The sequence below is a fragment of the Rutilus rutilus genome (genome assembly GCF_951802725.1).
Source record: "Rutilus rutilus genome assembly, chromosome: 20".
Lineage (NCBI taxonomy): Eukaryota > Metazoa > Chordata > Actinopteri > Cypriniformes > Leuciscidae > Rutilus > Rutilus rutilus.
Window position 1 is genome coordinate 17466616 of NC_140225.1, and position 115417 is coordinate 17582032.

At 37.7% G+C, this 115417-nt stretch overlaps 5 protein-coding genes across 13 annotated transcripts; 3 read left to right on the plus strand and 2 right to left on the minus strand.

The window, feature by feature from the left end:
- Positions 1–762: 762 nt before the first annotated feature.
- On the minus strand, positions 763–30589 carry rtn1a (reticulon 1a). Of its 3 annotated transcripts, XM_084392093.1 has the most exons (10): positions 30130–30589; positions 20939–21739; positions 17572–18474; positions 8489–8503; positions 4842–5049; positions 4621–4759; positions 3044–3113; positions 1756–1802; positions 1058–1116; positions 763–942 (listed from the first exon to the last, which is right to left on the minus strand). In XM_084392093.1, exons 1-10 carry the CDS (start codon positions 30314–30316, stop codon positions 903–905), a joined length of 2469 nt encoding a protein of 822 aa, XP_084248219.1. In that variant the 5' UTR covers positions 30317–30589; the 3' UTR covers positions 763–902. The 3 variants fall into 3 exon arrangements, with proteins under 3 accessions (XP_084248219.1, XP_084248220.1, XP_084248221.1); XM_084392094.1 differs by lacking the exon at positions 8489–8503; XM_084392095.1 differs by lacking the exons at positions 8489–8503; positions 17572–18474; positions 20939–21739; positions 30130–30589 and adding an exon at positions 13487–13879.
- A 1723-nt stretch (positions 30590–32312) lies between these two features.
- lrrc9 (leucine rich repeat containing 9) lies at positions 32313–51755 on the plus strand. The gene is made up of 31 exons (XM_084391909.1): positions 32313–32531; positions 32764–32904; positions 32984–33047; positions 33149–33219; positions 36179–36361; positions 36461–36616; positions 36747–36910; positions 37000–37131; positions 37212–37391; positions 38130–38247; positions 38354–38489; positions 39361–39504; positions 39593–39717; positions 39815–40018; positions 40164–40283; positions 40640–40831; positions 42183–42308; positions 42388–42528; positions 42888–43065; positions 43216–43436; positions 43604–43726; positions 44128–44258; positions 44366–44474; positions 44665–44801; positions 45423–45559; positions 45774–45991; positions 49354–49422; positions 50134–50259; positions 50348–50480; positions 50564–50720; positions 50803–51755. The coding sequence occupies exons 1-31, from the start codon at positions 32379–32381 to the stop codon at positions 50849–50851; spliced, it is 4338 nt and encodes a 1445-aa protein (XP_084248035.1). The 5' UTR covers positions 32313–32378; the 3' UTR covers positions 50852–51755.
- Positions 51756–56170: 4415 nt separating this feature from the next.
- Positions 56171–66921, plus strand: pcnx4 (pecanex 4). Of its 2 annotated transcripts, none has more exons than XM_084391711.1 (11): positions 56171–56756; positions 57599–58389; positions 60250–60432; positions 60915–61435; positions 62191–62291; positions 62397–62516; positions 62593–62953; positions 63688–63791; positions 63899–65046; positions 65150–65336; positions 66138–66921. In XM_084391711.1, exons 2-11 carry the CDS (start codon positions 57686–57688, stop codon positions 66387–66389), a joined length of 3681 nt encoding a protein of 1226 aa, XP_084247837.1. In that variant the 5' UTR covers positions 56171–56756; positions 57599–57685; the 3' UTR covers positions 66390–66921. The 2 variants fall into 2 exon arrangements, with proteins under 2 accessions (XP_084247837.1, XP_084247838.1); XM_084391712.1 differs by having other exon boundaries at positions 56667–56756; positions 57636–58389.
- Positions 66922–67050: 129 nt separating this feature from the next.
- dhrs7 (dehydrogenase/reductase (SDR family) member 7) lies at positions 67051–74176 on the minus strand. The gene is made up of 7 exons (XM_084391713.1): positions 73823–74176; positions 71632–71784; positions 71314–71420; positions 69761–70000; positions 69518–69640; positions 67481–67696; positions 67051–67390 (listed from the first exon to the last, which is right to left on the minus strand). Exons 1-7 carry the CDS (start codon positions 73950–73952, stop codon positions 67343–67345), a joined length of 1017 nt encoding a protein of 338 aa, XP_084247839.1. The 5' UTR covers positions 73953–74176; the 3' UTR covers positions 67051–67342.
- Positions 74177–75181: 1005 nt separating this feature from the next.
- ppm1aa (protein phosphatase, Mg2+/Mn2+ dependent, 1Aa) lies at positions 75182–113453 on the plus strand. Of its 6 annotated transcripts, XM_084391714.1 has the most exons (8): positions 75182–75771; positions 77247–78118; positions 78741–78858; positions 78955–79066; positions 79848–79905; positions 106693–106872; positions 111145–111795; positions 112798–113453. In XM_084391714.1, the coding sequence occupies exons 2-7, from the start codon at positions 77264–77266 to the stop codon at positions 111607–111609; spliced, it is 1788 nt and encodes a 595-aa protein (XP_084247840.1). In that variant the 5' UTR covers positions 75182–75771; positions 77247–77263; the 3' UTR covers positions 111610–111795; positions 112798–113453. The 6 variants fall into 6 exon arrangements, with proteins under 6 accessions (XP_084247840.1, XP_084247841.1, XP_084247842.1 ...); XM_084391715.1 differs by lacking the exons at positions 111145–111795; positions 112798–113453 and adding an exon at positions 107037–107496 and having other exon boundaries at positions 75409–75771; XM_084391716.1 differs by lacking the exons at positions 111145–111795; positions 112798–113453 and adding an exon at positions 98022–98298 and having other exon boundaries at positions 75410–75771; positions 106693–106803.
- The last annotated feature ends 1964 nt before the right edge of the window (positions 113454–115417 follow it).

Sequence of the window (115417 nt, forward strand, 5' to 3'; positions counted from 1 at the left end):
TATCTGCCCCATCATGACTTTCTCTTTAACTTTCTCAATTTCCTATGAATGACAAGACACCAACCCCTCTTACATTAAGGAACATTTATTTTTCTCATTCGTCAATTAAATACAGAGTGCAAATAGTTAAAGACCTTAAAATAACTGAACACTGAACATCGTACAAAGTTGGACAGAGTTTAGCTCTGCAGTCTGACCATCATCTGCCCTAGAGAAGGACCACAAAGCTTGTCTTTAAACACCTACACGTATCCCTACAGTTCTGCAAAAATTACAGTTACACATTTAGTAATAACATCCTCAAATTATCATTGTGCTCGGAATACACAGAAAAGAGAGAGAAAAAAAAATTCCACATTTCAACTTGATATTAATAAGTATGTCTGTACACAGAGCCACTCTAGCAGTGACGTTGAATTAAGCGATTAATCGACATGGCAGCAGGAGATTATATGACAGGCATGATTTTCATTTTCGTGTCACGTTTTACAGCAGGAAATATGCACTGCAAAATAAAGCAGAGAGGAAGAGCACTGCAGAGATAGCAAATATTTACTCAAGACTGGACTTCATGCACTTAAATCAGAAGCAATGAAAGAGAGAAGCACTGCGTGTGTGTCCCTCTGGTATATCTATAGCTCTACGATCGCCCACAAGGTGTCATTAATGTGAATCGGTGTTAGTTATTTAAACAGGGCTTCACCTGTGACTGGCAACAGGGGAAGGGGGGTTTATTGGTGCCGTTACACTAACATGACGATCTTTTTTTTTTTTTTTTATGCTTTTTAATCATTATTTTTTGAGGTGATATATTGGCCTCCTGTGTAGTTGGGGTCCTTCAGTGCTGGCAAAAGTTGTAGTTTTTACTGGCTATAGTGTTTACTCGTACAGAAGCAAAGAGTTTATTCCTTCTTTTTGGCCCCAGGAACCTTTTCTCTAATCCTGAAAAGCAAACACAAAAATTAGACTGGTAATTTTAACTAACAACTGAAATTTGTATCAAATTTATATAGGCCCAACACGGTTTAAGGTTCGTTAATAGTAATACAGAACTCACTTTCCCATTATTGAGTTAACCTGGGTGCGCACCAGCCCTAAGTACTGATCAATCTGCGTCTGAAAGGGAGAGAAAGCGTATGAGGATTCACCATAGACAATATGGAAGTCAAATGCATTGGTATTTTGGTACAAAGTCCATACGAAAATAAAAACAAAAGGTAACACTTTATTTTACAATGTCCTACATGTAGTGACTGTATAATTACATGCAACTAACCCTAATACAAACCCTAACCCAAGAGTAAGTATGTGTAGTTAATTAATATTGCTCAGTACAACAACAAAAAAACAACATAATACCAAAATATTTTTTTTTTACTGACTGTACCTGAATAATTTATAAAGAATTATAGAAAATAAAATAATGTTTACTTAAAGCTGCAGTCCGTAACTTTTATGTGTTAAAAATTATCCAAAATAATAAAAAAACATAACCAGCCAGTGTTCAAAACTATCTGCTTGCTTTAGCTCGATTCAAATCGGTTAGCTTTTAATTAATAATTATAAGAATAATTTCAAAATAAACCAGTTTTATTTGAATTTAATGTAACTTTTTAAAATGTTCAATAGCATTAGTTATTGCTCAAAATTGGCATTGAGCATCATGCAATTTTGCTGGTATAGCAATCAACATCATATTGTGGCACAACATGGACCTTAGAAAGAAAGAAAAAAGTGTGTTGGGGGGAACATTACCTGGTACTTTTCATAAACCACTGGCACGCTAAACATGGAAACCACAGCTAAAGAGAGAAAGACAAAGGAGAAATACAGTCAGGACAACAGAGTTGCTATCCCAGAATGCTGCATCGTCATTTAAGGTTATAACACCCTGACCTACGGCAGTGTGTGTGTTTGTGACATCACCAACCATCCTGACATGGAATTTTGAGTGTGTACTTAAGATATGGTTGGAAATCAGACAGCAAACACTCAACACAAAAGAAACTGCTGAACAGTTCTTAGAACATCAACAACATTCACGAATCAGTGCTGATATACGAGAAAGGTTATCAAACATTTATTTAAAAATTTCAAGACATTACTCAGCTGTCTGCTGATCCACTGGTTTACAGCAGTAATAGTGTGTACTGTGTACACTACCTTTCAAAAAGGTTTTTTTTTTTTTTTTTTTTTTTTAAAGGACACATTAAAGTGATACTCCACTCCACTTTTTTGGAAATAGGCTCATTTTAAAACTCCCCCAGAGTTAAACAGTTGAGTTTTACCGTTTTCGAATCCATTCAGCCGAACTCCGGGTCTGGCGGTACCACTTTTAGCATAGCTTAGCATAGATCATTGAATCGGACAAGACCATTAGCATCTCTCTCAAAAAAATGACCAAAGAGTTTCGATATTTTTCCTATTTAAAACTTGACTCCTCTGTAGTTACATCATGTACTAAGACCGACGGAAAATGTAAAGTTGTGATTTTCTAGGCTGATATGGCTAGGAACTATACTCTCATTCCTGCGTAATAATCAAGAAACTTTGCTGCCGTACCATGAGTACAGCAGGCGTAATGATGTGATGCAGCCCCTGAAAATAGGTCTAATAGGTTAGACAAACTTAGTCCCGGTCATGTTGGAAGTTACCGAGCTGGGGACTATTTTCAGGCGCTGCGTCATATCATTACGCCTGCTGTACTCATGGTACGGCAGCAAAGTTTCTTGATTATTACGCAGGAATGAGAGTATAGTTCCTAGCCATATCAGCCTAGAAAATCGCAACTTTTCATTTTTCAATATAATAAATATTATTCAGAATATTCTGTTTTCAACATCGATAATAATAAAAAAAAAATTTCTTGAGCAGCACATGAGCATATTGCAATGATTTCTGAAGGATCATGTGACACTGAAGACTGGAGTAATGATGCTGAAAATTCAGCTTTGCCAACACTTTAAAATTTTACATTTTCAAATAGAAAACAGTTATTTTAAATTGTAAAAATATTATGTGTATGTTTGTGTTGTATTCTTACCCAGAATCAGCAGGGTCAGGCCATTAAACAGAGCTCCAACATACGTCAACAACCACATCAACACTGCAAACTAAACACAGACACATGGTGTCAACTCAAATGAACAGCTGTTTTCATTGAATGCTTTTATCTTTTAACACTCACTAACTTTTTCCACTGTCTAACAAAATGGATAGTACTTAAATATCTTTAAAATGACACACACCTACTCTACATGAGATGAAGACTGCAGTCATATCAGTGGCCTAAAACAGCTCTTTCACACTAAATTTGGTGGGTGCCACTCATCTTTGAGATCACATGACCCGTTGAAATCAACCTCGAAAATTATTGGCCACTTTTGGTGTTTAAAGGGGTCATATGATGCGATTTCTTGTTTTCCTTTTTCTTTAGTGTGTTATGTAGCGGTTTGTGCATGTATAAGATCTGCAGAGTTACAAAGTCTCAAACACAAAGATATATTCTTTGTAAAAGTTAAGGCTTAACCACGCCTCCCTAAACCGTTTCGTTCAAACACGGGAGTTTCAGAGTTTCATAACACCGCCCAAATGTATACGCAAAGAAAGAAGGCGTAACTTTTATTCTCGCTGTGTTATTGTTGCCGCCATGTCGTGAAGACGCTGTGTTTTTCATTGCGAAAGCCAAACTACTTTGTTTGGCCTTCCAAAAGACGACACACTTAGAAAACAGTGGTTAAGCTTTATTTACAACACTGTTCCAGAACAGTACAACCAAAATATTCGACTGTGTGCTGCGCATTTTTCGGAGGACTGTTTCCAAAACCTGGGAGAGGCCAATTCCATATTTGCAAGTACAGTCTGGCGCTTCTAACTCACAGACACAGCTTGTAAGTATATTTTCATATTTTAGGAATTTGAAAAGCGTTTCAGAAAGGCGGGGCATAGAGGGGCAAACAACAATGTACGGTATGTGTAAAATAATGACTTTTTTTAACCTAAAACCACGTAAAGACATTGCATTAAACCAAATACACAAAATAATGTTCTTTTTAGAACCATCATATGACCCCTTTGACAAATATGCTTGCACATAGATTATTTCTACCAAGGCATCTGTAACTGAAACCTTTTGTGCAATACTACATCCATGCCAATAGGTGTCAGTATAAAGACTGCTGTGAAGCTAAATTAGTGAGTGTGCCTTTAAAGGAACAGTTCACTTAAAAATGAAAATTCTGTCATCATTTACTCACCCTCAAGTTGTTTCAAACCTGTATGAATTTATTGTTGAACACAAACGAAGACATTTTGAAGAATGTCGGTAGCCGAACAGTTGATGTACCCTACTGGCTTCCATAGTAGGAACAAAAAAAATAGGGGTACATCAACTGTTTCGTTACCGACATTCTTCAAAATATCTTATTTTTGTGTTCAGCAGAAGAAAGAAATTCTAACAGGTTCGAAACAACTTGAGGGTGAGTAAATGATGACAGAATTTTCATTTTTAAGTGAACTAGGCTATTCCTTTAATCTGGCATTCAAATTGAAATTGCAATAGTATCATCGAAAATTTGGTAATGTGATATTAGTAAATGAAATGTTAATAGCCGTTTTCACCTTAATGGAGTCGACCAGATCCTGAACCAGAAACAGCCTGCGAAGCTCCTTCATGGTGGTGTTGATGTACAGCTGAGTCTTATCCACATACTTACTGATCTGATCTGCAGAGAGAGCGATCTCCACCTCCAGATAGGCCCTGAAAAAGAGAGAAGCCATGAGAATGGATGAACATGTTCATTGCTTAATACGCACAAATGAAGACGACAAACTGGACTAACTTGAAGGGGTGGCCCTCGTCGGTTTTTTGCACTGCCTGCAGGACTGATTTGTAGATTCGGAAGCTGACGGTAGCGGAGAGGACAGCCAGAGCGAGATACGCTATAACGCTCACCACACTGAACTGGGTTAAAGAGAACAGCAGCAGCAACACGCTGCCGAACACCAGTCCAGACTGCTTCAGATCCCGCCAATGTAACAGATCTACCACTGAAGAGACGGAGGGAGAAAAACAAGTAGAACAGTGATTAAAACAAGAGTTCAATCCACTGGTCAGTTCTTATGTACTTTTGTGCACAAGTATTACAGCATGCGCCTGATTGGTCATCATCACGTCTACACATTCACAGGATGCAAGTTTCTCTGCACTTGTTATATTTTAGTACAGAAATTATACCCTGTAAAACATGGTTATGTAGACACCTCTCAAATTAGCAGCAGTTTAGTATTTGTGTAATGCTTATCACTGTATTAATGTCAACAGAATTGGCAATTAGCTCATTACTACTGAATGAAATTAACATTTGTGTGAAATCTGCATACGAACGTTTTCACAAACAATTACTTGTAGAAAATTGGATCTAAATTTACACAAACAGCACGTGTGCAAAAATTATATACTCTTGAGTGGCTTTAGAAATGTGTTAAGAGATACGATTAAATATATTTCATCATATACAGTAAAAGGTGCATTATAGCTCGAGATGCAAGGTTCCTCTGCATGAAAACTCACTTACAGCTAGCTAATCTGAGTCTGTAAACGGTGTTTACCGTGTTTTAACTGGTTTTGAGGATGGCACAACTGGCATTGCTCGAGGGTCTCTGCACATGCTCTCTGATAAAAGCATGCTTTTAGAGACGCTGAGAGTAACAAAAGGTTGTGCAGAAAAGCCCTTCTATGGCTGTGTTTTATGCAAATATTAACCTCAGGCACATGGTTGCTCATTTACAACACTATAAATTCATTAGCAGTAGGCTGAGAAACTCATGGGTGTATGGATGTGTTGTGAATTAGGCGGAATGTTTTGTTTTGTGAGACGTTCTCCTTTGCATATAAATACGAATAATCTACGCAATTATGAGTGAATGAGTCCTATTCTACATACACTTTCTGATCAATACATTCCCATTATTATTATTTTTTTTACATTTTCCATATTAAAAATCATTTTAAATAGAGGTAGTATTACAGTACAGTAGAAATTCTGCATATCTTGCAAATGTGTAACCTTGAGGCTATCAGTTCACACCTGTCTACCTCTCACAGCACCTGTTGTCAACGTATCTAACCCTAACCATCTGTGTGCGCACACACTCTTCTGGGTTAATTATTTATGTTTAGCTGAGACATATGCAGTGCAATAGTCATGTTATCAGAAGTGCTGTAATATTGACACATTGAGCTATATGCCTTCACTGTATAAACTTCAATTTAAGAGGTAACAGTGAAATGAAGAGGAGCATGAAGGTTGTACACTTGTAGGCCACCATTAGTTTGCATATGGTAAAGTATAACCATGTAAAATGACACCGATAAAAGGCAAAACCTCAACTATGGTGAAATAACTGTCACTCTATTAAAGGAGTTGAATTTCTGTTTGCAACATCACTGACTTATCCATCTTAAGTTACAAGAGTAATCCCCCTTGAAGCAACCTAATGTTAAGTGTCTTGCTCAAGGACCACCAACAGCAGGGTTCAAATCTTTTGGTTACCAGCCCAGACATCACACAATCCTCCACATGCAAACCTACAAATCAGTCTCATCGTTCTCTTCACTGCATGTCTGTCATCTACCAAGTACAAAATAATTTGGAAAGTCTTTGAGCATACAGTATTTACACTGAACAGATTAAAACCAAGCACACTCGCTGACCAAATATAATCTTCATTATGGGTCGGAAAACACACTGTTCCACGGAAACTATTCTGGAGCTTATATTTGCTATTTTACATTTGATGACTACTACTAATTTGACATACTGCTTTTCATATAATATTTAGTAGTCATATATGGATGCGGGGTTGGTTAAAGTCCTGTATGCTGATTGTTCAATATAGCATTCTAGCTATGCTTAAGTACACATACACTACCGTTATAGTTTTAGGTCTGTAAGAATTTTTTATGTGTCTTATGCTCATCAAGGCTGCATTTATTTGATCATAAACAATAATATTGTAAAAATATCAGTTTTTTATTTTTATAAAATGTAATTTATTCCTGTTATGGGAAGCTGTATTTTCAGCATCATTACTCCAGTCTTCAGTGTCACATGATCCTTCAGAAATCATTCTAATATGCTGATTTGCTGCTCAAGAAACATTTTTTTTATTATTAATAATGTTGAAAAGGGTTGTACTGCTTAATAGTTTTGTGGAAACTGTTATGAATTCTTTTAGGATTCTTTAATAAATAGAAAGTTTAAGTATTTATTTGAAATAGAAATATTTTGTAACATAAATGTCTTTACTGTCAATTTATTTATTAATAATATCAATTAATACATTTATTTATTCAATTTATCAATTTAATGCATCCTAGCCGAATAAAAGTATTAATTTCTTAAATCTTACCGACCCCAAACTTTTGAATAGTATTGTATATAATAAAAGCTATGACCCATTCGTTTGATCAAAGAAAATGTACACTTCTTTGCATACTTGTATGCAAGTTCTTTAAAATTATTATGATACTTCATAACCAAGCAGGTTTAACGCAAGCTTGTGAGATAATGGACCGGTTTCAAGCAGGTATCTAAGAAGATCAGGTCTTTCTTCTCTGGCTACTGGAGGAAAAACATTCATCTTTCCATTTTTGCCCAAATATCACAAAGCTGAAGCAACTAGAATTGGTAACTTGTTGCCATGCGAACCAGCATATTGAGATCTCTGAATCATCTCTTCAGTCTCTGCAGCAACCGAGAGATCCCAGTAGCTGATGTTTTTTCTTTTCTTTTTTTTTTTACAACTATTTTTACACCTTTGGTTGCAGCTTTGGAAGAAACTGTTACACACACTCACTGAAGCTGGTCTGTCACACTCTAGCGTGTGCACGACATCTGTAGTCCCCTGCGTGAGTCTCCCATTGGTCCCACTGGGCTAAATTTAGCCCTGCAGAGCTTAGAGGAGGGCAGAAATATCGGCCATTTTTATCTCGAGATTTTTCCAAATGATTTTCTCCAAGATGAAGTGCAGACTTCAGATTGGATACACTATCAATTATTTTTTTATTCTGATTATTTCTCATCAATAATAATGTTAAACAGCAAACAACTTCAAATACAACCCTTTATAATGATGCACTTTCCTACTCTGAGAAATCCTTCTGTTAAACACCTCTTTAAATAGAACAAGACTAAAAACAGCAACGCTCACACTCTTTCTCCTCACACACACCGTTAACCATTGACTAACTAATGTAGACTAATATAATATAATTAGTGTTTAAGACTATACAGTAGTTAGGTGACTTAACATGGGCTCTATAATATGAACACTACAGCACCACAGAATTCACTTATCCATCAAAACCAGTGACATCTATAGTTAACTCCATCACTATAGACTCATAAATCAATACTGTCACAGAGGTCCCTGGTTTCTGATGTCAAAACACCAAAACTAACAGAAGACAGAGAGAGATACTGACCTGAACCACCCATGACTGCAGACAGCAAGAAAAAGAGAGAGAGAGACAGTGAGTGGGAACGCACACAAAAGGAGAGAGAGAAAGGCAGGGAATGAGAGGGAGGGGGGCCTGCTCATACTACCATTGGCTAATAATGGACAGACACACACACAAACACACAGCATACCGGGTGACAAATAGCTCAGATTGAACAAAAACACAATCGAAAACAGAAATATGTGTGACCCATCACAGAACCCAATTAATCCATCTTGTTTCATCGAGTATGTGTGTGTTAGTGTGTGTGAAAAGAAAGAAAGAGGGCAGCAGCAGTTGCTATAGATACAGTGTTCCAGTTTCCCTTACACACATTGCTTAGGGGGCCAGCTTAAAATACGAAGGTGGTGGTGGGGGGTAATTGTGTGCATGTGCGCTGGTGTTTAAATGTCGGAGTGTAATTATAGCATCAGAGAGCTTGGCACCCAGGCCGACATTGTATACAACTATTCACTTCCTAAATGAAAAGTCACTGCCACAAGCAAAAGCATGAGTGCTACTGTGGAGTTCTGGAAGTAAAAATCTCATTAATGTTTCTCCATAGGGGAACTGATTTCAATAACTTAAAAAAGACAGGCCTACTGTGAGATACGAGGTTATTAAGCGCTGGCGTATGCTTTTGTTGAGGCCATCCATCAGCCCACATTATTTTTTAAATAATCATGTTCAACAGCAGAATTCATTGTGAAAAACTACATAGGCTTTATGGTGAATGTCTCATGAACTAACTTGTCGGAGAAAGTGTTAATGGCAGTACGAACTGACGGCGACATCTATGGACTATCTATTTAAGCTAATCAGCTAACCTAGCTAGTTCTTTTATTGATGCCATTTTATCCTATTTTAAATATCTTAATGTTATTGAGCAGAAGAAAAATAGGACATCATCGGTTCTGCTCATCTTTGATCTTTGCTCACTTTTGAAGGTATCTTGAGTAAAACGGCTCTATATTTATTTGAAGCACATACAAAAATCCTGAACCGGAAACGATGCAACCTGCTATATATATGTGTGTGCGCAATAAATGTAAAATATATATAATTTACATAACAAACATCTTTAAATCAATAGTTTTATATGTCTCCATCGTATTTATTTCAATTATGTCATTCACAATGCTCCATGGGACTGTTATTTATCTCAGTAAAGCATTTGTCTTTCTGTGATTCACCTCGTAGCTGACTGGTTTAATTCATAGCTAAAAACTCTTAAAGAGTTTTTTTTTAAAGTCCCCATGGGATAAATGAATGGGAAAAATACTTCTAAAACACCAAGGCGGCTGAGAAAGTGGGCAGGCACTGATGCACACTATTGGGACTGAAAGCCTAAATGTTCATTCAAAATGGCTGAACATCTGGATATCTTTTTTTAGCGAATCAAAACAGGTTTTCTTAATCAGTTCACTATGCTAAGCTAGTATGCTAAGCTGTGAAACACATCCCAGACCAGAAAGGGAGCATGTGTGACCTCCTTAAACTCTTCTCTGCACTTCTGACCTTCACAGTGCCCAAGCATGGCGAGTTACCACACACAATATTCCCATTAGACACTTTATTCTCCACCTTTTTAATATTGTATGTATATTTTATTTGGCCTGAGGCCACACTCACTGTGTTTGTCTTTATTCACCCTGCCACAAAAGTTAAATATTGAAAACACGGAGACACCAAAGAAGAAAGTCATGCAGGTTTGGAATGGCATGAGGGTGAGTAAATGATGATGATAACATTTTTGGTTGAACAGTCCCTTTAAAAAAAGTAGCAGAGGCTCCGTCTTCACTGAATCCACACCAACGATGCTGTTTTTGTCACATTTTTGTGCCAGTTTAAGTTTTAATTAGGGTTGGTGGTAGCTTATTGGTTAATGATCTGGGCTGCTGACACATAAATCTCAAAAATAGGTGACCCAGGCGGCAGATTTACTGCGATCACAATCCTGGTACTCATACAGTATATTGGGCTCCTCATCTGAATAAAAGAACAGCAAAAACTATCCAATTTTCTGCAAGGCAAGATGTGTAATATGTTAGAATCAAGAGAGTTGCACACACACAACCATGCAATTCCAGAGCTAAACGGGAAACGGAATCCAAGGGGACAGGATGTGCAGCCCCACCAAACGATACAACAATAATTGAAATCTAGAGGGAATATTATGTTCCTAATGTTTCATTTATTTGTTACACATATTGTGCGAGAGGGAAGGGATGGGTCAAGCTGATTTGAGGAAGAAAAACAGAGACATTTATCTGATTCCTTCCTACTCTTGACCAATCCCATTATTATTATTGTACTGAATTTTCAGAGATGCCGCTATATAGATAAACACAACTAAACAAAGATACTGTAACAAATGCATTGTGTACACATTTCCATTTAAACGTCTACTAAACGAAACTAAACTTCAGCAGTGGTTTTGTTAGGTGTAAATGTGTAATCAGAAGAAATCCATTAATAAGCTATTAATTATTTACTTGCTTTGATTTAATTAAGTTTCTAACTACAGACGAATATATATAAATGAGTTCAAATAAAACAGAAACATCGGCTTCAGGTCTGTGAGTGGTTTTAAAAATACAGCACTGAATGTTTTCTCTCTGAGTGCATGAGAATGTATTTAGAGGGGTCTGAGTTCAATATGAATCATCAAAAACAAGAAATGATTTCATAGTGATGTCATATGCTCCTGCAGGGAAAATGGTGATTAAGAGTGAAGAGAAAACATGCATAAGTGCATCCCAAAATGTGTGGAATGTTGGAGCCTTCACGCACACAACTGTCACACATTTCCTCATTAAATTTATACATAAGACAATTGAGTAAATGGTGCATAGTATAAGTTCATAGTGTATAGTATGTAATTTGGGGCACGACTCATGTTTTTGTTGTTAAATGACCATGAGTAGAATTTCTAAATTGTTTCCGTACATAAAGGTAGAAACAGATTAATGACCTATTAACTATGTATTGTAGTTGTAAACATACATTAAAAAGGGCTCTGCATATGTCTAGGGACCACAAGGATGGACTCGTTTTTTTCATCTTTACTTTTGCCAGTGACCAACCACTTAGCAACTAACTACAACCATAGATATGTATGCGTAGATGCCACATTCGACCCTCTGCATCTTGGAACAGTCAGCATGTCGTCACTCACAGTAAGAATAAATGATGCGACAACATTGAATTTCCCGAAGAAATAGAATAACCTTTCACAGGTGAGAATGTGTTGGTTTGTGTTTTTAAATGCATTAAATCAATATTACAGGTTTTAACTTTAATGTTTTTACTTTTACTATGGTAACTTTTTAATGTCGTGTTAGCTGACGCCTTTATCTTGTTGTATTGTGTTAGTTTAGCTAAATCATCTGCTGAAGACTATTGCAAATATAGATATTCATAGATGCATCTAACTACGGTCGCAGGCGCTCAGTCAACTTGCTCTCGAATGTTTGACCGTTCCAATATGGCGGACGGATTGCGTATTGTGACCTAGTCTCAGCCTCAGACACGAACCATTGGCTGAACATCTAATACAGGGTTTTGACCTGGAGGGCCACTGTCCTGCACAGTTTAGAGAAACCCGAGTTTGAGAAACCTTGATCTAATACATATGGCACACAAAATTGGAAACACTTTAGGATTTTCGAAGTTGTCATCTGATTGGTTGAATTCTACAGGATTTCCGGGAGACGTGTGTGTCACGTTCTTTAACGGTCCGCCTGGAAACAAGGCTGTCGTGAAGCCAAACCTCCTTATGGAAGAAGCAAGCCGTTGTGTTTACAACTGTGGCAATGAGCGCTTATCAGGATCAACTAAACGCTAGATTTTCAAAAGTATGTGAAGTATGTAAAGTTCGTGGCATCAACTCTTTAAAATACGTCCAATAGTTTTACACATCAGTCTGTTACTGTAGGGACATCAACGTTACATTTTCACACCCCTAAACATGACACGGAACAAAATGAACTGTGATTGGTTGCTATGCATGTCAGTCAGATGGCATCTGGGCGGTCCTTGGCCAATGAAAGCTGCTATATATATATATATATATATATATGACTAAAACGACAGAGACGCCATAGCAGAAACCATTCAGAACACCTAATACTGAGAATGTTGTCAGGCCAACTATAACGCTGAATTTTTCCATCTAGTTACAGTCAACCATTTCAGCTTTGAACACAATCGTACTCAAATACTGTAGCTTTACAAACACAGACTGCTAACATTCACACAATGCAGTATCTATAAATGCCATGTCTGCACTACCTTTATCTGAATGGACATTTAAAATGTGCCTGCCATTCTACTGGAACAGCCTAGAGAGCGTTTTCTGGGTTTTTTTTTCTCTTTTAAAAAGATCATGTCTTTCTCTTTTTTTGCAATCTCCTACCCTACCATCCTTCTCCCTCTTTCATTCTCTAGGTATTTTGAGTATCAATGCAAAAAATAGAGATGACATGTTTATAATATAATTGAATACAATACACAAAATGTATCAACAATATGTTCAATGTCTTCCTTCTCTAGGTATTTTTTTTTCCATCTCAAGGTATCATGGATGCCTGTTGAAGACAATGACGTAATCGGGATGGGTGTGACCTGGTTGCTATAGCGACAGCCTCATCTAGCGTTGCTGAAACCGCGATTGAATATAAAAACAACCTGAACTCTGTACCATGGCACCCGGAGCCTAATCTAACGACACAGCGGGGTTTCCATATCAGCATTACTATGAAGCAGACAGACCACCTGCCAGCCCTCATCCCAAAACAGATGCCTCTCCTCTCTTTGTCCCACCAGCGCAAAGACTGAGAGGAAGCTGAAGCTTAATGTAAAACGCAAAAACTAAAACACACAAATTCATGGCATAACATACGCAAATCAAACATGGTGTATGGTGTGGTAAGATAAACACCATAAAATACAATTTTACACAGACAAACGCGAAATCTGTACCCTGTCCTCTCCAGCTGCTCCAGGTGCACTTCCCTTTATCCATGTCTTCCCCTCCTCTGTCGCTTCTCTCGGTGCTGTCGTCTTTCTTTTTTCCCTCTCGCAGATCTTGTGTATTCCCGAGACCCACTATCTCACACGTCCGAACGGCATGAACGGCCAGAAAAGAGAGAAGAGAGCAGGGGAGAGGGACGCTACAGCTACTCAGTAAGGATACAGGCAGAGAAAGAGAAAGAGAAGGAGAGGTGGCGCTCTGCTGGATGAAACGGTAAACACTGCAGCCTCCTCCACCGCAGAGAGCGGATCGTACCATATGCAGCGCCCGGGGCGAGATGGGGGGATTCAGATCAAAGACGCCCCACCCTAACCAACAAAGCTCATCCATAAACATATGGTCATGTGACCTCAGTGGCATTGTTGTCGGCTAAAAATGGGTGGAGTCTGATGGGTCATTTATTTCTTGGTATCCGCAAACAGTTATTATTTTATTGCATTAAGACTTAACCTATAGACCATTTTTTCAGAGCAGCGCCATGACATGTATGAAAGCGAGGCTGTGAGGGATAGACTTGCCATGTTTTCAATGGCATCCGCTGTAAAAAGCTCCTAGATCACTTAATATGATTTTCCACAGCTCATATAGACCTTATTCACAGCAGCGCCATTTTTGAATTTTAACGGGATAGACACATAAATATATATGATATATACGTAGTGGCTGTTTCTATTGGCCGCTATACGTAAGCCGTCCGCCATATTGGAACGGTCAAAGCACTGAAAGCAGGCCCATGAACACTCGAGAGCAAGTTGACTGAGCGTCTGCAACCGTAGTTAGATCCATGTAGAAATTTCAGTAGACAAATAACTTTAGTGAAAGTTCCAGAAAACGTAGGTGATCTGGGAGCTTTATACAGCTTTTTAAAGCAGATGCCATTGAAAACACAGTAAGTCTTATCCCTCACAGCCTCGCTTTCATTCCAGTTAAAAATCAAAGATGGCGCTGTTGTGAATAAGGTCTGAAGCTTTGTTTCCGCCACTGAATAAAAAAATATAAAAAAGGTAATTGCGAGTTTAGTTTATATCACGCAATTCTGACTTTAAAACTCACAATTCCTTTGCTGAAACAAGCTTCCATACTTAGAACATTGCAGGCTAAGTGTGAAAATATAAGTCCTTACAGACTGAGTTACAAATAACAATAGAGCTACATATTCATTACAACAGAGAAACAAAAAGTGAATGTTTCCAGAAGGTCTGGTATTCGACGATTTCAGTTTTATTCATTTTCATCATCGTCTTCTGTTTCCCATTGCATCTTCCCACGAAGCGCTCACCAGGGTAACAGCTTAAGCTCCCTGCCTCCCGTGTTACTATGGCAACGGGCTGATCTGCAGATCCAGATTGTCTCAGTCAGAATTGCAGTGTAATAGTTGTTTTAATGGTTTAATATCACCACATTAAAAACACCCCGCCTATTCACATGACGATATACTTCACCACTATAGAACGATCTGTTGGTAATGTTCAAATAAAAGTATTTCAATTAAAAAACCTAAAGCTTTGTTACATAAAACTGTAGTCTCTACCGCCCTCTGCAGGGGATCTACGGGAGAGCTGCATAAAAGGCGTTGACCTCTTTTTCCAACATTCCAGAACCTTCAGTTTCACTCACCAGACAATTAATGGAACGTGTGTGTGTGTGCGTGTGTGTGTGTGTGTGTGTGTGTGTAAACGCAATTCACAACATCAGATATACACAAGTATGTTATACAACCTAATATATTATACCTTTAATATAAGGAATAAATGAAACAACGTAGCAAATTAATTCATATATAATATCAACTGCTGTTTCTTCCTTCAAAATGATGAAGAAAAACATGCTTGTATCATCATATGTGCATGCACTGCCCCCATTTTACAAGAGAGTTATATAAAAATACTATATAAAATCCAACAGGCTAGAAAGTCTGCTTTTCCGGAGAAAACAACTTTAATCCAAAACACATTTGTTCTAATGTTCATTCCTCCCACCACCGTCACGATTGCATGGCTCTCAGGTTCACGCAAACACTGAGTGACTCCAGAGATGAGCATGTTTAGAGATGTGTGTTCTGGTTCTGGAGTCAACAAGTTCATAAACCTAACAGAATATCACTCCTGTCATAAATATCCAAATGAAGGCTTGCAATTTTAGTCATTAGTCTTAACAATATGACAAGAATTGATGATAGTTAATACCACACCACAGGAGCTGTGATATCTTTTTGGGTCAGGGTACACTAGAGGTTTTCTGCTGGCTCTTTGTTATTGAGAAGTTATGTAAATAAGCCACAGTGCAGTTGTTTAAACCCACCACTAGAGGGAGATTATCCCCTAATTCAGACTCAATCGACCCAGTCTGTGGCTGTGCCTGCCTGGTCAATCTGACTTCACAAACAAGGCACTTCACATTGAAACTGGTTTCATATCGCTTTCAAAGGACCACGTTGTCATATCTAATGATCTAGACATAAACAATAAATAAATTCAAGCGAGCTTTAGTTATAAACAAGCATTTAAAGGCTACAATGCATATTTATGGATGGAAAATGGGAATTTATTTATTCTAGTTTATATGCATCGAATCGTTAACCTATGCTACCTTCAAAATAATTGATTAATAGATTAAGGCATCTTAGTAGACAGGCTGTTACACAAATGTGTGATGTTCCTTAATGCCTTATAAAAAGACTGCATTTTTGCGTTTTTGAAATCAAATTAGTCCTTGCAACATAAGCAGGCTTTTCTGTTTACTCTTTTATGGAAAACACCAGATGTGACAATAATCTCCTCAACACTGCATCCTCTGAGCAACACATTCAAAGAGTTGGTGATAAAGAATCAGATCAGTGAGATGAATTGCACAGGGAATCCAGGAACCCATGATTTAAATGAATATTTTGGGTTCAATACAATAAAAATTAAGGTTAATTTTGGTTACATATATTACAGAAAATGTCTCTAATGCTGTAAATATAAGTACAATACAGCATTTCAGATTAATTTAGACTATAACTCACCTTTTTGAACTATTCTTTGAAAGAACAAGCACATAAGAGTCAATCATTTTAGGGAATGGGCAATACATTGGCCGGATGGCCACGTCCTACCGTATGTGTTTGATTCACTAAAAAGAGTCGGCTTATAAGAGTCCTTTGTTTGTCAATCAGACTACATTATTTAGCGGTTCATGTTTATTTGATTGCATTGCATTCAATACAGACTGCGAACTCACATTCACAACTCTTTTGTCTGGCATGACTGTTTTCGATAATGAAAAAGATTATGCGAATTATCTTATGCTATTAAATACCTTAATTCTGAATTACCTTAGTTAAGTAAATTACTTCTCGTGTAAGCTGTTATGGTGATATACTGCATCATAGGATCTATTCAAAAATAGTTTTTTGTAATGAATGTGTTTAGAGATGGCATTTGGTGATAAACAGGAGATGAGCTGGTACTCCTACATCATCACTTCATCAGTTCATGACACTCACCACCTCTCATCACAGCTGTCAGGCATCAGTGGATGTTCTCTGTGTCACAGCGCTAATGTTAGCTAGCTTCCAAACCTTCAATCCTAGAGTAATGGATCTCAACATTTTTGACTCCAAGGCCTCCCATTGTCACAACACAATATTCGAAGGACCCCCATATTGGCAAATATATTTTCTCTGGCATTTATGATTGTTTCTGTTTTTAACAGAAAATGGGGGTGTTGATATATCAACTCTTGATTTCGGTTTACATTTTGGATTTTTTTGTGTATAGTGTTTTTTTTCGTGTGTTGTTTTTAGCATTTTAATTAATTGTTCTAAAAGCACCCTTGGTTATAAAGCAATGTTAGGATCTGAAATTAATTTTGTGTCATACCTGTACCTACTAAGTGAAAAAAATTAGTGTCCACAAATATTTTGTACATTAAACTCTATTAATTATGCATGCATTATATGCCTTATCATTACCAACTTAATATCATTATATTATTTAAATGATAATGAAACAACACTGCTTGGAGGAAGAATAAGCGCAGAGCATCTTACCTTTCTGTCTGCTGAAGCTATGGAGTAACAAGGACAGATCAGCCTCTTTCTCTGTGGTAGAACTCACAATACTGCTTTTGCTTTTATTCTCCTTCTCCTGACCGGAGTTCTGCTCCGGAGTCACTGTAGACGTTCCCATTACTGCAGGCCTGGGTTTGGTGGACCAGCTGTCCTCTGGTTGCGGCTTGGGCTTCTCAACGGGCGCTGCTTTCTCCTTTTCCTTTTCCTTCTCTTTTTCTTTCTCTGTTTCTCTCAGGGTGTTGGCTGGGGGGTCGGTGAAGGGAGAGGCCGAAGGGGAGGAGGCTGCGATGGGCTTCGAGGACGTGACGCCTGTGGTCAGGGGAGATGATGTTTCAGGAGGTTTTGGGGCAGAGTATTCCTGCTCCCTCTTGGGACTTTCTTCAGAAGCTGATTCGATTAACAGGTCGCTGTCGAGCTCCGCCTCCCTTTCCTCTCGTAACAGACTGTAAAGGGGAGGGTTGCTGGATTGACCAAAGCCCACCTTGGTTCCCCCAGATAGCTCAAATGGGTTACTAACACTGACCTTGTTGGTTTGTGGCTTGTCAAATGGGTTACTAGCTTTGTCAGTGGCAGATGTGTAGCTGGTCTGCTCAAATGGGTTGCTTGCTGGACTGAATCCGTCTTTTGTGGGCGGGGTCTTTGATGTCAAGTCGTGTATCGGCGAATCAGAATCTTCAGCCACTTGCTCAATTTCTGAATCTCCAGACTCGTCTTCACTGCCGTGAAGGTCTTGATCCCACGGGGATGAGGGTTTGGTTGCACTCTTGATGTCCTGGGCTGCAGGAAGATTGGGATGAGAGCTGATGCTGCTGGAATCTTGGGTGGAGCTCATAGACTTCATTCCTGCAGGCTGGAACAGCACATCAGATGGAGACTCGCGACCTGAAAAAGAGGATTGAGGAAAGTAACAAAATGTACGAATTTAAGAAAGACTAAAATATGACGGAACAAATATAATATGTATTATAATTTTAAAATATGCCCTAAAAAATGAATTAGAGGCAAGACCATAACACTCCAGATGAGTGTTTTTTCTGCCTCTAATACCCATTTACCCATTTTGAGATAAAGTAATTTGTTGCAATTATGATAAATAAAAACAGTTTTGTCAACTAACTAAATAAATACAATATATATTTGTATAAATAATTATGCAAAATATAGAAATCACAATTGAAGAAATGTCTCACTTATGACTGAATTTGAAGATTAAATGTATGTGAATTGATTGTATTTCACACTATCTATCTATCTATCTATCTATCTATCTATCTATCTATCTATCTATCTATCTATCTATCTTATACTCTCCATTACTATGTCTGTTGAAGGCCTTGACAGAGTAGGCAAATTTTCATAAACACTTTTTGCTATTCTGGATGAAACCTTCTTCACTTAAGCAATCAATAATAGAAGTGGTCGTAATTTTAAAACATGAACTTATATCTTCTGTGGAAGTCTCAGGACCAAAAAATATTTGTCCAGATACGACGTGTCGATGTCCTACCTGCCTGTCAACATATGTATTTACATTTATGCATTTCTCAGACTCATTTCCATACCTCCGCGCACCCTGCTCATGCAGACATCTGACGTCAACGGCGCGTTCTGAAAGGTTATGCAGAGTTGTAGACGGACAGTCATCGAACTTCTCAAACAAACAGGCCTTTTACAATTCCTCATGAATCAAAACAACGAGCTTATGCTGCGTTCACGCCATGTCATAACCGTAATTACTCTAAGTTCTTACCCGGAGCGGTCACGTCCTCAGACTCAGATTTATGAATTTCTCTGGCAACACTATCAACGCCAAAATGAATCTGCAGCAGTCAGGTGGTACAAGTCCGAATTGTTTACGTTCATTATTACAGTTTTTTTTATTCTCTTTGGTACTAGCCTATTTTCACAAGTAAGTTGTACAGTCTCAAAACTCTTAGTGCTAATATCACAACAGATCATCAAAAGTGCACTTTTTTCAAACATTTTAGCACTTTTCAATTGTGTTAGTACAATACACAAAATCACAAAGTATCATTTTCACAACAAAAAATAAGTGTTTCATATGTTTCATTCACAGTAACTGCCTTTCATAATGCTCTTACTATCAAACTTTTGATTTGCATCTCTTCTCGTTCAGTTTAATAGATTTGGCTATTATTTAATCCAAATGAACTTAATGATTAATCAATCATTTTGTACACCTATAGATTTCTATAGATATTGATTCTATAGACAGTTTCTATAAACTTTTCCGATATGGATGTGACCATGTTCAAAGTGCACACGAATGTGTGTTTGTGTGTGTGTGAGAGAGAGAGAGAGAGAGAGAGAGAGAGAGAGAGAAATTTGCCATTTGTGAACATAGTGCAGGATAGAGTACAAGGGAGAGGAAACAGTCAATGAATGTGTGTGTAACATCAGATTGATCAGAGATGCATCAAGGGAGACAGATGGCATCAAATACAGCGTTTTACATAACAGTATATATGCCAGATTACCATGGAAGAGGCTGCCACATTACTGTAACTCACCCTTCATCTGTAAAGGTCAACTACAGTACAGATTCAGTCATATGGTATACAGTGAGAACATATTGCCAGTAAACTCTGTTCTAGCACAAAACCTCATGGCAGTGTCATACTTCATCACACCTTTTGATAACACATTGAATAGACACTATTACAAACATTATGAAAGAAAGACTAGCTGTGTTACAAGCGTGATCAGTTTGGATTTTTGTACTAAGAGTTTTGAAAATGTACACCTTACTTGTGAAAATAGTACCAAAGCGACTAAAAAAAAACTTATTGTACTGGTATATGTTTTGAGACATGAGGTAATTTATCGCAGTCTCTCGTGGCGCTTTGCAGAATCTTCTCTGGCCGTGCATGACCTGTGTTTGGAGGAGGCGTGGCTTTACAGACACTCTGAAGGGAGAGTGGGATCTAATGCTTTCAAAGCTATATTGCTATTGCTAGCCTCTACGAAATTGCCTACCCTCCCTTTAAACTAATAAAGTTCAAACTTTTTTCTAGAGTGAGTGTTGCACCTTTTCTTCAATTGGGATGAACTTTTGATTTTTGGTTGTCAGTTGGTTGACCATCTCTTATTAAACTTTTTTCGTATATACTGCCCATAACTACCTTCAAATTCAAACTACCTGATAACTAGGCTTGACTTTGCTTTTCTAGTTAAAAATTGGCTACATGAATTCAGTTAATTCTGCATCATGTCTACATCCGGTTTGCTACCCCTATTTAAATTCACTTCAAATACAGAAATGGATTTAATATAAAGAGCATTCTCAATTCAATTCAATTCTCAAGCACAAGTGGGAGGGATCTACCTGTAGGGGAGTGGTTAGGGGAGTGGTTAGCTGACGAGGCTGCGCTGTCGTCTTCTGGTTCTGACAGTGTTACGGTGGGAAGACCCTGCTGACCAAAACTGAGCACGCTCTCTCTCTCGAACATGCCCCCTTGTGGAGACACTCTCACTGGCTGGGTCGTAGCAGAGTGGGATTCTGTTGTCACGGTGATCTTTACAGGACTGGCACTCTGTGGCGTTTCCATCCTACGGTATGATCGGAAATCTGCCATCTCTTCGTCCGAAGGATCCTCCACGTATGGAAACGCATGCTGCCCGCCGGCCGATCCCTGACTGTTCTTCACCTTAGTTTCTTCAGATCCAAGAGGGCTCTTCTCCAAATAGTGACCCAGCTCGAAGGGCTCATGGCTGGATTCCTTACTTTCCTTTTCATGAATCTTAGACTTGAAGTCCTGGATGTCATCTTCGTCTTCGTCATCATCATCTTCGTCATCTCCATAGCCAGACATTGGAGGCTGCTGCTTGTTTTTGGCATTGCCCACACTACCAAAATCACAGAGATCATCCCCCATGTCCATGTAGCTGTAATGGTCAGTCTTGTGTGAGCCCTGCAGGGTTGTCTGATGGTCTGAGGGGTCACCTGGGGTCATGCCGATTCCAGAGTCGGTTCCGGTGGGAGCAGGTGGAGAACGGTTGCCCTCAGAGGAGAAGAGAGAGGCACCATCATTAAAAGGATTGGAGGAGGACTTTGAGGACAGAAGAGAGGTGTACAGATCACCCTCTCCTGGCGATGACTTCATAAACATGTCAGACAGAGAGTCATCTAGAGAAAGAGAGAGACAACAAATGTTATTAGTAATGGAAATCCATATCTGTCTGGATTGAAATTATTTTTCAATTATGTTTGTTTCCATTATTGGTTCAAGAATGAGTGCATTTTTCTGCTGATGCACACAAAACACTATATTAATATACTAATGCCCGGTTTAACAGACAAGGCTTAAGCCTAGTCACAGACTAAAATGCATGTTTGAGCTGTTTTAACTTATCTTAAATATCTTAAAATATGTCAGTGCTATTGTTTTGTCTCAAGATGCACAACAATTATGTTTTTTTTTTTCTAAGGCACGTTTAAAAAAGCTACTTGAACGTCCTAATTGAACTAAGGCCTAAGCCTAGCTTAATCTAAGCTCTGTCTGTGAAACCGGGCCTAAGTGTTTGGAGACTTAAATCAGTGCAACTGTAGGATGTTTGTTCATATGATAATATACATTCAAAGATACAAATTCAGAACAGATTTTTGTTGTAGTAAACACATATTCAGACCCAAAATATTTTCCAGGGAAAAAATAATTTGACCAATGACCATGCTTTAGTTCTTTTCAAAATACAGCAGTAAATGATAATCAATATATATAATCAACTTGCCAGAAAAAAAAAGTGGTTTCAAGATAATATTATATGTCAAGTTTTAAGATAATGGTTACGGACAATGATGGAGAGACTCAAGAAGAGACAACATGTAGAATACAACAGTACTTTTCTGAATGGTTAGTTGATGAATTTATGTTGCTGATGTGGAGTTAACTATCTTCAAGTCTTTAATTAGCATATTCTGTCATGATAATCTATAAAATCACTTGTGTGGGAACTGTTGTAAGATGCCTACAGAGTGACATGCTATTGCATTTGTGTTTCGTACTGTATTGCATGTGAAAAGACAGATGAAACAGCTTGAGCAGACTCACAAATGTGCTCGACTACAACAACTCTTCGTCTTCTCAACATGGACTGCGTGTTCCCGGGGGCGGGGTTTATGTAAATTTTAGGGTTAGTGATGTCACTAACCCGGGAGGAATGTCATGTAGTCCCTGCCAGCCGTTTGTTGCAGTCCTTAAAAAATGATTTCTTTAAAAGCAAATATCTTCCTTTGCTTTGAACTGAGCGTTGAAACTTTGCAGACGTTGTTTATGCTCAAACAGCAACATTACACACTAACTAAAGTTAGAAAAGTGAAATCAATCAACCACCCCTTTAAAGCACATAGACGCACATAAAGCCCCTCAGTTTTGCCTATACAGACACAGTAGACTCAGCCATGTTCAGGGGTTAGAGGTCAGATTTACTACATTTAGATATGTAGATACTCATTGAGTTTTAGAGAATTTGTGCATCTGCACTCAAAAATAGAAAAAAAAATAAGAAAAAGACAATAGACCAAGACACAGCCCAACACAAAGATATTAGGCAAAGGAGAGAGCTGAAAAAGAATCTATGCAGAGAATCAACATGAAAGTCGATTCTTTTTCCTGTAAATCCGATTCCCACTGGACTGAGAGAAAGAGCAGACAGGAAGTTTGAACATGTAGTGACATTCAGACTGGTGAACCCCACACAACCCTCTGAGACACAGCTGTAAACATCTGCTCTCTCTGTGAAATCAGCCGACTCTTAAGAGGATTAATGAAAATTGACGATGAACCCTGTGACTGTTAAATCTACAATAACAAGTACACACTTCTATTACATGCTCATCACCCTGCGCTACAGTAGGAAATAACATCATAATGGACCCAAGGCAGACCACAGTTTGAAGAAGGTAATGATGCGATTTCAAAACCTAGCAAGAGCTCTAAAATTACTAAAACTGAAATAAAAATAAATTAAAGCTAAATAGAAATTTTACAGTATGTGTCAGAATACACATCTCAACATACATTTATTTTCAATATTTCTCTTGCTTCATCTGCTAATTTTTATTTATGTATTTTTTTTACACTGAATCTGTCCTCAAGGCTTTACAGAATTGCCTTCTCCATTTTTGTTTGTGTATTAAATGTGTTAATATCAGACACATTGACAATGTGAGTGTCTTGCCAACACATGACAGCAGAAAAACAGAATGAGATAAAAGGAGGACCTGCTCTCTCTTTTAAGAGAATGCAAAAATGATTGCCTGTATTTCAGCACCTTTGATTTCATTTTAGCCACAGATATTTGAAACATTCTTCAATACAGAGTTATAAGCAACAGACCAAAACAATCTTTCGAAGTGACAAAGACCAATTTAGTTTTATGGGTGTGGCTGAATTCAGCCAGTGATTCATGCTGTATCCCAATTTGCCTACTTATACTACACCCTAAAAGTATGTATACTCTTTTTGTGAAAAAAAAAATCCATACTTTTAAGTGTGTAGCAGAAAAGTAGAAAAGCTTTGGGACAAACTATCATTTCATAAAATTGCGCCTTTAATGGGAGCTCTGTCATATTTACATGCATCCTGTCACCGTAAACTAGCCTGTCAATCATTTTCTCACAATTAACATGATCCACTTTTCATTTAATTTCCTACTGTATTGGAGAGAAAATAAGTAGCACGATGATCTGCCAGTCGTGGGTCTTTCATGCAGGGATCTATCCTCATATTTTTGCATAATGATGCATTTAAAAGTTAATGGCCAAACGGATCTTTATAAAAGTTCACATTGTTGTTCCAGATGAAATATTACACAGATAACATGAAATAAATATTTTTTATCAGGTTAAATGTTTGAGTATTAGTCACTCACCCCTTTATCTAAACCTCTCTACTTAACCGTCAGTCGCCCACATTCACCATTTTAATAGTTCTTTAACACTTTTTATTCATGTTTGTAGTTTTGAACTGAATCCTCCTCCAAAGCGCAATGGGTTGTGAACAATATTAGCCGTTAGTGTGTAAGGATCCACACTTCAAAAATAGTAGACCATCCGGGGACTTTTGGCATACTCTTTTCAACATACTATGCTTTGGGACTTATTCTAATCTCACATACTATTTAGAATGGATACTATACACATTGGGAAGCAGGGTCAATTATGTCATTAGCAGCGCTTGCTGGGAGTAGGCCACTGCTGAGCTTTTTTGGCAGGGCTCGCATTTCCATGGTAACAGCGACTTCTCTGATTGGTGGAGGATCATGGGTAGTTTAGTTACTAGCAATGAAAGGGACAGTTTACTTAAAAAAAAAAAGAAATCTGTAATCATTTACTCAACCTCAAGTCATTCCAAACCTGTATGACTTTCTTTCTTCTGGAATAGAAGATATTGTAAAAAAAAAAAAAAAAAAAAAAAATTTGTCTCAGTGTAGTTGTCAATACAGAGAAAGTAATCTTCTGGACTGAATAAAGTGCAGGCTTGGATTTTGGAATGACATGAAGCTGAGTAAACAACAGAATTAACATGAACAATTAACATGGCACAGCTCCAGAATACTTAGTTGAGTTTATTAAGCCTTTAATTCAAAAGTAATGCATAGATCCTCAAATAAGCTCCTGTTAACTATTCCCCGAGTGCGTCTTAAATTGAAGGGTGATCGTGCTTTCGCTGTCACTGGTCCAAGATTATGGAATAAACTGCCCTTCGTTGTTAGATCTTCCCCAACTTTAAATATCTTTAAGTACCACCTGTTCTCTCTCACATTTTACTTTATTATTTTAATAGGTGTTGTATTGGTTGTTGTTCTGTTGTCATTTTTTGTTGTATTTACTTTTTTTTTTTGTCTTTTGTTTTATATTATTTGCATTGTACAGCAGTTTGGAGTTACTGTGTAGCCTGGAAGGTGCTTTATAAATAAATAAATACAAAAAATTTAATTCATTAAAAATGAAGCTGAAATCACATTGACTTTTGTGCCACCATTTACCAACCTCAAAATTCTAGGTAGGTCTGTCTTGAAAGGTTTATACAATCAATTTCTCGATGGAGAAATGGTGTCGCGCTCTATTCGAGTGGTCCTTGTATGCTGACTGCTTTTGGCTGAAAGTGACAGAAGGAATGCTCTTTTCACATTCACCCTGCACTGTTTGTTCATCTCGCTCGGTCTCTCTCTCATGCCCGAGTGACTCTGTGAATGCAGACAGACAGTACACTCCAGCATTCCTCCTCGTTTAGGCCTTTTCCCTCAGCATATTAGACAGGCAGACAGAGAGAGAGAGAGAGAGAGACTACAAGGGGGAGAGAGACCGTCAGAAGTGGATTACGCTGGACATATTGACATGTGTGAGTGATGTTACTGATGGTACAATCAGAGTTATGGGATTTATGTTGTGTTGAGCAGCTCACCATGTGGGCAGATCTTTTTCCAGCTTTTTTAAAGAGCTGTAAGCTCACTGACTTGGCTACTGTAAAAAGACTGAGCTATGTCTCGCTCTCACTCAGCCTATAAATAGACCTCCCTCTGTTTGTTTAAAAAGGGAGAATGCTAAAGACAGAGCCAACTACAGCCCAAACCAACATGAAAGACAGGAAGAGAAAGAGAGAGAGCGAGCGAGAGAGAGGGAGGGAAGAAACAAGAACCTCACCATAGCCAGAGTGTGAAAGAGGGAAAGAGAGAGAAAGAGTCTTTGTGTGAGTGCATTTGAATGCCTTCAAGAGAATATGCGTAATTGGGCTTGCGTCCATGAGAGGAGGAAAGACTTTGTCTGCATTTTCCCAGGTTCTCTTTCCCAGGTTCTCTTAAAGTCATTAACAAACATTAGTTAATACACAGTAATGTTAATCAAATGTTTGTTCATAGTTATCTGGTCTTAATGAAGTTCTCAAAACGTTAGCATGAAAACGTTATTTGTACATCGTTCATTGTCAAACGTTTTTTAAACATTACTTTTTCATTTTTGGTTTCAAACAAGAAATAACATGGGACATTTTGAACGTTCTGAGGACATAATGTTTCCATAACTTAACAGGAACAATCTCAAAATGTTCTTTGAACATATTTTTGTCAGCTGGGTAAGGGTTTGTGTATGCGCGAGTGTGTGTTAAAGCTAACCATGCAGTGCATGGGGGAAGCTGAGGGATTTCAGGCCCCAGCTCATGAATATTTGAGCATGTGAGAGAAACTGTGTACGCATAGGCGTGTGTGTGTATGTGCATGCCCAGTTTCCCCCAGAGGTGTAAAGTCCAGGTTCAGAAAGTAAAAGTCCTCCTCAGTATTTTGTTCCAATCACCTGGAAATCACCAATCACAGCTAATTAGCACAGTTTTTCAGCCAGGAGATAGAAATAATTAGTGAAATCAGCTGGCTGAGTTCAACCATATGGCAGGACTTTTACTTTCTGACCCCTGGACCTCTGGTTCCCCATAGCTAATAATAGCACTCTGAGCCATAATGGCGGCTCAATCAAACTCTTAATGGACCGAAGAGCACCTGCAGAAGCAGAAACTGACAATTAGCAACAAGAAAAAGCAGTGAAAAGCTTTGATGGCTTTCTATGAAAGTTTGAAAGCATGTGTGAGAGTGTATTTCACTGTATGTACTTTACTGCTATGTGCGTGATAGGCTTCGCTCTGAGAGGGTTTCTATAGATACGTTGCTACTTTATCTGTCACATTGATCCAGAGAAACACTAAAAGCACATTTAACACTGCAGCATGAGGCACAATTAAAGTACCACTATGAGTGCTTGGATGCCTGCCTCCGAACCTGCAATCATGTACACTTCCTTCTTGATATGGTAGTTCTGTGTTTTATTGTTGTCCAGTATTAAATCCACATCATTGTCTGAGGTTTAGGACGCCAGACCACCTTATCTTAATACACTCACTGTCATTATTTGTTACAGTCAGTGAGGGTTTAATTTTACCAGCTCAGAAATACGCAGAAAAAGAGAAAAAACTCCAGCTTTACAATGCAGGATAATACTTTCTCATTAAATGTTGTTCATAGCATCAAAACAGCTACATAGGTTGAAACAACATGTTTAACCCAATAACGCAACCTTTGCTAAACATGTGTCCATAAATGTTGACATCCTGAACAAATCTGTAGCCAGAACTAAACTTTCTTCCATTTCTCTTTGGCATATTCAATCATGGCAAACTCTAATATAGCCTACTCAATATATAAATCTCTAATATAGTTAAGGTAGGGATGTGCCCGAAGCCGAATACTATACTTGGTATTAATTTTACTAATACCTAAAAGGACATGGTGATGGGAAAAAAATATGAAATGGGAGGAAAATATATATATATTTCAATGCGTTCTCTCACAATTATATAGTTGGGTAATTATATATTGTATATAATTTGCGGGCAACGTGGAGCCGCTATCAAAATGCGGGTTCGCTTTTTACTTTCACTTTCCAATTTGCAATCACGCATACTCTGTGTATAGGGAGTGGCGGTACTGAGCGCACATTTTACAAGACATTTGTCAATGACGCTCAGGATCTGTTGCGCACCAAATCATCCGACATCGTCCTGTCAGTCATCTCTCCTTACTCTCTTCATGTGATAAGTGAAATCTGTACTGTAATGTAACATCATCATTTTCCATGCCTTTCCGAATTCGGATTTAGGCTTCAGACACATCCCTATTGCACTTTATGCATTAGCACTGGCCAATATGGTGGTCATGTTAAGACTTTTATGCAGCAACCTTTTATTACTAATGCCTTTGAAGAAATGTGCAGTGCAAAGTAATCTATTCAGCAAGCAAAACTGACATATAACAGGGGTTTATCAAGACAAAATGAGTAGGGTAGAGTGGGGGGTGGAATTCTGTCATCCTTTACTCACCCTCAAGTTGTTCCAAACCTGTATGAATTTCTTTGTTCTGCTGAACACAAAGGAAGATATTTTGAAGACTATGGGTAGCCAAACAGTTGATGGACCCCATTGACCTCCATAGTATGGAAACAAAATACTATGGAAGTCAATGGGGTCCATTAACTGTTTGGTTTCTAAAATATCTTCTTTTGTGTTCAACAGGAAAAAAAAGAAATTCATACAGGTTTTGAACAACTTAAGAGTGAGTAAAGGATGACAGAATTTTCATTTTTGGTTGAACTATCCCTTTAAGGACTGTGTCATTTTTTTTCTGTGAAACAAAAGATTAGTTATCATAGGGTTCAGTGACAATGACATAAATTATAAACCAAGTATGAAAAATGTCCAGAGTTTTCATGTTATTTGATTTTTAACAAGGGTGGGGTAAAATGACCCACACTCTGCCAAAGCAATTTGCTTTATACATTTACGGCTAAATCAAAGTACAAGCAGTTCTAGCTTAATATAAAAAAGACAAGCCAAAATAACAACAAAATATGAATATTAATGAACCATGCTGAAAATCATTATAAGAGCCTATTTTAAAAAATATAGTTAGCTGATGCTAACTGGCTCGCTAACTAGCTAGCTGATGCTAACTTGAGGTATTTTTGGCTGGTCATGTGATCTCAGCATGCTGCCCCATGAGGTGGTTCCATGCAAAATAGATTAGGCTACTGATGTAACTGGAGCCGTCATTTGAGTGCATATCATGTTCAAGTAGTCTACTACTCATTTCTTTCTCTGTAAGACTTTTTAATGGAAAGAAAATACTAAGTGCACTTTAAGGCCAGACTCAACAAACCAGACATAATGTAACTGACCAGAATACAGAATAAAATACTAATATTAAATTGAATGCAAATGTGTTTTTCAAAAGTTTGATGCACAAGGTTGAATCAGCAGGTATGACAACACACTCTCATGGCAATTCGATGCTAACTATTATATCTTTAGGTTAATTAGTATGAATTCTTACGATCTTCAAGCTTACGTTTCTTGTAATAATTCATAAGAAATCACCAGCTTGTAAATGAGTCGCATTCGGGTTGGGTCAGACTGTGTTGTCAATACAGTATGAACTGTCATATTGAAATAAGTTTTCATAGTCCTGCTGTGCTCGAGGTCTATTAGAGGGGTGGACAAAGCCCAATTATTGAGCCATAGGCTACCCTGCGATTTAGACAGGCTGAGGAGAAAAAGGGCAGTGAGACAGGATGAGAACAAAGACAAAGAAATGATGATTACATTATTGTGGCTTTATGAACACGCATCATCCTCATTCTGAGAGTTCTTTCATCATCATTGCGCAATTCTAAAAAGCATTAGAGAGCAGCATAAGAATGTTTTTGTTTGTTTTATTGTGTGTGTCATTTGTTTGATCATGTTGTTTGAACTACCACAGTTGCCTAGAGCACACACAGCGAGTCTGTGTACGCAGAGACATCCAGGCGCTGTCACACCCATGGCCTGGTCTGTCTCTGTCTCTATCTTCATCTCCAATTCATCATCATCGTCGTCGTCTTCATCTGCTTCTTCTTTTCTTTTATACCCGGCACTACAAAATGCGGGTGTCGCCGCTAAACCACACAAAGCGAAATTATACAAAGCCCAAATTTACCTGTAGATGCAGTTTCCATGGCAACGCCGCTTCCTTCAAAGGGATGGAATTGTTGCTTGGGCGCGAGCAAATCGTCCCGCATCTCGTCGAAGCGGGGCCCTGCGCTCCCAAACATCCCGTTCTTCTCCTCCTCCTCCTCGAACCATTTCCCATCCAAACCCGGCCCCTCGCTCGAATTGGCGGACATGCTTGCAAGTTATCTCACGCAGAGAGTTTGTTCCGAAGCGAGAACGATTCTGTGAGATCGCAGAAGGGATTGAAAGATGTGACGCTTAATATGGCCGATCCTGACCGATGCTTCCCGTCTCGCAGCAGCGGAGCCAGTGGGCTTGATGTGTTTGGTTCAGTGTCTCGGAGCTGACGTCACTGTATCTGTGCGGCTCGCGGTTGGCACGGATTTAGGACGGAGAACGAAAGCGACATTCCGGTTAGAGGACAGTCCGTGTGCGCGCGCCTCCACACCAAGGGCGTGGTTCATGCTACACATAAGACGCACGCAACATTTAAGCTTTTTAAATGGACGTCAACGCAATGACAAAGAATTCATTCAGCTGTTCATAAAATGATTAATAAACATGACATTTTTTCCTGGTTATTGTTGCTGAAATGAGTTTTCCTCAAAAAATGTGTCCTTAATTATGTTGATTAGCCATTAGCTAATTTCTTTCTTTATTTGTTTTATTTTGCATTGAACGGACAAAATTGGTTGATTTTGAATGAATTCTAGGAAGATATCCTAAAGAACAAATGTATTTTATATGGAAAAAATGGTCCCCTTTTATTTATTTTCTTCGGAATTGTAATGATTAGTTTACCTTTTATATAATATGCTAGGCTACTCGAGTGACGAGGTGACGAGTCTTACGCATAGATATGGCTCTGAGGATTTGGGGTGGGAGAGATGAGAGATTTTTTTTGGGGGGGGGGGGGGGGGGGTAAAGACTGTAGATTGGTATTAGGATGCTATTTATTTTCCTTCTTTACTATAGGGATTTTGTTTTTGCATAGCTAATTTGTAAATTGTAATTACAAAGGATTTAATTTTGTGAAATTCCAAATACAATTTGAAACACGGATTAATTCATCACCATACCACAAGAAGCGTCGCTTTTAAACCTCGTTCCAAAAATGGCTCTGCAACGCTTTCTCATTTGATGTAAGTTACTGCTAGTTTTACTGTCAGAGTTGGCTAAAACAGAGTATTCCACAGTGTGCCGGTTGTACAGGGTTATACCGTGTGAATGAACGGGTGGATGACCCGGTGTTTTAGCACCGTCTGCTGGAGGACAGCAACATATTCCAGCAGGGCTTCCTTAGCACCGGCGAGCCACTCTTCCTTAGCAACGGCCTGATGTAAACATTGCAGTGACCAACATAAAAAGAAAAATCACTACAAGTGCGGCTCAATACTGGAGAGTTGATATGTCCTCACTGTTGAAAGGTATGTTTACAATTGACCGGCATCATGCAGCTGTTAAACTTTATGGTGGAAAGAAGGTTAACCGATCTGTTGGATTTGTAGTTCTAAATCATGGAGTGTGAAGGAATTTGACTTGGTCATTTCATCTGCCGGTGTGTCTGTCTGAACTAACTTAGTATACAGCCGGACATACGCAAACAGGTGAGGATTTTCTAGTATGAATATGCATTTATACCATTAGTAAAAATTAATAAATAAATAAGACTGTCTATTTTTGTGTGAGATATTGTGCGAGCATTTTTATTTTCGTATTTAATTAAAAGGTTTTTGCAGCATCGTAGGCGTTTGAAACTGTATCAACTTCGCACTCTTAAATATAAGAAATGCAGATTCGTTTTATTATACTGTTTAGTAAATACAATTTTAGTAATGTTCAGTAAAGAATTAGTGACTATGTTTTACATTTGTTGAATGAAAAATACTGTTTTTAAGGAGATCATGACACAGAATGAAAAGCAGAGTCTAGCTGGAGATGAAGAAATTATAAAAGACCTGGTGAGTTGTATTTTTTTTTTTAAGTGTGATGCTTAATTTAGGCTACTTGCATTTAGTAGGTTGTCTAAAGTTTGATTAATCAATATTAGCTTCAATTGTAGGAACTTTATGTGCAATTTGCTCTCAAGGTTTTGTTTTCTAATATAAGCCACATGTGCTGGTCTGCGCTGAGGTTTTACCCGGGTTTGTTCTCTGTTTATTTCCTCAGTGTGTGTCTAATGGACTCTGCCATGAGAGGGTCTGTCAGGAGGGGAGTGGTGAACAGGTTCTGGAGATGTTTTTCTCGGGGTTCCCGCGCATGGTGGGACTCTCTCTCTTCCCCAGACTGTCCAGACTCACTATTGTCGGCCAAAGCATCAGCTCAATCCAGGACCTGGAGTTTTGTCCACTCCTCAGCGAATTATGGGTAGTGGAGTGCAAACTCACTGTAAGTTACTGAAAATATTTGGAATATTGTAATAATATTTCTGGAAATGGTTTATGGTGTGTCATTTAGATTTCAGTGTAATCATCACAAAATGTTTTTTGGCTTTTTATGCAATTTTGTCAACATGGTTAATTTCATATGCTTTATTTGATTGATTTACTCTAATTAAGATGAAAATGAGCAAATGAATTTAGTTTAATTTGACTTATCTGTTATTGTTTGTGTGTTGTAGGAAATCTCAGGCCTACATAACTGTGTGCATCTGCTGAAGTTATTTCTGTATGACAACAACATCAAGCAGATCACAAATCTAGAGATGTTGGTTGACCTTCATGTTCTGTGGCTTAATAAAAACCAGATCTCTGACATACAGGTAGCCTATGTTTATGTGTGGAGATACTGTAAATAGAATTTCAAAGTATAATATTTGTGTTTTACACCTTGATTTAAAGGGACTGAATTCACTTGTAAACCTTGAGGAGTTGAACCTTGCTGATAATGCTATTGAGACTCTTGGTAGGTTCATTGTAAAACACCACATTTTGGCAATTGTAGCATTTATATTTATTATAAATGTTTATTATATTATTATAATATTTAACATTTTTATCTCTGAGGTCATAGCCTGGATCCTAACATCAATCTCCAAAATCTTAACCTCTCAGGGAACAAAATACGTTCCTTCAAGGTATGAGAAACATAACATTATTCAACCTGCCATTTTAATGAACTGTATCATAATCAATTGTATTTGCTAACCTTTGCTACTCATGCAACCCTACTATTATTGCTCATACTTACATTTTTAATATCCTTAACCCTAAAGGTGCGGTCGCATGTTCTGTTGCTTGGCGAAGTTTTGCAGGCAAAATTCATTCATTTCAATAGGAATAAGATTGGAAGTTTCCAGATTTCGCTCATGTTCAGATTCCCCACGAAGATTCCCCATGCTAACCAACAGAAAGCTGCTTGGTATGAAAGTGACTTTATGAATCGCTTGATGGATATGCAAGCGATGCATCCTCTCATAGGATAATGAACATGCAGTCTCATCAATAATAATGAGACATCGATGTACTATGGTACAAGAAAACGTCACATCCTCTGACATTGACAGGAAAACGAATTTAAACCCAGAAGATGAAAATAAAAGCTTACAATTAACTAGTTTTCTCCTACAATTAAAATGAACGGATAGTCACATTGTCTTCTTTCATGTTAAACACACATAACTCTATTAAAATCTCAGAAAATGTAGTTTAACAATTAATCATAAACTTTGGTTTGGCTGCAAATATTAATGATACCTGTAATCATGTGGCTTGCTGAGGAGAAGTGTATCTATTATCTTTCCAAGAAATCCAACTTATGACTTTTCCATGGTTTACAAAATACACATTCTGGCAGCGAGTTTTCCATGGGCAAGTACCACTCACACTTTCTATAATAAGTTTTATCTTATCAGGTTTTTGAATGCTCTTTGTGTAGAGCCCATTTTGTGTTTTTTGTTTGTTTGTGTCGGAGATTACAGAGTAATAATTTCCTCCTGGCCTTCGCACCGTTATTACTGCAGGCCTGCAGGCCATTATTGCATCCTCCCTCTCCTGCTCACTATAGATCTGATTACTGTTATTTATGTGCATACTCCTTACTTTCTCATCTACCCTTGAAAGGCCTGATCATTTCAGGAATGACAAGATTCAAGCTTTTGCTTTTCAGTTCACATCATTATTGTAATGTGACATCTCTGCCCAAGCAGTTTTCCTCTGTCTCTCCTTTACGAGAGGAAAAAGAGGCACTTTTTCAATAACATATAAATCATTTGATTTTCAAATGGTGTGGAGTCTGAACGGGGTGTGCATCTCTAAATGGGAGCCTTTGTTTTTTTTTTTTGTGCGAGTCGTGATTGAAAGCTTCTCTGTATGTCTGACGGTTCTTCACAGCTCTTTCTGTCTAACACACACAGAATCATGACACAAGCCGAAAAGTGTTTGTATGGTGCTTTTTGTGCCGTTCATCTGTGGGTTCATTGTTCAGGTGAACTGTCTTCAGGCTCATTTGAGGCTTTTTTCTCTAATGGGAAACTAATGCACTTCCATTTAATGTCCAACGTGAAGCAAAATGTTTAATTTGTGTAGGCGAAAGTTGTTTCCTAATATTTCTGAAATATTAATACCAAAATAACAATAACAAACAGCATTTATACATTCATGCAAAATATGATGCTACAGTGTTTTGGGTGGTTGCCAGTTACAAAGATATTCTGAAGGATATTTAGGACATTGCTATACGGATTGCTAAGTTGTTCGGGTGGTTGTTAGATGGTTTCTTACTTCCCCAAATCAAAAATGCCAAGACTCTATAAAGGCGTTCTGGTCCCTAAATACAGCTCAGGTCTCTCCTTCCAGGATCAACAAAGATGTTGATACATGTTGTACACGTTCACCATAAGCTTCTAGGTTTTTTTTTCAGCTTATTTATCATCCACCAGGTAAAAATCACACGTTGGATCACGCTTAAAGATATCATTTACGCCCATAGTGTAAACAAATATACCTTAAGTATGAGTAATAATAGTGATGCTTAACAACTAAACATAAGTAAAAAATATATGTAGAAGTATTGTAGAATGTCAGTTGTTAATTTACAAAAATATTTTTTATTAATAGTCCTGATCCCTGAAAGAAACACATAGTATGTGTGTTACGAAACTGCTCCGGGACACGAGGGTTAAGATCCAAACGCAGCTTTATTGTGGGTAATCCAGAGGCGTAATCCAGTGTACAGGCAAAAGGTCAAAACACAGGTAGGCAGTCCAAACAAACCAACAAACAAACAAAACAGGCAGGGACCAGAGGCAAAAGAGTAATCCAGGGAACAAGGCAAGAAATCCAAATAAACCAAAATGCAAGAAATCCAAATAAACCAAAATGCAAGAAATCCAAATAAACCAAAATGCAAGAAATCCAAATAAACCAAAATGCAAGAAATCCAAATAAACCAAAATGCAAGAAATCCAAATAAACCGAAATGCAAGAAATCCAAATAAACCGAAATGCAAGAAATCCAAATAAACCGAAATGCAAGAAATCCAAATAAACCGAAATGCAAGAAATCCAAATAAACCCAAATGCAAGAAATCCAAATAAACCCAAATGCAAGAAATCCAAATAAACCCAAATGCAAGAAATCCAAATAAACCCAAATGCAAGAAATCCAAATAAACCCAAATGCAAGAAATCCAAATAAACCCAAATGCAAGAAATCCAAATAAACCCAAATGCAAGAAATCCAAATAAACCCAAATGCAAGAAATCCAAATAAACCCAAATGCAAGAAACCAGGGAAAATGCTCGGAATTGCAGTGTAACACTTAAACAAGACTTCGCGGTGAGTGAATGAATGAACATGGTATAAATAGACTGAGACTAACCAGATAATGAGACACAGGTGAATGTAATCAGTGAATGAGGTACAGGTGAATGTGATCAGTGATAAGTGATGATGAGTCCGGGCAGTGAGTTATGGGAAATGTAGTTTGTGAGTGATAATAGTCTTATGTGGAGTGCCCTCTGGTGGCTCTCAAGGGCACTCCAGCTCGTGACCGTTACAATGTGAAATTTGTACAATTATTGTTTTCCTTATAGGAACTGACCCATCTGTCTCGGCTGCAACGACTGAGACACCTGAGTCTGAAGGACCCTCAGTCTATTCCAAACCCGCTGTGTCTGCTCTATAATTACTACATACATGTCATATATCACATGCCACACCTGCAGTGCCTGGACACATATGACATATCCAGTAAACATCTCAAAGACTTTGCAGAGGTAAGAGAATTTGTATTTCGTGCATCTGAAAATGTATATTTTTTTGTTTCGGGTTGACCAAAGAGATGAGAATTATGGGAACGTGTGATTGTGCATCAGTCTACAGTCATGAAGAAAATTATGTATTACACCATGCGGGTACGTTATGCACAAAGACAGTTTGATGATCTCAAAGCCAAGCTCAGGCAGCAGAGGAGAGACCAGATACAACTACCAGAGGAGAGAATACGAGTGCTAGCACGCATGCTCAGAAATGTGAGTATATACAGTATGCAGACAGGGGCTGAAAATTCTAAATTAAGACATCCTCAAATCCATATTCAACTTCTGGGCACAAATTTGTCCCCAAACTATATGTTAAATGACACTTACCCTCTTTGAGCAGCTAGAGTGTGAGCTGTGCCTTGTTCAGTGTGCTGGGAAGAGGTCAGAAGAACCTGAAGACTTGACCTCTGACCTTCATCATGACCATAGTCATGAGCAGAGACTGCAGCACAAGCTGGATGCTCTTAAAGACCGACTGAAATTCTGGGAAGGGCGTTTGGAGGAGTGAGTGTCCATCTTTCTATAAGTATGATTATTGTGTGCATGATTATTTTTAGGTTTTGCATTGTCTGTGTTTTGTTTTGTTTTCTCAGGATAGTGTCATGTCACCAGCGTGATGTAGCTGTGGCCTCAGATAGAAAGGAGATGATGATGCACTTCCTGCTGTTGGAGCTGGAAACAGTGGGGAACATTCGCTTTGAGGAAGGAAACAGCAGCGAACCTTGGTACTGTATACAAGATCTGTTGTATAAATACACAACATGCAGGATTACTGATCTGTACTGTTTTCTGCTTCCTCTCTCAGGTTCACATCCTGTTACGATCTTTTGCTATCTCGTTTCTGTGTGTGGGATTATAAACCTCAGCACATCACTGGCATTAAGATCAATCAAATTATCCGTATTCATAACCGTGCCCTGCGGCAACGCTTCCAGGACAAAGTGCAGTCTCTCCTTTGCAGACAGGAATCTTCACCCTTCTCACAGTGAGTCAGTCAGATGCTAGTTTTACAGATCCTGACTTTTTACAATTTAAAATCTCCTCCACTTTGTATCTTTTTTTGGCCAAAAACACCCACTTAGATTGGAAGAGGCAGTCTGACTTACATGTAAAACTCCCAGACTCCCAGAGGTTTCATATCACACAGCTAAGTCAGATTAGAACTTTGTCTTATGCCATTTTTTTGTTCAGTATGCATCAATAATAAATGTGTACAGCTGTCACAAAATCCATCAAGAACATGTGCATATTTGGCCCAAATATTTTTAGGGCCCTTGAGATTTTTTTGCATTGTCACATTGTTTTTATCAAAATCACATTGTTGTTATCACAATTAAGCACAGCCCATTTTCATGTAATAATTTGTCCCTAATTTTCAGAATGAATATAAAAAATGTCAATTTATATATATACAGTTTAAATATATATATATATATATATATATATAAAGTACATAGTACAAGTATATAAGTACAAATATATATACACACACACGTGTATGATTTATGATTTTTTTATTGTCCTAAAATGTTGTCTTACTTTTACATTCATGAATAAAAAAAACTGATTAATCCATATTCATATCGAATTTTAATTTCATGAGATATGATTCACAATGTCTGTGGAAGAGATTATCTGTATTTATCATTTGTACATATCATTATCTGTACATATCATTATTTATCATTATCTGAGTTATCATTTGTGTATGTGTGTGTGACAGGAACTATAAATGCAGCATGGAGTATCTGTTCTACGTGCCCGATCCAGAACATTCCTGTGAAAGTGACGAGATTCTACAAATCCCAGAAAATGGTTTTAAAACTGCTGATGCATATAAGGTGCAAAACCCATAAAGCTCAGTGAGGAGTGGTTATGAGTTTCTGATGTTTGAATTGTTTTTAAATGCGCCCACCTTGAACATGGATGTGTGTGTCTTGCCTTCAGGCATTAGGCAGAGAGAGAGCCGTCCCTCTCTCTAACAGTGTGAGTGTGTCTGATCGACTGAGAATGACATTCATGCAGAGGAAGGGCTGCTCAACATCGGAAAGAAGCCCTGCAGACCCTCTTCCCTACAGACATGGTCTGGATTCACTCACAACCACTCGTTTCTGCACTACTAGTGGCACCAAACAATAATACAAAAATAATGACTGTATCCCTTATTTGGACAAGCAGGTTGCTCTTGTCCCGAACACAATCCAGTCAGGCCAATGAAAAAAAATTCTAGTGGCACAAAAATGATACAATACAATTAATTTATAATTCAATAGTAAATTCTATACACTATAAAAAGTTTGGGGTTGGTAAGATTTTTTTAATGTTTTCTAAAGAAGTCTCTTCTGCCTCAAATATTATTACAATTTAGAATAACTGTTTTCTACTTTAATATATTTTAAAATGTAATGGATTCCTATGTTGGCAAAGCTGAATTTCCAGCATCATTACTCCAGTCTTCTAGCCTGGAAATCCAGACCTAAATCTAAAAGATTTATGCCTACAAGGGCATATTTAATGAGCATCATTACTCGACGCCAGAGTAAACTCGCTGAACAAATTCAACTTGTGAGAACTCTGGATTACCAGGGTACCAGTCTTCAGAAATCATTCTAATATGCTGGTTTGGTGCTCAATAAACATTTCTTATTATTATCAATGTTGAAAACAGTTGTTCAGCTTAATATTGTTGTGGAAACCATGATACTTGGTTTTTTTATTCTTTGAGGAATAGAAAGCTCAAAAAGAACAGCATTTGAATAAACTGATATCTTTTGTAACACTATAAACTGATCAGTTTAACATGATCTTGCATAAAAAATGATTAATTACTCTAAAAAAAATCGCACTGACCCCAAACTTTTCAACGGTCGGTAGTGTACATAGATGATGAATAACTCAATAATGTCACTGATATTTAAATGTGTTTGCTTTTGTGCATATTTATATGTTTGTAGGTCAGTTAATAATTTCGAAAGTGTTCCTGGGCCGCAGTGCTGCAGTGAAGGAGGGTCTCCCAATAGATTGCTATCATTACCCCAAAGCAAACTCTGTCTATCACAGTATCAGCTCTAAACAGCAAAAGCAAACTGCACAAACAGGTGAGTTGGAGTGTGTGTACCCGTCAGAGAAAAGTGTCTTCAGGGCAGCGGAGTTCAAAGCAGCAATGTGTGTGTTTTTGTTCATCAGACGTGCTGTGTCCCTCCAGCCTGCCAGACAGCTGCGACTGTAGACAGCAGCAGAGACTGTGGTACATTTTTGACCATGAATTGGTAATGCCAGAGTACCTTGTGGACTTTGAATACGTATCACAGGTATATGTGTTATAGTAACACGACATCCACCATTATGTCCTTCAGAATGCATTATTCAGTAATCAATCCATCTTTATATTATGGCATCTTTCTCTAGGACACAACCCAGCCCTCTCTAGACTCCCAATCCAGTTCTGATACATCCTCTGCTGATGCTGCATCTGTGTCCTGTCCTGAGATGGACCGGGATGAGGAGGCATTAAATATGGAACCCATCCTGAAGCCAAATCCTAAAATGCTCAGCCTAGAAGAAAAATCTATACTGAGAGTGGCCAGAGCAAACATCCTCAGTCAGATCACAGTGAGATTTACAATACCTAACACACATAAACCCATGTGTTTGTAGCATGAGTAGGTCAGTTAGTGAAGTCTATCATAAGACTTCATTCAATGACCAGTGGTGGATCCTGACAGTTTAGTCTTTTTTTTTTCTTTTTGACATACAGGTGCTGAATCTTCATGGCAACAGTCTGAATAAACTGCCTGAGATTTCCCGACTCACGGCTCTGAAGCACCTGACCCTTAGCTTCAACGAGTTCACTCATCTGAACGATATTTCACACATGGTGATGAGATCATCCTATTAATTCATAAGCTTTTTCTAAACATGACATTATCACTAAACCAAGCAGAATGATCTACTGAAATTGATGGCAAACCTTCCGCCCTCATGTGAAATTCCTTATAGCTTGGATTTCTATTGAAATGACCTGCAAAAATTTGCCAAACAATGGTAAATGTGACCATACCTTAAGCCATATTTTTTAATCACCTGTCATTAAAAAAAAAAAAACTCTTTTCATGTTATAACCAATTAAATCAATAATATTAAGTCTTGTGCTATTTTTTTTTTTCTCACAGAATATGAAGCAGAGAGAGTTTTGACTTTCATTGTCCCTCTGCCTTTCTCTCAATCCTTTAGCCAAATCTGGAGTTTCTGGATGTTAGTTTTAACCATATTTCCTCTCTGGAGGGACTGCGTGGACTTGGTCGGCTCATAGAACTGGATCTTCGCTGGAATCTGTTGACCCGAGTCAGAGATGACATGAACGTTTTGCGTAACCACGCCCCGGCCCTGCTTCGACTGGACACACGGCACAATCCTTGGCACAGGGTATAAGTCACTTTACATGAGTGATCTTCATATTAGGCAGTAAAAAACGTGAAGCATCAAGATCAAATGAAGATTGACCATGGCTATACATACACTACCGTTCAAAAAAAAAAAGTTAATCAAAATTAATACTTTTATTGAGCATGGATGTATTAAAGGAGAACTCCGGTCAATTTTAACATTGAGCTCATTTTTTTGTACATTTGGAGTGCTGTCAGTACAGAGAACAACGACAAAAATCGGTGTTGCCTACAACGTGTTATTCTCTTTTTAAAATTTGCACCCTGTTGACTTCAATGGGGCAAGTTTTAAACCTGCTTTTAGCCTGTTAACATCCTTGATGTGTCATTACAAGTGCACAGGTCATGTGAGTGATTCCTTCGGAGTGAACGCGGGTGAATCTGACTGCAGTAGATGTGAAAGAAATATATAAAAAATGATGTTTATTCAGCCAGCGCACATACCTGTATTTACATCCTGTTTTGGGTCGAAGTCCACAGTAGTCGATTGTCGAGTTCACGCGCGCGATCTCGACAATCGACTACTGTGGACTTTGACCGAAAACAGGATGTAAATACAGGTATGTGCGCTGGCTGAACTAGTCAGATTCACCCGCGTTCACTCCGAAGGAATCACTCACATGATCTGTGCACTTGTAATGACACATCAAGGATGTTAAGAGCCTAAAAGCAGGTTTAAAACTTGCCCCATTGAAGTCAACAGGGTGCAAATTTTAAAAAGAGGATAACACGTTGTAGGCAACACCGATTTTTGTTGTTGTTCTCTGTACTGACAGCACTCCAAATGTACAAAAAAATGAGCTCAATGTTAAAATTGACCGGAGTTCTCCTTTAAACTGATCAAAAGTGACAGTAAAGTCATAATGTTACAAAAGATTTCTATTACTAACTGCTGTTAGTTTGAGCTTTCTATTCATCAAAGAAGCCTGCAAAAAATCATCACAGTTTCCACAAAAATTATAATAAAAAATGTTTCTTGAGCACCAAATCAGCATATTAGATTTCTGAAGGATCATGTGACACAGAAGACTGAAGTAATGGCTCACAGGAATCACAGGAATAAACTACATTTAAAAATATGTTAAAATAGAGTAGTTATTTTACATTTTAACCATATTTGACAATATTATTGTTCGTCCTGCAGCATTGGTGAGCATAATAGACATCTTTCAAAAACATAAATAAAATACTGCAAACATCTGAATGGGATACACACCCACAATTCACCATTGTAATCACCAACCAAGTTGGTCCTGCTGACGTGGTATGAATATTTAATTTATGTTTATATTTAAATGTGAATATAAATACATTTCATTTGTGTGTTGCAGAATGAGTGTGTGCGTATGGTGGTTCTCGGCCGGCTAAAGACTCTCACTCATTTGGATGATGTTTTAGTGATGGAGGAAGAAGCGGCTACTGCTGTACAAGTGGTTGCCCGATCTAGAATCAACCAAGTATGTATATACTGGACATTATACTTTATGTTAAAATCTGTGTCTACATTTGTTCTGGAACGTGTGTGTGTGTGAGCAGGCATCTCTGATGACCCACTCTCGGACTGACAGTGAACGTCCCCGCAGTCTGAGTTTGCTCTCTACAGCACACCTGCTCACACAGATCAACCCGTCTCCATGGAAACTCTCGCAAGAGCTTGAGTCAGGCTGGACCTCCAAAGTATGACATATAAACTCAGATTCTCTCATCCTCTCTCTCACATACACACTTTTAAAAGGGTTAATTCAACCAAAACTGAAACTTCTGTCACATTTACCCACCCACATATCATACCAAACCTGTACGACTTTGTTCAATGCACTACTTTTGTGTTTTTTCTTCCTTTTTATCATTTTTGGTGCTAAATAGCCCCACTTCCCATTTATTTCCATTATGTGGAAATAAGCACTCTAGACATCTTCCTTTTTGTTCAGCAGAAGAAAGAAAGTCATATGAGTTCAAGATGACATGAGGGTGAGTAAATGATGACAGAATGTTTGGGTGAACCATCACTTTAACTTTTTGCCCTTTGGCATCAGATCACAGCGCTGAATCTTGATGGTCAGCGGTTGACCCGGATCAGTAATTTAGACCGGCTGGTGAATCTACGCTGGGCTTCTTTTGACAATAATGTATTAACCCGAATTGAGGGATTGGAACACTGCCTACTACTGGAGGAACTTTCCCTTAACAACAACAGTATCAGTAGACTTGAAGGTACTGCTCTCTCTCTCTCTCTCTCTCTGTCTTTTACTGTATAATTTCTGTATATAATACCAGGGACAAAGCTGTGTAATATAACCATAATAACTTCACCATACTCTTTTTTTTTTTTCTGTGTTCATAGCTGCTCTTGTGTGTTTGCAGGTTTGTCTGCAATGCATCGTCTGACACGTCTGAGCATTAACTGCAACCACCTACAGTGTTTAGACGGGGATGTGTTAGACCGGCTACCCAACCTTCACTTCCTGTCTGTTGAGAACAACATCATCTCTTCTCTAAATGGACTCCAAAGGTCACGATCCTTATTTGAGCTGTATGTCGGCAACAATGACATCAGCACCACCCGAGACATATACCACTTAAAGGTCAGGAGATTTTAATATCATTTTGTCTAATTAATGAATTTTTCAAAGCATACATTCAAAACACCTGGTGATGAGAATCTATCAACAGTGTGATGTGCTGTAGTTGGGGGAATGTTGAAGGAAATAGAGTGAAAGTGTGGTGGTGATGCAATGTCTGTTTCTTTCAGGCACTGTCTAGTTTAATTATTCTGGATCTGTATGGGAATCCCCTAGTGAGCAAACTGGAGAACTACAGGATATACATGGTTTTCCATCTGCCATCACTCAAAGCCCTGGATGGAGTAGCCGTGGTAAATATATGTGATGCTTCTGTATGTATAGAGTTTGTTTTCATAAGTATGTACACTAAGGAACAGTTCACCCCCAAAAAAAGAATATTCTGTCATCATTTACTGTCAACCATCTCATCTTAGTCCAAACTCGTGTGATTTTCTAAATGAAACATTTTGCAGAATGTCTGAGCTGCTATTTTCCATACAATGAAAGTTAAAAGGGACAGAGACTGATATGAGGAATGACATTTATTTGATCAAAAATACAATAAAACAGTAACATTGTGTAATATTACTACAATTAATATGTTTATAGTGTAGTTTATTCCTGTGATGGTAAAGCTGAATTCTGAATATTGACCCCAAACTTTTAAGCAGTAGTGTAAGTTTTTCAAATGCAAACGTGTCCATCTGTGTAGGAAACGTGTGAATCAGAAACTGCTAAAGACGTGTTTGAAGGGCGACTCAATGCAGATATGGTGGCCGAGAAGCTGGGCCATACTAACTACAGGGAACTGTCAGAGCTCAACCTGCTGTCCAGCTCAGTCAGGTTCACTTCAACTCTCACTATAATGCTTCAGTCAGAATTACACCAACATAACAAAACTGGATTTTTTTATTCACTCTTTATGTTTTCTGTTTTTCTGTGTGTTTTAGGATGGTGGATCTCGTTCCCACTGATTTGTTCGTTAATTTACGCAGTATTAATCTAGACGGCAATAACCTCACCTCATTCAGCGGTCTGATCTTCCTGCCCAACATTAAGGTATGTTTGTGTTTAGGACAGAGATGAATTACTACACTTATGTCTGTCTTCATCTAGTATAGTATAATAACATTAGATACTAACAGACACTGTGCATCTATGTACTGTACATAGATGCACAGTGTCTGTTAGTATCTAATGTTATTACATATACATGCATGTTGATTTTTTGTGTATGTGGTCTCTGCAGGTGTTGTCTCTGAACTATAACCACATTGAGTCAATTCTGCCACGTCAAAAAGTTCAGAGTTACATGAGCAACAAGCAGATTCTCCATCATAAAGTCAGTTCCAGTGGATATGGGCAGCAGAACAGCAGGCCCAGCAGGTACTCAATCGTAAAAATATTAGGGTTATATACTGTAGTTTCTTGTCTAACCACTAGAGAGCGTCACAATTACATTTAATAAAAGATTCTCAGACAGCAGTGAAACGTGTAGCTAAATTCATCCAGGCTCATTCATGCTGTCTTTCTGTGAGAGAAACGATCTATAACAGCACGCGAGTACCCAATGAAGTTACTTTCAAGGCGTCTTGCGCTTGAATGGCTTAAATCACTTAAATCACTTGAATGTTCAAACTAAAAAGTCTTAAAACCATGTGAAAATTATAAACTTTCTTGAAGTAATACTGGCCCAATCTTTCAGATAGGTGATTATAGTTTTAGGGGGGGTTCAGATGACAAACAGTAACGGTAACAGTAACAAAGCAAAACTAAAAACGGTCTAGAACCGCCCCTGATTGTATCAATTTTTGTCTTTTGGAAGCTGCATTCAATATCCATTTGACACAAAAATCTGAGGGGACACGGTAATGGGCCTCTGACTACATACCGTATTGATGCAGTGTGTAGCTGTTGTACTTTTCTCGACAACACACACTTCTACACTGCGTTTTCTCACTTCCTTTTGAAATGTCTCACTCCTTTCTTCTTTCTCTGTGTTTGTAGGGAGGGATTAACTGGTGATAATCTGGAGCCTCTGATGTCCAGTTTAGAGGTTTTGCATTTAGGTCATAATGGCATATCCAGCCTGATCAATCTTCAGATCAGCCGACTGACTAACCTCAGAGCACTGTTCCTACAAGGTATCTGTCTTTCTATCTAGTAAAGACTGTAAAGTTAAAATAGAAAAGTTAAATTGTGATAATATTTCACAATATACCGTTTTACTGTGTTTTTTATCAAATAAATGCAGCCTTGGTAAGCATAGGAGACTTAATATTTCCGTCTCCAAACTTCGGAACGGTAGGGTATGTGTATTTTTTATATCTATGTATGTATCTTCTCTCTTTCTCTAAGGGAATGATATCAGTCAGGTGGATGGATTGGATGGTTTGCGAAGACTACGTGAGTTGGTTCTGGATCGAAATCGAATTAAATCTTTGAGTGAGAACTCATTCAGTGAACAGGGAGTTCTGCTGGATTTGCACCTGGCAGAGAATCGCATTCGTGAACTGAACCACCTGCACCCTCTCAAAGGGCTCCGGAGGCTGTTCTTAGACATGAACAAAATACAGGTACACAATAAACATCTTCTCAAAATACACAATAAACACGTGCATATAATACAGATACACAATAAACATCTACACAAAATACTCAATAAACATGTACATAATATACATGTACACAAAAAACATCTTCTCAAAATGCACAATAAACACGTATATAATACAGATATACAATAAACATCTACACAAAGTTACAGCTGTGACTGTAATGCTCCACAAATGACAAAAACTGTGACTTCTTGTGTGAAACAGACCATATTATGCTGGAAAAAGCTGGAAACTATCCCTTTTGTTTATAATTTCACCATTTGTAAAAACCGTGCTAACCACCAAAAGTCATGGCATCTTTCTAGATAAAATAAATAGAAGTGGTTTAGTTGACATTCATTAGTTAGACAGGAATCCCTGTCAGATATAGTTAATCTTATGATAGGTATAATGTATTGTATTAGCAGGATATATTTAAGTATCGTAGATCTGTGTTACACATCATTTCATCTATCTACCAAGAAACGTAGGAACACTGTTACTCTCAACCCCACTGAGAATGTGTGTGTAGGTTTGAGTGCTTATTATTCACCTCTCCATTCCCATCTATCTGTATGTGTGTGGCTGCAGTTTTACTGTAATTACTAAATTACAGTAATTCAGTCACTTAGTGTGTTTGTATTAGTGCTGTTAGGCCCTGCGAGAGCTCTGCCTTTCGCCTGCCCCTGAATATAGAGTAATTACAGACAGCCATTATTACTGCACCAGCACAGCGGCCCTAGGGGACAATTAAGCAGTATTTACATTGATTGAAGGTCAGAGGTGTGTGTAGGTTTGTTTGTGTGTGTTCTTGAGACTCACTGATCTTTTATTCACCTCCCCATTTCTTTATCTCTGACATGGCATGTTAACAAAAATCTTTAATTTGATGTTGCTTGTGTCCTGCCCATTTCCTAAATCCATTGTTCAGTCTCCTCTTTATATGATTAACATGACAAAAACATTTTGTTTGGAAATATTTTAGATAAAAAAGCACTGATATATCCACCATTTTAATACTTTTAATAGACAAACATTCATGGGTGAAAGACAAAGGGAAAATTAAGGATGCAGGATAAATTAAGGATAAATCAGTTAAAAACATGTTTAATTTAGAATGAACAACTAATAAAAATATAAAGTGGTGTAACCATCAAGTAAAAGGTCATTTTAAAAAAAAGTACACACATTGAATACATGAGTGTATGTGTCTTAATCACTTCTTACGAAATGTTTTCAGACATATTTTTCAAAATGGACTAATATGTTCAATTTAATATCACTTTTTTTTACAAATATGATGAGTATCATGGTAGTTTCTTTCCATAGGTTATTTTAACATTTTCTAAAGTCCAGCTGAAATATATATGTATATACACAATTTATTACATATAAAAATTGGTTTGGGTCGGTATGATCTTCGAATTTTTTTATTTTCAAAACGAATAAATAGCAAAGAACAAAGGGAAGAAGCACATCACAAGTCAAACATACAAGTGAAACACATTAAACCTCTGCCTGAATCCTTTATTTGTTAACCTTGACTTGGAAGTCTGTTCATATACATGTCAAACTCTGAAGGTAAAGGATAAATTACAAAATACATAACAAATCAATGAAAATTTTTTTTTTTACAACCAACCCAACTTTAACTCTACCCCTTCCAAGCTAAATTTTGAATTCCCAAGGTTAGTATATGCTCTGCCTATAACAGGTGTTTGCACAGACAGAGGACAAAACTGATGAATAAAGTTCTACACGCTTTAATAATAATAATCCACAGGAAAATGGTTCAAACAATGGCACTAAACATAAATGTGACCAGACCTCAAACAGAGGAAAAGGAGGAACTTAAGCACAAGCCGAATGAATGAAATAATAATAAACACCTGTGCTGATTAAATTAATTATAATGACAACAAAAGAGTGGTGGGAAACTGAACAAAGGAACACATGTGACTGAAAATAACAAACTAAAAGTCCATGAAAACAGAAACTAACTGAAAATAACTGTGACCCCGCCTCCACCCCTAATTTAGAAAGGGGCCCCCCAGATCCTATAGAATTTAAAGGGTTTATCTCTTAGTCTTAGTGCGGTGGAAAAGGCTTCATTAGGAATAAAGACCTTAACAACAGTTATCCACTGAGCCACCGATGGGGTCAGTTATTCATTGTAACAAAATACATTTGCGGGCCGAATGTAACAATATTTGCAAGAGACGATCGCCCTTAAAACCATGAGGGAGTTCCTGAGTAAGTCCCAACAAACAGATCTTAGACCCTAAGTATAAAGAACAGGAAAAAAATGGACAAACCCCTGACCAGAATTGCTGGACCTTAAAACATAAATGGCGAAAGATGTGTAGCATAACCCTTTGTTTTGCGAGCCAACCTCCACGCCTTTGATTTAAACAGACAACTTTGTGGATGAAATGTATAGTAAATTGTGAAGAAGGATAGAACCAATACTTGCCGCTTCTGCACTGACCCAGGTCGAGTTTGGGTCGTCTAGATGCCATTCCAGTATATATTTTAGTTGAGCAGATAATTGATATAATTCAAATGAGTGAGCTGCCAAACCTCCAAATCTGCTAGGGAGTGAGAGAAAGCTAAATCTAAGTCTAGGCCTTTTTGTTCCACCAAATAAAAGTTATATCTGAACCGTGTAGTTGTCTCAGAGCTCTACCAGGAAGCAAAATGGGAAGCATCTGGAAGAGACGTGGTATGTTCATCTCGACAAGGTGAATACGCCCTATCAATGATAACGGTAAATTTCACCATCTATCCAGATAATTAATCTGTGATTTGATAGTCGGGGTAACATTTAATTTGTAAAGGCAATCCAAATTAGGTGAAATCTTTATTCCTAATATGTAAACCCAGAAGGAGACCACATAAACATCAAGGAGACTTCCAAGCACAAAGAGTGAGTGTCGTTTAACGGCATAGCCTCTGATTTTGCTAAATTGATCTTATATCCAGAGAAGGCACCAAATTCAGAGATCCAATCTGTTAATTTGGTAACAGAGTTTTCGATAGATTAAGTCTAGATAGATTAAGACATCATCCACAAGAAAGAGATTTTATTGATCTTTTTTCTCCCTAAGGAGATACCTTTAATATCAGAGTCTTCTCTGATGGCAATTGCTAATGGCTCAATAGTACAAATATTAAATTTATTCCTGTGTTGGCAAAGGTGAATTTACAGCATCATTACTCCAGTCTTTAGTGTCACATGATCCTTCAGAAATCATAGTCAATTTAATTTTTGTTGTTGTAAATGTGTATATGTATATCAAAAGCATCCCAAGAACCTAATGTGTCTTTTGTTTGTGTTACAGGATATTTTAGAACTAGAGAAACTGGAGGCACTCCCTTCTCTCGTAGAACTGTCTGTAGTGGGCAACCCAGTGAGTCTGACACACACACACACACACACACACACACACACACACACACACACACACACACACACAATGCTCTAGATCAAGAGATTTCAAACTGAGCTCTTGGCTGAACTGCAGACTAACCATGATTACAGACAAATCCTTACACACACTCACTCTCTCTCTCTCTCTCTCTCTCTCTCTCTCTCTCTCTCTCTCTCTCAAACACACACACACTCACACACACACACACACAATATATAAAACATATCATGCCTTCTCTGGTTCTGAATAAATACAGTATGTTCTGTCCTCCATACATGGCAGAACTTCCCTTTAAAGTTGTCATGAAACAGAAGTTAGGATAGTAATTTCTTCCCTATTGTGACATATATCGAACAAGAAAAAAAATGTAGGATTGGGACTTGATTTTGTCCATTAAGAATTAATTGGATTGTTGGATGGTTGAGGTTTGTTGTCCCACCCTCTCACCGAAAAGCCCGTCATCAGAGAAGAGAAGAGATGTTGCTTCAAGAGGGAGGGGAAGTTATTTTGAATAAAGATTACGAGGGAGGGCCCACAAATTAAATAATTAATAATGATGTGCACGGATAAATCATTTATCATAAATACTGCAATATTCCATAAAAAAAGAACTGTCAATTTGATTTCATGGTGACTTTAATTAGGCATACTCTGCACTACCACATACCAGATGTGTGTTTTGTTTTGCAGGTGGCACGGCGATCACTGCACAGGCCTCCAGTGGTACTGTATCTGTCTACACTGCAGGTTCTGGATGGCATTACCGTCACACTGGAGGAACGAACCAGAGCAGAGCTTTTAAATAATGAAGCACAGGTACCTCAACATTTACTATTGATCGACTGAATGGATCAAATAAAACTTATACTGCAGATAGAGGCAATTACTTTGCGCATGTTTATAGGATTCTAGTTCAGGTGCTGAAATGACGTTACCTGGTTTGGTACCGTTGGCAACCAGACCGTCTCCTTTTAGAGGTACAGGAATACACAAACTAATACCTGATCAACAGGACGACACACACGATACCAGCAGATGTAAGTATACATACAGACGCACACCAAATGTGTAGGCTAAACACAAACACACACACCATGTATACATTTTTGTGTGTTTTCAGATAAGAAGCAGAGAGCAGTTGTCTCTCTCATGCGTGGAGTTCAGAGTGACATTAACTTCAGGCACATCAGAGGATCTTCCAGCCCCTACATGACAGCACTGCAGCAGACCGGATTCAGGGTTCTCTCTACTTTCCCTAAAGCTGATCCTGAGACCAGGTCTGTACACACACACACATATACGGGTCATTATGTGATGTTGAAGGATAAAAGGGTATAATAATCTTCATATTCTTCACAGGTATCTGTGTCACAGTGGACCCAGACCTCCTCCTCCTCCTCCTTTGTAACAAGAGAGCCTTAGAGACACACTATGTGTGTCATGTTTCACCTTTGGCCTTGTGTGTTGTTGTTCATTGAGGCTCATACATATTTTTCTCAACCTTTCTCTTCTCTAGCATGTGAACAGGATTTTAAATAGGACTTAAATTCCCAATATGTTTAATTAATTGGAATTATGTCAATATCAAAGGCATTAAATATGTTTTCTATTCGAATCACTAATTGGTGTCTTTTATTTTAAGTCCTTGCCTACGAAATTCTCTATGAGGTTTTTTTTTTATTTTTTTATTTTTTTATTATGGGAGTATACTTTATTTCGATACTCCACGTTAGACATTAAACTAACTAGAAGTAACTACAACTACATGTCAACAACTACTCATTAGAGTATTTGTAGACTGTCTGCTTAATATCTGCTTACACTTTACACAGACATTCTACTGACTATAACTTTGCAAGTACGTCAACTTATTCTACTAACTTAACCCTCATGTGGTGTTCAAAACCCTATAACACTTGTGGTGTTCCCGGTCAAAAATGACCGGCCTATAAACAATAGCTTATAAATCACTCATTATACCATATTTTCACCCAATCTTGGATTCAATCTTTTTGTCAACATGTTCTCTTTCAATTAGGACTGGTTTTATATTTTGATTTGCATCTGAATAATCATAGGCCTCATTTATTTGAGAGTAGGCATTTAATTTTTTGAGTAATTTTTTTTAAATTTTTGAATAATTTTGGAAATATTAAATAAAATCTGAAGAAAATTGGTATTGTTGATCACACTAGTCTACTCTAATGTTTCACCAGGAATTTTGTTTTGAAACTTTTGTTTTGTAAAAAATATGGCACATAGTCACACTTGTGGTGTTCCCGGTCAAAAATGACCGGCCTATAAAAAATAGCTTATAAATCACTCATTATACCATATTTTCACCCAATCTTAGATTCAGTCTTTTTGTCAACTTGTTCTCTTTCAATTAGGACTGGTTTTATATTTCTGTTTGCATCTGATTAATCATGGGCCTCATTTATCTGAGAGTAGGCATCTCATTTTTTGAGTAAAAAACAAATAATTTATGAGTAAATTTGGAAATATGAAAAAAAAATATGAAAAAAATGGCTACTGTTGATCACACTAGTCTACTCTAATATTTCAACAGGAATTTTGTTTTGAAAAACTTTTATTTTGTACAAAATGGCACAGAGTTACTCTTGTGGTGTTCCACTGGGCCATTGAGGGCCATTGTTTCAGTTGGCCATTGAAAGTGAATGGGAGAGACATGTGTTAGAAGTCCATGAGGAATATCTTTAGATCTGAGTGATGGATTATGGTGAGTTTGGGCTCTTTTTAATCTTAACAATCTCATGTAAATAATGATGTGCCATTTTCCACAATTTATGCATGCTTCATTGAGTTATGAGTTAAAACGCGACATAAGTGCTAGGCTACATCTATATTCAAGGCTCTGTGTGCGCCTGTTGGGGTTTGTGTGTTACAACTCCATTAGGAATATCTTTAGATCTGAGTGATGGATTAGGCTGAGTTTGGGCTGTTTTTAATCATGATAGTCTGCTGAAAATAATGATGTACAGTTTTCTACGATCTGTGCATGCTTCGTGAAGTTATGAGCGAAAACCAAACGCGAGTGCTTCATGAGTATATACTTGGCTAGATGCGTCTGTGGTATTTTCTGTGTTAGAACGCCATGAGGAATATCTTTAGATCTGATTGATGGAATATATTGAGTTTGGGCTCTTTTTAATCGTGAGCTCCTGCTGTAAATAACGATGTGCCATTTTTCATGATCGATGTATGTTTCATGAAGATACGAGTAAAAAGGCCAAGTCTAAGCTACCTTGATTGGCTACGTGAGTCTGTGCTTCTGTTGTATTTTTTTGTGTTAGAACTCCATGAGGAATATCTTTAGTTCTGAGTGATGGATTATGTTGAGTATGGACTCATTTTAATTGTACGCATCTGCTGTAAATAATGATGTGTCATTTTCCACAATCGGAGCATGTTTCATGAAGTTACGAGCAGAAATGTGTCTAAAATTCAGAATCCATACATGGTTTACACATGGGTCTCTTGAAGGGCTTCTTTTAGAAAAACCTAGCTCAAGTTTAGTAAAAAGCCTGAAACAATTATGCTTGTTGTATTCTACTCATTGAGACCTTTCAAATGACATATGACACAGGACTATCTGAGCTGTATGATGTATTTGACATATTGCTGAATGTAATACAAAAAAGTAGTTTATAAATTATGATTTTTTTTCTTCTAATTATCAGCAAATAACTTGGCACTACTTAGAAGTTTATCAAATTGGCTACATTCATTGTAAATTTCAGACTCTAAGCTTTCAAATGACACCTATTTTAAGTTGATCAAGGTAATAGTTTTGAAAAATATTATGATTATTTATTTCGCAGCTAGGTGGCGCCTGCGGGGGGTACACTCAGTTTTAGAGTGATAACTCAGCAGTCGTCAGGAGTTGATCAAAGTGATTAGATGCATTAAAAAGCTGAGATTCTAAGCTTTAAAATGATACATATTTTGTGTTGTTCCATTCATTGGATGCATTGGTCTCTCCCATTCACTTTCAATGGCCAATTGAAACAATGGCCCACAATGGCCCTCAATGGCCCAGTGGAACACCACAAGAGTAACTCTGTGCCATTTAGTAACAAAATAAAAGTTTTTCAAAACAAAATTCCTGGTGAAAAATTAAAGTAGACTAGTGTGATCAACAGTGCCAATTTTCTTCAGATTTTCTTTTATTTTTCCAAAATTATTCAAAAATAATGTTTTTTTAACTCAAAAATTGAGATGCCTACTCTCAAATAAATGAGGCCTACAATTAACCAGATGCAAATAGAAATATAAAACCAGTCCTAATTGAAAGAGAACAAGTGGACAAAAAGATTGAATCCAATATTGGATGATAATATTGCATAACGAGTGATTTATAAGCTATTTTTTATAGGCCGGTCATTTTTGACCGGGAACACCACAAGTGTGACTATGTGCCATATTTTTTACACAACAAAAGTTTCAAAACAAAATTCCTGGTGAAATATTAGAGTAGACTAGTGTGATCAACAGTAGCCATTTTTTTCATATTTTGTTTTCATATTTCCAAATTTACTCATAAATTATTTGTTTTTTACTCAAAAAATGAGATGCCTACTCTCAGATAAATGAGGCCCATGATTAATCAGATGCAAACAGAAATATAAAACCAGTCCTAATTGAAAGAGAACAAGTTGACAAAAAGATTGAATCCAAGATTGGGTGAAAATATGGTATAATGAGTGATTTATAAGCTATTTTTTATAGGCCGGTCATTTTTGACCGGGAACACCACAAGTGTGACAAGGTGACAAAACCCCCCCTAAAAAATTAAGAAAATTGTCACAAAACATTTCAGAAGTAGTCATACCATTTGTGAAAAAAGTCACTAAGTTTCAGTCCAAACATTAACTAGTTTTAACTAACATTAACTAGTATTTTCAGGAAAAAGAAAATCTTCTCCGGGTCAAAATGACCCGAACACCACATGAGGGTTAAAGATACTCTAATGAGAGTTAGTTGATATGTAGCTGCAAAGTTACTTAGTTGAAGGTCTGAAGTGGACTATATCGCAATAAAGTGTTACCAAAACCATTTGATAGTTATAAAATAATGTATTTAAATAATATAAGAATTCATACAAAACATTCTCAGTGAACCAGTGGAACACTATAAAATTTTAATTGTAATATTTGTGATCAATATTATTTTTATAAATATTAATATATTAGTATTATTTTAAAGAGCATAAGAAGAAAAAATGATTGTTTTTTGCTATTTTTATAATGCAATCTACATTATTATACAAAGGCATAATAATAATAATACATCTAAATAATTGTATTGAATAATACCATCACAACTCTACCTGAACACTACAGAAAAACATTTACTGATAACCATTTAAAACACATGCACTATTGCCAGCTTTGTACATTTGTGTTGGTTTTTCTTTTCAGGACAAACACATCTCACACACATTTCAGAGTTTTGCCAGCAGCTTTTCTCTAAGACATAAAAGCCCACTCTGGGGTGGAAGAGTTCTCATTACAGCTATGGCAAACAGAGATTTGTGTCAGACTGTGACACTGAAAAGAGAGCAGAGGTTTTAGACTGATGTGTTTATTTTCAGTGGGCTGTATTATGAGGGCAGTTTAGCGGAACAGCTGAAAATCCAATGTCTGGAAAAATTCAAAGGCAATCACACATAATGTGTTCAGTAAAAACCTGTTATCACAGCTCATGGCAATTCTCTTCCTGTTTTCCTCTGGAGTATAATGGTGGGGGGTTGGCAGAGGAAAGAGACAGTTAGAGAGAGAACCAAAACCGACAGAATAAAAGATGTATTAAAATGTGTAGAAAATTAGAAAGGAAGGCTGCTGAATTTAATGGTGGACCTGCTGTGGAAATAACACAGAGCACAGTGTGTTGTCCAACTTCCTTTTAAAGGAAACAGAGATACATCTAAGCAGTTTACAGCAGGACAGGTCCTTCCTTTTTATCAGTTGACGTCTCTCTCGCTGTTGTTCTCATGCAGGGATGGGTGTCAGACTTGCCAATAGCTTGTAATTATAGTGAAATTAAATAAGGTATTTTTAACTAATTTTTCCCTATTCTTCTACATTTTATTTTTGACACATGCATTTTTAAATTCTTGCTTCCCTGCCCTTCATATCATAGATTTTTTTAATTCATAAACTAGCAGATACAAACTATTGCTGGAGTGTCTTCCCAGTGATTTATTCATTTATTTTTGCCAAATGGTTGCTTTGAAAATCCAGTATCTGATTACGTAAATATTTCATGTCTAAATATACTAGATAAAATAATCAGATAAAATGTGGAAATTATATTACTTTTTGTTTGATCATGATATCATATTATAGAGAACATGGGGTGAATTTCATTACTTTCACTGCAAGATGTTGCCATTATTTTGCTATGCAACAAGACATACAAATGTTTCTTCATATTTTATTTTTAATGAAATACCTTTAATGAAATTGCTATTTAAATTTGTACATTTCTTGTGTAAATTCTTCACAAGAGGCTATTTCTGCCATAGTTTAACCTATTTAAATTACAACACACGGCACACGCATATTCAAAAGGTAGTCTACTGCATAACCAGAATTACTTTGTTGATAGACAAATTTTCATTATTAATTCTGTGAGGAACAATAGATGTAGAGCTATCTATACGTACACACGTAACCGTATATGTCGTCTACTAGCGCCGCCCTTTAGGCCGCATTGCCCAACTGCAGCATCAGCAAAAGCGATGATGGATAACGGGTCCGTTGCTTTATCACTACACAAACCCTCTACCCACCCCTCAAGCACCTCTCCAACCGTTTTGATTTAGAGGTATGCGATAATAAAAACAGAAAAGGCTGTTTTTATTTAAATGTTTGCCATGTGGAAAAAAATCCCCGCCTTCTAAGCCCAAACACAAGCTGCTAACGCTAGCCGCGCTAACCAGTTTATAGCCGCTTCTCCTCGCCTCTCTTATTTATCTGCTGTGTTTGGAAGAAACCAAGACGATATTATAATGTAATATGATATAAGAGCTGTGTGTTTAGTTATTGTAATGGTCTATAAACCAGTTGTCAGGGCGATGTATGCCTCTTGTCGTCATAGCTGCAGTGTTAGCATGTGAACAGATCACAGGATACAAATCAACATGACTGCATTAAAACCTAAATCTGAGGATTATAACCACAAATCAAAGGATAAAAGCACATAATTCAGAGGATAAACGTCGCTGGTTTGATGCTGATTGACTCTGGATCACCTCCTGTCTATTTTGCTCGTGCAACATCAACAAACAGGTAAACTGGGAATCAAGTGGGGGGAAAAAATACACAGATGCTTTGAGTTTATTGTTAAGAAAAAAAGACACCACAGTTGAATACGGTAAAACATAATAATAATAAAAACAATGTCAACATAATTCCCCAGTTTATTAACTACACAATTATTTATATCTGAAGTTGAAATATTTACATTCTAAATATGCTTTTTAATATTATGTTAAATGTTTAAATATGCAAATTATGCATTATTCAATTAAATATTCATGAATTTGCTATTGGAAAAGGCCAGGTTCAAAATTCATGTTTTTAATTTCGTTGACATAGTTAAAGATGATACAGATGGGATTTTATATATCTCTTTTTATCACTTCATAAATACTGTCAGCAGAAAAAAAACATATTTTTAGGAGTTAAATGTTATATAAATCAGATGAACGATATATGAACAAACCCACCTGTAAAACCTTCAGAATATTGATGGTAATACAACTGAAATGTGTGGTGTATGTATTGCTGCTGAAGTGGAGATTTCTGGCTCAGTCCAGGAGAAAAAAAAAATCATTTTATGTATTGTAAATTAAGTCTACAGACACAAGTAGATAAAGTGTAATAAAAGAAACATGTAAAAGTGTATTTTGTATGTTTTCTTTCCACTAATCTCAAGACATATTATGGAACCAAAATAGGCCAAAATTAAAATATTAATCAGTGCAAATCAAAAAACAATGGTTTTGCCTTATATATCAAACAGAAGAGTTTAAGATTGATTATTGCTTTTGTTTTCATAATAAACTGCTCTTTTCCATCTATATCCTATGAAAAATGAGTGTATATTGTAATATTGTGTGTTTCCACAGTGACTCACTGTCAGCGGGGCATGTGTGTGTGTTCCAGAGCAGCTGGGGGGAGATGACCGAGTCTGTCCCTCCCGCGCTGCGTTCATCATGGGGCCTGATGTGCCCCTGCTCAACGACTACAAGCAGGAGTTCTTCTGGAAACGTTTCCCTCAGACTATCTTAGGGGGGCCGAGGCTGAAACTCGGTTACTGCGCCCCACCATACATCTATGTGCACCAGCTGGTGTTATTCCTGACACCATGGCTGTTGGGAGGCATCGGGACCCTCCTGTACCAGCTGAGGGTGCTGGATGAAGCCTGTGCGGGCGTTGTTTCGGGTGTGTTCATGCTAGGTGTGGCTGCCACCCTTCAGGGACTGGCACGGTGTATGGCACGTAGGACCGGATTGGTACAACGGCTGCCTGCTGCCAGTAACATCCTTGCAGACGAGGAAGAGGTGGAGTTTACTCACTGCGTGGCCCCTGAGACGGTACGATTTGTAGTGCCTGGAAAGAGGTTTGTGGGTAATATAGTTTTGCACACCTTTCTTGCCGGCGCACTCTGTGGGTTGTCCACATGGTACCTGCTGCCGGACAGACTGAGCAGCCTGTATGGGCACCCGGGTGCAGGACTGGGAGCTGTCGTGCCTTTGTTTGCCCTGAGCTGGGTGACTGTTTGTATCGGGGAGTATTCGCTAATCGTCAACACGGCTACAGAAACAGCAACGTTTCAGCCGCAGGACACGTATGAGATCACGCCGCTCAACAGACCGCTCTACATACTCGCTTTCATCGCCGTGGACCTGGCTCTAAGGTAGAAATCCAACAATTCACCACTACTCTCAGACAGCGTATAGATCAATGATAAATAAGTCTGTCCACGATAAAAAAAAAAATTGAAACTTTTTTTCTTTTTACACTACTGTTTAGAAGTTTGGGGTTAATAAGATTTATTTTTATTTTTATTGTTTTTAAAAAAGAAATCTATTATGCTCACCAAGGCTGGAAAATGTAACTGTCTGGAATAATGTAAAATGTAATTTATTCCTGTGATGGCAAAGCTGAATTTTCAGCATCATTACTCCAGTCTTCAGTGTCACATGATCCTTCAGAAATCATTCTAATATGCTGATTTGCTGCTCAAATTTTTGAAAACAATTGTGCTTCTTAATACTTTTGTGGAAACCATGATACTTTTTTTTAATCAGGATTCTTTGATGAATAGAAAGAACAGTATTTATTTTAAAATAGAAATCTTTTGTAACATTATAAATGTCTTCACTGTCACTTTTGATTACTTTAATGCATCCTTGCTAAATAAAAGTATGCATTCCTTTAAAAAAAAGCCTTACTGTCCCCAACCTTTTGAGTGTATATCAAAAATGTTTTCCTAAGAAATAATTTGCCAAACTACTTATGAAGGCTTTTCCTTCATGCTCTTTCTGCCCCCCACAAATATTAAAGGGGTCATGAACTGCATTTAAAAAATATATATATTTATAATGTTTCCTGAGACACACTTATTAATTATATAACACACTTTATATGATATTAAAAAATTATAATAAATAAAAGGCCATTGGAAGCTCTGTTTGAAGGGGCGTGTCTGCTGTGAGAGTTAAATGTAAATGGCCTCTGCTATGATTGGCTTACATCTTTGCATATGAAATAAGTGTTACATTTGGAACTCTCTCGAAATCTTTTACTTTCTTTTTTTTTTACTATTACAGTTGTCGAGATTAACTAATCATGAAAAGTGTTTATTATAGCATTATATTTAGATCTACTGTACTGACGTGGGATGAAAGGTTGCAGCGATGAGCATTGTAGACATTGACAGACATGTCTGTTGTCTATAGATGCAACTTTCTGCACTCTCACAAATGCTTTCATCATAACTAACAGTGCAAACACAATGTAAATAAGAGATTCATTGTGCATTGTAGACGGCATCATTGATTATAACGGGAGTTTTGGAGAGAGTCCAGAACTCATTCACTGATAAACTCCCGCTGTGTGATTGACAGCTTCAGTGATTATAAAGGAAGGCTTCTTTGATCGCTCTCTGTATATAATTTAATCACAATTTAAAAAACAGATTATTTTCATGCTACTAAGAGAAACAATGTGAAGTTGACTGTTTAGTCACTGGCTTGATTTGCTGACGCATAAACAGCAACATACGATTTTGAGACAAAGAACGCCTGACCATACATATATCATTACATATCAGATTACATATCAGATATCACTGATCACAGGTTGGGCATTATAATTGACATGGTTACTTGTATGTTGTGGCTTTAATGTTGTGTCCATATGATACAGTAAAAGTCTGTTTGCAAAGCTTGCGCCGAAATTGCAACTGATTTACCAAATTCTTAGTTCAAGAAATTCTTTGAATTCTTAGTTTATCAACCCTATAACATAAATATTCTGATATTAAAAACCTGCTCATCATAGAAGATGTGTATGTCATTCATTTTATGTATGAAATACATTTTTATTTAGTTTTTTAATAAATTAACAGATTACAGACAAAAAAAGTCTTTTTTTTTTTTTTTTTTTTGTGACTGTTATGATGCAACCTAAACTTATGAGGACTGATAAACCTAATGTTTGAGTGTGAATGTAAAGGGTCATCTCCCGGATCTCATTCTCTCTCTTCTTTCAGGTTTTCAGGTTCTGGTGTGATGGAATTGCAAGTAGCAGCTCAGGTGCTTCACGTGTTGTTTGTGACTCTGCCGGTGCTTTGGGCTTTGGGAATGCTCTCTCCGCTGGACGCTCTTCTGCTGTGGGCCATGGAACAGACCTTGGTGCACGGCCTGGGTGGGTCAGCCATGTCCACCAACATCAGGTGAGCACTGAACCCTTCTCTCACTGGTTCCTTGTCTTACATTACTAAACTTTAGACCAACTTCACACTCAAAGAATCTTTAAATAATTTGGTTCGGATCAGGTTAAGATAAATCTTTTTAGAGCATACTGTACTTCTTTTTATACTGCTCCTTTGTGGGTTAATTTAAAAAAAGAAAGCATATTATGTAAGCTTAAGGTTGCCTACAATGATTGTATGAGGATTATATTAAAGAAACCGAGGTGGAGCAGTGCAAGTGATCTATTTTGTATGTCAAGAGTAAAAACCTTTATGGCTTATTGCATCACATTGTGTTGATTAGTTTGTTTATGATAAAACTGTGTAATCCAAATGGATGAAAATTTTATGCAATTCAAATACATAAATCTTACATTGAGCGCATGAAGTCTGGTCTACATTACTGTGAAGAGCTACATACTTTGTTCAGACTCAAAATCATTTGCTTTTCTTTTTTCCTTTAGGCTCTTGGTGATGTTTCTGTCATCCGTGTGTGTTGCCATCTCTACCTTCTTCATTCCCTCCTCATTGGGTGTGGTTCTATTCACCGTCGCCATGGGTTACCTCCTCAGCCAGGACCTAACCCAGCTGCTGGTGCTCCTGAAGGGAACTTCTCCAACCTTGGGTCTGGGCTGGTGGGGGCTTCCTCTTTCCCTGCTGTTAATAATAGGAGCCTTGACTGAGGCTGGACTCCTTCATCAGCTGTATCTCATTGACCGAGGGAATCTAACGTTGGGTGTGAACTCTGTAGAGCATTGGGAGTCTTCTGTGGGACCTCCAAGCCCACAAGAGGTGATCGGCTGGCTCCTTATTGCTCTGTTTCTCATCACCCGTCTGCTGAGAGAGCTCCAGGGAGCTTGCGTGCTGGGAGGTGCCATGCTCAACCCACTCTACCCCAAACGGGTCATGACTGCCCAGGCTTTCAGGCGGAAGACTCGTGGTCTGCGTGTCGGAGGAGTCATCCGGAGGATCTTATTGAACCTGGGTGAGGAGATATTTGCACTGTACCAACCAAACAATCCTTTGTATCTGTCATATATGTGCTTTCTGTTTGCCAGTATGGTCTGTTGGAGTGAGATGTTGTTTTCGCACTGATAACACATTAGAGCTGAGAGAATTGTGATCCTATTTTAAACAAATCAATTTTGATTAGCATTTTATCCAGAATTGTGCAGCTCTAAAACACATAGCAGTGCATGATATATTGATACAATATCAGTTATCTTGTTAGAATTTTTTTTTTTTTTTTACATTTATTGCTATTTGTCAGTATTGAGTATGTAATGGTAAATATTTATTGTGCATGCACATTTTCCTTATTTTAACATTTAAATGCCATTTGCTATGATCTAACACGTAAATCTTTAAAAATAATTTAATAACACTGTTTAGCAAGTCTCAAAGTAGATTTTTTTTATTGTACATTGTAATGTTGTGATGCTTAAATACATTTTAATTGATTCATTGATTTTAGTAATAGTATACTACAAAATAGTATATAATTTTATATATATATAGTATGTTTATCAGTATTGATCAGAACTTTTATATTGGTGCATCGATTCAGTTTAGTTTTTATTGCTCTGTTTTTCATTTATTTATACAGAATAGTAGAATTCATCAAATATATTACAAATTATAATTATACATAATTTATATATTTCTATTAATTGCTTGCTAACACATAATAATGCCTTTATTTGTGTATTTTGATGTTAATGTTCATATTTGACTTTACAGTGAGTCCATTGGCTATGATTGCTTTCTTGTCAGTGGATGAATCTCTAGAGAAGCTGCACACGGCCTCTCTCGCCATTGGCTTTACGCGGGCATTCAGAATGGTAAGAGAGTTTATCAGTAAACCATCTTAAAGCATTATGAGGACATGAACAGAACTATTTGCCCCTTAATCTTTGACCCCTGACTCATTGGGCTTTGTACGGTAGGTGTGGCAGAGCTCTGAGGCTGCTCTACTGCAAATGGTGCTGGTGGTGATCATCAGACTTGCAGGGGGGCACAGAGTCGCACGCTGGCATGAGTTGGGCACTACAGTGCAGCTGATTCTGGTGAGCCAAATGTAACTTGATGCCTTTACTGTAATTAAATTGCAGGGACGTTTGTGTAATAACCTTTTTCTTGCAGGTCTCCTTGGTTGTGAATCGTGTGTCACAGTTTGTGTGTAAGCTGAGTTTCGCTCTTACGGTGTTGATTACATCCTGGACGGAGAGTAAACAGCGCCGTCAGTCAGCGGGCACTTTGCTGGCACTCAACGCTGCTCTGTGCCCTCTTCTGCTTGCTGTTGTGGCTCTCTCTGCCCTTCTATCTGCCCCTCTGCTTCCTCTCTTCACACTACCTGTGTTCCTGGTGGGATTCCCCAGGCCGCTCCGCTCGTGGCCAGGCACCCCAGGCACCGCCTGCCCTTGCCCAGATTCTGTTTATTACCAACAGCTCTGCAAAAGACTGGCATCGGCTCTCAGACCTGCACTCGCTAATGGCGCATTTGGTGAGTGACACCCACTGAAAAACATGAGTATCCTGATCTCTGTCATGTTGTAAAGATCAAAGTGCAGTCAAAAGTGACAGTTAATACATTTATTAATACTTTTTTTTCCTAAATACAAAAAACAAAAAGATTGTTTCCACAAAAATATTGTACAGCACAACTGTTTTCAACTTTGATAATAATAATAATAATTAAAAAAAAGTGCACTAAGTCAGCATATTAGAATGATTTCTGAAGGATCATGTGACACTGAAGACTGGAGTAATGATGCTGAAAATTCATCTTTACCATCACAGAAAAAATAATAATAAAAAAAATATATATATATTTATATTTATATATTTTAAAAGAAAACAGCTGTTTCAAATTGTAATAATATTTCACAATATTACGGTTTTCACTGTATTGTTGATCAAATAAATACAACCTCGGTGAGCATAAGAGACTTCTTTCAGAAAGATTTAAAAATATTACTGACCCCAATCTTTTAAACCGGTAGTGTAAATGTAAATATTTTCTGTGAAAAAGCCCCCTAATTACATAAATTAAAACATTATTGTAGCAGATGAGCAAGTCACTGAATAATCATTTAAAAAGCTGGATTTGGAAGTTGATAGCTTATATTGTTTGTTTTTATTTTTGCTGTAGAGTACATGTTAAGGAACCTGATTAAATATTGTTAAAGCAATTTTTATTGAAATTTGCAGCCCTAATATTCATGCATCTGGTTGCAGGTTCCTGTACTCCGGGATCTCATTACCTCGGTCGCTTTCAGGGTCGACTTCTTTGGATCTCTGTTCTAGAGAGAGGCTACGGCTATTGCACTGTCAACATTAAGGTATACCTGCTTTCTTGCCTTTGCTCTGAAACAAATTCAATGCTTTATTTGGAGGTCTACAAAACACAAGTTTATGAATTCTCATTGGCTACCATGTTTCACCACAGGGACTGGAACTACAGGAAACATCATGCCACACAGTGGAGGCTCGGCGTGTGGATGAGGTTTTTGAAGGAGCGTTCGATCACGTGGAGCGGCCCGGCCAGTGTTTCCGACTATTGAACCCTCACTGGGGTAATGCTCTGACCCCTTGCTCTATGTTGCCCGTCAGGGTTTACTCTGATGCCCAGAACGTTCTAACAGGAATCATTGACTCGCCTGACCACCTGCGTCAGCTCAACTCTGACTTCCTTAAAACGCTTGTCTGGATTTTATTGCGTTACTGTGTACAGGAATTGACACGTGGTGCTCCGCAAACAAAAGGTCAGTCTCTACAGACTTCTGGACGCAAATCGCAAAGCTCCCAGCATGCCGTGCCCTCTGAGCCAGATCCGGCTGTGGTCACAGTTGCCATGGGGTCTCAAGTACGCCCTGAATCCTCCTCATCCTGTCACTTGAGGGGGCAAGACAGCTCCAGCCTCTCATCCTTTGCTGAATGGTCGGATGAGGACGATCTCTTCGGTCCCGTCACCATGCGGCGACCGATGAGAATGATGGTACGGACAGACGAAGGGCAGACCGAGTTAGGGTTGGGAGTGTCTCTTCCAGGTTCTGTTGAAATCCACAGCCTGTATGAGAGCATGGCCCTTTCTTCTCTCCCTACCCTTAGACCTCTGGGTCTGGGTTTGGGACTCGGCCTGCCCATCGTAGATAAAGGGAAAGATAAAATCCCTGCACGCACTTCGACCACCGTCCCGAGTAACTCCCAGCCTCTCCACTTCACTAGCCCTCACTCAGAGCTCTTCTCTCTGCCCTCAGAGTGGCGGACCGCCCAGTTGGCTTCCTCCAAACTCCAGGTACTGCGACCCTGCTTCCCAGAGGCCTGGTTCTGCTTCTGTTTGTCCCAGCTGGTGGTGGAGAGCTTTGGGGAGGGAGAGTTTGAGCAGGTGACACTGGGTTTGCAGGAGGACCGTGCCCTGCGGGAGCTTTACACCCAGGTGGTGCTATCATGCTGTGTGGCGCTAGGGGCAGATGCTCAGATGTTCAGCCCCAATCTGCTGTTTAGGCTGTACTGCGGGGACGGCCCCTGGACCGAGGGACTTGAGTGGCTCCGCGCCAATAAAGAGTTGCATCAGCTCACGCTCAGGGCTTTCAGGTAACAGACAAGCAAGATTCAGTTCACATTTTACATCAGAAAGGGGCCTTTTATCAGCTGCATTTCCTAAAACGTGACCGCTGTTGATTCATTCTGTGTGCAGGTACAGTGTAAAACTGTTGGTAGACCAGGCATCTCTTGGTCCGGTAGAGAGTCTGGATGAGCTCTACACAACTTTACAGGATTACCATAACAATTGGTTCATCGGCCTGGTAACAGACCACAGTTGGCAAGACAGTGTTGTACAGGAGAAGCCGTTCCTATTCTCTCTCGGACATGACCTCACCATGGTAAGCACCATAATTACTAGAATGTAACCATGGCTACTAAACATTAACTGTTAAGACTGTGTCATAACCTGGTGTGATGCAATAAAAAAACTAGATTACTAAACTAAATTAGTCATGTGTTTGTCAGAGCGTGTTGACGCTCTGTTGCTTCTTACTACTGTGAAATTGTGCTTGCTAGGCCTGGCCTGGCCTGGCGTGTTGGAATTGTGCTGAGTACAGACAAATTACTTAACACGTCTGGTTAGGAGGACACAGTGTTATATTGATACTATATTGAACAATATATTTGTACAATATTACATATTTTGTTTATTTACCGGTATCAGTCAATATTGGATATTTAATTGTACATTACTTTTCCTATTTTTTTTTTCATTCAGATAATCTTTGCTACACACAGTTTAATTTGATTAATTTAATTATAATAGAATTAGATTAATTTATAATTTTAAATATAATTGAATAATTCTGTTGAATGTAATCTTGAAGTAAATCCCAACATTAATAAAAGAAAATTCATACCATACATTTGTAATGTTGTGCTGCTTTAATAAATATATTTAGCATTTAAAACAAGTGATTTTAGTTTTTTTTTTAAATGACAAAATGTTGTAGAATTTAACATCAGCCATTTATTGGTCATAACATGAAAATAATTATCAGCGTATTGGTATTGACTATAAGTTTAGTATTAGTCTCACCCTGCTCTTCATACATGGTAATTTTCTACAAATTTAATTTCTTAAAAAGTTTCCATATGATCATTTACAGATGTGGTATACATTTTCTGTTTTTTCACAGGGGGCGTATACGAGCCGTGTGTTGTCTCTGCAGGAGAATCTGGTCCAGGTAGGAGTTTTGAATGAGGAGGGTGTGAGGGGCCAGTGGGCCAACCTGTCATGGGAGCTACTGTATGCCACGAATGACGACGAGGAGCGCTACAGCATTCAGGCCCATCCTGTGATGCTGAGGAACCTGACCGTTCAAGCAGCTGACCCACCTCTGGGATACCCTATCTACTCATCTCCACCCATCCACTTACGCTGCTTATGATCGCTACCTGCAGATTTGTGCCAGCACACACACTGATGCCACCTTCACATGAATTTCATAAAGTCTCCACACAGTGAGTTATTTTATTGAACGTATGAAGCATTTGAAATTGCTACTGTTGTAGTGACATTTGGCTTCTGAAAAAAATGCATGAATCGATGAACGTCAGCAGAATGAATCAAATGGGATCTGTTTGACGATCAGCAAAATCCTCTCCACACATTATAAAACTCTAAACTCATTCAGACAGAGCCCAGATTTATTATTTTCTCTGGGAAGTGTACTCTATTTGATCAACAATGGACCTCTGGATGCCCTTGACTGAATCTCACCTCACGCTGAGCTTCCATTTAACATTTTCCCCCCATTTTTTTTTTCTTTTTTTTTTCGCTTCCTTGTTTAAGCATCCTTCAAGAGCCTCGAAAAAAAGAAAGAAGAGAAACAGGAAAACCGTTGCCCTTTTAAATAGCCTGTTTGTCAAATCTCAAGGATGTGCCTTGGTCACTATTTTCAGTGGTTATGAATGTTTTTTGTGTTTTTTTGTGTGACCACCTTGTGTTATAAATATCAAGGTAAATTGGCTCTTGCACCTTTGTTCATCCTACTTGGGCTCAGTCTTTGTATGGTCGTGTAATTGAATGTATAGAAAAAAATACAGATGTTTTATATAAATCATTTACTATCAGTTTTGTTCACACAAACTTGAAATGTTACAATATTAATTCCTATTTATAACATTTTAATACAGAAAACACAAAGAATACATAAATCAGCTTTTTATTTTAATAAAGTGCCATTAGTCTTTATTTATACAGCAAGCAAAATGTAAGGTGTTTTCTTATTTAATGACATATTGAAATAGTCTGACACTCTTCAGAAAGTTCTGGACTTGAAAAGTTCCCGGGTCTTTCTGCAAAGGAATGCACAAATCCCTGATTCTTGAAATGAGATTTTCAAGTTGTCTTGACCTTTGGCTTGCTGAAGTATGCGGCATCTGCATCCTAGGAAAGAGAAGATGATTCCCAAAAGATATTATTGTAATTGTAGTAATTAAACCAGTTCAGGGATCTGTTTCCAGCACCAGTACTCACCAGCCCGGCTTTGAAGTTCTGCACACGTTTTCTGCCTAGAAGTTTAGTTGTGTACCAGGCCAGAGTGGGAGTGTACTGCCACAAATAGCAGAAGAGTAGAAAGGGCTGCTCAGCAATCCACATCTCTTTCACATGGTTGGCCAGACCGACCAGAGTGAGGTGAACACAGCGCTCTGTAGACATCTTATGTGTCTGATCACCAGCTGTTGCCACAGGCTACAGACAAAAACAAGTAGCCTACTTTTTAGTTCAGCAAATGCAAAACACACTAGGTATTAGGTTTGCTACGATAGTCGGTGTTACACGGTGTTCAGTCTCAACACCGGTCCGGTTTCATCACTTGCCCACCGCATTTTTTTTTTCGTTTAAAGCGTTAAAAATATTTGAATAGCCTTATATGATCACGCTCTTATTAATTATACTTTTAAACCATTCAAGCGCGACAAGACATAGAGACTGCGCTGTCTGTCAATGTCCTGCCTACATGTGACACACACCCACGCGTCAGTATCGAGTTCTCTTTCGGGCTTGAACGAACCATAACACACACAAATTATGCCAAAATGTCCGTTTTGTCAAGTGTCCTCATAAGAACAGTCTTAAATGAGTAAAATAAAGTCTTAAATAAACGTAAAGATTTGTGAGAAAATGGGACGCGTGTCAGATCCACATCATTTGCAGCTGGTCTTAAAGTGTCACAAAGGTAGAGTGGGGGTTCAATCTTCAGCTGGCTGGCAGGAGCCGCCACTAGCATGTCACGTGACCTGTCAGCGGCTGGCTGGCAGCTGACAGTCTGATTCTGGCATGTCACGTGACCTGCCAGTGGCGGCTCCTGCCAGCCAGCTGAAGATTGAACCCCCACTTTACCTTTGTAGAGCTATGTGGCTGGGTCGAGGTTGTTCCTTAACTTCATTTTATAGGTGCAATTCACACAAGCTCTAAGCGCATACGAGACTGCTGCGAGTATGCTCTTAGAGCCATTAATGTCGTGAAAAATACATAGAGGACACAGACAACGCGCTGACAGACAGGACCAAGCAGGTAACATTTGATATGAAACAAAGTCTCAACTTTCAAATTTGGTCAGTCAAAGAAAATTAAACCATAAATAGACCTACTGTTTTGTGGATCTTTAAAGGGATACTCCACTTTTTTTGGAAATAGGCTCATTTTACAACTCCCCCAGAGTTAAACAGTTGAGTTTTACCGTTTTCTGACCCATTCAGCCGATCTCCGGGTCTGGCGGTAACACTTTTAGCATAGCTTAGCATAGATACTGAATCGGACAAGGCCGAAAATCGCAACTTTACATTTTCCGTCGGTCTTAGTACAAGATGTAACTACAGAAGAGTCAAGTTTTAAATACGAAAAATATCGAAACTCTTTGGTAATTTTTTTTAGAGAGATGCTAATGGTCTTGTCCGATTCAATGATCTATGCTAAGCTATGCTAAAAGTGGTACCGCCAGGCCCAGGAGTTCGGAGTTCGGAGAACACAACTGTTTAACTCTGGGGGAGTTGTAAAATGAGCCTATTTCCAAAAAAAGTGGAGTATCCCTTTAATGTGTCGTGACAGATTGCCTCAGCTGCTCGTGAACCGATCATCTCTTCCATAGTTAATTAATAGCATCAATTAAACATGAATGAACATCAGAAGGACTATGTTTTAACCGCGGAAAGACGCCAGTACACACTTACTCAAATTCAAATCCACCGACGTTAATCTTCTAACTCTCCTGACTGCTTTGTCGGACAAAAATGGCGGATTATGACTGGTCAGATCGCCTGTCAATCAAACTCCGCTAATTTAAAAGTGAAAGTAAAATGCAAACTGCCGCACCAGCTTTTTATAGGCTAAAGTCGATTAACCGGTGGGAGAATTTTATCACCGTCACATCTCACCTACATCTTGTTTTTATTAAATTTTTATTTTAGTTTTAGTTTTATTTCAGTAAGTTACCAACCAAGGCAACACGTTTTTTTTTTTTTTTTCAGATTTATTTCACTTAACAAAAAACATCAACACTTGTGCAGGTACCTTGCCCAGCTCCTCTGTGATTGCGTTCTGAACGATGCTTGATACTACAGGTCCGGGGCAGATGGTACTGATCGTGATGTTTGGAGAATCAGCAAGTTCTGTTCTCAGAGAGTTAAAGAAACCCTGCAGAAACAAAACAAATCAGGAGCTTTTTCTATCTTTTATGACCGTTTTCCTTTACCAGACAATGTTGCATAAGGATAGGCAGATTCTCTGGGAATTCTGTCTACTATTTGCTCTCACCTGCACCGCATGCTTGCTGGCAGCATACCCCGTTGCCAGGGGCACCCCTACAAAGCCTGCAACGCTGCTGACGGTTGCTATGATACCACTACCACGGCGGATCATGTGGGGCAGCACCTGCTTAGTGATCGATACGGTGCCAAGGTAGTTGAGCTCCATAAGTGCCTGGTACACATCCACATCAGCCTCTATGCACAGCGAACGCTGGGTCCGGCCTCCGTTATTTATCAACACGTCTATCTGAAAATGCAGATACAGACATGCAAACATTTAGGGGGGAATATTCCTATGAATATCACTGACCATTAAGGCATTTTATTGCTTGATGCTCATATAAGGTAGAGTATAAAGAACTAAAATTCATGAGGATAAATGATGCCATGCTATGCAATTATTTACTGTACTCTACAAACTTGTCTCTGCAAACGTTTAGGTTTGCAAGTTTTAATGTCATGTAATGTAGGAACATTAGCTAACCGATGTATTTTATTAGCTTAAAAAGTTAATGTTGATCATTAAGTGTGTACTTAACACGGGGTGCTTTTATATTAATGCAACAATATTTTCACAATTTCAAATTTTTCAAGTTGCACGTCTCGTTTCAAGTCATGTTCTATTGAGGGGTTTTTCAATCTTTTAGATGCCACGGACCCCCAAATATGATCATCCCTGTGTGAGAGACTCCATCCTAAAATTGATAAGGCATCTGTTTTTAAAGTCCAACTGAAATAAAAATTGACTATTTACTTTGTCAGCGCATATTACTAGTCTTGTGGTGAACAATTAATCCGTGCAAGTTAATACACAGAAAAAAATTGTTTGCCATCGTAATCTTTAATCAAAGTCTGAAAAGTTACTTCTGGTCTGGAATGGCGTTCCTTCTCTGAAAGTCGTTTGCAACTTCCGGTTCACGCAGACTTTAATAAACACCCACTTTATACACAGAAACATTTATATTATTAATCTAAAATTAGTTTTAGTTAAATTATTATATTATACTTACTGTAGTAATGTATTGTTATATGTATTATTTATTTTTTGTTTAAATGTAATCAAAATGTTATTTTATTTACTTGAATCTAATAGATTAATAACTACTTTTTTTTTTATCACATTTTTATTTATTTAGATCTAATTTATTGCTTAACTAATTTATTTTAATCTTTAATTTTAAGATTTAAATGATTATTATTATTGATTTTATTTTACAGTTTTTCTCTAGACTTTTCCACGGACCCCGTTTCACTCCCTTGTGGGCCCCTGGGGGTCCCCGGACCCCAGTTTGAAAACCCCTGTACTATTGTATTGTTCCAAGTATGAATGTAGCCAGTGCATCATTAATATTCCTAAATATGATCTAATATTATGGTTAGTTAATATTTAATTTTATAGTTAGTTAATAGTTCATTTTCTTTAGGTAGGAAAATTCAATCAAACTCAATATTATGAAAACATCAAAATTAACACTTTATTTTGGTGTCAGTACCATAACTGAAATATAAATAAAATAAAAACACTACAAAGATTGAATAAGAAAAACAGATGGCATTTACATCACCAAAGTGCTTCTGAACTGCAGCAGTTTTTTCTTGATGTGATGCACGGTCCAACAAATCGAGTGGAAGAACAAGAATATCGCCATCCTTTAGAGAGGAGCGCTCTTAACAAGAAAATAAATTTCTGGTCAATAGGTCACGTTGTGAATGCTTTTAGTACAAAACTGTTGTAAGATATTGCCAGCAAAGATACTTGTATACACATTCAGGGCTCTACTCTCTACAGCTCTGAAGGACGGACATGAATTATAGTGTACTTAATTGACCCGCAAGGTTTTTTTTGTGTTTTGTGTCATTTCTTGGGACTGTTCATACCTAAGCAAATGCGCTTCACCCTCTCCAGCTCATTCTCCCTGCGGGCAGACAGCACCAGCCGAGCACCGAGCGCAGCGAGCTGAAGGGATAACTCCTCCCCGATGCCACTGGAGGCTCCGGTAATCCACACCACTTTGCCTCGCAACTTTGACTCTATGAAATGAAAACAAACAACAATGTATCTATAGACATTTAAACAACGTATTAAATATATAATAATTAAGTAATTAAAAACAGTGAATAAAGCCGGTATAGTAATGGAAGTAATGCAAGAACGGAGTGGGTATACTTATTTAGTAAATGGGACTGTCTTAGAAAAAGGTGCTTTTTCGTGTTTTTTAGGGTGAAAAACATTTTTGTAAGGGTTTAAACATTATATTGGATAAATGTTTAAGTAATACAGGTTTTTTTTTGTTTGTTTTTTTCGCTAGTCACTTTTTAAAAACTCTTCGCACAGTGAGCACAACATCAGTCTATGTGGGCTAAACTGTGAATCATTCATCATCATCATTACTTTGGCATGAATGACATGAATTCTTTTCTCACACAAACACCAACAAATCTCGATGTACCTACAAGGACAATTTGCACATTACATACTGTTTTCAAAACTGTTAAACTAATAAGGAATAAGACAGCGGTTTGCTACATTTTGAAATACCATATTGTCTAAAAAATGAAATGCTATCAAAACATTTAAATTTAGCACTGCAGCAGGTGTTAGTCTTTCAATTTGATTACCATATACAAAAGGGGAAATAAATTTGTATTGAAATGTGTTTGGTGGTTTTATTGCATTTTGAATGTGAAATTAACTGTTGTGTCAAGATGAAAGTTGGTAAGGAAAACTGTGAAGAGTTTTGAAAAAGTGACCTAAGTATGGAGAAATTTGTCCTAGCAATTGCCAATTGTAAAAAGAAAACTGTAATAAAACGCATTCCACAATATCAAGCTCAATTAATACATAGGTTCTTATTAACTTGGGTGATAGTTCTATACAATTTGATATTAAAAACAGGCCTGTGTGATACTACAAAGTGCTTAGAATGAGAATTGCTAATGCAGTTATCCACTTTTCAGTTATCAACTTATGCACATTGTAATGTAGCTTATTTATATATTAGTGCTGTCAAATCAATTAATCGTGATTAATCGCATCAAACATAAAAGTTTGTGTTTATATAATATGTGTGCATATATATGCATACATGTGTATATGTGTTATGTGTGTGTGGTTCAGACAAAATGTAATTTTTTGGTCCCCATGAGGAAAACTGCTTATAATTCATAAGTGATGTTTTTGAAAATGTAAAAATGCAGAAAGGTTTCTGTGATGGGTAGGTTTAGGGGTAGGGTTAGTGTAAGGGGACAGAATATACAGTTTGTACAGTATACAAATCATTGTGTCTTTGGAAAATCCACATAAAACATGAAAACAACAACATGTGTATGTGTGTGTGTGTACTTGTACAACTATCTTTGTGAGGACCAGTTTGAGTTTTAGACCATTGGAGGGAGGACAAAGAGAGTAAAGTGAGGACATTTTGGCCGGTCCTCACTTTCTGAGACCCCTTTAAAGGCCTGTTTGAGGGTCAAGACTTGGTTTTAGGGATAAGGTTATAATTAGGTTAAGGGTTGGTTTAGGGTAAGGGTTCGGATTAGGCACTTAGTTGTGATGGGTAAGGTTAGGGTAAGCAGCTAGAGATTGCATTGTCAATGAATGTCCTCATCCCAGCCAGCGGTCCCCACCAGGAAAATGGATTAATAAAGATACTAAATGATTTTTGGGGGGAAAATGTAAAAAGTTTTCTGTGATGGGTAGGTTTAGGGAATAGAAAATACAGTTTGTACAGTATAAAAACATTTATGCCTATGGAGAGTCTCCACTTAGCGATACCGTGTGTGTGTGTGTGTGTGTGTGTGTTAGGTAAAAGTTGGCATCAGACTTTCGTTAGCACTTTTTAAAAGTTGATACTTTGTTATTACTGTACTTGTCACATATTTCGACAGGGACATCCAAACAACCACACAATGTGCAGCAATGTTGCAGCAATGTGTCACGACTCTCATTTGACTTTGTTGCATTATAGCATGAATTGATCGATCTACACAGTAGTGCATTTACCCTGAAAATGTATTTCAATGTAGGCTAGGTTTATCATATATATATATATATATATATATATATTACCTGGCGTGCTGCCGAACCTCTCCGCCCATAACAAAGTCAGATCAGCGTCGGCGAAGATAAAGCGTATACACTGCGTTAGTAAATAAACTGCGATCCCAGCGAGAATCACACAAAGCCAGCATATATCCATGATTTCTGAACAAGAACCGAGAGACTTGACAAAGTCCAGCTATTTCACAGAGTAGTGTCTTACTGAAAGCACTGGTGAATCTTACGCATACTAAGCGCAAGCGCTTCCGTGTGTGTTACGGTTACGACATAACAGATTCGTTCGAAGTTCGAATCAACACTGCGGAATTCTGCTCAGTGCTCACGAGCACCACGACCCGGCAGAACCTATACGATTCAAAGCCTTCCGGGTTCATCTTAATGGAACATATTTAAACAGCTCCACGTTCATTTTAAAATTTGTCTGTCTGTCTGTCAATGTCATGCAAATTATGATGTCGAAATGGACGATAGATAGATAGATAGATAGATAGATAGATAGATAGATAGATAGATAGATAGATAGATAGATAGATAGATAGATAGATAGATAGATAGATAGATAGATAGATAGATAGATAGAAAAAAAGATAGATATATAGACAGATACAGAAAGACAGACAGACATAAATATATATATATAGACAGATACAGAAAGACATTTAGATAGATCGATAGATAGATAGACAGACAGACACACAGATAGAAAGATAGATACTGTAGACAGAAAGACAGACAAATATATAGGCTACATACAGATAGATAGAAAGGCAGATACTGTAGATAGAAAGACAGATATATAGACAGATAGATATAGCCTAGACAGATAGATAGATAGATAGATAGATAGATAGATAGATAGACAGACAGAAAAAAAGATAGATATATAGATAGATACAGAAAGACAGACAGACAGAAATATATATATAGACAGATACAGAAAGACATTTAGATAGATAGATAGATAGATAGACAGACATACAGATAGAAAGATAGATACTGTAGACAGAAAGACAGACAGATATATATACATACAGATAGATAGAAAGGCAGATACTGTAGATAGAAAGACAGATATATAGACAGATAGATATAGCCTATACAGACAGACAGAAAGAAAGACAGACAGACAGATATATATGCAGACAGACAGATAGATAGAAAGACAGATAGATCTATCACTGTCCATAAAAAGTAATAGTAAATAATATCTAAATATGCAATTTTAGTGCATTTCTGTTGTTATCAAAAATAAAAAAATGACATATAGGCGGGCCTATGTTTTATTTGTTAAATCAAATGTCTGATTAATTGTATTAATAACAATGTTTTTAGACATTATTTTATTCATCAGGTATTATAAATAATTGCATTAAGCTGTGTGCATTCAGGGCTTAAGAAACCTTTTAAAAACAGCTTTCTGGGCTTGACAGATGAAAGATGCAGGACTGATGACAGGGTGCATAGTGGTTAAAAAAAAAAATGATGTAGGCTACAGAGGAACTGATGAATGAACGACTGAGGAGGGAAGGATGCAGTGGTGATGACAGAATGATGTACAGGTTGAGGGATGTTACAGATGGAGGGATGATGATGATGATGTCATTCTTTTAAGTGCGCAGCCCTACTGAATCCACATCCGGGTCCTGTGCTGCTGCTGGTGTGCAGAGATTCGGTCCCGAACACAGCGGACCAAAACAGCGGTCAAACCCGACCCTTTACACCTTCCAATTACATTCAGGACGCAGAATAAATGGGAATGATGCATCCCTGGTTTAAACAGATAAGGGTGATCCTCTCGTTCACAGACTGAATGCAGAGCAAAACAATCCGCCAGCCTCTCTCTCTCTCTCTCACCACCGACGCGCTCCGTTTATATCTCTATCTTTCTTTTCGTCCTTTTCTTTTATCTGGCTTTTACCTCTTCCACTACAGAACTCGCCAGGACTTATTTTTAGTGGGTAAGTATCTGCGCTCTTGTAATATACCTATGTGAATGACAGAGCTAGCCTGTTAGCATGTGTGCTAAGGGAGTAGGCGGGTGTTGTGTGAGCTCAGTGGGCTGACCTGCTGCATGTAGCCGTCGCATGGTGCATTGAAGGCCTCAGGTCTGACAACCCAAGCCCGAGGCTTCACAAGGCCCTCTCGGTAGCATTTAGCCCGTCCTACCCCAAACATTAGCAGTGAGAACCTGCCAGATCCTTAATTCATTCTTTTCCCCGATTACATGCACTAACCTATTTAACGTCGTCGAATCATTACAATCAAACTGAATTAACCCAAACGTCTGTGTTAGCATGAAGCTATCGTGCTACTATGCTCGCGACACCATGACGTAATGCGGAATAGAGAGGCGCGTGAACATGCGGCAGGTCTGCACGCGCAGACTTTCAGTACAGTGCAAAGAACAAGGGCGAATAACATTGATTTCCCATATCTGATTGTAAAACGTGAACGTAATCTAGCAGTAAATCCACTCTGCAGGTAGATCGGATTTACAGAGTGTGTACCTGTCAAACAGTGTTCAAGGCTGGTGTTTGTTTGGTGTTCAAGAGTGAGCTGTGATTGATGTGAGTGGCGAACAATGGTCAGAATGCATTTGTACTCGTCTATTTTTAGTATGCGAGTGTGTAACGTTAGTGTGCATAGCAGTGTGTTAGCTGACGGCCATACATGGTTGGGAACCCGTGTGTCTGCCTGCCTTTGCGACGGTGTGTATGTGTTTACACTTGTTACTTGAGCCTGGTGGCATGTCATAGTTTATTTCTAAACTGGCCACTGGCATGACATGACTTTTGTAGTATCAGTCATCATGAATTATAAATAGAGGCATTGTGCTGGGCGTGTAACTATGCGTGCGTGTTTACACTTGATTCGTTAGCGTTAAAGGGATAGTTCACCCATTAATTAAAATGTTCTCATTCCTGTACGAATTTTCTTCTTCTGCTGAACACAAAATAAGACATTTTGAAGAATATGGTTAACCAAACAGTTGATGGGCCCCATTGACATCCATAGTATGGATATTTTTGGGGGGGGTGAACTATCCCTTTAAACTTCCCGTAAAAGGTTTTACAAATTCGTTTTAGATCATCTAATTTAGTTTTTCTGATACATTTATATTTGCTACTTCAAAAATGTCGTTTACTTGCTTGTTTGTAGGGCTGCACAATGTTAATATTTAACTTTATAAATAAAGTGCACTTCATTACAGTTTTTGCAATGGTATTGAAAACTGATAGTATTTGAGAATTGTGAAATTTTACTGATATTGACTGCAGAAATTTGGCACCGTGACAATCCTATCGTGCTGCCCTATATCTGGCTCAGTTGGGACACAAATAAAGATTCAGTTTGGCGTCGTGACTCGTGAGTGGCATAGAAATGACACCCTGTTTTTTATATCACTCATCATTCTTGAACTTCTGTGTTCCAGATTCCTAAGCAACAGAGATGGGTGCATTTCTCGATAAGCCAAAGATGGAGAAACACAACGCAAAAGGGGACGGCAACGGCCTGCGCTACGGCTTGAGCAGCATGCAAGGCTGGCGTGTCGAGATGGAGGATGCGCATACTGCTGTCATCGGTCTGCCCAACGGCCTGGACCCCTGGTCTTTCTTTGCTGTTTATGACGGGCATGCGGGATCGCAGGTCGCGCGTTACTGCTGCGAGCACCTCCTGGAGCACATCACCAGCAACCCTGACTTCCAGGGAGGAGGCGGAGGAGGGGGTCCGGCCGTGGAGCCCAACGTGGACAGCGTGAAATCCGGAATCCGTACGGGTTTCCTGCAGATCGACGATCACATGCGGCAGATCTCGGAGAAGAAGCACGGTGGCGCCGACCGCAGTGGCTCGACGGCCGTTGGTGTGATGCTCTCACCCCGCCACATCTACTTTATCAACTGCGGAGATTCGCGGGGGGTGCTGAGTCGCGGAGGGGCTGTGCACTTCTTCACGCAGGACCACAAACCCAGCAACCCCCTGGAGAAGGAGAGGATCCAAAACGCTGGAGGATCTGTGATGATCCAGCGCGTCAATGGGTCCCTGGCAGTGTCCAGGGCTCTGGGGGACTTTGACTATAAGTGTGTTCATGGTAAGGGTCCCACGGAGCAGCTGGTGTCGCCGGAGCCCGAGGTGTATGCTATCGAGCGGTCGGAGGCGGAGGACGAGTTTATTGTTCTTGCTTGCGATGGGATCTGGGATGTGATGGCCAATGAGGAGCTGTGTGATTTTGTTCGTTCACGACTTGAGGTGACTGACGATCTGGAGAGGGTCTGCAATGAAATTGTAGATACCTGTTTGTACAAGGTGAGTGAAACCAGAACTTTACCAGTGAGGCAGATGAATTATTTTGTCTATTAAAAACGCAGAAACGGTCACAATCTGGAGATGATTCAGAAATCACACTTGTTGACGCTGACGGTTTGCACAGTATTTTATGCAGTTAGTTTCTGCTACTGTTCAGAAGTTTACGGTTAATCATTATTATTTTATTTTTAAAGAAATTAATACTTTTATTCAGCAAGGGATGCATTAGATTTTTAACTTTCTAGCCAAAGAATCCTGAAAGCAAATATTACGGTTTCCACCAAAAAATTAAGCAGCACAATTGTTTTTCAACATTGATAATCGCAATAAATTTTCCTTGAGCAGCAAATCAGCATATTATAATAATTTCTGAAGGATCATGTGACACTGAAGTCTGGAGTAATGATGCTGAAAATTCATCTTTGACATCACAGGAATATACGACATTTTAAATTATATTAAAAGAGTAAATGGTTGTTTTAAATTGTAATAGTATTCTTTCATATTGCTGTTTTGGTTTACATAATATATATTCACATAATATGCTCACCATATAGATATTATTTTAGTTCTATTTGGTTTTAATTTGGATTAACCCCTCCCTTCTTCTGTGATTGGACAGGGAAGTCGTGACAACATGAGTGTTGTGTTGGTGTGTTTCGTCAGTGCGCCAAAGGTTTCCCCTGAAGCTGTCAAAAGGGAAGCGGAGCTTGATAAATACCTCGAGAGCCGAGTAGAAGGTATGAGCTAACCTTTACGAACTTCTTATTATTTAACGAAATCAGTCATTCAAGTTGACCATACTTGATGGCTCTGAATTGTTGTTGAAATAACAGAGATCCTGAAGAGGCAGGGGGACGATGGTGTGCCCGACCTGGTACATGTGATGCGCACATTAGCATCTGAGAGCATCCCCAACCTACCACCTGGAGGAGAGCTGGCCAGCAAGTTAGTACCACACCGTCTCTCCCTCTCTCTTTATTTCTAGTTCCAAAACCTTGTGATATGCCCATCCAGCATTTTTTATACACTAATTAATAATACACTAAGGTTCAAAACCTTTGAACTGTGTAGCGTGTATCTGTTATATTTCACCCAAAATCAGAATTGGCGTTAGTTCACGGCACTTTTAGGGCATGCTTGCATGACAAATATGTACGCATTTTTCGGGTACGGATGACACCATTGTCAAAACGGTCCCCGTTCACTCGGATCAGTGAAAACTACAAAAAATGCGGCATTGTTCATGCCAGGCCAGTAGTTGACGACGTCACTTTGTATAGAAACACTACGCGCCTATAGACTGAACACGTTAATGCGCATGACGTCACTGTTCTCACAAATTCACGTTTACACAGAGACAATAACTGTTGTTTTCAAAAAAGTGCACTTTGAACCCTGTTTTCAGGCCTCCAAAATGCCATTGTCATGTAAATTAACAGCCAAAACACATAAAGTTTAAAAATTTTAATCGAAAATGATGTCGTGTAAACGGCCCCTTCGAAAAGTTTATAAAACCGCTCTCAAAGCCAACCAAACTTTGATGTCAAACAGACTTGGGTCTGACTCTGCACCAACAGTGCTCAAGTTGCTGCACTTAAAGAATTGAATATGAATTTCCATTTTGTTTTGAATTTGGGCAGCTCAGTAGGTTTTGCTAGAGAGGAGATGGTTCTTTCCCTCTCTTTCTTCCCTCAGAAGCTCATACATTTTCCTGTGTTTGTCACAGGCGGAGTGTAATTGAAGCAGTATACAACAAACTTAACCCATACAGGAACGAGGATACAGTGAGTACACCAGCTTGACCCTGTGTGTGTGTGTATAAATGCTGGGATTTTTGCTTGCATGCTTTTTGTTTTGCTCTAGAATTCACATTGCACGATTATGTTGTTTGTCACCTTCTCAAGTTTTGTAGTCTTTCGTTCTTTCATTTGTGCATGTTTCCATCCTGTTCCGTATTATCTGCTCTATAATGATGGTGCCGGATAGGCCGAGCTGTGCTTGGGAATGGTTTGGTTGAGTGCAGGATGGAGCCCTTCAAATTTGTTGGTCAAATTAATTTTAGATTTATAAGAAATTCTTAAACGCTTAAACGTTTTTGAATAAATTTGTCATGGATTGATTAGATCATTATAGCTTTCTTGATTCAGTACAGTATCTAAAAAAAGACCTTACAAAAGATGTGTTAGTGCCATATAGGCAGAGCTGGTAGATTACATACAAATCGTAATTGGTTACTGATTACAAATTACATGACAAAAATTGTAGTTAGTAACATAATCCATTACATATTTAAGGAAATATAATCTGACAAATTTTGGATTACTTTTAGATTACCTTTGACCTAACTTGTTTATTTGTTGTCAACAACATGAAGTGCGTTAAATATTACATTACGTCAGGGTTTTCCCAGACTGGGGTTCGTTATTTTAAAATAAAAGCAATAAAAATAAAACACACAAAAAAAGAGAATTACTATACACAATAAATATGAAATAACGTGAATTTGCACATTTTCAATTTGTTTGAAAGACAAAAGCCTTCCAAAGACATTAATGCATGGTTAAAAAAACTCACTGAAACTAAGTGATAATTCAAATAATAATTAACGTGTTAATCTGGAGTTGATTAGATTAGATGCAATGTTGAGAAAACACTGGTTAAAGGTGAAATGATTTCTCCATCAATTGCTGTGTGGGTCTCAGTTCTCTGTGAACGGCTCATTGCTAGTGGCTGGTCTGTGTGTCCAATTCCACAAACCTGGAAGACGTTCTGAACGTATACAAACAGACAGTAGGCGGTTTTAGAAAGGAAAATTTAAAAGATAAAAAAGATTCGATGAATCAATGAATTATGAATATTTGACTGCCATTGTTAGAATAACATGTAATCAATAAAAAAGTAACTGTAGTCTGAATAATAGTATTTTAAAATGTAATATAATCTAATTACAAGTACTTAATTTTTGGTTAAGAATTCAGATTACATGCATTCAGTTACTACCTAGCTCTGCTTATAGGGTTATCATGGGACCAGATTTCAATAGTCAATACCAGCAGTAAACAATTCTGGAATACTATCAGTTTTCGATACCACAGCAAAAACTAATATGCTATCTAACACAGTTCTTTATTTTAAAAGTTAAATATTAATACAAATGTTACCATATTCAATATGGTAACAATGACAAGTAGTCTTCAAGCATAGTAAAATATTCAAAAGTTAAGGACAAACAAACAAATACAAGCAATAAAAACAATAGACTAGACAAGCATTTTGACCCTGAAGTGCATTTGAATGTTTGTGGACAGCTGCATTTTACTGTGACGTGTTAATTGCTCTTTATAAACGTGGCATTTTATGGCAAATTTACAAATGAATTGACACGTGGTCCTACATTTAATATATAATTCATATAATGTATATGAACTTGCTACAGTACTGATACTTTTTGCATCACTTTTGGCAAATTCATTGTGATTTAAAAAATCCAAACATATCCAATTCCTTTTCTTTTTTTCTTCATATAAACTTGACTGTCAGTGTAAGAAGAACTGACTGAAAATCAGGTACCTCAGGTGCCCTTTACTTCAGCACTCAGCACTTGATTCTGATGCTTTTCATGACTTCATGCCTTGACCTGCCACACCTCAGGCTGCTCTTTCAGGCCTTCCCAAAATTACAATGGAACAATTCATTTCAGTTTTGTCTTTTTCTTCTCCTTCATATTCATTTTATATTTTGTTCATGTCATATTCATGTTTATAAGGTTTAGTTCAGCCTGCAAAGTGTGAACTGTGGTGGGTTGGTGTGTGTATTGATGGACTAAAGCTGTTTGAGCCATTGGTGATATTTTTCTTTCTTTCTTTTTGGGTGGGGCTTTGCCTTTAGGTGCAGCCTCATAAATTGCTGTAGGTTTTTGAGGAAGACATTTTTGTAATAATTTTATTTTCAGTCCTACAATTTTTTTTTTTATTCAACAATGGTAAAACTTTGTACAATTGTAAACTGGTGTAAAATAGGTCCAGAGAGGCTGTTGTGACTCGAATGGTATTTTCCAATTCTTGGACTAAACTGCTGTGGTAATGTAATCCTAATACAAGACTTGAGCAAATCTGAATTTGGGAAACTATCACACCAGAGCCTTTCTTGTAGGGCACTGCATCTCAAGTCTGGTTCACACTGACTGCAATTTTTATTTTTATTTCTGGAGATCGCCGTTCTGACCAAGTGATTGATGCTCCTAAGAGGAGCTTTTTTTGCACAAAATCTTAAAATAGCCTATTGGCACTCAAACAACATCAAGTGCTGTAATTTCTGTCAGTTTCAATCAGCATATCAGTTTGGCCATTCCATCATTTCATCAGCATTTCCTTGAATCATTCTTGATTTATCTTCATCTTGTTTCATACTGTGTTACACACACACACACACACACACACCATGCGTTTTTCCTGAGTGGTTGGCGGTTGGAGCTTTGTGGCATCTCACAGCTGCTCTCCTCCTCTCTCCATTCAAGACTCTGCATCACGGATGACATGTGGTAGCCCCGCCACTTTAAACACTGCACAGAGTTTACAACCCTCCAGAACCCTGCACAACAACCTTTCCTACAGGACCGGCACCAGACCCTGCACAGAACCTCACAAACTAACTATACAGGACCTGCACAAGAACCCTACTACAGCCCAGCTCAGCTGCTCTGGACTGTTCGGAGGAGGAGGAGGACGGAGGAAAAGGAAGGGAATGAGGGCTCCCTCCCTTGTTCACATAATGTTCCTTCTCAGTGCAAGGCAATGGTACCTTCTGGAAATGTTCTGCTTACTCTTTTGTCCCGAATCACTCTCTTCCAAAACCTTTTATCCTTAACATCACCCTCTTAAAAAAATCCAACACAACACTTTTTTTTTTTTTTTTTTTTTTCATTTAAATATATATATTTTTTTCGTGTAATTAATTTGATTCACATTTCCTTGTGTGTTTGTATATTTCAGCTTTTATTTCTGTGAAGTGCAATTGTCTTGTACAAAGAAAAAGCCTGTATCAAATGCAGCTTGAGTTTTAAGTTTATAAAAAAAGAAAAAAAAAAGGCACACCTTTATGCCCTGCCTGCTTTAGTTTCCTCTCTAACCGCTGAAGCCCAACACATCTGCCTCTCATCTGCCTCCCCATTTTCATTTCTTTCATTTTTACCCTTTTTTTAAAAACTAAATATAACTTTTTGTATTGTTACTTTTTAAGTGAAACGGTAAATGATATGGGCTCACAGCACAGTACAGTAAGCTTTTTTGTAAATCTCACAGCACAGATGACAGTAATTGTTATGTTCTCTCAGTACTACTGTTTTTCTTTTTCTGATGGGGTGGGTTTTTTATTTTTGCCCCTTATTTTTCTGTGGAAACTGCTTTAACTTACTTAAACTAAGCTGAAATTGTGTGCATGTTGTGTGTGTAAGAATGAGTGCGTCAGATGAGAAATCAGTGGTTTGTGTTTCCATAGTGAAAGGTGTGTGTGTTTGTGTGGGCTAAAACTGATTCTCTCTTTTATCATCAACACTAGAACTTGTCTCTACAGTGTTCTGCACTACTGCAGCTCTTGATTTTTTTTTTTTTGATTTTTTTTTTGTTTAAGTTGGCCTGGGAGCATCTTAGAGGATCTCCTGTTCTTGCTGGAAAAAAAGCAATTGTTAAGAAGCACTCAGAACTGAGACAGGCCGTCTTAAAGGGATAGTTGACCCAAAACTGAAAATTCTGTCATCATTTACTCACCCTCATGTTGTTCCAAACCTGTATGAGTTTGTTACTTATGTTGAACACAAAAGAAGATATTTTAAAGAATGTGGGTAACCAGACATTCGGTAGCCATTGACTTCCACAGTATTTTTTTCCTGGAAGCCAATGGCTACACTGTAAAAAATTTGCTGTAGTTATGCAGCTGTTTGCCAGTAACTTACTGTAGATTTAAATGTATGCTATTTACTGGCAACAGTTTGTTCAAAGTTAAATGAACATTAAACATTAACAAGTCTTTGTCTTTACAGAATAAAACTATAAAATAACAATCTAATGCAAAGCATTCTGGGAACCAGAAATCTTCATCAACCTTTTTCTGTTTTTTTTTTCCTTCAGATTTTGGTTCCCAGAATGCTTTGCATGAGGCTGTTATTTTAGTTTTATTCTGTAAAGATAAAGACTTGTTAATGTTTAATGTTCATTTAATTTTGAACAAATTGTTGCCAGTAAATAACATCAGTTTAAATCTACAGTAAGTTACTGGCAAGTACCGTCATTTGTTTGGTTACCCACATTCTTCACTCCATCTTCTTTTGTATTTAGCAGAAAAAAGACAACTTGAGAGTGAGTAAATGATGACACAATTTCATTTTTAGGTGAACTAACCTTTTAAGTGAGCGTATGTGTTTGGCTATCAATGCATATTGAATGAATGGATGTGTGAGATTGCATGTTTATTGTGCTTAAAATTATGTGGGTTTTAATGGGGATATTTAGGCTTTTGACACAAATATAAAAGGCTTTAGCTATAGCGCTCACTCACCCATCTGCACTGCTGAGAGAGTGATGAGTGAATGCAAGTATTACACTCAACTCTCAGATTTTTCTTCTTGTACCATTTGCTTCATGTATTGATTTGTTTGTTTTTTTGGATGTGGTTTTTTTTGTTGTTGTTTTTTTTTTCTTAAAGAACAAATCCAGTGTGATGCAGTGAGCTGGTCTGGTTTTGGGGCGGAGCCTACATGTGTTCCTCTGACCAATAGGGAGCGCAACAGAGTACTGTTTGCTGCTAAAGTGTGTGATTGAAGCATTCGTTCATTCATTTGAATGCTCTTAGTTTATATTCTCCTGCACCTTTTCACCTTTCCCCCCCCCAATGCTATATGTAACAGTTCTGAATTAATTTAATTGTGTTGTTTTCAGAGAGATTGCCGCTTGTTAATTTGTCCTAAGATCGTCTGAAACGTGACATGGTAAAATCAAAACCCCTGCGTCCTTGCCTCCCCAAACTAAATATTTTATGTATTGAATAGATTATATGAACAGGAATTCCCTTGCGTCTGATAAATATGTTAGCTTTTTGTCTAATCCCGTATATTTGCATACTGAAAAAAGGGTAGGTAAAATGATCACTTCTTTGAGTCTTTTTCGTGAACTTCACAGGGTGATTTATTAAACTTTAAAACTAATATTGTAACAAAATGACAATCTAACAGTGTATAGCTAATGTAAACGGAAAGAAATCTCCTTGTATCCTCTATGCTTTCGGCTTGTTATAACACGGGCTTAAAGATAGTTGTGTTTGTGTGTGGAATGGTAAGCTGTGTTTTCCCCAGTGGAAGCTGGAATATTGTGTAATAGGAGGATTTACGAAATGAATCTAAAATTAACAGGACATTTTAGGATGGTCTCAGAGGCCAAGATGTGTTCATGTGTCTTTTTAAGCTTTTTTGCATCCGAAAAGCTGCGTGGAATCACTTTAGGAATGTAGACATGAGGAACGACGTATCTTAATGGGATGCTGTTGGTTTGCTTAACCCTCGTTTTGGCTTTATAAGGACTTTAAACTCTCTCATGTGAAAATTGACTAATGACGTGACTCTGAGATGTTTTTTGCAATGCGTTTTGTTGTATTTATGCAGTTTTGAGATCCATAAATAATAGCTATTTGTCCCCCCTCATCGTTTTTAAGATGTCCAGATTGTTTTTAGATAAAAAAAACAAACAAAAAAAGCAAAAATACTGAATTTTTAGCTTCAAGATAGTCATAGGTACAGGTCCATTAATTGTGGAGAGGTTATATAATGGCTTACAATGAAACGTACAAGCCCATTTATAGATAGAGATGTTTATGAATGTGTTTTTACTATGTTATGTCTTGTCACTCAAGTTGACATGGGCATTTCGCAAGGAATTTTAAGTGACGCATGAACCGTTGCATTTGTTAATTGCGCGTATATTTGCTTTCTTTTACTAAATATGTGTCACAAACAGTTTTAGGCCCCGTATTTTAGGTTTATGCTCTGAAATCCTATTTCTGTGGTCGCTAGCTCTGTAGTGTTTGCTTGGTAGCTCATTTTAGTTGATTTATCCGGACCTGCCTTCTAATGTATAAAACAAGTGATTAATGCAGCCTTAATGCCTCCTGCAAAACCCCACACCCCAAACCCTTGGGCTTTGCTCTTATATTACAGAGCTCTCTACACAAACACATCACAATTTTGTGCTAAAGGGAACAAAATTTTCTAGCACGGTGTGTAATCCAGTGGTTCGGCCACACACATTCTTAGACACACGTATGGTATTTTACTCTCGTGGAATCCCACCTCCTACCCCAACAGGATTATTTTTGCTGATTTCAGTCATCTGCTGTCCTCATAAGCTAAGCTATTTTTGTTAAATAATTGATATGTATATTTGTATTCATTTATAAATATGTACACAAAATGAAGTGAGTAATCAAGGATAATCTCTCCTCCCTGTAACCCACTGTGACCCACTGGTCATCCTCTAACTGTTCCACTGTCCATTTTTGTTGTTTTAATCTTTTCAGACTGGAAATAAACCTATTTTATTTGAAAAAAAAAAAAAAAAAAAAGATCCGGTGTAGTTGTTTATTTATCTTGCTTTTTCCCCCATTTCCTTGTTATGAAATTCTAAATGGATTATACATGGATTAGAAATTACAGCTAACAAGGATGTGTCCTAAATGGATATTATACAAAAAGTTTTTTTTTTTTTTTTTTTTTGCCAGTTTTAATATCAATATCTTAGAGGGTTTGGGATTGGTACACTATCAATAAGAGATTTTTATTTATTGATTTTTTTTTTATTTTTTTTTTATTTATTTTTTATTTTTTTTTAAGAAATGTGTCTTTTAGGAAATGAATTAATACTCTAATACTCAAGTGATCACAGTGACACTGAAGACATTTAAAAGATTTCTATTGCAAATACTGTTCTTTTGAACTTTCTATTCATCAAAGGATCCTAAACAAATATAGCATGGTTTCACAAAAATATTATGCAGAACAACCATTTTCAACATTGGTTATATTAAGAAATGTTTCTTTGAGCGAAATTTCAGCAAATTAGAATGATTGTGACACTGAAGACTGGAGTAATTATACTGGAAATTAAGCTTTGTCATAACTGGAATAAATTAAATTTTTCTATTCAAATAGAAAAGTTATTTAATTGTAATAAAATTTCACAATATTACAGATTTGACTGTATTTTTCATCATATAAATGCAGCATTTCTTTCAGGAACTTCTTTCAAAAACATTAAATTCTTACTGACCCCCAAACCTTTGAACAGTATAGGTCAATTGCAGATATTCATAGTTTATTTCTGAATTAACTTAAGTTTTTATTTCTATACTTTTTATAGCAAAACCAATTACTCTCCCTGTATTTGTGACCAACACAGCTTTAGGTAAAATATACTATTCAGGAAGTGTTTTAAATTGTTGCCAGCAAACTGAATAGACTACAAATTGATTATAGTTTCTGACCCTCTCAAAAACTAATGTAAATGAATGTAAATACTCACCTCTTAAAAGGTATTTTCTTCTGTCTTGTAAATCTTTGCACTGGCCACCAATATGACCCAAGATCTGCAGTAAGAGGATGAAGGTAATTCAGACATCTATTACTAGTTCTTTTGGATTTTTGAGACCCCTAATCTTAAGTAAGTGTAAAAGCGGTATAGTAGTCAGTTATGTGCCATTCTTTATTTGTTTTGAGATTTTGAGGTGGGCGTGGTCTCTTGCTTCTGAGGGAAGGGACCTTAAATTTAATAAAAATATACTATTACAAAGCAAAGGAGATCCTAAATATGAGTCATAATGCTGGCAGCGTTTCAGTCCGATGATATTTTGCCCAACCAGTAAGGTTTTTGTGGGTGATTTGTTTTAGACTGGCCAGAATGTTATTAAACACTTTAATTTTAGAGCTGAATGACTGGTCTCTATGTAACAGATTTTTTAATGTAACAGACAAGTCTCGGTCTTGAAATGGGAAAGCATCTTGTGTGCAACATCATCTGGACGTTACAGAAGTGCTAAATTAAAAAAGGGAGTAACAGTGGAAAGATTATCATGCCTGCTAGAAATGTGTGTTTTTCAGATAAACGGATTAACTTTCCCAGCCAATCTCATTCTCATCACATATGGTGTTCCTTTTGTATATGGGTGGTATTTTGTGTCAATCTACTGTTCATTTACAGATCTGAAAAGTTATGGTTTACAACTATTTTGTTGTCTTTTAGCAGCCAGGTGGGGGCAGTGTGTGTTGGATAGAATGAAGAGTCTAAAAAGTGAAGCCACTGTCAAAACCAAAGTCAGTCAGTTTAGAATGATCTACTGTTACAATTACAGCAAAATGAAAGAGATACAGAAAAATGTAAATGGGTTATAATTTCTGACCCTCTCAAAATCGAATGGTGTTTTTTTGATGTTTGAATTTATAAATCCAGCTCCTTTTGCTAAAGCGAGTCTACCAATGAATGCCTCTCATGTAGATTTTGAATTTAGCACATATTCACCCAGGATTTGACAGACAGAAGTGTATTTAAAGGGATACTTTACACATTTACTCCGCTTCTTGTCATCCCAAACTTAAATGACTTTCTTTTTTGAGTGGTTTTTTGGGGGGGGTCCAATGGAAGTCAATGATAACCAAAACTGTTTGGTTGCCAACATTCTTCAAAATATGTTCTTTTATGTTTTGCAGTAGAAAGGAGTTCATACAGGTTTGGAAAAATTTGAGCCAAGCTCTCATCGTTCTGTGATCAGATGGGGCTGGAATAAACTACACCACTTTTTTAAAGTCCCCCTGTGGTGAAAATCAAGTTTTTAACGTTGTTTATACGTCTATGTGAAGTTTAGACAGAAATTTTCAATGCAAGTCTACAGGATTATTATACAACATACAGTGGGTACGGAAAGTATTCAGACCCCCTTAAATTTTTCACTCTTTGTTATATTGCAGCCATTTGCTAAAATCATTTAAGTTCATTTTTTTTCCTCATTATTGTACACACAGCACCCCACATTGACAGAAAAACACAGAATTGTTGACATTTTTGCACATTTATTAAAAAAGAAAAACTGAAATATCACATGGTCCTAAGTATTCAGACCCTTTGCTGTGACACTCATATATTTAACTCAGGTGCATTTCCATTTCCATTTCTTCTGATCATCCTTGAGATGGTTCTACACCTTCATTTGAGTCCAGCTGTGTTTGATTATACTGATTGGACTTGATTAGGAAAGCCACACACCTGTCTATATAAGACCTTACAGCTCACAGTGCATGTCAGAGCAAATGAGAATCATGAGGTCAAAGGAACTGCCTGAAGAGCTCAGAGACAGAATTGTGGCAAGGCACAGATCTGGCCAAGGTTACAAAAAAAATTCTGCTGCACTTAAGGTTCCTAAGAGCACAGTGGCCTCCATAATCCTTAAATGGAAGACGTTTGGGACGACCAGAACCCTTCCTAGAGCTGGCCGTCCGGCCAAACTGAGCTATTGGGGGAGAAGAGCCTTGGTGAGAGAGGTAAAGAAGAACCCAAAGATCACTGTGGCTGAGCTCCAGAGATGCAGTCGGGAGATGGGAGAAAGTTGTAGTAAGTCAACCATCACTGCAGCCATCCACCAGTCGGGGCTTCATGGCAGAGTGGCCCGACGGAAGCCTCTCCTCAGTGCAAGACACATGAAAGCACACCTGAAGGACTCCAAGATGGTGATAAATAAGATTATCTGGTCTGATGAGACCAAGATAGAACTTTTTGGCCTTAATTCTAAGCGGTATGTGTGGAGAAAACCAGGCACTGCTCATCACCTGTCCAATACAGTCTCAACAGTGAAGCATGGTGGTGGCAGCATCATGCTGTGGGGGTGTTTTTCAGCTGCAGGGACAGGACGACTGGTTGCAATCGAGGGAAAGATGAATGCGGCCAAGTACAGGGATATCCTGGACAAAAACCTTCTCCAGAGTGCTCTGGACCTCAGACTGGGCCAAGGTTCATCTTCCAACAAGACAATGACCCTAAGCACACAGCTAAAATAACGAAGGAGTGGCTTCACAACAACTCCGTGACTGTTCTTGAATGGCCCTGACTTAAACCCAATTGAGCATCTCTGGAGAGACCTGAAAATGGCTGTCCACCAACGTTTACCATCCAACCTGACAGAACTGGAGAGGATCTGCAAGGAGGAATGGCAGAGGATACCCAAATCCAGGTGTGAAAAACTTGTTGCATCTTTCCCAAAAAGACTAATGGCTGTATTAGATCAAAAGGGTGCTTCTACTAAATACTGAGCAAAGGGTCTGAATACTTAGGACCATGTGATATTTCAGTTTTTCTTTTTTAATAAATGTGCAAAAATGTCAACAATTCTGTGTTTTTCTGTCAATATGGGGTGCTGTGTGTACAATAATGAGGAAAAAAAATTACCTTAAATGATTTTAGCAAATGGCTGCAATATAACAAAGAGTGAAAAATTTAAGGGGGTCTGAATACTTTCCGTACCCACTGTAATTATAGCAGTGGATTGCAGAAAATAAATGACGGAAATGATGACTACTCACCACAAGAGGGGTTTACACTTTACAGCTTCGCTGTTCGGCACAACTGTATTTTTTTTCCCTCTCTTAGAGAGCTTACAAACACTTTCAGTCCTGCTGACCTGTAATGGAATCTGCTCTCTTATTGTTTCAATGTTATATGTGCACGTGTACGTTTTAATGGGAGACTTGTATCCCTCTGCTGCGGCTGCACGGATTCATCAGTCAAACAAAACAGCTCAGCCTGCCAATAGCAGACAGATAATATTGACTGTGCTATTACCTCTCGGTCCTCTTTCTTCTCTCATATTCTCTTAACAGTTCTCACTCTTTTTCAAATGCATGTGGTTGTGTGTCTATCAATCTTTCTCTGTTATTCTCAGTTACTGGAGGTCACTGATGTTCATGCAGTGTTGCTGTTTCTTTTCATTTATACCTTAGTAAAAGCTCTTGGGCATGTTTGTTAATGGTAGAGCTTTGATTTTTGTAGGAATTTCTCTCCCGGCCAGTGTGCTTTTCTTCTTTCTTTGTATGTGTTTGCTTTGCTGTGTTTTTATATTAACCCTTAGCACGTACTGTTGTCCTCTTCTCAAAATGGCCTGCCCTGTGCATCTCTTCCTGTCTGTAGTCAATTCTCTCTATTCTTCTCCTCCAGGATCCAGACATCCTTTTCTTCAGAGGTTTCTTCTAGATACTGCGCAAGCCTTCTCCTTTCCCCTTTCCTCCTCACTTATCCTGTTTGTTATAGCACTTAAAGTTTTGCATCTCAGTGTTGGTTGGTTTTTATGATTTTGCTCAATTTTGACTCCGTTAGTCTCATATAACATATGTATATTTATAAACGTGACCTAAACTTGACAGCATCTTTCAGTAAGATATATAATACCGCTCAGAAGTTTGGGGTCGGTAAGATTTTTAAATGTTTTGGAAAGTAATCTCTTGTGCTTAAACAAGGCTGTATTTATTTGATCAAAAATACAGTAAAAACAGTATTGTTATAATTTAAAATAACTGTCTAATTTAATATATTTTAAAATGTAATTTATTCCTGTGATGGCAAAGCTGAATTTTCAGCATCATTACTCCAGTCTTCAGAGTCACATGATCCTTTAGAAATCATTCTAATATGATGATTTGGTGCTCAACAAAACTTTTTTATTATTATTATCAATGTTGAAAGCAGTTGTTCTGCTTAACATTTTTGTGGAAACCATGATATATTTTTGATGAATTTAAAGGCACACTATGCAAGATTTGTATCTTATTATTACAGCTTCGAAATCATTTAGATAAACAAACTCGTAGTATAGGGCGAATCATCCCGATAGCAAAGCGGGGGGACGCCACTGGCAAAACCAACAATGCAAGTTTGAGAGGTGGCGCCCCGCCAAATCTCGCGAGAATCACGACTTGCTTTATGGCACGACGTCACATACATCAACCACATATGAAGCAGCCTCTATGGAAGACACTAGCACGCATTTCAGACGTGAATCATGGCAAAGTCGACGAAGAAAACAAAGAAAGCGTGGTCGGAAGAGTGCAGAGACGGCTCTGCGCGAGTGCTATTTACGACAGTAACGTTAAATACAAGTACTCCACAGCGACTCTAGGGGTCGCTGTTTGATAAAAACGGAAACTGCTTAGTGTGCCTTTAAAGTTCAAAAGAACAGCATTTATTTGAAGTAGAAATCTTTTAAATTTATTGTAAATAAATTTTAGTAATTTTAAATGTCTTTACTTTCAGTTTTGATCAATTTAATGCATTCTTGCTAAATAAAAGTTAATTTCTTAAAAAAAAAATAAAATATATATATATATATATATATATATAAAACATATATAGGCCTAATATTAAAAAATATTATATATATATATATATATATATATATATATATATATATATATATATATATATATATATATATATATATATATATATATATATATATATATATATGTATGTATATATGTATATGTATGTATATATATATGTATATATATATTTATTTTTTGACCCCAAACTTTTGAATGGTACACTCTTAAAAATAAAGGTTCCAAAAGGTGGGTTTCCACAGCGATGCCATAGAATAGCCATTTTTAGTTCCCCAAAAAAACATTCAGTGAATAGTTCTTAAAAGATTATTATTTTTTTATAGTGTGAAGAACATTTTAAAATTCTAAAGAACCTTTTGCCCAATGGAAAGGTTCCAAGGTTCCATTGATGTTAAAAGTTCTTCATAGAACCATAGATGCCAATAAACCTTTATTTTTAAGAGTGTATAGCGTATAGCATTCTCCACCAGGGTCTTCATGTAAAGTGAATATAGTAAATCTTCAAGCTTTACAAATTCCAAAGGCATTATTCAGTATAAAGGCATTTGGCGTATGCCATGAAAACAAAAGAAAATCCTCTTTATAATGACTTCGCCTCCATGAAGTGTGGAACAGCCCTCTAATTGCATCTACCATGCAATAAAAGTCCATAATTCAGGGAACAATGATGCGCAGACCATGGAACAAGGTTGACAGGCAGAACACTGCAGAGTTTGATAGCAGGCGGTTGGTGTGATGCTGCTTTCTGTTGTTGTAATGAGAGCACACTGCACCGTAGTTCCTAACATCAGAGAATAGACGTGGTGCTTCTGAAGGGACCAGTATAGAGAAACTCTCAGAGAGCTTTTCATTGGTGCTGATGGTGCTGATTACCTCAGAGGGATTCAGTTATTTTACAACGAACCAGATTGGCCTCAGACAGATCCAGCTGTGTCATTTCATAACCCAGCTAGAGCAGTGGATGGCCGTCGTTCATGTTTTTTCTTCCTTTCTAACTGTTCCAGTTCACACTGTTCTAGTTTCTCATGCAAGTCATATTGAGATTTAAAAGGCACTTATTTTTGAGACACGAGACAATATGCTTGACTTGACATTAGATTATTAGACCGTTTAATCGTTTCTCAAATTTGAAAGAAACCGTTTGGGATTTTGAAATAATTTCCTTAGTTTTAAATAAATGTTTTGTGATAAATATTTGACACTTTATTTCTGAAGGCCTTGATTCATATTGAGTGAAAGAGCAATCACATTTTGTGAGAAAACAGAAGCATGAGATTGCAAGTGAATACTTGATCATGTTGAATAAAATGTACAAAATTCTTTCAGTTTGTAGTGTCAGTTTGTCACCTGTTTTGCCTCATGTCTCAAGAATCATGAGGATGAGCATGTTTTCTTCGTTTTAGGTTGTCAGAGCTGATAAGATTGTATGGTGATGCATATTTAATAAAATGACTGAATAAAGAATAAAACGCAATATTATTTATTATGACAAGAATCATCCTGATTATATTGGCATACACCAACAAATGTTGTTTTATGAGTCATATTAGATATAAAAAGATACTTAAGGTAACACCTGTGCATATTTTCTGTCTTTTACAGCACACACACACACACACACACACACTCAGGATGTAGTTCTCAGTAAAGGTCACTGTGCTGTGTTACTGACACCCTTAGGTGTGAAGTTCTCTCATCGTGGCATTTTATGTCAGACACACACATATATCAGCTCACAGTTGCAGATCAGTGTGACGTCTGATGCTTGATGGCTGTAAGAAAGTGTCTCTCGCAAAGAGGAAAGACAGAATATGAGAGAGGAGGAAACCTGTCAAGACTATGTGTTATTAAATGAACTTTTATAGATTTTGATGTGAATCATAATGCCTGATTCATACATATTGCTGGATTTTTTTGTGAGACTGCCTCTCTCTCCTTCTCTCTGTCTCTTTTTTTTTCTTCTTTGTTGAACAGGTGCCACTTTGACCAGCGACAATAGTGCTTTAAGTTTGTCTTTCATTTGCACAGTGGGATGTCTTCTGCTTCTGTGTGCCATTTGGAAGAAGGGAATTGGCAGAAGGCAGGAAAAAAAAAGAGAGGGAAATGTTATTTGGCACATCACCCTTGTTGATTTGGCGTTATACAAGAGAGAGTAAGGGCTTGTTGGTAAATATGTAAATGGTGCACTGTGAAGACATCCTGCCTGGCACGATTCTTGAGCCAGCGGAGACACAAAGACGTAATTCAGAAAATAACTCCGCAAGGAAGTCAAAAATAAGAAGAGAAGGCAACAATTACAGCTTAGTGTTGCTGTATGGACTTGCAGAATTTTTTTTCATAACATAAGCTGGCAAAAGGATCATCTATATAACTTGTATTTTTTATTTAACACATTGGCAAAATGCATTATGCATTTGAAATAAACCCTGCTAGATTTCTCGCTTTTAAAGAAGCTAGTTTATTAGACAATTTAATTAGTCATTTATAGCTGATGCTTTTTCCTAACTAAGGCTCTTAGCAACTAACAGAAGTGAAAGTTTGACTTAGGTAAGTACAAATTATAGTGATTAAAAATCCTGTTTGTATCATTTGTAATGTCAGTCGGATTTCTGACTACCTTTCTGCTGTGCGTAATAGAATCACTGAAAAGAAGAACTTGTTAGGAAAGAGAGCTTAAAGTGTTAGTGTGATCTAACACACTGTGTATTATATGTCATGGGACCATATTTAGAAAGAGTCCATCTTATTTCGCATTCACAAGACAAGATGAGTAAGATATTATGCTTTACAATAATTATAAATTCTAACTTTTTTTCCCATGCCAGAGTAAGTTTTATAGCATATAAAATTAGTTTTATGTTAAAGCAAATTTGAACAGGTCAAAAAAAAAAAGTCCTAAATGTTGGTAAATTGTAAGAGTAATTTAGCCTATAAGAATAAACTATTAAATGTGACCCTGGACCACAACCCAATCACATGGGTAAATTTTATTAAATTGAGATTTACACATCATCTGAAAGATGAATAAATAAAAATCTGAGGGTGCAAAAAAATCAAAACGTAAAATTGTCCAATTATGTTCGCGATTGTGCACTCACATAAATAAATGTTTTATATATTTACGGTTGGAAATTTACAAAATATCTTCATGGAACATGATCTTTACTTAATATCCTAATGATTTTTGGCATAAAAGAAAAATCGATCATTTTGACCCATAACAATGGCTATTGCCATAAATATACCCGTGCGACTTATGACTGGTCATAAATGAAGAATTTTCCCCAAAAGTTCTGCCAACCTTAGTGAAAAAACGAAATCTATACCAAAATGTATTTAAAATACATTTATTTCATACTAGTATACTACAAATCCATTAACATGTTTACTGACATATTGCTTGAGACTTACTGATATAAATATTATAATTAAACAAACTATTTGGAGTGCTGCTTTATTTCACAATGCATATTTCTTAATATTAAGCCTAAAATGTGTTTTAATATCACTATTAGTACTTTAGCACAATCAAATATACTTAAGTATATCTTTAGTTGAACTTCTGCACTATTTCTGCATAACTAAAGCGCATTAAGTAAAAAAAATTGTTGTACCAATTTAGTATACTAAAAGTACAATTGCAGGGTATTTATATTAAGTATAAATATGTAAATGTATTTGTATACTTAGCATAAAATAAATGTATTTCAAATACAATTTAGTATTTATTTTCACTAGGGAATGGTCCAATAATGATCAAACCCCAGGAAATACTATTAATACAATAATGTTACAAACACTATTTCAAAATAGTGAAAATATATATTTTTAATATTTTGAGAATTCGCTACCTTAAAATATTGTGAATATTAAAATTTTTCCAGGATAGTTTATTAATATGTGAATAACACTGGTCTATAATTTTTTAGAAGTCATGACATATGACACTGTATAACAGGGGTGCAAAACTCAGTTCCTGTAGGGCCACAGACCTGCAGAGTTTAGCTTCAACCCTGAGTAAACACACCTGATCCAGCTCATCGAGTCCTTCAGGCTTATTTGAAAATTACAGATGTGTTGGAGCAGGGTTAAAACTATACTCTGTAGGGCTCTGGCCCTCCAGGACCTGCTATATGATTTCTGACGCAATACCAGCTTGCATATCATTGTTTTCCCTAAAAAGCAAGTACTGTACAAACCATAGATTTATTCATTGATCTAGTCAAAGATGTATTTAAGTCATTTCTGGTTTATAAATCACGTATCCTAAGTCTCAGTGACCCGTAATTAGTAAAGTTTAACCACATTTATTTCAGGAGTATTTTGCTGTAGACCACTGAGGTAAAATATGACTCAGAAATTATACATTATAGTAAATGCTTTTCTCTTTTATGTGGATAGATTTGATTGCAATGTAAACCATTCAGTCATTCTGGATTTGTATCACTTGACCACTTTTTTGAGGAGTTATAGCTTACCCCACTATCCCCTGTATGTTAGTAAAGTCTTATTCCAAGTTAAAGTAATCTACATTCAGGGTTGAATGGAGTTCATGTGCAGCTTAGACAGCCGGTCACATGCAGGAATGAAACAAGAAAGCTTACTTTTTGTTTCTAGTGGAGGTGAAGGACACATACTGTATATTAATTGAAAACCTGATACACTGTTTGTCCTATAGATTTAATTTTATTGTTAATATAGATATACCCTTTAGTACTGGAGGTGTCTTTTGAAGCTGTCTCTCAAAGCTCTGTTGTTTTGATTTAACAAGCATTTTAATAAAATTAATAAAATTTGAATTCAATAGAACAGGGCAGCAATTACTATGGGTTGTGACTCTAGATTCACAGAGCAAAGAAGAGGGGCTGAACCTTCACCTTCAATTCAGCAACTTTAAATGTGAATGTTTAGAAAATGTTCTCATATAGTCAAAGGTTATTTAATTTGCTTGCTGGGAATAATTCACAACAGTGCTTCATGCTTTTCACATTGGAATGTTGATGAGGCCAGATTATTGAAAAAAAAAAGAAAAAAACTCACCTCACATCCTTCAGAATGTTTAAAATGTTTCTAGTATATTCATGAAGAAGCAGGTATTCACTAAGAAAAAGAACTATATTTTAGTCAGGTGCATTACAAAATCAATTCCTTTTACAAGCTTGCAAGTCTAATTAAAAAATCAAGTTTGTTCAAAATAAATTGAATACTTTGGTATAAGTCTGACCTTTTTAATTGCTCTTGAAATAGTTACAACTTTTCCAGAAACACCAAATTGGGAAAGCAGAAGTACAAAATTCAGAATAGAAAAATGTTACATGTTTATCTATTTGTATTTTCCATCCAGTACAGTCATTAAAAGCTCCATATAAATCTATAAAAATGGTTTATAGAAACTTAGAAACACGCTCTAAATGGATGGCACGATCCTACTGAAACATTTTAATAAGTGACAAAGACTTCAGACTTCTTGTTTCTTGACAGGCTCCATTTAGGGTTCCCGTGCGTGGCCGGTTCGAGTGGCCCGCTATTGTCCCACAGAAGTCCGGAGGGAGGAAGCGCTTCTTTGGGTGGTCTGACAAACCCCCGCGGCCCACAATAGAGCGGGGCCCAATTATGATGAGGACGTTTTTCTACTTGAAGGTTGTTGATTTACGGCTCCCAGTTCAACCGCCTGCAATTACCAGTGAAGCGGCCATGCACATTCACAGCACTTTCTCTATTTAAAGTATGAAGAGTGAAAGCCCAATTTGTTGTTAAGGTAAGAAATCATGTTTTAGACGTACATTTTGTTGCGTAGTAATTTTATTTGTCTGTTAAATATATTCATTTCACCGCATGTAGAGTAATATTCTGTGTTGGCCTCTGTAGGTTGTGATTTCGGTTGTGAAAAAGTTCCTTTGGTGAACATTTTTATTTCAGCAGATCAGTCAGGCCTGACAGGCTTAACCGTAGAATCAAGTGCTAGTGGTAAACAGTCAAAATGATTATGAATGGTTTTGATGGCGATCTACCTCAATGTACACCATCAAGTGTTCTCTACGTCTCTTTGACGATGATTAAAATGATTATTAGCTGCTGCTGATTATAGCTATAAAAATATTACGCTGCTCATTGTTTTTTTCTATCAGTTTGTTAACTTTATTTGTGTTTTTTTGTTGGCAACACCTTTATTTATAATCTGTCTGAAAAAATTAAGGTTATGAGCAGCTTTGTTTAAAAAAAATTAGAAAATGTGTGTCAGTATGAAATTGAAAATGAAAATAATCTTCTATATTTACTCGCTTTATGGCAGTATTATTTAATTAAAAAAATAGACAATATTAACCAAATGATGTATACAACTTATAAAGCAACAAGAGTTCAAAGGTAAATACCATTACAAATATTTCTTTAAATGCGCAAGATGGATATAACAGTAGGCTATGCAAATCTAAATCATTTTATACATCCCAAAATAGAACCCGCAAGTCAACTTAGCAGAATTGTGCTCTTTAGTTTTAAGAAATTGAGGAATTTTACCCTGAAGGTAAGCTACTCTGATGTATTTTTCCCAATGGCTTGGGGCAGATGTGATGAATTTTACCCTGTGGTTTGGATTACACTGATGTATTATACCATAAAGTTTAGGGTTGTGACACTGTCGGGTGTTGTTGGCACTGAAGAAGCAGGTCGAAGGTTCAGATCTAATCTCTCTAATTAAGCCGTCTTGGTTGTAAAGCCATGATCTCTGAAACAACATAAACATGACGGGAATGTAGACTCCCGTAATAGGGTATTAAATCTCGAAATACCAAAATAACAGCAGTGACGAAGTCTCCATTCACTTCACACAATCTTCCCGTTTTTGACTCTTAAATTGTTAAATCATCTTATCACCAACGCAGAGCTATAAGATAAAGGATGATTCTCCAATGGGAGTGTTTAGATGCCTCCGAAATGTTAGAAATGTCTGTAGTAAATATTTGTTATGGATCCAAAACAGATGGAATTTTGATGTAATAGATAAAAAACATCCAACAACCATGCTCTGGTAAAATGTCTTCACAGCCTTTTTTAACTGCTTACTGTCATTTATAGATCTGCTTCTACACTGAGTGGCCTTCACCTCAGAAACATTCCTTTCATTGCCATTCCCCGGTATGTATCAGCGTGGGCCACTGTTGAAAATGACAGCAAATCTAAAATGAAACCGTATTCTGGAGCACAGGATCAAGGTTAGCAGCCGCAGCAAAGAGCGTGAATATAAGTCAGAAAGGTTAGGAGAAACAGAAAGTCTGCCATTCTTCTCAGGCGGTTTCCTTGTTTCTAAGAGTCCAAATGGACTTTTTTTTCTTTGATAAATCATGTTTCTGCTACAGGCCACTGACTTTCCAATGCAAAGACGTCAACCCAGGTAAAGGGAGGAATTGTATAAGATCTCTATACGCTATTTATACTCTGTCCTTTTACCAGAACGAAAAGGGACACGCATCTTCAAGAGACTCGTTGAGAGAGCTGTTGTATTTTTTGATACGATGGATGTGAATTGAAATCATATAGCCTATTCAAAATAATCCACGCTATTTGTTCCATCTTCTTTGGTCTGTGAAACTAAAAGCATAGATGACACTCTTGAAGTGTCCGTTTATGTGCATGCAATCATATCTCTGTTGATTTCAGAAAACTCAAACACACTCGGCTAATTTGCGCTGATTTGTGGCATCTGATCTTGAGGTGTGTATATTTTTCTTTATTGTTGCTTTATTTTGAAAAAGTCTCACACACATACTCACATAGGCCTACTTTTAGCCTATATGAGGACTTTTCTAAACCTACCCATCACAGACAACTGTGGGCATTTTTTGAATACAAAAAAAAACCTTAAGTATGTTTTTTAAGCCATTTGGTTTGAGAGAACACAGGAACCATGTTTACGTTGTAATACCCATGTCATTTTAGACATTTGTGTCCTCATAAACCATATATACAAGAAAACACACAGACACGTAAGGAATCGCCCTCATCTGTTCTGCAGTGTTTGCCTTCACCTCTGTGTGCGGAGGGCAGGTGGGGGAGTAAAGTGAAAGAGTCTGTGAGCCTTAACAAGCTCCAAATAGAAAAAGAACATCATTTTCATTAGGCTGCCAGACAAAGGCAGAAGCCCCCGTGTTTTTGGGGAGGTCTGCTGTGTGTATGTGTGTGTTTCCTTGGGATATGCCTCTCAAGCGAGAGCGTGCTTATGATTGTGAGAGACTCTGTGTGTATGTGTTTTTCAGGGACTGTCCTCTTTCCTGGCTGCTTTGTCTCTATTGGTATTGTGTGCTGCTCAGAGAAAGGACTTCCTGGTCAATAGGGAGTAGAGTACCATGAACTCGACAGCTCCCAAAACACTCCACACACACACACACACACACACACAAACACACTCACACAAACCCTTCTCAGCAGGCCGGAGAGCAGATAGAGAGAGACGACAGGATGGTGCAATTGTGATGACTTGTTGCTAGGTGACTGACAGACAAATGCTCAAATCAGGGCCTGTTTTCTTTTTAAAGCTTAAGTCTATCTTTCTGAAATGTTTGACTGACTTGAATAGGTTCACAGGAAAACATACTGGCTAGAAGCACGTCCTGATTTTGCCGAGTCAGACGCGTTACTGTGTTAACATGTTTTGTTGATCCTGGAACAAAATTCCTGTCCGAAAATTTGATCATAACCATATCGCTACACTTAAACCTAAACTTACCCATAACTTATACCTAAAATCAGAGGGAAATGATGGATCAAAACTTCCATAGTATTTTCTTTTTCCTACTATGGAAGTCAATAGCTACCATCAACTTTCTGGTTACCAACATTCTTTAAAATATCTTCTTTTGTGCTCAACAGAAGAAAGAAACTCATACAGGTTTGGAACAACTTGAGGGTGAGTAAATGATGACAGAATTGTCATTTTTGGGTGAACTATCCCTTTAATCGAATTTACGATTAATCGCACTTTACATGTAATCGCACTTAAATTGAGATGCTGCGATAATTTTTTTTATGCGCAGCTTGTCATTGATGTACGGCTCTGTAAACGCTGCTCCATCTGAAAGCACTGTGAGTTTGTGTCACTTATAACGTGCATTTGAAAAAACAACACGCGTCAAACATCTTTCCAAAACATGAGAAGCATTTATGAACCTCTTGTCCAACAACAGACAACATTTAATAACATGCATTTACTCCAAACTCATTTCATAACGACAGTTGAGCATCCTTCTGTGAGATGATGTGCCTTCTTACACAGAATAAGGCAGTCGTGTATTTATAAGTCATGTTTAATCAAAGCGTTTCAATTTTCTGTTTATTCAGCTACAGCGATAGGGATTTCCTGGAATGATCAGGGGGGCAGGGTTTCATAAAATATTGAAGCTTCCCCGGGCGCCGCCATTGATTAGCGGACCATCACCTGCTGTTAGCATTCCATTGACTCCCATTCATTTTGGCGTCACTTTGACAGCGAATAACTTTACATCTGAGGCGTTTAAAGACTCCATTTGTCCATTATTTATTTCTAAAGAAACATGAAAATGTATAAAAGGCTCCATTACCTTGTATCTTACGTTATGGCCCCGTAGAAGCAGTTTTTGTAAAAATAGGCTAACGATTGCGTCATAACCACGCGACTCTCTGTCGCACAGTAGAGAAATTACCGTATAGACAGGAGGAGAAGCTCGCGGGCAATCGGGGGGACGTGGAGGCAAAATGACAAAGTAATTAATCAGAATACTTAGCAAAAGTTGCTCCTGCTCCTATCTCATGGACACCTCCTACTCACACTCTCCGTCTCTGCAAGTTTCGGAAGGGAATGATTCAGATTTCTCTTGGCACAGCTACTAGAAGACAGACGGGTTGCTCACGTCACATCTACGTCGTCAAGCTCAGTTTGAGTCTGAGCTCGACCATCAGGAAGTGAGAGCTTCTAACTGACTTCACTTTTCTCCGTTGAAACCTATGGGGTCGCTGTGTCCAGTTTTATACTGTCTATGGGAATGATGCGCATTATTGTACTTCTGCGGCGGGGCATATTTATCGTGTTTGCATGAGAGCGCCCTCTGGCATTCAAATGGGGCAGTATTTACTACCAATCAGCCGCACTCCACTGACAAGCTGCGCATAAAATAATCGCAGCCTTTGCCAAATCGCGTGCGGTTTTATTGCGATTAATCGTTCAGCCCTAAACCCTGGCTATAACAGATGGCTTTGTCTTTTTAGCTGATTGGCTAAAGGGATTAAGTTGCATTTCTTTACGAGGATAAATTGTTTTGGACAAATTCACTCCACCAAAGACCACCCCTCTCTTTAACAGAAGAGATACTGAGAGTGAGACAGAGAAAAGATAGAACTAGTAAATTGTTCTCTTGCTGCACTGCTTAAGGCTTATCTCAGGTTTATGAGTCGCTCTCTGCATGAGTATCACAGCACAACTCTCAGAGGACAGACGGCAGACGATCAGAAGACCTAGTGTAGCCACACACCACATTTACTCACTACTGTGTGTGTGTGTGTGTGTGTGTGTGTGTCTGCTGGGAGTCAAAGTGAGATGAGTCTCTGCTGTCACTTGCTGTCAGGATCAGAGCATCAGACACCACACACATACACATGGAAATAGTTTCTTTAGAGATATGACCTGTTTCTCAATGTCTCTTCTCCTTTAGCTCAATAACACACACAACTTGGACACATACCTGTCACCAATGGCCAGTGAATGATCTGCCTTAAATCTGTAACGCTCTCCAACACACAAACATGCAGTTTCCCGATCCTTGTCATGAAAATCAAAAGTGTCAGTTTGGCATTTGACATACGCCCCAAGTAGAGAGATCACGCCTAGCCGCAAACATCCTACTGACACACACACACACACGGCTGACCTTGTCATCCTCACGCACACACACATTGCTGCTGTCTGTCTGTAAGCTGTGTAGCTGAGCTCATTCAACAGCTGAAAAGTCTGTTCATCCACTATCAGAAGAGGCAGAGATTATTTATATCTCTGAAAAGCACAACAGCGTTAGACATCCATATGTCTGACTTTTATTTTGCCCTGTTTGATAGAGAAATGACTTGTCTGCATGCTTCAGGAATCAGGATAGTCTTCCATCTTAGAAAATATATCTGTTTTGGTCAGTGTATGAATGTTTTCCATGTCAAAAGGTGAACAATATTATATGTTTTATTTAGCCGTTTTATTTTTTGTGCCATTTAGGGGAGGGTCTATCAAAAATATATGGAAGCTCATTTCTCTCTTTGGTAAAGAAAAGTAATAAAAAAGTAATCGCTTTTCTCTTTTTTCATATTATTGTTGTTATGCTATTGTGGCTTTATTTCTCATTTTAAACTAAACTTACATCCTTTATTATATTTATTTTTTATTTTGTGTGTGTGTGTGTGTGTGTGTATATATATATATATAATTATTATTTTTTTACTTTGGAAATTAGCTTTCACAGTAACAGACCACAATAATCGGCAAGTGTAGGGAGAAAAAATGCACTGTAAAACTTATTGTAATTTTAACTGTAAAATACTGTAAAAACTGGTTAACTATATACATGAACTTACTGTTATTTGTCAATTGTTGTAATTTTACAGTAAACTACTGTTAAATGTAGCATTTTTAAGTAAAAAGAACAAATCAACTTATAATTTACAGTGAAAAGCTATAAACTGACATTCCCAAAATTCCCTGACACTTTACATTTGATGGATTTGAATTGAATTAATTTTTTTTTTTTTTTTTTTTTTTTTTATCAGTTATGTACATTAGGGTTTTATGTTACATCTTATGTTGTTAAATGAATGTTTATCGCATTATTTTAGTGTCATTTTTTATTTGTTGCCATGATGGTGTTTTGTATTTGTGTGAATGACACGTTACACCCTTCTATATATTAATATTATTTACCTCAGCCTGTGGAAAAGCTACTTGTGATGAATTTTAGATTTATCATGTGGCTTTAACTCCAGTGTTATTATGGTTATGTCAGTATGCTGTTTACCTGGTCTTTTTTGTTGTTGTAAATTGCAGTTTTAAACTGTAAATTTTACAGGCTCTGTTAAATATATTAACATTTTTACTGAATTATTCTGGCACTTTTTTTGTAAAAACTACAGATTTTTTACAGTATATTAAAATGTTGTAGCAGTCTCTGAACAGAAGACATCTGAAAAAATATCAGAAAATGAATATAGACTAAACATTGGAGCTTGAAATATCAAGAAAGTGCTAGTTTTGTGTCATATGCATCAGATGGTCTTTAAATGCTAAAGACAGAGATGTGAGCTGAAGAGTTCTGTTCTCGTTTAATCTCCTGCTCCTTCAGGAGGTTTCCTCTTCAATTTTGAGGGAAAAAAAGTGACTTAGCATTAATTAAAGTTCTTTGCATTAATCAGTCGGTTTTCAGTGGGGGAAAAACTGAGAGAAACAACAGTCAGTTGCAGTTACTCAAAACCAGAATGAAGCATCTTTGACCCTCTGTTTTGTTCTTCAGATTTTAATCCCGTTTAGTAAAAATACTTTTTGCAGGATTTCCTGCGCAGCAAAAGACCGATTTAACTTGTTATGTGACGATGTGAGAGATAACTGACTGGAGGGTGGCAGAGGATTTGGTGCGCAACAGATCCTGAGCGTCATTGACAAATATCTTGTAAAATAGTACGCGTGATTGCAAATTCAAAAGTGAAAGTGAAAAGAGAGCACGCATTCAAACGTCTTTCCCCGCATATTGACACACTCAAAAAAAAAAAAAAAAGGTGTCACTGGGGCACTATAGTAGGCTATAGACCTTGTTCACAGCAGAGCCATCTTTGATTATTAACGGGAATGAAACCGAGGCTGTGAGGGATAGACATGCATCTCTTCAGTGGGTTGTACTGTTATTTAATCTGTTTTTGGATTGTTCTGCTGACGAAACACAGCAAAAATATCTTTCCAAGAAATTTCAACAACATTTAGATGACATGAGCTGTACAATTATAAGTGATCTGGGAGCTTTATACAGCGGATGTCATTGAAAACACGGCAAGTCTATCCCTCACAGCCTTGCTTTCATATCTGTCATGGCGCTGCTCTGAATAAGGTCTATACCCTTTCAAAAGGTAGTACCTCAGAGGTACATATTGGTACCAAACGTGTATATATAGGCTACCTAAATGGTACAAATTTGAACCTTTTTACAGGGTACAGTCCCAGTGACTGCTTTTGTACCATTTTTTCGGAGAGCGTAGCATCTCCCTGATGCTTTATAGGCCTATATACACAGAGTAGTGATTGCCATAATCTTCATATCAGACTAAACAGACTCAGCAGACTATCTGAAGTTCATCAGGATTACAGTAAAACAGTTTGTTTTTGTAGGGCTCTTCAACAAAGGTATATAAAAGATGACATTGAAATGACATCTTCCCTCTTCTGTCATCACAGGCACTCAGTTTTAAATGATGCTCTGACAATTAGCCGTTTCTTTGTCCCTCTTTTTTCAGATTTTATGGCAATGTGTGGTGTGATTATAAATGTATTGTTGGGAGATTATTAGCTTGTCTAAAATAATTAACTTCATCATTAAATCATTAAATTTAGTCCATTGTGATCGAAAAGGAAAACCGCAAAATATATGAGGACCACATAACTCACCATAAGTTGTACAAGCGTTGTGACTGAGCAGTGGTTTTCAGATCAGGGGTAAGTGGTGTGTCTAGTTGCTAGGTAACAGTTAATGTAGACCAAAAATGTCTGTCTCATTTGTGTCTTTGATGGACTAGATATTACATTGTAGGGTTTAAAAGCCAAGGGTTGTTGTTTTGTTGCTGTTTAATTTTTGTCATGCAAATCAAAATGCTAATAGGGGCATTCCAGTATTAGTTAGTAACATTAGCAATTGGTGTGTGCTGTTTGTGACACTTTGTTTGCACTCGATGGAGGTGTAGATTTCGTGTCTTCGTTTTGGGTGTGTGTTTGTTGGAGAAAAAGAAAATAAATGAGAGCAGAAAAAGAGGTGCAGATTTACTTTTGCAATGTCACCCGACAGAGTGTATTTGATGGCATAACTGTGAAAAGTGATATGACAAACTGAATGATACAGAAATAACCCGAATGTCTGATGGATCCTATTGTGTTGGGAAATAGATGTCGCTTATCCCTGTCCTGCTGCTGGATAACAGAGAGAGAGGGAGCAGGATAAGCCGGAAGGGTCATAGGATAAGAGGTCTTCTCTGTTACCACAAATCCCAGATTACATCCAAACGGGACAATGCCATGGCTGGACACCGATCTGTCATGAAGACACGCCCACACACACTCACAGAGGTCTGTAACTCATCTGGTTTGTCTATGTACTAAAGCAAGCAAAGACTTTATTTAATTGAATCTCTCATTCGTTTGCTATTATCTGGGCCAGTGGAGTATTAGCAATCCACTTCAGCTCTGCCCGACATGATATCTTAATTAGAACGTAAATCCCTGCTCTATAGGAGTCATCCAGCGTTCGGCCTCAGCCAGCTGAGAGGACAACAAAGCGGATGGCATCTCTCAAATGTGTGTGTGTGCACTCTGTCTAAAGGGAACCGCTGGGTTGGCAGAAGGAACATGCTTTTAAAGCCCTCTGGTATGCAGAATAACAGTTTGGGGTTGGAGAGATTTTTTCAATGTTTTTGAAAGAATTCTCTAATGCTCACTAAAGGTTGCGTCACAGTAAATGTGAATTATTACAACTTAAAATAACTGTTTTCTATTTTATATCTTGTAAAATGGAATTTATTCATGTGATGTTCATTACTCCAGTCTTCAGTGTCACATGATCCTTAAATCATTCTAATATGCTGATTTGATGCTCGAGAAATATTTTTTATTATGATTCAATGTTGAAAATGCTGCTCAGTATTTTTGTGGGAACCGTGATCAATTATTTTCAGGATTGATGAATAGAAAATCGTACTAATCCCAAACACTTGAAAGGTCGTGTCTGTGTTTGAATCCAATAGTTGTTACCTCTTAAAGGGATAGTTCACCCAAAAATGAAAATTCTATCATTGTTTACTCACCCTCAAGTTGTTCCAAACCTGTATGAGTTTCTTTGTTCTGCTGAACACAAAGGAAGATATTTGGAAGAATGTTTGTAACCAAACAGATCTCGGTCCCCATTGACTACCATAGTATATATTTTGGGGACCGAGATCTGTTGATTACAAACGTTCTTCCAAATATCTTCCTTTGTGTTCAGCAGAACAAAGAAACTCATACAGGTTTGGAACAACTTGAGGGTGAGTAAATGATGACAGAATTTTCATTTTTGGGTGAACTATCCTTTTAAATGAGGAACAGAGTTTTGCTCTGCGCTGTTTCAGGTACAGTTATAAAATGCAATACTTTTTGCCATTGGTTCAATTTATAAATTATATCCATGACACAGACAATGATGCACTCTGTAATGGCATAACAAATTGTGGTTGCACTTATTAATTAAGCCACAGTATATGAAAAGATAGCAACATTTGTTGTTTCACAGACTGCCGCACTAGCCTGTTGCATATTCAGGTAACTTCATTTTATATATTTTTTTTTAAACGATTTTCTCTTGTGATGGGATTACAGGAGAAACCATTCACAGACTAGTCTTTAGAGTTCTTGCAGGAAACTTGTTCAGTTTTGTACTTTTCACTGAGTTCTGCCCTAAAGGATACCTAGAGGTTCTTCAAAAGGTTCCAGCAATGGCAAGTGCCTCATGTTTTTTTTTTTATTATTATTTTTCCTTACATTTTCACTGATGGTTAACATCTGACACCAGTATGGACATAGCCTGTACGCCTCTTCACTTAATGCACTGGCATTCAACAACTTTACTTTTGGATTGTGTGAAGAAAAAATAACAGACAGGTATTGTTTATGTGTATATTGTTTATGTTATATGTTGTATATTTTATGTTGTAGCCTATATTTCTGTTTTTAAATATTCCTGTATCTAGAGCATGGCAACTCCAAGTTCATGGGTTTGATCCTCAGGGAACAATATGTATAATGATGATGATACAAATATGTTAAATGCAATGTTAGCCTACCTTGAAAGACGCATTGGATTAAAGCATCTGCTAAATGCAAAAATGTCACTTTGTATAGGGACATTCAAACATGGTCTTTATTAATGTGGAGGTTAAGAATTGAAATACTTTATGGGTTATGAAGCCTGATTTATGTGCATCTTTGTGTTGTTTCAGAGGACAAGCAGATGACAGAACTCTTTGTATGAGTGTCACTCCTTATCTGTATCTCTCTCTCTCTCTCTCTCTCTCTCTCTCTCTCTCTCTCTCTGTCTCCCAGTCGTTCAGGGATAGCGGTGTCAGGCATTATATGTGTGCAATCCGTATTATTCAGCTCGTGCGCGCTCCATCCCGGGCTCGCGCTTTGACGTGAAGCAGTGTCATTTCGCCACTGAAGTTACGGAGCACAAGCAAAGATTAAGCGGAACGAATGATTCTCCTCAATTTATTTGCGCGATAAATACCAAGTGTCTCGTTTTGTTTTTAAGTAGGGCCAGTAGTTGTTTAAAAACAATTTTACTGAATTTGAAGTTACAGTTATTTTAAGAGTATGGATTAGGCTATTTAACTTATCAAAAGCCTTTTATTATTTACTGTGACTTAGTATAAAAAGAATTCCTTATATGTTGAGGTTACAGTAGCCTAGCCTATGTCTTATAGCCTACTGTATGAAAATGTACAGAACAGCACTGCTTCTGACCCATTGGTATTGTATAGTATTTAGACGACTCGCAAATCCTTTGTTTTAGGTTATTTTACTGGTCGGCGTTAAAACTGTAATGAGATGGATTAAATGGACGCTTTAATCGTCTTACTGTGTCTACCCCTCGTTCTTATGGCCAACTGTCATGTCATTATTGTTTGGTTTTAACCTGCTCGGGCCTATGGATAATCGATTTACTGTTGCCAAACACAAGACGATCCTCCGCCTAGATTTAATAGGCTGGACATCTTTGCGTGTTCTATTGTTGATAGTCTGTCATTCTGATGTGACTGTTTTCAATCGCTTTGTAATGAAGGGGTGACATGCGATAGGTTTAGGCTACTGTTAACAAAAAAAAAAGTATAGGCTATATATATATAGCCTAGGCTATATGATTTGATTTTTTTTTTTTTTTGATTTTTTTTTTTTTTTTTACGGTGTCCATGGGATTTTAAGTTCCCATACAATGTGAGGTCACTCAGGATGCCACCAACATGTTAAACGCATCCATGTATATTTTATATTAATTGCTGAGGTGTAGCTATTAAAATCATTTGGACATTCTGATTATCCTGCGCGAGACGCATCGTGACAGCAGCTCCCTATATAGCTGATGGCAAAAGACGAACAATTTCATGCCTAATCCTACCTGAATATAAAACATGCAAAAAGCACTTTCGGTTGAAGTTATGTGAAATAATATCTGGCCCTTCCGACAGACTTAACTTTACCTCTGAAACGAGGCATGCTTTAATGAGACCGGACACTTTTAACCATCTATGATCTGAGAGCACAAAACGAAGTGCGTGATATTAAATCAGAGGACGTGTAGCCTACTTAAAAATTGAATCTACCTATCATAGACTTAGTTATGTTGGTTTGGGGTTCTGAGTTAGTCCTGCCGCATAAGATCCATGGTGCCAGTTCATATTGATAGGTCATGATGTGCCACATTTCTTTCTACACCCTGACAGTTTTTATTGTCTTCCTAACGAGATTGTCTTACCATGTTGTAATTTTAGAGATGACAGCTTATACTGACAACTCACGCTCAACTAATTTTTTTTTTTTTTTGTGCATTTTTAAATTGAGATTCCTTGTTTTGGGATAGACTATATTTCGTGAAATTCGTGCTTCATGACATTTTTAGTTTATTGAGAAATAATTTTACTTGTTAATAAGTCTATACAGTGTGATTCTGAACACTATTTCCAAGGTTCTAAATCTTGGAAACAGAAATGTTATGCGTTTCGTAAAAGCTATTCATTCACGTTTTCGCTGTGAAAACCATACAAATATTTTGTAAAAAGTGTAACTTTGAATAAGCAATAATTTTTTTTATTCTGTATAGCCTATATGCTTTTCATAGAAAGTCTTTCTAATGTCTGCTGTATTTTAACAGACACTCTTTCCCATCGTTTTATCGACAACTCAGAGGGGGTTGCTTCCAGATTTCCACCAAACGACAACATTACATTCGGCGTCTTTGAGCAGCACAAACGTAAAGGTCAAAATGACGTTTTCACTGAAAGGCGCTGTCGCGCGCTGGGTGGTGCTGAAATCTAATGCAGCTTCACGCGTGATTGGCAAACCTGACAGTGATTGACGTGTGTCCATGGCGACCAGGCAGCCAATCTGACAACTCCAACAGAATAGCGGCAGCAGGGGCTAAATGTTCTTTTATTTTCCTCCTCGGAAAACACCTTGCTTCCAGTTTTTTATGCTCACACTCAATCAAAGAAGAGATTTTGCCGTCCAGGCTGCTTGAGCCTGCCGCACGGCATCGCTCCTCAGCTCGTTTTTTGACACGGCTGTTAACTTTTGCCGTTTTCTGACAGACAGGCTAAACAAAAAGACGGGGGATACAGACGAGGAGCAACATCAGAAAGGAGGGCCAAAGAAGAGAGAGATTACAGTCTCCATGTTCCAGCTGCCCATCTTGAATTTCAGCCCCCAGCAGGTCGCGGGGGTCTGCGAGACTCTCGAGGAGAGCGGCGACGTGGAGAGGCTCGGCCGCTTCCTCTGGTCACTCCCGGTGGCGCCGTCCGCCTGCGAAGTCCTCGGGAAGAACGAGTCTGTCCTGCGCGCGCGCGCGGTCGTGGCCTTTCACGCGGGCAACTTCCGCGAGCTCTACAACATACTGGAGAACCACAAATTCACCAAGGACTCACACGCGAAGCTGCAGGCGCTCTGGCTCGAGGCGCATTACCAGGAGGCGGAGAAACTCCGTGGGCGTCCGTTAGGACCCGTGGACAAGTACCGCGTCCGAAAGAAGTTTCCGCTGCCTCGGACGATATGGGACGGTGAACAAAAAACACACTGCTTTAAGGAGAGGACGCGGCATCTGTTGAGAGAGTGGTACCTGCAGGACCCTTACCCGAACCCGAGCAAAAAAAGAGAGCTGGCGCAGGCGACTGGACTCACACCCACACAAGTGGGCAACTGGTTTAAAAACCGGAGGCAGAGAGACCGGGCGGCAGCGGCCAAGAACAGGTATACAGATCTCCATTGAACTGGGATATTCGCTTTTATTATTAGCCTATCGCTTTTACTGTCATTATTTCTATTCCTAAGAAATAAACGTTCGATTTCGTTGGAGTTTCTTGCGCAAATTTAACTTAAAATGAATGTCGAAACCGACAGTAGTTGGCAAAGCTGCTTTTGTTCACGTTACCAAAATGTGCTAATTATTTTACATTACGTCTCTGCTGATGCATACTGTTTCATACCGGAATGGTTAATGACAATAGAAATAGGCTACTACATAATAGATATAACAAATACAAATATATTTTCTCAGAGTTATGAAGATGCTAATTTGTCGGATCTGCTCTGATTCTCACTTCCTCGCTTTATCAAATCGTTAAATTGACAGTATGTTTTAAATTCTGTAATTCAAGGTTGGTTTTTATATCCTGCATATAATTCTAGGTCAATTTTTTTTTTGCACTATAAGAAAATATGTTGTATGTATCTTTGTTTGAAATTAACATACACTAAAAATTATATGATCAATAAGTTGACAACATGTTTTGACATTGCTAACTAATCAAAATAAGTAAAGCAATTTTCAACTTTTTTTTTATAAGTTATACAAGATACAACAACTTTAAGTCAGTTTAATGTAATTTGAGTTGAAATGACTTAAACATCCAAGTTGATTATACTTAAATTTAAGGCAGCATCTTTTTTTTCTTTTTCTTTTTTTTCTTGTATGGCATTGAAGCTGTATTAATGCTTTAAGAAAAGTCAATCTTTGATATTAGTTCATGCAAATGCACTTACAACCTCTAACATTTTCTGTTGCTTTAAGAGCATATCTCCATCAAATGATTTTTGTTTCCCACACTCAAATAATTCAATCTTAATCCAAGACATTGACAATTTATATGCTTAATCATTAACCTTATGTGCATCAGTGATCTGAAGGCATTTTCACTCCACTCTAAGCAACGAGTGTCTACATTGACATTTTGTATGGTTTCACCCCTGTAGGCTACAGCAGCAGGTTCTGTCCGGTGGCTCGGACCGATCGCTGGGGGACGATGACACCACAGTAGACCGCCTAGGTCCCGCCTCAAGCCCAGAAGTCAGTCTCTCAAGCAAGGCGGCCATCTCCACCATCTCCATCACCTCCAGCGACAGCGAATGTGACATCTAACGTGACAGGCTTCAAAAGAGCAAACAGAAGAACTGTAAGAGACAATCTAACAACTACAAAAATGCAGTGCCTGCAACCGGCCCAAAGAGAGGCTAAAATGAAGGATGGAAAAATAGCGTCACACAACTTCATTTTCCAACCGTTGATGTGATGAACAAAATGCGCAGTAGGCCTACTTCTCAAGAAGACAGGTAAAGGGAGTTTTTGAAAGACAAAAAGAAAAGAAAAAAGAATGTTCAATTTCGGAGGGCCAAACCTATTATTGTATGTGTGCGTAGGCCTACTTTATCACGAAAAGACTGAATAATGTTTTAATGTCCACTTGTCCTTTTTAATATATAAACGATGTTTATTTGATTATTTAAAATATCATCGGCCCCTAGGCCTTTTATTTGTGTGCTTTTTTATCATTTTTGTTGTGCGTAATGCTGAGCGTCGTGGATTTAAAAAAATGATAACATGATTAAAAAAAATAAAATCACTGTTGAATTAAATACGATCGCAAATTCTTTACGACACTTATTCCAGTGTGTTCAGTAACATAATTAGTCAAATTGAACATTGTAATATGTGTTATTTCATGTGTATTTTTAATGTGGCCCATGTGTCAACCCGAAAGTAAACATATGCATTTTAAAATGTGAATGTCACATGCTGCAGAACAGATTTGGAACAGACGGGGATCAAATATGTTGCATGATTTAATGCCTCTCTGCGAGCTCAATCTCTCTCACACTCGAGCGGTAATTGGCTAAAACGCTTGGCGTGGTGTAATGCGCTCTGACAGCACAGGGTCAGCGAAAGGCCGCGACGCTCTCCCGGATGTCAACACAACCCGAGCTGTGATCTGCTGTTTAAATACAACCTATATATGGCCCGAGCAAGCTTCATACAAATCATTTATCAAAGGAGTTTGGCACTGCTGCGAATTGCTGAAAATGTATTAATTTAATATGTGATTTACAAGATTGTTTTAACTTATACTTTTATTTTATTTTTATAATAACTATATGTTTCTTTAAATCTACACTCGCCTTTGTGGCATTGTTCGGATGTACATTTCTTTAAATCTATAGGTTAATTCGCCTTGTGGCATTGTTCAGATTTTAATTCTTCGACTGCTATAATCACAACAAAATACTGTAAATCAATAAGTTATAACATGTTTTTACATTGCTTTAACTCGTCAAAATAAGTTAAGCAATTTTCAACTTTTATTTATAAGCTGTACAAGATTCAATTCATTTTAAGTCAGTTTAATGTAATTGAAGTTGAAATTACTTAAAAATCCAAGTTGATTGTACTTAAAAATGTTAAAACATTTAACATCGTTTTCGTAATATTACTTATTTTCAAAACTTTTTGTTTTCAAAAAGAATGGTTTGCCTCTGTCAAGTGCTAGAAGCTAGACACAAAAAAAAGAAGAAAAAAAAAGAAAGAAAATGAGGATCCTTCCAAATTATTCATAGTTAGATGAAAAATAACTGTTTATAAATGTTTTATAAATATTTTATTTTAAAAGCATGACGACGCTGTTGTTAGTGCTCAAATCTGCTGAAGATGTTTATGTCGTTGGCTAATTGAGTGAAGGAGCAGGCGCAGAAACACAGCGCCTCTGTTTCCCAACTGCCTGAAGGGTTCACTGCGCGCACCTGGGTTTAACCCGCGCCATTCATTAACGCTCCCAATAAAAAGCACAAGCTGTATTTTTCAATCCTCTTTCAGTCTGAACAACGGCGGGGCCAAACCAAGTGTTCCTTCCGAGAAAAAGGAAAAAATAGGAGCCAAAGCAAGGGAGGGGAAAGGAGCACGGCTTTATTTTAAACACTGGATACAGAATGGTGGAGAATTTCCGTTTCTTTTGAGCTCTGGGGAGTGCAGGGTGGGACGATGAAAAAGTCTTTTTTAGCAGTCAATAAGGTTGTCAAATTGGTCAACGGTAATCAGCACTAATGACGAGTTGGAGAGGGCCGAGCTAACAAAGAAGCACCCCGCCTTCCCCTCCCCAAACCTCAGCATGAAAACTCTCCGCCGGGGTTGCCAGAGGTACAGAAATCCAAACTTTGTGTGTGACGTTCTGGGACGTTTAATTGAGGAGTTCACTGTCTAGAAGTCTATCTAATAGCCTATCTAATAAATAACAATAATAATACACTACTCAATAAACCTTTTTTTATATATATAGCCTATCACTTTCGATTGAACATATATATATATATTTTTTTAAACAGATGTCATTCTGCAAGTGGAAAGGTCAAACAAGCCTCAAAAATCAACTTTTTTAAATAACGGTAATGTAGCTTTAGAGGCTATATAAATTGGTCCAATTAGAAAAGGACGTGTAGCTACACATACGTGTGGGTGCCTAGTTAAAATGTAGAAGTCTTGTAAATTCCTCTTAGTGAACGTCGATTTTTCTATAATTGGCAATTGTTTGTGTGAAGTGAACTACAC

Excerpts from the sequence above, each read along its gene's own strand:
- rtn1a (XM_084392093.1), bottom strand. The coding sequence starts at position 30,316 with ATGTCCGCCAATTCGAGCGAGGGGCCGGGTTTGGATGGGAAATGGTTC. Across the intron at positions 18,475-20,938 it reads CCCTAACCACTCCCCTACAG|GTCGCGAGTCTCCATCTGAT; the intron begins GTAGATCCCTCC and ends CCTCTTTTTCAG. Across the intron at positions 4,760-4,841 it reads GACGAGGGCCACCCCTTCAA|GGCCTATCTGGAGGTGGAGA; the intron begins GTTAGTCCAGTT and ends TCTCTTTTTCAG.
- pcnx4 (XM_084391711.1), top strand. The coding sequence starts at position 57,686 with ATGGGGCCTGATGTGCCCCTGCTCAACGACTACAAGCAGGAGTTCTTC. Across the intron at positions 60,433-60,914 it reads GCCATGTCCACCAACATCAG|GCTCTTGGTGATGTTTCTGT; the intron begins GTGAGCACTGAA and ends TTTTTCCTTTAG. Across the intron at positions 65,047-65,149 it reads CTCACGCTCAGGGCTTTCAG|GTACAGTGTAAAACTGTTGG; the intron begins GTAACAGACAAG and ends TTCTGTGTGCAG.
- ppm1aa (XM_084391714.1), top strand. The coding sequence starts at position 77,264 with ATGGGTGCATTTCTCGATAAGCCAAAGATGGAGAAACACAACGCAAAA. Across the intron at positions 78,859-78,954 it reads CCTCGAGAGCCGAGTAGAAG|AGATCCTGAAGAGGCAGGGG; the intron begins GTATGAGCTAAC and ends TTGAAATAACAG. Across the intron at positions 79,906-106,692 it reads CATACAGGAACGAGGATACA|ATGTCGCTTATCCCTGTCCT; the intron begins GTGAGTACACCA and ends GTTGGGAAATAG.
- lrrc9 (XM_084391909.1), top strand. The coding sequence starts at position 32,379 with ATGTTTTTCTCGGGGTTCCCGCGCATGGTGGGACTCTCTCTCTTCCCC. Across the intron at positions 50,260-50,347 it reads TTTTAAATAATGAAGCACAG|GATTCTAGTTCAGGTGCTGA; the intron begins GTACCTCAACAT and ends GCATGTTTATAG. Across the intron at positions 50,721-50,802 it reads AAAGCTGATCCTGAGACCAG|GTATCTGTGTCACAGTGGAC; the intron begins GTCTGTACACAC and ends TATTCTTCACAG.
- dhrs7 (XM_084391713.1), bottom strand. The coding sequence starts at position 73,952 with ATGGATATATGCTGGCTTTGTGTGATTCTCGCTGGGATCGCAGTTTAT. Across the intron at positions 71,785-73,822 it reads GAGGTTCGGCAGCACGCCAG|AGTCAAAGTTGCGAGGCAAA; the intron begins GTAATATATATA and ends TTCATTTCATAG. Across the intron at positions 70,001-71,313 it reads TTCAGAAGCACTTTGGTGAT|ATAGACGTGTTGATAAATAA; the intron begins GTAAATGCCATC and ends CTGCATTTTCAG.